Source organism: Mus caroli, unplaced genomic scaffold (assembly GCF_978045245.1).
Source record: "Mus caroli unplaced genomic scaffold, Mus_caroli_1 scaffold_19, whole genome shotgun sequence".
Taxonomy (NCBI): domain Eukaryota; kingdom Metazoa; phylum Chordata; class Mammalia; order Rodentia; family Muridae; genus Mus; species Mus caroli.
The window spans coordinates 78751801-78873696 of NW_028227274.1; the positions used below are offsets into that span (position 1 = coordinate 78751801).

Consider the following 121896-nt stretch of genomic DNA (forward strand, 5'->3'; position numbering starts at 1 on the left):
AGAATTGAGGGAAGGGTGGGTGGGTTGGTGGCTGATAGAAGAATGGATGGGGGGTTGGTGGGATGATAGAAGGATGGATGGGCAGGATGAGAGAAGGATAATGGATAGATGGATAGAAACATGGGTGAGTGGATGGAGGGATGGGTAGGTAGGTGGATGGCAGAGGAATGGCTGATGAATGGACAGATGGATGAAGGATGGAGAGGTGACTTGGTGGTGGGCAGCTGGAAGTAGGAATGGATAAACACATGATTGATAATAAGTGGAGGATATATGGATGTGTGGGCGAATGGCTAAAACGATGGGGTGGGGTTGGGTAGGTAAATGGATTGGTAAGTTGGTGGATGGAAATTAGATGGATTGATGAGTAATGATGGATGGATGGACATACAGATGGACGTGTGGACAAATGAATGATTGGTGGTGATGGGTAGATAACCGGATGTGAGGACCTGTTTCCTTTCTGTGTTAATATTAGCACAACTAGATAGACCTACAGTATGTACAGACAGATTCTAGTACCCTGTTCACCTGGTGTCACGAATGTCACCTGCTGATCAGAGACTGACTTGCTCAGACCCTCCGTGTTTTCCTCACAGGGAGATTTGACAGTGGGGTTGGGTAGAGTTCCTTTGACTAGGTCTTTGAAAACAGAATTTGAACTAGAAACAGAACATGAACAGAAAAGGAACTGTTATAATCCAGATTAAGTGGAGTCTTAATTAGTGAAAAGTCTGGATTAGGTAGCATTTAAAATTTTTGTTTATTCCTTTCAAGTGCCTGCCATTATGGGAACTAATTGCTAATAGCATATTTTCAAGTCGAGGTCCTGCTGGGTCTACTCCAGTGAGTTGGGGGGGAGGGTCTCATAATTAGTGGCCTTATTTGCATGCAGACAATGAGTGTTCCTGAAATCTTTAACCTTGTTCCCATAAGAGTAGCTCTGGCATTCTTGTTTTAAGTGATTAAATTGCTTGGCAAAGCCCTTTCTCAAGAGGAAGCCAAAAGGTAAGCTGCACCTAGCCAAACCATCATTACTGTCCAGGGATTCTGAGGGAAGGGAGATGCCATTAATAAGCCTTCCTGTTATGGTACGTGGAAACGTACAATAGAGAAATGTCCACGAAATTCAGTCATCTTCAATTGGGGTTATAAAACCAAGCAGAGAGATGACTTTCTGGGTGGTCTTAGACCTGCATTCCTGGCTGTACTGGGTCCCAGTCCTGCTGGGTCCCAAGCACGAGCCCCTGAATCAGCTGGACTATGGATAGGCGATGGCTGGAGTGTGCAGGTCTTCTGCAACCTGGGGACAGTTTGAACACTTGAGAAGAAGAGGCCAAAGAGCTCCGGGCGGGCACACTGTGTGCACGTGACCATGGTCACCTGAACTGCGTAGGAGGACTCCAACATCACCTGAACAGAGACGCTTTTGCTTCACCTCTGCTTTGTAAAAACTGTGAAAACCTCTTGGCTCTCACCCAGGATTCCTTTGTTTTTCCTCCAGGTAAAAAGCATATTTGGCAGCGAGAGCTGTTTTCAGCCTGTTTGATGCTCTCCCTTCCGATTAAAACTATACGAGGCCCCAAGGCATATCCAGTGATCACGAGCCGCTCTCTTGGCTAGACACACAGTTTTACTTGAATAGCATTATTGTTACATGACATAAAACGCAGGGGAAGGAAGACTGACTACTGCGCTGACTGAAATTTGGCCTACTAAAGAAGCTTTGGAATATCAAACATCAGAATTTCTGCTCTCAGCCAAGATGAACTAACAAGGAACAGATTTACTCTCCCACCAAAACAACTCGCAACTGGACAAAACATATGAAACATGTGGTAGACATTAGACATCAGGCAATGAAGGACAGGAGTCCCTGAGGGACGGCAAACAAGCAAGGTGAACCCTCAGTTTTTGGCTCAGAGAAGACCCCGAGCCCTGGTGACGGTGGAAAGCCCAAAGACTGCTAATCTACAGTGAGAAATAAGACTGGGTGTCTTAGGGCAGACACTGCAAGGGAAAGAGCTGAGCAGACTGTTCCCAGGAGAAGGCCTGGGACCATCCATAATACCTGGTGCATCATGTTCCATCAGTGCAATACCTCATTTTTCCCAGAATAGGAGAGTAGAGAGGTCACCTAGCAATGTCCTGAGAAAAGGTTTGAGTCAACCTAATAAAGTTTTAAAAGAAGGACGACCCCAGCAAATCAGTGACTTTCCAGTGACCTGTGTGTCCAACAAAGCTTAGGCCCATTTATGAGCACACAACATAGATCCTGCACCTAGTATCCACTTGCCTGGATATTCAGAAAGGCATTCAGAAGCGTAGGTGAGCTCAGACCACGATGACCACATTAGCCAGGCAAAGCAAAACAGGTGGAGACAGGAGGAAGGCTAGCTCAGTCCATAAGGGCAGCAGATTGTTTTAAGTTCAAGAGGTCAGCATTAAAAACCCAAATCTAACTTGTACCTTTGAAAAGTAGGGTGTCAGCACTGGAAAGAGTAGCAAGGAGGATTAAAGTAGATTTGGTGTACAAAGAAAAAAAATGAGTAAGGTTGAAGACAGAACACTGGAAAGTGTATCAACCTACAACTAGAAACACTGGAAAGTGTATCAACCTACAACTAGGAACACTGGAAAGTGTATCAACCTACAACTGGGAACACTGGAAACTGTATCAACTTAGAACTGGGAACACTGGAAACTGAGATTTCTATGGGCTTAGCATCCCCTGTCACATGCAGAAGGCACAATCTTGCTGCAGACTTCCTGGTTCTCTGGTTCTTCCAATCTTTCTGCCCCTTGTCCTTGGTGTTCTCAAAGTCCTCAGGGTCTGGGTCATGCTGTAGACAATCAATCGGAGCTGAACACTCCACAATCAGTTCTTCTCTGCATTTTAACTAGACGTGGCTTTCTGCAAATGGTAGTTCTTGCCAGTGTGCTGACTTGGAGACATAGGATCAATATCTTTAAGGAACCTCGAGGAAAGAAGTGAACAGGAAATCCAAACACTTCAGTCTTTGGAGGAAAGAAACAAGACATGGAAGACATAGAGATGAGATCAAAGTGCGCTTATTTTACACAACATGGTTATATAGAAAATGTTGAGGCTCCCACAGCAAATCGAGGACTAATAATAATAGTGAACACAGCAAGGTCAGCATGCAAAAGCCAACCACATTCCGAGGTTCTAATAATCCCTGCGTCTGTGTAAATTGAATATACGTTATCATTTACAACGAGGCAAATGAAATTAAAGGTAAAACCAGGAGTGCACACGTATGTCAAAGTTTAAGGTATAGGCTGGGTGTGGCAGCATATGCCTTTAACCCCTGCATGTGGGAAGCCAGCCGATCTGATCTCTGTGAGTTCAAGGCAAGTCTGCTCTACATCGTGAGATTCAGGACAGCCGGGGCTACAGTTTGAGAACTCGTTTCAAACAAACAAACAATCAAACGAACAAACATGTTTTTTTTTTTTAATGCAGGTGAAAGATTTAACAAAACCCAACCAAAAATGTGGTGCTGGCCTTGTGGCGGCGGTGACAACATGGTGGTCCCAGCCATAGAGTGCCACCGGCAACAGGGTTATGCTACTGATATAGCAGTGCTGACAGAGGGTGTCAGTGAGGAGACACCCAGATCAAGGAGACCGAACAGATAGTCCAGAAAGAGGTTTACACATCCACATTCCAGAGTACAAAGGGGTCTTTCTTACAAATGGTGCTAGACCAGTTAGAGGTGCAAGATAAAAAGACAAGTCTTGGTCTAAGCTTCCTGCCTTCCTTAAAACATTAACTCAAGTGGATCCTGAACTCAGATGTAAGATGTAAGATAATACACAAGAGAAGCTATGGTCTAGGACTGAGTGCAGACTTCTTAGGTTTGACACCAGACGCTGACGTAGAAGAAGACAAATCAGTCGATCAGATCGCACAGGAATGAAAAACTCTTTCTCAAGAGCTTACTGAGGACTGCAGAGAGAAGCTACAGACTTGTAGGAGATATGCACAAACTACAGCCCTAAAAAAGGGGCTTCATCTAGGAGACGCAAGGGACTTCTGGACCCACCAGGAGATAACCTACGAGGAAATGACTCCAGAGACATTTCATAGATATCCATATGTCTAGACATATGGAAATATGGTCAACACCACTAGATGTCAAGGAGACAAAAATTCTAACCACGATAAAATGTCTGTCACTATGCATGTATCAGAACAATTTTAATAAAAATAAGGACTCATGTGTCCCTGGTGGGAAGATAAAACAGAACAGCAGCTCTGGAAAGGACTTGGGTAGGTTTTCAGAGACTAAAGATCCACTAAAGATAACACTGGGTTCTTGGGCCTTCATCCTGGAGAGATGGAAATGCATGCTCACAGAAACCCTCTACACCACCACTCACAGCAGCTTTTTATTCATAATATCCAAAAACGGAAAAAGCAAACAGGCCTAAAGATACAGCTCAATGTTAAATCACTGCCCAGCATGCAAGAGCCGAGGGTTTGATCTATAGCACGGTAAAAAAAAAAAAAAAAAAATTAAATATGTTAAAGACACCCTCCCCGAATCCAAACACCCTCTGCAGGAGAGGAACTGAGCAACCTGACCCATCGACACCATGAGCACCACTGAAGGGACTAACGGAGCTTGTGATGTAGAGGGAACCCGGCTGGGTTGGAGGATTGCAGGGAGGAAAACCAGTTTTGGGGTGCAGGTTGCCAGATCCACTTACAGAGAACAGCAAACTCCAAGTGTAGAAAAAAAAATGCCAAGCATGAGGGCATAAGGACACTGAGAAACAGCCCTACATCTTGATCCTGGTCGTGGCTACATGAAAATCCAGATATAAGAAAGTTGCAGAGAACTCTACATAAGGCCAGGGGAGCCAGCGTGTACCCAGAAAGCTGCACTCATATCTATTTCCTGTGTTGAGGGGGATGTGGTAAAGCGTCAGTAGGACATGTTAAAATTCATTTAAAACATTTTTGGGTGTGTGATTTTCTGTGATGTGTGTGCTTGTGTGCACCCTGAGGGAGAAGAGGATGTCAGGTGCCAGGGTTTACCACTCTCCATCTTACTCCCTGGTGATGGGATCGTGTATCTAAAACCACCAGTGACCCTCCCACGGCTGCCCATCACAGCACTGCACTAGCACAGGAGGTTCTAGACTCCTCTGGAAAAGGACAACGGGGGTCAGACCTGTATGGAATGGGTCAGCTGCGGCAACGGTGCCACACAAGAAAATGCTAAGCACTTCTACTTTCTCATGGAACTCATGCAGCATGTACTTTCTCGTGTAGCATGCAATTTACTCTGAAAGCAAATGAGTCCTGCAACACGTAGCAGGACCTTCTGTGTGGAGAGCAATAAGGTGCCTAGTGACAAAACCCACAAGACCCAGGTGCAGAGACGTGGACGTGCAGAAATGAGGGTCCCTATATCTTCACACGTGGCTCAGGACAGTTTTCAGTGCCCAACACGCATAACAGCAGGAGTGTTAAATGATGAGCGAGCAAAGGAGAAACTACAGTCATGAAAACATTGTTGTTGTTTGAATGGGAAATGTCCCCGACAGGCTCCTGTGTTTGAACACTTGAACTCCAGCTATGGGTGCTATGGATGAACATTGTAGAACCCTAGGGAGGTGGAACTTTGCTGGAGGAAATAGGTTGCTGTGGGTGGGCTTTGGGGTTTTATAGTTTGGCCCCACTTTCTGCCTACTCTCTGCTTCCTGATCTACTGATCTGTGACACAGGAAAGCATTTCAACTGCTCACTCCAGCCACCACGCCTGCTGCCATGACACACATTGTAGATTGTACCTTCTTGAACTGTACCTTCTTATGTTGCCTCTTCTCAAGTGCTTGATCACAGAAAAGGAAGAACAACAAATAGAGAAACTCAAAAGGAGATGGAAAAGAGGGAAGGGTAGTGGACAAAGGAAAATCAAGACTATATAATTAAATCTAATCACACAAATAATTATATTAAGTACAGTAGTTTAACCACCCTCTTTCAGAGGAAGAGAAAATGAAATTACATTAAAAAGCACAAAGACCAAGCTACATGCCTATAAACATATTTTACTTAATAAGATGTGAAAGGGTTAAAAGTTCAATCTTGAATACATAAATGCACACCTTGCTACACTCATCAAACGTTAATGAAACCATAGCAGGATAATTCACAACAGAGTGTTTGCAGGGACAGGGATGGTGACCTCACAGAAACAAAAGTGTCAATTAATATGGAGCTCATATCAGCCCTAAACAACCTAAACAACAAACCAATGGGATTTCAAAACACACGCTATAAGTCCCAGGAGAAATAAGCAAGCCTATATTATGAAGGTAAGCACCTTTTAACACACAGATGGAACATGAGTTAGGAGAATGAAGACTTGGGCAGTGTTATCAAGAGACTTTATCTAACTGGGTTTCCTGAATGTTCCATCCAACTACACTCAACAGACTTTTATTTTTTTATCTTATCAAGTGTTGAGAAGCTTACCAAGATAACCCATGTTCTGCCCATGCTCAGTAAAATAAGCCTCAATGACTATCAAAACTAAACATTGCATAAATGATGTTTGGTAATCTGAATAAACTTCAAACACTTGAAAAATATGTATACTTTCAATAGATTAAAGGAGTCAAGATGAAAATAGGAATGAATTTGGATTTCGAGAGATGAAAGTACATTTAGTTAAGTAATGGGGAAGGAAGGCTTGAGGGAAAACCATGTCACCATAGACCTACATTGGCAAATCGGATCTTTGACTTCAGCTCCTATCTTTAGAAAGTACATGCTCTAATTTCTTCTCTGTTACTGGGATAAAACACTGACCAAAACCAGCTTAGGGGCAGAAAGGGCTCGTTCCAGTGTACAGGATACAGTTCATTGAGGGAACTGTGAGCCAGAACTCCAGGCAGAAACTATGACGAATGCAGCTTATTGGCTCACTTGCAGACTCATGCTTTTCTTTTATACCCTAGGACTAGCTGCCTAGGAATGGCGCTGCCTACAGTGGACTGGTCCCTGTATCAGTTAACAATCACGACAAACACCTACCTCTAACCAAGGAAGCCTTGGGATTTGATTGGAGGGGCCGATGCTTGCTCATGTGGGAGTGCCGCACGTTCAATTTAAGTTAATAGTTCAAGAAGAAGGAGGGTGGGAGCAGGCTAGGCTTCTTTTCCCTAAAGGACATTCTAAAGATACATTAATGATATATGGAATTTTCCCTAAGAGCAGCTGCTCACTTAGTTGCTGACAGCTTTCTTTACAACATCCACAAAATTTAATCTGTAGTTATGCTGGTCAGGGAAAAAAAAAACCAAAACAAATGGCCAAGGTCCATGGTGAAAGAGAGGTCACAGCTGTGGATTCTCATAGTGCACTTTCTGCCAATAAAGTCTACAACTTACATGACATGGATAGATGCCCCAAAGGTCAGAAACTACCGACGTTAAAAACTTTAGAAAACTAAGGGCTGTGGAGATATCACCCTGGGTCAAAGATCTTGCTAAACAAGCAAAAGGACATGAGCTCAAATCCACCGAAGCCTCGTAGAAAGTCACGCACGGTCAGGCACACCCGTAGCCCCGGCACTGTAAGGGTTAGGGGTGGGGTTGCTGGAGCTTCCTGGATGCTAGTATGGCTCCAGGTTCAGTGAGAAAGCTTTGTCTTGAGGGAACAAAGTATAGAGAGCTCGAGTAGGATCCCTAGTGCCCTCCACTGTTCTGTGTGTACATGGGTGTGTGCACGTCTGTACATACCAGGCACACACCACACACACATACCCCAACCAAACAACAACAAAACCCATAAATAGCCACATAACACTGTAAATATTAAGGTAATTGAGTTTGTATTGAAAATACTCCCACAAAGGAAACCTCAGGCATGGGTGGCTTTGCTGAGGGATTCCACTGAACTCCATGTAAACTTTTAGGGACTAAGGGTGTGGGTGTGTGCATGTGTGTGCATGTGTGTGTGTGTGTGTGTGTGTGTGTGTGTGTGTCTGTGTGATTAGTTTCAGTATGATGCTACAACCAGACAAAGGCACCAGAAGAGAAGCAAGCGGCTTCTGTCAGAAGCAAAAGGCCACACCACCATTTCTTGGGTTGTTGAGAGAAGTGAGGCAGGCTCGGATTGTGTCCGATGAATGAGGAGCTGAGGTGTAAGGATTCTCCACTCTGCAGCCCTACGTCTTTACCTGGGGTGTGTTTCCCTTTATCCTCTGCCAGTTTAGATCTTAAAGGGAGAGTGGAGGAGAGGCTGTGGAGGGTAAGGAGGAGCGAAGAAAGGAGATGGGTGTGGGAAGAAGGATGCAGCATGACTGGACATGCAGGGATACCAGGGGTGCACACAGTGCCCAAGAAGGACTGCCCTTGTTCTCAGGTGGAGCCTAACATAAAAGACACCACAGTAAAACTTTACGTAAAGGGAGACGACAAACAGCAACGTCCCAATAAGCACACAGTATTTTAGTTCAATTTTCTTTGGACTCAGACTTGACATTAAAAAAGAAGAAGAAGAAGGAGAAGGAGAAGGAGGAGGAGGAGGAGGAGGAGGAGGAGGAGGAGGAGGAGGAGAAGGAGAAGGAGAAGGAGAAGGAGAAGGAGAAGGAGAAGGAGAAGGAGAAGAAGAAGAAGAAGAAGAAGAAGAAGAAGAAGAAGAAGAAGAAGAAGAAGAAGAAGAAGAAGAAGGAGAAGAAGAAGAAGAAGAAAACTAACACAGCAGTCTTCGCTTGTTGGGGCATAACACTTGCTGAGTACCAGGGAGGACCCGGCCATCGGCTTTGGAGGAGATCCTGCACTTCAGAGACTGGGCAATGCAGGTTTAGGGTGTGCTGCTGGTGGAATTGTGGGAGCCGAACACCTGGGAAGAACACAGTACTGGGACTTGGCCGACACCAAGCTGGAGGTGACACCTCTACTGCTGGATATCAACCCAAATGGCCTGCCTGGACCTTGGTCGAGGTTTACAAGTGTTTCCTTTGTCACTTGAAAAAAAAATCACAAATCACAGAGACAGCTGAGGAGTTTTTTGCAGGGGAATTCTGTCCTTTCCCTATAGGTAGGGACACTAAAGTTTTGTCAAGAAGCCTTAGGAATTGAAGGAAGTGGATTTAGTCACTTGGAGAGTCAGGGCATGTGAGTTGGAGTGAGGGGAGGGGAGACCCAGAAACATGAGAGCCACAACAGGTCTCAGGCAGGTGATATCCTTAGCTGGGACTGAGAAGAGAGGGGTAAGCTCAGGCTTGGTGAGGATTGGAGGCCCCTGGTAGTCCCCTGCAGCTCCTTGGCGGGCATTCATGGTCACATTAGAGTCCTGGGAGCAGGTCACTTCTGTCCTGGACAGAGATGAGCATGACTGGCTGGTTCAGGCTGCATCTTGGGCCAGCACCACCTTGGGGTTGTAGCATGTCACATTCTACTCCCCCTATGGTGGCTGTGCTGGCGACCCTGGCTCAAGACACACCCTGGATCACTACGTTCACTGACACGCAGTATGTGATTGTTGCTCGTCATGGTTTCTATGGTGCTTGATCCGCTTCTCATCATGCCTCTCTGCTCCTTGACAGCCCGGTCTCAGAAACCCATCTGGCAAACAGCACTGCTGCTCCGCGGCAGGTCCCTGGTCCCAGAGGACAAGGTCTGCCCTTTGTTGCAGCCCACAAAGCTCTGCAAGTCCCCAGACTGTCACCTCTCTGCCTACATGCAGCACACACCTCAAAAGTTAATGACTTCACAGGACTATCCTTACTAGGTAGAGGGTGGGGCTTGGCAAGGCCAGGTGGTCCCTGATCTCCTGCGTCCACTAGGAAGGTCCAACTGTGGTCAGGGAACCGGAAGCTTGCTTGCTAACCCTTTCTTTGCCCACTGTCTTGGCTGGTGTCTGCTGAGCCTCGGCAGTGTTCACCTTCATATAATCTTTAGGATCCAACTTGTTCAGCGCATAGTGGCTGGTTCCTCCATGAGCGTCCTCCATAACCACGGGAGGAAGCTGTCCTGCCCTCCCTGAGTCTGGCATCTCTGGGTGTCTGGTTTACAGTATTTAGCTCTAAGCCGACCCATTCCCAGGGAGGGGTAAAGGCCTTCGGGAGGTAGGATTTGCTGCTGTGGGGTTTCTTTCAGCTCCCCCTTCCCCACTAAACGCTCTGCCCCTGTGGGCGTTTGTGCAGTCTCCTGACTCACCGCTACTCAGTTTCTCTGCATGAAGAAACAGAACGGGGAGGATCTCCTCAAAGATCCCAGTTAGATCTCCGCCTACAGCATTGTCAATGGCATCCAAGCATGGGCCACAGAAGGCCAGACCTGGAGCCCACAGAGGGGTTGTGCACACAGCTGTCCAAACCCAGGCTTCAGTGTGCATAGAGGGGCTGTGGGTACACCCGTCCACACTAAGGCTCCAGTGTCCACAGACAGTCTGTGGTTTCAGTTACCCATACTCTGGCCCCAGTGTCCAAACAGGGGTTGTGGGTGCAGCTACCCACACCCAATCCCCATTGTCTGCATAGGGACTGTGATTCACACTTTGTACTTGGACCAAGGACTGGAGCCACAGTCAGCCTTGGTTCCTGGGAGTTCAGAGCTCCACTGTTGAAGACAAATGTCTAGGAAGATAGGGAAAGCATTGGCAGCCGAGTGGACCCGAAGCCGATGGTCATAGGTAGGGCCACAAATCTCCTCTTCTCCAGCCAGTGAGTGGTGACAAAATTGGAACAAGTCTCTTTGAGCACAGTGTGGTGGCCTTTATCTGTGCTAGGCAGTGTGAGCGTAGGGTGTTTCTGAGAACTGGTGGCAGATGGAGAATCTAGATCATCTGCAAACCGACGTCCAGGTCTCAAGGGTTAAAACCAGATACTTGGTGTGGGCAATGCCCTTGTCCTGAAGAAGTCTGCGGCAGTGGCAGAGTCACCGCTGAAAAAGATGGCTGGAAAGAAGGATGGTAGGAGCAGGTGGGGCTCGGCTTCTCATTAGGCCAGGCTAGACCCGGTGACACCAACGGGGAATGGCATGATAGTACAGCAGACAACCACGGTCCTTTGACTCACATCAGCCTCAGAGAATCCTATTTGAGTTTCCTTGTCTGTAGAGAAAAGGACAGCTACTGGCTGTGGCAGAGCTGCAGCTAGCAGCTTACTGTTCTGTGCATTGTGAGCAAGACCCCTGTGTGCCGTCAGACAGAGGGTGCAAGCATCATGTCTGAAAGCCTGCTGGTTATAGGGCCAGAGGAGGTGAGGATGCTTTTTGATGACACCACCTAGAAACAGAGAGCACTGTGAACCTCACGAGGAGAGCGTAAGGCCTGGGTTTCCTCCTTTAGCCTTCGCCACAGTGACTGTCATTTGAGGACATTTTCACTCCGGGCTTGCTCCTCCCTGCTCTGCAAGTCTTTGCCGTGGCTCCTTTCTCCACTGCGTTAGTTTGTGTATGAAGTAGGCATGTCACCAGGGGCTCAGCTGGCACCATACGAATGACTCACATAGCTCTGTGGTTCCAGCTTCCCGGCAGAAACCCTAGAAGGGCCAGCTCCGCTGAGAGTCCTCACAGGCAGTCTAAAGGCCTGCTTTCTCGGCTTCTGTCTAAGCAAACATTCAGTCATCTTTGACCTAACTTAATTTTTTTGGCATAAAGAATTATAAGTATGATGTGCTTCACATGTGTAATTCCAAATTAGGTTAGTGAGCTGGGTCTGTCTCAGGGATGGATGATTTAAAGAGTCCTGTGAACTTGCATTCAGTTGCCATGTGACCAGGGGCTCTCCTCCTCAGCATCTCTCCCAGAGCTGAGAGCACACATGTGTGAGTATTCACAATAGCAGTGCTTACAGAAGCTGGAGGTGAAGAGCAGCCAAGACTGCCTGTGGGGAATGAGAAAGTGGCATGGTGTGTGTGTGGGGGGGGGGGGGGTTGTACTGTGCAGGTTGCGTGGCTCCGTGGGCGTGGGCACAGCACACTGACAGGGACTATCTTGTATCCACACTGCAGATATGAGCCAGGCTCACAGAACAATGTGGTGTAAGCCCATTTATATCAACTAAGCCAGAAAATCTTCTGAGGACCCAGTAGTCCCAGGTAAGCTGAGGTCTCTCCTAGCTCCCCCACCCCCACCCTGAGAATAGCAGTTTTGCTCTGGGAGATAAGAGGGACGCACACAACTGCCCTGGTAGTGTTCCTGCTGGCCTACCTGCTCAACCTGCTTGCTTCAAGTGAATCTAGGGATTCCACAACATTTCCTCAGCAACTAAAATCAACGTAAAAGGTTCAAAAACCCAATAATGTTATTTATAGAAACCCAGATTCCTGGGCAGAGCTCACCCATTATTTTGTAAATCTGTGTGCATTCGGAGAGATATAAAAGTTTACTGTTGGGATTGGGGAAGTGGGAATGTACACAGCATACGCTGATCAGGGCAGCACCCAGCGCCAGCTACCTTGCACAAAGCCACTATCCTCAAAGGCCAGCTGGGCCAGTCCCCAAAACAGCAGGGGACAGGCAGCTTCAGGGTTGTTCTGCACACACACAAGTCTGTTGCTCCTTAGACCCAGAATCCTGGACCCGAGCCTCACCACTCACCCACAGATCAAAGGCTCTGGATATAATAAGCTGCCCGTTTCCTCCCGCATCACCCTCCGCTGGGCAGGCCCTGTGAGCTTGTGGCAAAGCTGACTTCTATCTAATAACCCCGAGGTAGCATCCTGGGATTATCCAGATGAATACATACGGGTTTCGTTAGTTACCTTACAAGTGATTTCTCTAGTATGCAAGTCACCCTGTAAACCTCCTAGCTAAGGAGCCAAGGACTCTGGTATTGGAGTCCTGGAGGAAGAATATTGTTTTGGAGACACTTAAAGTTGTTAATACTAATGGCAGCCCCGTGTACCCGTGATCTGTGAGAATCTCAGTAGAGATTACCAGAGCTTAAAGAGGGGTCCGTGTGGGGAAGAGACGTGCAGCAGTGGAGCAAGTGGAGAGGGAAGGCCCTGACTATGTCATCTGAAGCCCACACACTCTCCTGCTAAAGCAACATGAGAGCATGTGGGTGGTCAGAGCCTCGCCCAGAATCTCTCTCTGAGTGAAAGTATTTTGGCTTTAAGCAGAAGTTCCCTCCCCACCTAGCTTGGGTGAGCGTTTTTTTGTTTGTTTGTTTGTTTGTTTGTTTTGGAGTGCTTTGTTTACAATGTCCCGAGAACACCACCAAACATCCACTCTCTCTCAGGAAGAGCAAGACACACTTCTTTCTTCCTGTGTTTAGATGACACAGAAACAGCCAGAGCCATGTTGCAAAGCACTTGTTACAGAGCCCTATGTTCGCTCACAATGTAGCAGAGTGACCCACAACCACTCTCACACAGACTGCCCAGCAAAAAAAAAAAAAAAAAAAAGGAAAAAAAGGGAAAAAAGAAAAAAAATACTGCTTTATTGGATCCATCTCCTAACTACAAAGATAGCTGACACAGATATCAAACGCTTGCTTTCAGATGACAGTCTACTAAGAATGTTTCATGCAACTCCATGATGCTAATAAACATGGGGTACAGATGAGAGGCAGGCGGGAGGCAGCCTGCAGGCGGCCAGGAGCTATGTCTGTACAAGGCAGCTCGCGCCAGCTCTTCACAGTCGTGCGAAATCGTTCAGTATGACTTTCAGACAGTCGTTTCTTTCTGTGAATTGGGAAAGGTAAGCCACCATCGTACAGACAGACATTTTAAAGATGCATCTTCCTGTGAGAGAGCTTTTCCTGTCATGAGTCCATCTGTCTGGGAGTAACTTCAAACTTCCAGCCACAGGTGCAATTCAGGCATGTTCCATAAGGGGGCATTAACTCCTAAGGCACGATCATTAAACATGTTTTAATTAAACCATGCTTTTTTTGGTTATAAGAAATAATAGGTCACTGCTAGTAACTGAAATAAGCAGCTAATTACACAGAGCGGATACCAGCTTATCTGTTACCAGTAACCAATCTGAAAACGCACGGTTCACAGACTGCAGTTAGAAACGTTGTTTTTTGGTAATTGTTTTCTTAGATGAAGCAGAGAGCTATAAGGCTTCTGTGAAATAATAATCTTATAATTGAACAAATATATTACACTCCTTCTGTAATGGTTATTTACAGCCACTTTCAGATTTTGCCATTTGGTAGCCGATGGGCATTTGAGCACAGCTCTAGAGTGCTCAGTCACTGATGGAAGGACAGACCATGATGGTGGGAAGCCGGGTCTGGACTCTGAGGTGCACTCTCAAGGTGGATACTGGTTATTGCTAACATAGAAGGAAGGCCCCTGGTGGGCATAGACTGCTCATTGCCACCTCTGTCCTTGGACATCTATACATAAATATATGCCTATATGTACATGCATGCAAACACAAGCTCTGTCCTGTAGCAGGCAGGTTTTGTTCTGTCCAGGACCCTGTCTTGTGCTGTTCGACTTCCTTCACTATGTTCAAAGCTGGATTAAGAACAAGAATCCTAGCATGCTATTAATAACAGACCTGTGGTTTCAGTCACACAGAGGAGGGGGCTGACTATGAGAGAGCTGAGAAGACAGGCTGGAAGACCTCTAAAATGCACTGGATAAGGCAGGCAAATTGTGTAGGGCAGCCAGAAAAGCTAGAGATAAGCAGGAGGCTCTTCAGAATCCTATCAATTAATACAAAAGATAAAGCCTCCTAAGGACGAGTTCTTTAATAGCTTTGGCTCCCACAAATACTCTCATGGTAGGAAATTCAGTGTTCACTTCCATATGCCCTGGTGTGGTCAGACTAAATAAGGCACTTCCAGTGTTTTGATCCAGTGGGCAGGAGGGTCAGGCTTGGGGCCAGTCTGCCACACGGTGGACCAGCGTCTGCCCCTGGCATCACTGGCCAGCCCTTCTCCTTTTGTGAGATGGTGTTTCTTTCAGGAGATGCAGCGGGCCCCTCTCCCGCTCCTCCGTCCTTGTTGGAGAGCTACTTCTTCAGACATAAGCTCCTCGCGTTCCGTTCGTTCGGTAAGTTGGGATTTCTGAGTGGTACCAGATGTGGGTCCAGTTTATCTCATCAAAGTCTCGCTTGCTGAAGCGCGGTTGTCTGCACTGAGCCAACTCCTCACAGCTTCTGCCAGCTCCGATGTGCTGAATTAGGAGTGGGGGATCGTGCTGGAGAGGTCGTTACGTATGATCTCATTTACTGCAAGAAAACGAGAGGAGAGAGTATTAGGGAAATGGTACCTTACTGCCAGCCTCCAAGTCAATAGCAGGGGTGCCAACAACTACATTTCTAATGGGTTATATTCCGTCTGTGACGCTTCGATGCCACAGAACACCATCTCCAGGACGGGAGTCAACTCCAGGATGTTCCATAAGTTTGTAAAACAAAACATTGACACACCATAACATCTCCTGGAACGTGCTCAGTGGGGGAGACAGAAGGTACTGAGACCTAACATGGCGGTGGGCCTCCCTTTGTGGTACTTCATTTGTTTTTCTGAAGAGGGTTAAGTCACACTGGTTCCCCACAGGCCAGTGATGGCCACTATCAGCGTGTGATTTTTGGCAGATGGACAGGAAATGAGAGAAGCTAGCTAGCAAACAGCACAACATCCCTCCCTCTCCACCCTGCCTCTCTCTGCCCAGCCACCTGATCCACACTGAGATAGGAAATGTCACTGGGCGGCTGTCACCACGTCCCATTTTTCTAACAGAGTTGGAAGGCAGGGCACCCATGCTGACGTCACGGAACCGCCTGGGCTTCCCTTCCCCATGGGCTGGAGCCCCCGCCTGCACCTAGATAAGCCCCTGGAGCTCACCCTTGGAGGCCCCAGCCTGTCTGAGGACGCTTCCTGGAGCCATCAGGGGGCGTGCGCTTCATCGCCACTCCCTTCCCTAAGCTGCCTTTCAACACCCCTTCCTCAGCAGTAGTTTTAAGAATAACAATAACAGAACAACGCAGTTGGGGGAACCAGGAATTGTGTCATGAGAACTGATAGCAGGAGGAAGCCTGGCGGCTCGCCCCAAAAAGGCTGCCTGGCAAGAGACTTATAACCTCGAGGCTCCCTGTACCAGAGCCACGCCGCTCCAGGACGCCCCGGTGGTTTTGCTGCTCCTGGGACTGTTCCCTCAAAAGTCACACTTACAGATAGGCACCATGGCTGCTTCCTGGTCAGCTTCTTGGGGGTGGGGTGGGGCAGCGGGCACTCCTGGGCGCCTCTGTGGAGCTCCAGGATTGATCCTTGACCACAGCACCAAGCGCACTGTGGAGAGGGCCCACCCTTTGGTGTGGAAAATACCAGAAGGCAGGCACGCTCCCTCTGGCCCTGTGACTTCTCAGCCACTAATGAGGAATAACAAGGCCCAGGTGCTCACAGGCTGGTCTGGGACCAGCAATCAGGACTCAACTTGTCCCTGGAGTGCGCCCTGGGAGCTCCTTAGCTACCAGCATTTTCCATGATACTGGAGTGTGGGTGCGGGGCGTCTGCACAGCCCTGAGAAGCAGCTAGGCAGCAGGGACCCCAGGAGGACCAAGGGTTGTCTGCTCTATGCAGTACACGCCACTGTCAAAGGGCTCTCCTGAGGCCCTCCTGAGTCCAAGCGGCGTTTCTCACTCTTCTCTTGCCAACCTCTTGAGCTTCATGTTTGGCTCCCCAGCAGAGGTCAGGGATACCCGGCATTAAGAGGCGGTTAGCTCTTCTTCCCCTTCCACTAGCACAGCCCTCCTTGTAAGAGGCGCCTGTCTAATTTATATTCAACTTCTTCAGAGTCAAATCAAAGAAGAGCTGACAAAGAAAGACCACATATTTCATTTCTTTAGGGGTTCTCTCTCTCTCTTTCATGGTGAAAAATGACTTGCTTGAAATTAGGATTTCTTGGGGCCAAGTCAGAAGGGCTTAGATACTTGATGAAGCACAGAGCTATGTGCAGAGGCTGTCTGTGTGGAGGTGGAGACAAGCCGCAGCAACCTCCACTGTGCCACACCCATCTTTGTTCCGGTGACAGCTTCGTCTGACTGCCAGGGAGCCCCATTTGTCTCACACTGTCCCCAAGCCTTGAGAGCACCAGGATTCTGAGTGGACAAGCACTCTCACCTGGGGGTCTGGACTGTCTCTGAGCAGCAGGTGGACATGTGGGGCTGGGAAAGATGTGTGTAGAGTATGAAATGCCAAGACTAGGAGCAGAGCTGCCGTTCAGAGGCAGAAGTGGTTTCATGTGCTCCAGATACATTTTAACTGGACGCTGTGCAAGAAGCCAGACATCATTCAAACATACTACACGGAGAGAACCCGCATTGTGTTGCCCATTTAAGTGGTAGGACTGATGGACCAACAGACCGATCCTCCCATTAGCGGTGCTTAATGGTGAAGGGGAGTCTGAAGAATAGTAACAAGAGAAGGAGGTGTGAAGAGAAAGGTTGAGACAAATGAGGCAAGCCTGCGGTGTAGTGACAAGAAGGGGGGGATGTGAGGAGCAACGGTGGTGAGGAGAGCCGGGAAAGCATGAGGAGCGACAAGGTAGGGTGGCAGGGGCTGAACACAAGGTTCAGGGAGTAAGAGGGCATACTGCTCAAGTGTGAAGACTGGAGTTCAAATCCTCAGCACAGCACACACATGTTAAAGAGCCAGGTGTGGCTGCGTACCTGTAATCCCAGCAGTGTGGGGCACAGGGTCAGGAAGATCACAGGGACTGGATAGCTGCCAGTCAAGGTCAGGTGATAGGACCCTATTTCACAGGAGTGAGGTGGAGATGAAGAGGGATGCCCTAATCTTCCTCTGGCCTCCACACATGCCATAGGCATGCACCCATACACACATTTTATCTCTCTGTTTCTCTCTCTCTCTCTCTCTCCACACACACACATACACACACACATATCCTTGTCTCTGTCTTTCTGTCTCTTTCTCTCACACATACATACATATGTACATCTTTGTCTCTCTCTGTTTCTGTCTCTTTGTCTCACACACACATATACATCTTTGTCTCTGTCTCCCTCTCTGTCACTGTCTCTGTCTCTCTCTGTCTCTCTGTCTCTCTCTCTCTCTCACACACACACACATGGAGGACGGAGGAGGAGTGTTGCTGATGAGAGAAGAGTGAGTCTGAGAAACACTAAGATATAAGACACAAGGAGCTCCGAGGAATCAGGACAATTTAAGAGAGAAGCCTGGGGGATCGAACAATGGGAAGAGAGAAGTCTGAGGAGTAACTGTGTGGCCTGAGGTAGGTGGTGGTGGTCCATGAGAGATGGTTGAGGATGTGGTAACAATGTGGCAAAAAGGTCCGAAGAGCAATCACGATGGATGGGAATTCTGAGGGATGAGGATGACGGGTGGTCAGGCATTGAGCAGAGCAGCTGAGATGCTTCTGGGCCTGACAAGACCACAAGAAATGGCTTTGAAGGTAAAAGAGGAAGAAACATGAGGTGTGGGCTTTCCCCTGCTGTCCACTGGGGCACCTGAACCTCAAAGGGAGAGCCCTACTGAGAGATGGGAAATTACTCAGTGGTCGTCAGCCACACGGGTCCCCAGCTGGAGGCAGCAGTAAGCCACCAAATGTCTACTGGGCTTTCTTGTTTGGGGCTGAACACTGAGTTCTCAGGAGAGCTCAAGGCCTGTCGTTGTGCACCTGTTGTCTGGGTTCAGGTCACTGACCAGCTTGCCTGCCCCGATGCTTGTGGCTAGAAGTCTATCCTACTGTTCCCATCCCACTGTCCCCCTGACTTGCAGTGTCTAGTTAGGATCGTGACGTTCCACAATCACGCTCACACAAACATGCTCACACAAACATACTCCACAGTAAGACATTCCCCAGAGCTGCCTACGGGACTGAGTGGGACGTTGAAGATGGACACCTGCTTTCTAATGGCATCCCACTCTGCAGGGAGAGAGAGTGCTGCAACCATGAAATAAACGCCACAGGACTATTTATAGAACATGTCCGTGAAGTCACCTGTACTTTCATTTTATAGGTGGGTAAGGGACACACTGAGGTGGTATGGTTAACAGATGGCTGACCAATGACTGACACCCCCCCCTATTCTTTTCCTGACCAACCACTGACCCCCCATTCTTTCCCTGCCACCACTTTCTTTTCCATGAGGTCACCACCCGGGTCCCTGCCAGCCCACGTATCCCTGGTTCTGCTGGTTCCCTTGGGGTGGCTTTCTCTCTGATACAGCTGTGGTGATGACACCCACGAGTTCCCACCGTGTCTTCTCTCCACTGATAATTTCCATCTTCTTATTCAGCTTTTCCACTAACACGAAGGCATCTCTTTATAGAGGTGTTTTGAACTGCAGGTGACATGTGACCCTTACGACTTGCCTGAAAGAGGAACCTCTGCTCACTTAGTCAGATGTCCCCTAACAGGATGTGGCAAACTGTTAGACCACAATTCAATTTAATAAGTAAGAAGGTTTTTTCCCTTATATTTGATTTTCTTTAAAATGCTCCTAAGGTGGAAACTATTGTTTTTTTTTTTCTCCCTCTATGCGTGTGGCACTCTGAGTTGGTACCATAACCTGGGATGTGCCCACAGGCTGTGTGTGTCCCTATTCATCACATCTACACACCCACACTCACACCCTCCCCTGCGTGCATGCCTGGAATCGAGAGAAATGGAAAGTCAGCATTTTTTTTTTCTTCAAGTATAAAAACTAAAGAGTTGAAAGTGCAGGCGTAGCTCTCTGCCTGTGCTGGTAGCCCCTGGAAATCTTAAAAGAAGTTCTGAGCCTCGCACAGGGGCTTCTTGGCTGTGCAAATCACCCGCTAGGCAGAAGAAAGGTCCTCCCCAAGTGAGGTAGAGTCCTCCCCAAGTGAGGTAGAGTCCTCCCCCCCCCACCCCACCCCCACGTGAGACTACTGTGCTTTCCCACACTTTCAGGTGCCCAAGAGAGCCAGATCTTTGGTCACTTGTGGGTTTGTATGTAACTGCAGAGAAGACTGTAAGCCAACCAGTATTCCAAGAGCAGACACATGGCTGCCTCTAGCTCAGCCTCTGAAGGAGAAAGCTTTTCGGGAAAGTCTCTGAATTCCTGGTTTCTAGAGTCCAGGGAGGGCCTTCCGTCGTCATCGTAGTCAAGCTTTAAGGAATGAACAATTATTTTGGCCGTCATGTTTCACCTTTTGGGGGCGTCTAGGCTCCTGTCTGTACTGGGGAGGGGAGGTGCTTGTAGCAATCATCCGAGAGAAAAAGGCAGATATAAAGTAACCAGTTTGAACCATTGTTCTTTTATGGAGAGACTCCAAAGAAGGTCAAGTGGTTATTGTTGCCAGTGATGACGCTGTGACCCCTGGAGCTGGAGCTGGGTCTGTGCTGCCTGTGTTCCCGCGCAAAGTCCACAGGGTTAGATGAGAATTTTAAAAAGTCCACCGCAGCAGGAAACTCAGGAAAAGCCTAGATTGGTGGCTCAGGGCCCGCTGAGAAAGTGACAGAGAGCAAAAGGGGGGGTACAGGCTTCTGAGATCCTGTGGCCTCTTCCACCCTCCCAATTCTCTCTCCCTATCTCCTATCTTCAAGGTTTTATTTAACTTGCAGAGCTCCCCGAGGCACAGAGTCCCGGTCCTCTTTCCCTGCCAACTGCATCTCTTAAACTGGAACAAACCACAGAGTGCCCGCCATGCCCCTTATTGCCAGCTCATGGTGACCTCTGATGGGATAAAAAGCTGGGGCATTGGTTTGATTTAGTCAGCTCTCCCGTGCTTAGGTCAAAGGTAGGCAGACTGAGGTAGGCAATCAAAGGCCCACATGAAGCCTGAGCTGTCAAACAGTTCTAGAGTCAGCATCTCTCTTCTACTGGGCAGACAGCCAGTGAACAAATACACCCCAGAGATGCAGGTAGTTAAATTGGTGCTGAAGAGAATATGTTGCTAGCATCCTCTTTCATGAACTTCATTCGCACTGCTGTAGTGTGGAGGGGTTAAGTCCGACGGGTACACTCCTTGGCGTGAACAGTCGGGAATGAATTTGAAGGAAGCTTGAAAGGAAGGCTCTCACTGTACAGGATCCCACCATTTCTCAGTGGGAACACCTCTGCTTCCTGCCTCATTTTAAAACTTGACCTCTTCCAGATCTGCCCTTTGAGGGCTCAATTCAGTCCACCTCACACACCTTAGCAACAGTCCTGCAAACTGGCAACATAGGTGTTTGCTGTGGGACTCCACAGAGAGCAGCAAGGATCCCACTGTGAGTTGCAGCAGAAAGTAATGGTCCCAGAGGAAAGCCTGAGCTCTGACATCTAGTGTATCACCGAGATGCAGGATGTCCTGTGACCAGAATAGCGGTACCAAAGAACCCCAGGAAGAAGGTGAAACCTTAAGCCCACCATATGCCTGTGCGAAAATACCCTGGCACTGTTTGTAGTAAGCACAGCTCTACCACAGATTTCCTGAGAGCGCCTACAGGCTAGGTGGGGCCTCATTCAAACTCCAGTAACCAGTGAGAAGACCTTTCCTCAGAAAACCTGCCCTGGGTCTGGGAAAACAGCCCTGGGAGGTGTGGCAGTGAAGGCTGCAGCTGGCACCAGGCTCCCCCTGACCCCTTTTGTTTTAAAATATCCTTCAGGCATCTAATGGAGAAAGAAATGGCGCCTGAGTGAACGTCTCCAATCAGGGGTGATGGCTGCCTGCTTCCACTGCCTCGCTTCCCTCCTAAGTCATCTAATGTCCTCGAGTGGCCACCATGTATGGGATGACCAACTCATGAGGCTCATCTTGTGTGGCTCTCAGGAGCCGTCCTATGTCACTACGAATCTAACTTTGAAGACAAACCCTAGTGGTCAGGCTGGCTGGTCCTCAAGTGGATAGGGAAGGCAAGACAGGTGGGAAGCAGCCCACGGGTGTTCAGCTCCCAGACTGTCATGGGACGAGTGGTTGTGACTCCTCAGTGACTATAAGTATTTTCCAGGACAAAATGGTGGCGCATGCCCACCGCACTCATCCAAGTCCTCGGCTGTGACAGTCACAAGGGTGCTAGTGTTCTTTGGTGAATTTTTCTAGTTGCTGACTGTCAGGGGGAAAACGGAAAGGCCCCGGCAGAAGATTGGAAGTCACAAGGTCTGAATCGAATGCAAAGCAGGACAAAACCGCACTCCACAGCCAAGTCTGTGCACAGGGCTCAAAATGGCCACCCAAAGGTTGTCAGCCTCCCCTTGGGCTTGCATATGTTATCCTCCAGACTCCGAGCTGTGTACGGACATGTGTGTCTTGGTTATCAGAGCAAATATCCGTGCTTGGTTTTCAGGTCAGTGCTAAGGTTAGCTTTGTAAGCCTCTTTCTTGTCAGACGCAGCCATGAGATCTGGGCGAACTGGGAAAACGGTGATTTGACAGAGCTGAGCCGCCTTTACCTGGCCACCCACATGCCCACGAATTCCATTTGTCCCTCTTTCTTGGTGGGACTGTCTGAGGCTGAGCAGTGACCCAAACTCATTAAGAGGCCAGTTGAATTCCACCGCGCTGGGGAGGGGGCCGCCCACAGCCTGGGGAATGAGGAACCGGGAGAGACAGGTAAAAACATTTTGGGTGATATTCAGATGCCTGATTCTCACTCTCAGACACTAGATTCAAACGTAAAGAATTAGAATTCTGGTTCATCAACTTCAGGCCATGTGATGCGGTTGCTTTCGCATTTAAAACGTTTAATTAACATAGATAAGGGCCAGGCTTTTTCAAACCAAACCAAACTCCACAGCTGTGGTATCCAAACACTTTTCTCTGCTAACACAGACATTGCTCACTTAGTGACACAAAGCCTACCACCTCTTCACCAGTGACACCAGTGACACTGGCTCCAACCTGGAAAGGAACAGTGAGTGACTGCAGCCTCAGGAACCCAGGACCCTCAGCAGGGGCTGCCTGCAGGCACGAGGGCATCTTCTCTGAGTAGAGGGCTTTCCTCAGAGCTCTGTCTGCATCCTTTCCACGGAACCCCACAGCAGACCATGTTGGGGGCCCCATAGACCTTCCCAATGGGTTGACCCACTGCATAAATAAACACACACCACAAAAAGCCATGGTCACTTGCTGACTCCATTTTCCTCCGAGGGACAGAAAAAAAAATGCATGTTTTTCCCAGAGTTCTTCAATTGAGAATATTTTTATTTTTAAGAGAAGCCAAAATAACTCTGTAAAGAGTAAACCCAGACAGGAAGGGCATTCTCTCCCATTCCTATGACTAAAAGATAATTACAAAAAGTATCTGTTAACCTTCCCAGAAAATGCACCTTTAGCTAAAACCTGAGGCTAAACTTAGAGCCTGGAGCCTAAGAGGAGAGTGATTTAAGTGAGCAGAACCAGAAATACCTAAAGCTGGGTTCAATTCCTAAATAACCAACCTCTAACAAGCGTCTCGTATTGGCCGCCTCGAACGCTTACAATGTAACAGTTCTTGGAATGAGCGAGGCCTGTAATGACGGTGGTTGAAACTCTCTGTGAGCACACATTTCCGCTGCCTTAACTTTCATTTCCAGGGGGGATGCGACATGCATTTGCCTCTCTGTGTTCTCAGTGAGCTGCTGCGTGAAGAGTTCTTGCTGTTTCTAGATACTGTGTATACCGACTCTGGCCTTACATGAAGTACTGCATGACACAGGAGCTAAGGAAGAAACGGCCGTGTGAATTAGAGGTCAGAGGGCAGGAAGCCGGAGGAGGAGATGTGTTTATCCCACTGACAGCATACTGGAGCCATCCAGGGGTGGCTCGGGTCCACACTCCTAGAATTTTTAGATTTCTCCAGAAGGCATGGCCTCCTTGAGCAGTGGTTCTCAACCTGTGGGTCAAGACCCCTTTGGGAATTGCATCTCAGCTTTCCTGCATATCAGATCTCTACATTATGAGTTATTCACATTAGCAAAATGGCAGCTAGGAAGTAGCAACAAAACAAATGTATGGTTTGGGGTCATCACAGCACGAAGACCTGTATTAAAGGGTCGCAGCATGGGGGAAATTGAACACCTCTGCTCTAGAGAGTCTACGGTGGAGATGCTTTCACAAGTGCACACTTGGATCGGTCGCCATCCTGTGTCCAGCAGACTGCATGCACATAACTGCCCAGTAGCCGGGTCTGTGAACCAGGCAGGGGACACGAGTTATCAATGTGTGCCATGACCCCCTCAGCATGGAAAATGCACACTTTCAGCATGTCCGAATGTGGCCCGGAGATTCTGTTTTTCTCAAAGTTGCTTTGGGAAGCAGGGGTAAGTAGCCCAGCTTCTAAACTTTCATGAAAAAGCAGGCGGCCATCTTCCCTCTGTGTCCTGCGCCTATCTCGGCCTCCGCTTATTTTTATCTTTTAATCATAATAAGCCACCGCCACGGGGCTTGCTATTTTCGGAAGGGGAGAGAGGGACAGCGGAAGGACAAGTGACAACAAGTCACGGTTTTAATAAAACATGACCCTCCACCTGGAGCCGGGCTCGTGCTGACGGGCGCTGCTGCTCCGCGGGACTGTCAGCCGTTAAGACGGAATGATTTTCCTACCGTAGGTAGCCTGCTTCCCTATTTAGCCTGAAAACTCCCGAGCACGCAGACAGACGTGTGGAAACTCCAGCGGGGCTGGCCACGTGGCGGGAGATTCCACAGGCCTGGCCATCCAGCTGATGCAGGCTGGAGAATGTTTCCATATCATCTGCGCTGCTCTTATATCTGTGCCAAGCTCCGTTCAGCAATTACTCAACAGCATCATTAAGCCACCAGCAATTCCTTTTTTTTTTTTTCCAGGGCTTTCCTGGTGTTGTTAGAAAACACAAAACACATATCTCCCCAAATTATGAAATTACCATTCAACAGAATTAACGGAATTGAAAAAGAAAACAAAACCAAACCCCACAAAAAAAAAATTTAAGTGAAACTAAAGTCTATGACCCCGAAGAGAGAGCGACCAGTATGAATTTCCACTTTAGCTTCTTCAAATTGCTCTGGCCTGTTCAGCACAGGCCAGGGTCTTGGCACAAGGGCAATGGCAGGCTCTCTTTCCTTCTTGGCACATCGGAAGACACAGTGGGATTCACAGGGTGCTGTTTTGAAATATGGAGTGAGAAGAAGTCAAGGTAGCTGCACCCCAGTAGCCTGAACCCCACCTGGAGCTTGGGGAGACCCCAGCTCAGTGTCCTCAGCAGCGGTAAGTGTGAGGCCTCAGGTGCTGGGTTTTAGAAAGTCTGCTGTCAGCAAAGCAGACAGCTCTAGACTGCCTGTTTCCTATGCTTACTGGAGGTAGGGCCTGCTTCACTTGACCTTGAACTAGAGCCTCAGATTATCTAAGAGGTTATCAGTAATTCTGTCAGGGGTGATCACTTTCTTTCTGGTAAGCAAATAAGTCACTTACAAAAAGATGCAGAGAAAGACTTTGGGATTTGATGTTGAACAACCCAGCAGCCCTGGCCTTTGGCAGGGCAGATGAAGTAGGCGCATGTCTGTCCTTGGTGTGGGAACCTGACTTACTGGTCATATGTTGGTTGGGACCACTCTCATTTGAAGGTTAGCGCCTCTCCAAGAAGACACCAGAGTGCTGAGGAGATGTCAGTAAAGTGCTTGTCATGCAAGTGTGAGGACATGAGTTCAAACCCCAGGACCCCACAAATAGGGTGTGCACCAGATGTTGAGGTGAAGAGTCAGAGACAGGAGGGTGCCTGGGGTTCACTAGTCAACCAGAAAGTCCAGGCCAGTGAGAGACTCTCTCTCTCAAAAAAGCAAAGCTGGTGGCTCCTGAGAAATGACACCTCAGATTGACTCCTGACATGTGCACGCACACACATGTGCGCACACACACACACACACACACACACACACACTGATTGGTAACACACATCTACTTCTTCATCTACCTCTTGATGTAACTGACCCACTCCCCATGAGGTGAAGGCGATGTCGGTGCCACACCTGCAACTTTTAGGACCTGGCACTGCCCTATGGCTTGACACCCTCCGCCTTTCTGAGCCACGGGCCCCCTGCTCCTCATAGTGACCTGGGCTGGGGGACTCTGCTCCATCCATGCCTTCTACGAGCATGAGGAAAGTCAGAGCACTCATGGGTCCTGACTGATCCATCCTCCTGTTGCTGTCCACAGAGGAGATCAGGAGAGCCTGAAACTGTGTCTGTTCTTATGTCTCAGCAAGATGTCCTAAACACATTTCTCCTCTGCTGCCCCACAGGAGGCCAAACGCATGCCCTCCAGGAAAACACATTTTCCATTTTCCTCACTTTCAAAATGTGCCAGACATTGCCCAAATCCCAGGAAGCGATGATGAGTTTGTTTCATTTTTCTTTACTTATAGTTTACATGTATGAGTGTTTTGCCTGCGTGTGTCTCTGTACCACATGCGTGCAGTACCTGCGGAAGCCAGAAGAAGGTATCAGATTCCCTGGGACTGGTGTTGCATATACTTGTGAGCAGCCATGTAGGTGTTGGGAATCTGGAAGAGCAGCCAGTGCTCGTAACCGCGGAGCCATGTCTCTGGCCTCATGAATTGGTTTCTTAAAAACTGAAATCTCGAGGCTGAAGGTGATGTTCTGGCTGAGGTTTGGGGATGTGTGATGACTCTCTCTCGGGATGTGGGAGCAGACGGTACTGGGGAAGGAGGATGGGTGAGCGCAAAGGCTGAAGAGGCTGCTGACTTCCCCAAGAGATCTCAATCCCGGTACAAAGACTAAGCTGAGCAGGACACTGCTACCCTCCAGCCCCACAGCTTTAGAGCCTGACACACATACTGACTGCAGAGATTCCAAGCCCTGGGACTGTCTGAAGCCACCACTCATCCACGTAGCATGAGTCACCTCAGAGCGGGAGTTGGGCCTGATTGCTGAGTCTGTGGGGGTTGACATAGCTTGCCTGGGCCTTCCTCGGACACCGAAACGGGCATTCAAATGATGCTCATGCAGATCTCACTTCCTAGTCCCATCTTGAGTGAGCAGCGTGGGTTTTATGGAGCTGTTTTTTGAACATATTACTACTTCAACTCCTGCCTCTTAGGCAAAGGCCCTGTGGACCCATGCAGCCAAGAGGCACAGGATGTATGTGTGGGTTCATCGGACGTCCACAGTAAGGGTATTCATAGCAAGTGGCCATTTTATTCCACTTTTCTGGGGTTGGAGAGTGTGGCCCTCTTTCTTGGGCTTCCTTAATGCTAGGACTACAGGCATGTGCCACCATAGCTGTCTGTTTTCATAAAGTAACTGGACATAGAGTCTCATTATTCTTATGCACTGAGTAGACTAGAACACACTATGTCGACCAGGCTGGCCTCAAACCCACAGAGACCTGTCTGCCTTTGCCTCGTGAGTGTTGGGACTGAAGGTATATATCACCATCTCCAGCTCGTGAGCCCATCTTTACCTCCTCCCAGGGGCTTGGGTTCAATCTCAGCTAAAGTCCAGATGGCTGTGGTTATACCTTGGGGTGCAGAACTTCCTGTCTAAGAGAACTCGCCCCCGCCCCCCCCCCCCAGGCCTGGCAGCCCCAGGCTCCCTGTCTTTCTCTCTCATCACTAGGGGTAGAGAAGGAGGGCTCCTCATCTCTGGCTGTGACTTTCCTTCACCCTGACTAGTGGGTTTCTGCTGATGTCCCTGCAGGCTCCAGCGGTATATCAAGCTCTTCTATCTGAGCTTGGATAGGTTACAATCCTTTGCCAAGGGATCCCTCCTATATTGACTCCTACCAAGGCTGCTCCTTCCTGGGCCACAGCCAGGCACCCCAGGATACAACTTGTGTATCCTGCTCAGCTCTGCAGGCTGCCCTCCAGCACCCAGATGTAGGGCACTTCTCTCCCTGTACAGCTTCTGCTTGTTTTATGGTACCTAGGACACCATGTTGTTATGGTACCTTTCTGGCCATCTTCAAAGGCTGCCCATCCCCCATGCCTGATCCTCATATTCTCATAAGCCCCTATGACAGGACACCTCAGGGATCCTGTGTGCCCCTCTATGCCCTACTGGAAGCCACTTGGAAGGCAAATTGGCCCAGCCACCAACTGCTGGGCAAACGTGACCTGTCACAGTCCCTGCTTCATTATTCTGAGACCTGTACAGAAAGCAGAGACTGCTAACTTGGAAATCGAGGAGAGGGAAGGAAGAGTCAGAAACAAGCAGGCAAGAGAGAGACCCTGTGATCTTGAGCACATATTGACCCTGGAGTGAGAAAAAAAAATTGCCAAGATTGAATTTTTTGTATTGATTATCCAATTATTAATCTTTACAGAGGTTATTCCAACACAGCACATAATGAGCAATTCATCAAAGTATATTAGGTGCCGTGGAGGTTGCATTCGGTAGAAAGGGCCATTAAGTTCTTTGTAATTGCACATTACTGGAGCCTTCCTCAGACCTAAATCAAATCAACAGAACCGGCCGGTGTGCACCTGCTCTAATTGACTCTGTGTGCTAATGCACGCCACTAGCAACTGTCCAACACCAGGCCTCAATGCAGGACCCTGGCTCCCAAAGATCATGGGTCTTAAGGATCATCTCCAGCCCTAGCTATAGGGCAAGCCTTGTCTGAGCACGGGTCTCAGGGACCAGTGAGACATCACATGGAGGGGCCCTAGGCTGGAACATACATTGCCCTGAAAGCTTCCTACACCTCATCCACTGCTCCTAGATTTATCAGCCTGCTTGGAGAGGGCCAGTCCCCAGAGCCACCTTCACCACAGCCCCCACCCCTGAGCCAACAGGGATCTGGGGCCAGCGGGCGATGGTGGTCTTCTGGGAAGCCCACCCACCCATCCAGCATGCCTGTTTTGTTGCGATCTCAGATCGTTCATATCCAAAGCTGGGAGCTTGACCCTAATCTTGACTCATGGGGACAGTGAGTATAGCCCTCCCTGTCACCTATTGTTCAGGTTTTGGGTGTGGAACTTCTAAACTAGTCTCATTATCTCCACCTAGCTTCCAGAGGGGTCAGAGATCCGACAGTCTCATAGACCTACAATGGTGATGTCAAAGGGGCTTGAGCAGTGTGTGTGTGCGTGTGTGCGTGTGTGTGTGTGTGGGGGGGGGTGCACATAAATACATGCAGAGGCCAGAGGATAATCTCAGCTATCATTCCTGAATGCCATCAACTTATTTTGAGACAGGGTCCCTTATTGGCTGGAAACTTGCCAAGCGAGCCAGGTTGGCTGGCTAGTGAACTCCAGGCATCCATCCGTCTGTCTGTCTGCCTCCCTAGTGCTGGAATGACAGGGATCTCCATGAGCCTCCGTGTTACGAGGGCACTGGGGACCGAACTCGGATCCTCTCCACAAGTGCTTAACTGACCGAGCTCTCTCTCAGGATTGGATTTTGGTTTTGTAACTGATATGTAATGACAGCACTTGTTTGTGGGCCACTTTGTCTGTGGGCACAATATAGGCAACAGTACAGGGGTGAAGTCAGGGCTGCAGCAGATCTTCCTTGAGGCTTGGAACCAGAAGCAGAGTAGGGCTTCACAATCCATCTATCTGCTTAAGCTGGTGCAGTCACCACCCCATCATCTATCATCTATGTAGTGCCTCCATTTGTGGAATTTCTCCTGAAGGCCTCCTGGCAGTGTTCTCTGATTTTAGCATTCCCCGCTCCCTTAAATTTGATCTCCGAGGAACCTTAAACACACCTTCAGAATAAAGACGAACATACAGAGAGCAAACGATTACTAGTTCACAGGCTACCTGGACTTGGCCTGAGGTCCAGAGATCCAGAGGCATTCTGAGAGGCTTTGTGAGTAGGCTGCCTTGGCCTAGGTAGCATAGGGGTTTCCACAGGCCACACACAGTGAGTGGCTAGCTGCCCTGACTGAGATCCAGTGAGAAGACAGGGATCTCTGAGGAGACAGGGGAGATAGGAGTACCCCAAGTGAGGAAACAAACTTTGAATGTAGGTACTCCTGGGTAAGGAGAGAAGGGAGACAGGGAAGTAAAGGCAAAGAAGACAGGGAAAAATGAGACCATCTACACCCGCCTGCACCCCCCCACACTATGTATGGAGACAGAGTCTAGGAGAGGAGTCAGGGCATGGGGAGTTCAGTCTCCTTTGCCCCTTCTTCACAAACTGGAGACACCAACTCAAGGTTTGTTCACATATAGAAGCATGGTTAGATGATCTGTCAGAGATCTCTGAGTGAATCAAGTCCTGGCCATCAGGCAGAATAAAGAGAAACCCATGTCTGCACAGATCCTGTGGGCAGCAAGGCATGAGGAAAGTCCCGGAGCCTTCTCCTAGCTTCCAGATGAGTACACAAGGCATTTGCTGAGCTGCAAGCCCACCTCTGACCCATGGCCAGATCCCTGTCTGACGGGTCAGCTCTCAGCTTGCCCAACTCGTAGGTATCAGAGAGGTGGCAACCTGGGCCCAGAACCAGCTGTGAGAGGAGCTGAGTCCATCCATGGCTGGTGCCTCAGGAACATTAGCACATTATGAACGGAAGGTCACGAACCCCATTTCCAGCTTGGCCTTTGAAAGCAGAGAAACAGGAAGCAGAAGGAGGAGACAGGAAGTGGCTTGCTGGGGAAGGGAGCACAAGGGTCTCGTGTGGAGGCCAGCACCTCTGGCTTGGAACTCAGGTAAGAAGCCCATTCCCACCACACCTCCCAAGAGATGTTCTTTACATGAATGAATCTGCCGACCTCTGTCCACATGTGCTGGGCACCATGACAGGAGACAGCATGAAAGCTGGAAAGCTGGTCCTCAGTTCTGGGAAAACACTGTTTCCATTCATCAAGAGAAAGATACTCTTCAATCAATCAAGTCAATCAATCAATCGATCGAATGTTACAGTTAATATGATGATGAAAGAAATGGTGTGGGAGAAGGAGAGAGAGGAGGGAGGAAGGGCAAGAGTCAGAGAGGTAGGAACAGAGAGACAGCAATAAAGAGACAGTAAGAGATACAAGGAAAGGGGAATAGAGTCAGAGACAAGATATAGGGGGAAGAAGCAAATGGAGAGAGACAAAGAGACAGAGACAGAGATGCAGAGAGGGACTGAGAGGGACAGAGAGACAGAGAGAGACTGAGAGAGACAGAGACACCAACAGAGACAGAGACAGACAGAGACACAGAGAGACATAGAGATACAGAGACAGACAGGGAGAGACAGAGACACAGAGAGAGACAGAGACACAGAGAGAGACAGAGAGGGAAAAAGGGAGGAAGCTACTCCATCTATTCACTGGGGTTTGGGCAAGAAAGGCAGGCAGACTGCCTTTAACTTTTTTTAGTTCCGCATGACCACTTAGGTAACATGCAGGATTTGACAAACCCTCCGATCCCCTTTCTTCAGTCAAAACACACCAAAGACTCACATTCTGCTGCTCCTTACTCCTTATTCCCCTCCCCCTCCAACTCTAGACAATATGGATCGGGCCAGAGCAAATATCCAGGTGACTGAGACTGGCTTCCTCCTCAGCCCTCGCCAGCGCCTGCCACCTCACCCCTGCCATTCCTTCACCTTTTTTTTTTCTCTCTCTCTCTCCAGCCATCTGCCAAAAGGAAATAACTTCTCCACGCTGGAGTCTAGGAAACCCAGGAAACTGTCCGAAATCCACAAAAATAATTGAAGTTCACTTTTACTGAGCCATTCAGCTGCGTTCTGAGTTTTATTACAATGTCAACAAGAGTTTAATTTGTTTTAAAGTTTAGGTTCTTAAACCGGAGTGATATACAGTAGTTTGCAGCTTGCTGGCAACAGCTACTGTGGAAAAAAAAAAAAGGAAAGTGGAGCATGTAGGAGAGTCTAAGCTTGATGCGGTGAAAGCAAGGAGCCTAGCCAAAGGCAGCAAACAGCATGCAGAACACACACACACACACACACACACACACACACACCACACCTCTTTCCCCAACCTCCATTCTGCTGAAAACACAGTTGACTACAGCACCAAGTCACCCTGTCTCTGGGTGAAGGGCTCCTCTCAGCTCAGACACTCTTGCCATGATCTGCTGCAGGAACTCTGCTCCTGAGCCTCTGCCATGGATTTTCCAGTCCTTGCTGGGTGAACTTACAGCCTGGTAAAGTCATTTGTGGAGACAACTGAGACTGAACCGTAGACCCGTCCACTTTACAGCAGAAACTAGAGAAGGGGTATTAACAAACCAGTGGCTTTAAAAGCAGGAGCCCTGGGCTGGGGAGAGGGGCATAGCAGAACTGCCTTTGAATGTGAAAGTAGCCTTGGCTCTTTGGAGCAATGACCTGCACTACCATCAAAGGACTCAACACCCATAGGCTGGGACCACTCCCACGTCCCTGAATCAGACACAGCTGTGAGTTTTCCCTCCTTACCCCCATCCTGTTCTGGGAGGATCCTGAGCCTGGCTCCTGTGTTTTCCAGACCCCAACCTCCTACCATATCTGAATCAACAGCTGGAAGACCTGATAGGGACAGGCTACATCTGAGAAGACTTCACAGTGTGGGAACAGGGCTGATAAGACTCCCCCTCCCCGGGAGTGACTGGGACTGCTCCCTGTACTGAATGTGGCATGGGAACAAAGCCATTTGGTGACAGATAACCTCTGGGGGGTATGAAAGCCTGGCCTATTGTCCTGTATATCAGACTTGCTAGACCCAGGGGCTGCTGAGGCAGACACCCTAAGTCTCAGTGGCCACTCCATAATCTGGAAGGAAGGAAGAGCCCTGTTTCAAAACTTAAATCCAACACAGTAAAGGGTTGTTTTTTGTTTTTTTGTTTTTTTTCAAAATTCCGTGCAGCCGATCAAAGAGACATTGCAGAGGCCCCAGAACTGGAGTCAGAAAGCTCACAATCAGCCCACACCGTGAGACCGAGGCTGAGGAGTTCACACCTCTGCCTAGCTTCCCAAACGAGCCTTAGGTCAGCCCAACACTCTATGATGCCTGATGACCCCCAGGCTCATGTCCTATGAGAACATCTGCCATCGCAGTGGGTTCACATGCAGAAACAGAGAAGGTCTGCCAAGCAGGACCACAGGAGGTGTTCTATGCCACACACATAAGCCCAAAGTGAGCCTCTCTACACATCACACACAGTGTTTATCTAACAAAGCTAGAAGACTCTGATCTGCAACCCTGGTCCCATTAGACTCTCGGAAGCATATTTCACATACGGTGTAATTCTCTCTTTTAGTAAATTGACAAGTTTAATCATTTGGTTTTCTTTCTTTCTTTTTTTAAGACAAGGTCTTCCCTGTAGGTGTAGGCAAGGCTGGCCTTGAACTCACAGCAATCCTTTGGCCTTAGCCTTCTAGATTACAGTCACGCGCCACCTCATCCAACTTAAAGTTATGTGGTCTTGGTACGTGATTCGGAAGACTCCTGGAAGAGGCTGCCTTGTTCTCACTTCGGTGGGTCTTTGTCCACCGTCCTTTCAAAGACGGTCGATACACATGGACCACGGAGCACTGACCCATTTGCCCATCATCCGTCACTCAACCCCAAGCTTCCGAGTCCATCTGAGCCCAACGTGACCCAGTGCCCATTTCCTGAATCTGTGGGAGGACCACCACGCTGCTGACAGTTCACCAGTTGCTGGATGTTGTAGCTGGTCTAAAGAACGCCAAGGAATACTTGCACCACTTAGGAGGAAACGGTTGGGTTATACAGTAAACTTACTTTAGCTTTTAAAAAGCTGTCGGTCTCTGTTCTACCCAACTCTTATCAGTAGTAAGTCAGGAGTCCATTTTCCCAATGTCTTCTACAAAATTTGCTACGTATTATCTTGCTGTGACTTTTAACTTGCATCCCATAATGACTAATGATATGTAACTGTGTGTTACTCAACGGCATGAGGAGATATTTTGACTGTGCCTTTAGGTAGTTTCATCAAGGTGAGGAAATTATAGAATGTGCCTATATGCACTATAGGAGCCATAGGATCACATCCCCGAGTGACATAACCTTGTGGGCCATTGTCTCATATTTGGCTCAATACCATCTTATGGCCCATGACTGCATATGGAAATGGCTTTCAGATCTCTGGAAGTTTGAGCCGAACTGTAAGCATTCTTTATAGACTGTGGAGAGTTTGACCAGCTTGCTGTGTGGTCCTGGGCAGCCATTGCTCATCTTCGTCTTTCCTCTTACAGTGATGTCTTGAAATACAACAGTGCTGATTTTGGATGAAGATCAACTTGTCAGGTTTTTAATGTCATCGTTAAGACTAATCCAATGAAAGTCTTAAGATTTTTCAAAAATTTCTAAAAAGTTTTGAGTATACAATCAACTTGAGTTTATGTGCACGCACTGTTGTGTTTGGTATTGTTTGATTATATATATATATATATATATATATATATATATATGAATATGCAACTGACTCAGTAACATTTGTTTAAAAGGTTAGTCTTCATTCTCATCAAATGGTTTGATATCCTTGTCAAAAACCCCTTTACTGTAAACCTAATGACATATTTTTGGATCCCATTCCGCTGGTGTATAAATCTTATGCCCTAGCCACACTGTATTAAGTGTTATAGATTTATAGTCACTTTTTGTGTATAAGGTTTATGCTTGTGTGAGAGTGTATGTGTGGTGTATGTGTGATTGTGTCTGTGCATATGTATGGAGGCCAGAGGAGGTGGTCTACTTTGTTACTCTGTGCCTTACTCAACTCCCTTGAGAGAGAATCTCCCACTGCACTTGGAGCTAGGCTGGTGGTCAACAATCCCCCCCCACACACACAATTTTTCTTTTCACCCTTTTCTCCTAGTGCCAGGGTTACAGACACCATATGACCCTGTCGGGGGCTGAGGGGGATTTGAACTCAGGTCCCCACACTTGTATAACAAGCACTGTTCCTCGCCGAGCTGCCTTCCCAACCTCTACAGCTTGCAGCAAGTTTTGAAGTCTCCAAGTGTGAGGTCTCTAACTTTGTTTTCCAGTTTCAAAATTCTTTGGGCTAATTCTGACTCTTGGAAATTCTAATCTTTAGACTTAGTCAATTTCTAGGGGCAATCCTTCCATGTTCTGGTAGAGGCTGTGTTGATTCTAAGACTGGCTTGAAGAAGACATGTTGGCACTGTCTCTTGATGGGCACGTAGCCCATCTGTGTTTGTAGAGCTGACGTTCCCCCTCAGCAGTGCTGGTGACCAGGTGGCCCTCGCTGCTTTAGTCAACTTATTCATAAGCATCCTCTTAACAATATCATAAGTTGGACCCTGTCCCTCACCATCTGCATTTTTGTCTGCATGCCCGTGATATCCCCAAGTCTCTATGTGAAACAATAGCTTTTAGGTTTATGCTTTTACTTTGTGCATGCAGAGGTCGTGGGGTGTGCCTGTGCCCCAGTAGGCAGGTGTGGAGGTCAGAGAAGAACTTTCAAGAGTCGGTTCCCTCCTTCTACCTTGTGGGCGCCAGGGTTGGGACCTGGGATCATCAGGCTTGGTGGCAGGTACTTTACTCCCTGAGCCACGGGCCAGCTCAGTCTTACTCCAGGCTTTTCTTTTGGAGTTGATAACAGTTTGATCTTTCCTCAAGTTTGTTGACTCTTCTTTCCCACCTGAAATCTCTTTGTTCAGCCCTTTGAGGAAATGTTCAAATGCTGACCTCTTAAAGTCCAAGAATCCACGACTTTCTATTTGGGTCTTTTTAAAGTTTAGTCTCTGTTACTGTTGATATTCTCAATTTGGTGAGACATGGTTATCGTACTTCAATGTAATTATCTAAATAGTGTTTCCTTTAGTTCTCTGAACACATTTAAATAGGCAGTTTACAGCCTCTGCTACTTAGTTGAAGACTGGAGACCTCACAGGGACAGTGTCTGTTGGTGTGTTTCTCTCCTATATATGAGACATAGCCTTCTGATAGTTTGCATAGCTTCTTTTTCTTTTTTAACTTTGACTTTTTTTTTCTTTTTAAACTTAGGCATGAGAGGCAACACATAACAGCAATTCTGGGATAAAGTTTCATTTTTCAGGTATTGTTTTCCGTTTGTTTGTTTGCTTGCTTGCTTACTTGCTTGCTTGCTTGCTGACTACCTGGACTAATCCTTTAGATTCTGTACTCCTTGCAGTGTGGTGACGCTACTTCCCTGTTCCCTTCCTAGAAATCATTTGCTCGGTAGGTCTCTTTCCTGGGGCTCAGGCATAGGACTGAAGAGCTGCGGATCTGTGGAGGGCCAGCCCCTCAGGAAGTTGTTTTAGGTGCTGAAATCGTGACACATCCCAGCTTTTATCAGGAAGTGCTGCATGCTCAGCCACACCCTCAACTGCGGGATGCGGGCCAGCGTGACCTCTCTTCTGCTTGTGTGGTCTCAAGGCAGCAGAAGTGAGTACCTGGCCTCCTTTCCTGAGCGCACACCGCACACCACATTTGCACAGTGCGGTTGGTTGGTTGGTTGGTTACCCAGGCAACCGAGGATGGTCAGGTTTTGTCTGATTCCTTTGGCTACTCCCTTGCTTGCTCACTGTCATCGTAATCTCCAGTAGCTTCAGCATCACCATCGCTGTGAGCCTAGCCAGTGGCAGCTCTTTTCCAACATACCTGAGACTGGAACTTGTCCTGTGGGGTTAGGGATGAACCTGAGCTCAGACTGCACAATGGGGAGCTTCTCCCGCTGAGCTCAGGTGTCAGTCCCTCCTGGTGTTGCTCCGTGGGACTAGGATGGGGGTAAGCGATCTCAAGCTAAAACAGGTTTTTCGAGCATATGTTTTTCAGGTTGCCACGTTCACCCTTCAACGTCTAGATTCTGGAAGGGCTGACTTGATAGACTTGCCAGCACTATTGATGCTTTGGGGACTATTGACATCCTGAGGTCCCCACCCCTCCCTTGTTTCAGAATTTCCACTTTCTTTCAGTGCTTGCCAGCTACCAGAGTACCTCAGGGAACCAGAAGGAATTCTCTGGGGAAGAAAGCAGTACATAGCTGGCCCCTCCATAGCTCCCCAGGCCAGCTCACGCCAGAGATCTGTCTGCTTGCATGTCTCAGGGTAGGGGGACATTCCATAGTGGAGCCAAGCCTTAGGGAGGCAGTATTCTGGAGTCCCCGGATCTGCCACACACGACTGTCAAATGACATCTCTTGAAGCTTCAGTTGCCTTTTGTGCCCAGGGAGGTGAAAAATGGCATCTTGTTCTGCTCACGGGAAGGGGCCAGTGTGAGGAGTTGTACCGCCTGCTCCACAGTGCTCACCCACTGCGGCCATTGGGTTTCTTGTGTGTCAGCATCGGGTGTTAAACTGGGCTGAAGGTAATATTTTCGGCATTGATGGGAGAGTCCTCACTATGATTCCAGACACCAGAGTTTTTCTCCACCTGGGTAAATGTTCATCTCTCCTGGATCCTCTGGATCCCAGAAGCAAGAACATGCTGTTGCATCTAGAAGGTTCCTCAGACAAGTGCCATTGCTCCAGGAGCAGGAATGCCTAGCGCCAGGTGGGTAAGGGGCCCTGCCAGTCTCCAGGAACAATTCCGACAGAGATTGAAGAGGGTGTCAGCCACACTCTTGATGGCCACCAGCCTCTGAACTCCTGGAATGTGATGGACATACTTCTAAATGCCACCCGGGCTTGATGGTTTTGTGCTCCAGAGCCAACACAGTGGCACATTGTTCACTGGCTTGCAGATCTGCAGAATCATCAGAATGTGTGGGAAAGATGCTGCGTGGATCGCAGCTCTTTGCTCTGTAAACTGGCAGATGGAGAAACACCCCTAGGAATTTTCTGGAAGGATTTTAACCTATCTGGAGGAGGACAGCGGCGTTTCTACACAGGAAGGACAACCATGCATGAACATGTCGCTGCTGTTGTGTTTGCCGTGAGAAAAAGAAGTGCCACAAACGCACGGCCCACACGGCCACCTGAAGGAGGGCTCCTAGCATCCTCCTGGCCTTGGATTTCTTCAAGGTCTTTGGCACTAACTAGCATAATCTTTAGGCTCACAGAATCTCTCTAGCTTTGGCCTTTGGCTTTTTCTTTTCTACCCTACTGACTTACTTCAAATGAATAATGTCACAACTTTTTCATTTAAAGGAGGAGAACAAGCTTGGCAGACAATTAGTAATGTCTGAAAGCGATGCATTCAAATCCCCCACTCTCCCGGTGAGTAGAATACACGGATGGTGGGATGGCACACGTACCCTACATATAACACATACTGCCCAAGCTATGTAACTAGAAAGAGTGCACAGCATTCAGAAGACCAGCCAACCTAATCCCTCAAGACGCAGTTGTCCAGTGGGACAGCTCTCCTCCCGCCTTCCTGCCATGTAGAAAGCTCAGAGACTCACAGCATGACCCTGCAGGTCACAGGTGGCAGCAGCACCAGTACAGGTCCATGGTGGCCAAACACACCCTAGTTAGGAGGTCTGACTCAGCAGATAGCGTAGAGCCCTCACCACCTGCCCGTGTCTGCCTGCATGGAAGGGGCAGAGAACCTCCAGATGGCAGAAGGCCTGTGCTTGAGCCCCACTTTACTCCCTCTCGGAACACATGCTAAGCCTTCTGGGACTTCCCAGCAAGTGCCTGGTGTTAAGTGCAACCCTGCAAGAGTGTATCTAGATCTAAAGTGGAATGTATAAGCCAACATCTGCATGCCTGATGCTCTGTACAATGCATAAGGGCTTGGAATCAACCTTCTGTGATTTACCTACCCCTGCGCTCAACAGTTGGAAGGCCCACTGAGCGGCAGCTACAGGCCTGGGCCTGGTGAACTCATGAATGTTGGAAGAACCCTCCCTTGGGGACTCTCGAGAGTTACTTGTGCAGCCTCCTGGTCTATACTGCCTACTTCGGTCTCAGACTCTGGTGGTGCGTAGGGTAATCTTTGTGCCTCCTAACTCACAGGCAGGCACCCTCGGGCATGAGGGACTGACCTGATGAGATATATGCATGGCTGAATTCTTTTTCCTATCTGTCATGGGGTGGCCTGTGTCCGCAGTATTCATGGCTTGGTGTGTTTGATCGCTCTTGCCATCATTGCTAGCAACGGGGAAGGCTTGGGTCTGGGCACCCTGCCAGTTTAGTCAAACTTTCCATGAGGAAAGCTTTTTGTTCTCTTCCAGAGCAGCTTAAGCTCAGGAAAGGAGGGGAGGGAGAGTGAAAGAGACCCAGGCGGCCGGCAGACACGGCTGGAAGGCCTTGTCTACCTGCTTGTTGTTTTAATGACATCTAGACTTCTGGACACCCAGCCGCCTCTGATGGAGCTGAAAGGCTTGATTGTGGCAAGGGCCGAAGGGCGGTCACCATACCTGTGTGTGTGTGTGTGTGGGGGGGGCACAGTAACAGACTGAGACCGTACTGCCTCTAGGCTGCTCCAGCTACAAAGCTGGAAGCCGGCCGGCTGGCTGGCTGTGTGGCACCAAAGCAGTTCTGTGGCAGGGTCCCATCTGCACAGATGCCCCGTGGTATTTTAGGAGTTTCCAGATGTGCTTGCTCGAAGTGGAAGCCTTTAGTGCAAGGGAGATGCTCACACCCATATGTGTGACCGAGAAGAACGTGGCACGCAGTTCAGTCCCGTGACAGGCAATTTAAGCAAACATTACAGGAACAGTTAATGTTCAGCTTTGGTGGAAACTTTAAAAAGAAAAAAAAAAAAAAAAGACTGCATTTAAAATGATGTGTGAGCCACGGCACTGGCACCTTCAGATTCTAACCATGAAAAGTTTAAATCGAAATCTTAAGCCTTATGCAGACGGTTGGAACGAAGAAATTATTACTGAGTGGGCCGCATACATTTTCAGTAGACTTAGGAGTAGAAACAGAAAAGACTCCTGGAAGAGGGTTTGTCTTCTATCCATAATTTAAATTGCTCCTTGAGATGAGGAGAGACTTGGAAAGTAAGCCACCCTCAAATTCTAACATGTGGCTCTCCAAACCCAATGTGGGGCACAGACACCGACTTCCTGATGTCTCACAATGCCGATACAGAGAATCTAGGTGCATGGAGGGCCACAGGCTCTCAAAGCCTGAGTGTCGTATTTTAGAACTGCCTTTTTCTTTCCGGGTTCCCAGAAAACAAAATCAAAATGCCAAAAGCCAAACCAACCAACTAAACAAACAGAAAACTACATGAAAATCAGTCTCTGCTAAAGCCCACTCCTCCTCTTCCCGCCTCTCAGGCAAGGCAGCTGTAGATGGCATTGGCATTATGTGAGCCCCTGAAGCCGGCAGATATCTTTAGAGGAAGTCCCGAAATGCTGAAAGGTTGGTTGGGCATCAGCCTCCTGGATTTGTTTACTCTGTGCCTTGCAGCTCGGGAACTTCTAGGTCACCAGGGTTCCTTGCAACAGGGACTCTGTACTGGGAGACACACAGTACTGTGGAGAGGGCTGTGAGTGCCCCTTCTATCTGACGAGGGAGATTCCAGAAGAAAGCAGGAGCCTGAGGTTTGTTCTACTCTGCCTCCAACCTAATGACCCTAACCTTCCCATGTTCAAATAAAGTGTATCTTCCTCAGTGTTTGTCGCCTCTGATTGGGTACGTTGAAGAAGACTGACTGCCCTTTAAGCAAGAATTTGGGGAAAACGAGTCTGGTTTTTTGAATTAAATTTTGAGGTGTTTTCTGTCCCCTCTCTCTGTCCCTTCCTGGGGAATTCTAAGACCCACTGGAAAAGGCACAGCCTCCAGGACAGGTCCCCATACCTAACGCTTGGCTCTTCTTCTTAACCTTCATTTCCTGTTTTCTAGGTCAGCATCCTATCCTTGCACCCCAACAGGGGAGACTCTGAATTGTTCTCTCAGGGCACACAGTAAATTCAACAAAATACATCCCGTGCCACGTGTGGGCAGCCCTAGTCCCGAGTTTTGCTGTGTTGCTTCCTGGACACAGTGTCCCCTCCTCCCAAAAGGCTCACCTGCTCCTATTCAATGCCCACAACAAAGCTGGTCTGACGTCGGCCACAGTGGCCTCTGGCTCAGTGGGAAACCTGGCTAAGACTGGCTTCCTGTCTCTGGGCCAGAGGGCACTGCCCAGATGTGGGAGTTCTGGGCTGGCCGGTCACGTGGCCTCTGACCACATGACAATGCTCCCACAGGCCCAGACCAGCACGCCCTGAGGCAAAGCAGAAGGCGGGACTCTAGACACAGACTCTAGTGTCCATCCTGGCTACAGTGTCCACTTGGGCAGGTACCAGGGAGAGACAGATAGACTCTTCATGCTAAGGAAGCGACCCTGGGAACCACCCCTGGGATCCCAGCCTTTCACTTATGTGTACGTGGGTCAAAGACAAGTGAAACTTGTCAGGGTTAGTCATGGCAGCGACTGTCCTCCAACACTGATCCAAACAGAAGAGACCAAGGGAGGCCTGGAGCCTCCCACAAATCTATGAGGGCTTATTCAGAGGCGGATGATCATGGCCAGCAAATGTACCCACAGAAGAGTACCTAGTTCTAGGTTCAAGAATTGAACCTAGTTTTGAGCAAAAATTTTGCACGAATGATTCTCTCAAAGCTCTGAGTTATGAGTACGGAGGGGGACATTCAGTTAGAAGTTTTACAGCCCTGGAGCAGAAGCTCCTTGTCAATCAAGTGCCTGAGGTGGGGGTGGGGCAACCCTGAGCCTGTCCACAGGGAGTGTGGAATATTCTCTCACCCCAGGTCAGCTTACTCCATTCCTGGGGCATCAAGGAGAAGGCATAGAAGCCAGGGCATACCACTCTCTTTCAAATGTTTCCTCAAAGGGTTCTTTGGAACAAAAGGGTCGTTGGGCTCACGGGCAGAATCGCTGGGAAGGGTGGCTTAGAGAGGCGGGGAACTGAGCAAGCCAGGGCATCATCCTGGGCCTCCCGAGTCCAGGTGCAGCGAGGAGCTGGACCTGTTCCAGGTGTGCTGCTCGGCACCTGGTCTGGGAAACAGCCCACATCTGGGGAGACCAGCTGGCCTCAGAGGGAGCCGTGACTCCCACAACCAACCAACCCGAGCAAGCTGGAAAACACCACTGGACCCACTCCCAGTGGGCAGTGCTTTTGGCCTTCGGGCACATGTCTGGCCACTGTGGCAGTCATGTGGTCAGGGGGACTCTTATTGCTCAGCAGGGGCAGCAAAGTGTCCAGGAGAAAGTAGCAAACCCAGGCGGGATAACAAAGGCACACTTGGTCACCGTGGAGAGATTTTAGGGTTCAGAGAGTCTGTGCCCACCACAAGTAGTGTAGGCACAGCTGGGCACCCTACATTCACGTCTGCCACAGCCCAGAGTGAGCAGCACTGTCCAGGAAGGACAGAAGTCATCGAGGAGAGCGGCCCCTTGGCATTGCTCCCATCTGCTAGGCTCCCGACACTGCCGTCCCATTTGAACATCTGGACATGCCCACCTACACTACCACTCCCCCGACCCAGGCGTTGACGTAGATGCTTCTCTCTAAGAAGCTTGTAGGTGCTTAAACCACAAAGGCCTCCAGGGGAGGCCTTTTCTGTTGTGACTGTCTGAGGTTGACGTGGGCAGTCCTTTGCTTGACTTTTGACACCAAGGGTCAGAGTTTGAGCCAATCTGGCTCGGGCGGCGGGGCTCGCCAAGATTACCAGGGCAGAACCACTGACACGCAGCCTGCTGTTTGGAGACGGTTCTACATGGCGCAGCTAGGGAACTGTCTTCCACCCGTGTCTCCCTTCCTTCCCCAACTCATGGCTGTGCGCACACTGGCTCAACTGTGGGCACTTACCATCATCCAAGTACAACTGGTCCAATTCCTCAGGCTCTTGCTTGATCACTACAGGAATAGGGGCCAAGTTATGGCCACTGTCCTCACACACCTCTGGCAGTACGGCTGGAGATTCATTTCTTTGAACCTTCTGCGGTTGTGGCTGCCGGTGGCCCATGTCAGGAGGGAGGGCTGAGGGCTGTAAGCAGGCTGGCTCTTGGGCAGCAGATGGAAGTGGAGAAGAGGGGCTGTTGGGACAGAGCACTTGTCGGCGACCAAGGGGACAGCTACTGTTCAGATGTGGACTCACCTGCGGCTGTAACCTGGCGGATGGGGGCTGCTCAGGCGAGTTGGGTTGGATGGCCATGGGTCTCGGCACTTCCTGCATGGTGGGGGCCTCCGAAGCGGGTGGCTGAAGTCCAAGGTGACCACTGTGGCCCGGGTTGGTGAGGCCCTTGGTGTAGGCAGGAGAGGAAAGGTCGTGGAGCTTCGGGCTTGCGTTGGGAGGCGTGGGCATCAGCGTGTTCCTCTGGGAGCAGGGGGCGAAGCCAGCCACAAGGCAGGACCCGGGGTCGGGAGGCATGGTGAGCTGTTGGCTGTAGTAAGGCCTCGGCAGAGGACTAAGCCCCTGGCTCATTGGTCCACAGGTCAGAGCTGGCTCAAAGTCGTCGGTGGGTTCTGTCTTTATAATTGGAACTGTGGAGAGGAAAGAAAAAGTTAAATAAACATAAGTTGCAGATGGGTAGGCTAGGCTGTGGCTAGGACACTCCATGCAAAACAAACAGCGCTCTGACTGAACCCCTCTGTCTCTCCGGGTTCTCCCACCCAATTAAAAACAGGGTGCGTCACTGGCTGAGAAAGTCACAGCTGGTTCTAATACGAAGAGGACTATTTTCCTTGGAATCTTCCCGTAGCACTAGCGTGCTATAAAAATCTATTTGCAAATGGCAGTAGGAGCTTTGGGCCTGAGGGCCTGTGGATTTGTAGCTATCAAAGTGAAAACTTCAGCTTGGAGGTATTGTTGTAACACAGCTACTGATGACTCTGGTAAGCTCTGCCAGTGTGGAAACTGAGCTTGTGCTGCGTTGGCTGCAGTGAGAATCCAGAGGTGAGTGACCATCTGAGAGAGTTGAGAAGGCAGGACATACGGAAATAGAAGGACTTTGCTGTGGGCAAGCACACCGTGTCTCCATGAATCCCTCCTAGCTTACACACCCGAGTAAGGACTCTGCAGCCTGCCCCAGGAGACTAGGCATCCCCAGGAGACCCCACAGCCCCAGGAGACCCCACAAACCCAGGAGACCCACAGCCCCAAACAGGGCCTCCCAGATCTCCCCCTCTACTTCTAACAAGAAGGCCCCCAGTGCAGGGAAGAGTTACAGAGAATATGTAACCGTTGTGGTCTGGAACTAGCCCCAGGCTGTGTGGCCAGAGCAGACTCCAAGTTCCTGCTTAGGGGCTCAGTTTCTACAAGAGAGTTAGGATGACGGAAGTGTCACAAGCAGAGGAAAAGGTGTCAGGTAGACCCTGGGACCCCACTCTCCCCATTGTCTTTCTGGCCACTGTTCCCTTGTTAGCCTGTCTCTCTCATCAGAGAGCCGTCTGGGTGGCTGAGGTCCTTTGCAGGTGACCCTCAGTAAGCACCCTACTGCATAAGCCATGTGCAGGATGCGCATACAGACTTCTCGAATACGTCTCTCCTCTTCACACGCAATGCATGGGTGGGTTTGGCAGCAGGTCAGCCACGAGAGGGACTGCCCAACCGCTAAGGACTCTTTAAGGAGGCACACACACTCCACATACAAGCACACATGTCGCAGAGGGAGGCCCGGCCTCTCCGTGAATAAATGAAAGCATATCTGAGTGTTGAGGAAAAATCTTTAGCTATGGTCTGAGCCAGCAGGAATGCGCATCTGTTCTTCATTAGGACCAGGCCCCCGCGCCACCAGCTGCTGGGAGCCACGAACGTGGAACACTTCTGAAGCCTGGCTCCACTGGGAGCTTCCTGGGAAGGGCAGCCTCCCTCACAGAACGGCCCCCACTGGAGGTCTGGAGGTTCTGCCCCAAACTTGGGCTGGGGATAAGTTGTGACTTGCCGCTCTCCGGGTCCTCTCATCATTGCTCAATGGTAGGTCACATGAAACACCCCCCCCACACACACACAAGCACCAGTGGCTCAGCCTCTACGGAAGTCAATAGAGCTGTTGACTACTACAGTTCCCCTCCGCTCTTTTCTTCTCTCATCCTAGTCTTTAGGACTTCTCCTGGCTTGAGTGGGTGAGGCAGGCGCTGGAGTGGCTGAGTCTCAGAAGAAACTGAGACATTCCATCAGGGGAGGACAGTGCCACTTAGACTCCTGTCAGCTCGAGACCCTTGTGTTCATCCCGGAAGCCACTCTTGGCTGAAGTAGCACTGTCCTCCAGGTCAGTACTCGACATGCAAGTCTGAGTGACCCAAGGTGTGACCCCAGGATGACCCTACAGTGGCTCATTTAAGTGACTTGAGAAGGTGAGCCAAGGGCAATGGCTAACGGAGAGCTGATCTTCGTCATGTGGTGTTTCAGGAGCCCCCGAGAGAGGCTGTGGATCCCCTGCTCAAAGGTGCCCGTCATGGCTCTGGAAACCAGGTTGCTTGGGCTGGATTCCAGCCAGAGACGCTGCACACGTCTGATCACGTGAGAGAATGGGAGGCCGTCCGTGGGCTTGCCAGCCAGCGTTTCCCGTGAGTCAGATGTCACCGAGGTGGGACACGGGTCCCTGACCATGTGCCTTACAGGCTGCCTCCCAACAAGGTCCACCTGCCTGGAATCTGGGGCTGACCTCCAAGCCACCCTTGGGTGTCAAAGAAGGGAGGCATCTGTGGACAGGGGAGTGGACTTCGTCACACGAGAAGGCCAGGCACATATTGAGATTGAAGTGCCTCAGGGTCCAAGTGGTCTATCCACAAGCACTTGGTGTCTTGATCAGTGCAGGATCTGCAACAGCTCCTCCTAGGTCCTCCCTACTGAGCATCGATAGCAGCTGAGTCTGTAGCCCCGACATCCATGAGCTGCCTCTGGAGCTGTGGTGGCAAAGGAAACAAGGAGGAATAGGGGCCCCAAGGCAAGTACACCATGCACACAGCGCTTCTGAGAAAAGCCTCCCAGTGAAGACCTAGTTCAGTTCACCAACCACCCTATCTGTCCTCTTGCCTAAGCCATGGGAATCATAAGTGCAGGCAGAGGTATCAGGCTCCTCTCTGGGCAGGTCCCCAGACTGCTTTGTGGGACGGGATGCTCTGCTAATAATGAGAAGGACTGTGGACATCCTGGCATTTAACAAAAACGGAAGGAAGGGAAACCCATCCCTCTGACATTAGAAAGTTGAATACATGAGATCAGCTCTGGGTCCCGCCCTTCCTGAGGGCTGTATCTCTCAGGAGCTTCTAGGAGCAGGAAGCCCCTGGCCATCTGGGTTCTACAGCTTACAATGAAATGTGTTATACAGGTACTAACTCAGCTCCAGGCACGAGCCCGTCTAGACGGCTCTGTGGGGGTAAGCCATGCTTCAGAAACGACCCCCATCCAGTATCAGTCCAGCTGGCTCAACCACACTGTAAATCCAGAATTGGCAAGGACCCGGTAGAAGTCAGACCCTGAGAGGCACCCGGAGCAGAACCGTGTCCAGCCAGTTTCTGGGATCACAGGCCTGACCAGAAATAGGCAGCAATGTTGCTAAGAACAAAACTACACTAAGAAGAATCCTGGGTATGAGTCGCTCCGCTCAAAGCCAGTATCTGTGTGTGAAGGTTCAGTTCTAAATGAGAGTGGTCATTTTCAGAGCTTGTGATTAAAAAAAAAAAGGTACATGACTGGAAGGTGAATTATTTCCTGGCTGAGCTGCTCTGAGTCCCTAGCCAGGTCCCAAGGCCAACGCAACCCTCCCACAATGCAGCCTATAAGATCTGTAAAACCCAGCCCTAACTACCCAGCATGACATGAAAGGCACAGTCCCAAACACAGCTGCCCAGTAAATGACAGAGAATGTAATTTTCCTGCCACACAGGGACAGGGACTTGGAGCGTTGGTTGGACCTGGGCCAGCAACCCAGAGGCCAGACAGGGAGTGGATGTGGTGGCTGCTCTGGGGAACCCTGTAGATTCTGTTGTTAGGACCTGTTTAAAGTACCCCGGCCCATCTTGCTGACCACCTCAAACTATTCCTGGCATTTAAATGGTCACCTGGGAAAGCTGAGTGCATTGAAGTTCTGTACGTTCATGAGGGCATGAGTCCTGACGGTCTAAGTTGGACTTCCAAGTTTCTTTCTCAGGAGGTACAAAATGAACCAGGATTGGGGTTTGGGGCAGACCCTGCGCAGTCTCTGTTGTGTCCTGGCTATCCCCTTCTACTCCATCCTCTGGCTCCTTCTGTCTGGTTATCTGAGACTGAGGCAGCAGCTCCACTCAAGAATACACACTGCCACTCTTAGGGAGAAAGCCTGTTTGATTGGATAGATGGGGACGGAGACTTAAACATTGCCATTGTCACTATCTTATGCTCAGGTCCCTCACCTTCAGAGCTCAGTGTTTGGGGGGGGGCAGTGTCACACAGGTCAGCGCAAAGGGAAAGAAGACACAGGGTATGTCTCCTGCCACCTGGTGACTCCAAGGTGGCAAGCCTCTGCTTCCTGTGCAGGGGACCCTGTCACAGTCCCACACTTGATGTGGATTCCACCTCTGACGGAGGCAGCTCCACTCAAAGACAGAGGCCCCTGATCACTGGATGGTCACTCAGCACAGCTGAGGAATGCTTGGAGACAGAGCAGCTTGTCCATCTGGCAGAGGAGGAATGATCCAAGAATCGGATTCTGATGGCCCTTCTCTGAGGTTCCCTGTAAGTGTCTCCTCAGCTGAAGCTATATGCCACCCCTCACAGTGTCTGCAGAAACCTTAGGGCTATACAACTCAAGACTGCCTGTGTCTGCATTTCTCATGTGGAGCTGAGAGCCTTGTAGGATGGGGCCTCTTGTTTCCTATTAGTCAGGAAATGGGACCTGGGCTCCACAGAAGCCCCAGGCGCTGGTCTGTCTCCTGCGCCAGAGGGAGGCAGGGGTGTGATGCAATGTCTCCGTGCTAGACTGGGGGGCAGGGGGTGGGGTGGGGAGGGGAATCCAGTGCAGCAGAGCTCACCGCAATGCTAGCACATTGAAAACAGCACATGAGCCCAGTCGTGAGTTTATAATACAGAGTTTATTATGGAAAGCGAGCACATGAAGGATTAACGGCAATCTTTGGGGCCAGCTGTCAGAGACAAAGCATGCCCTCATGGAGAAGGTGGGCTGCTGGCTCCTGCTGTGACTGATCCTCACACCCAGCACAGCACAATGCTGGGTCTGTGCGGCCATGGGAGATGTGTGTCATCGTGCATGCCCGACACTGTGTGCACCTGACAGCCACAGCAGTCACTGTAGTCCAGCAACCTTGTACACTGCAGCGCCTTGCAGGGATCACATACAAGTGCTGGTGTGGTGAGCCCACTCTTCGAAGAGTCTAAGGACGGCTGAGGGGTTTGACCTGGAGTCGCCTCAAAGTTTGTGTCCCAGGTTGGGACTCACTGTCCTCCAGGATTTCTCCAGCCAAGTGTGGCTGACACCATCAATGGCACATGCTTGGTCATGTGATGGGGGAAGGCTCCTTCTCCGACCCATCTCCTGCAGGTCCTGCAATGACAGTCTATGGACCAAGGAGCCTTAAAGAGCACTCGAGACTTAAGCCTAGCAAATAGTCTTCTGTTCCTACATGCCAACACCAGGTTGAGGATGCCTCCCAATGAGGCCATTCATCTGTGAGCCACTGGGCAGGTTGTGCTTGGCTGACGCTCCCTCACAGAGTTCCATCTCTGGGCTTGTCCTTCCAGGTTAGGTGGGAAGCTCTTTCTGGGAACTATGCTTCTAAAATGGCTTATAGGCACTCTCCAAAGGCTGCCTGCTGTGCACAAGGTCCAGGTGAGAGCCAGGGTCTCTGCGGTTCCGATTTGAGGTCCTCTCCAGTGTGTGGCTAAGGATTAAGTCTGTGCTGAGTACCTACTGGGGCCGGGCTATAAGTTTATGCACACAGAAGGATCCTGGGTGGATTCCACTGTTCTCTGTCTGCCGCAGGCCCTTCTGAAGCCATCAGCAGTATGAGTCTAGAAGTAGTTAGTTCTGTATAGCTACCCCAGCTGCCTCTGCTGCCCTGCATCCAAGCTTGCTGGTAGATGGCTGACTCACGCCATCTTCATCCTATCCAGGAATTTGGGTGTATGTTTCACCAACGCTCATTGGGTGGATTAGAGAAGAGCAGCCAGAGGGTCCTCACCAGAACCCAGGAAAAGATGGAAGCTCTTGATTCATAGCTTGGTTTTGAACCTTAGGTCTGATCTCCTAGATAAGAAAGATAGGCAAGGCCAGATCCTATTCAGACTAACAGTGCCCATCTTCCGGCGAGGAGTCTAGTAAGGCTCAGCCACAGAGACTCCCTCTGGCTTCTACAACCTCTAGCTAGGCTGGAATATGGCTTAGGGGTCAAGAGTGCTTGCCTAGGGTGCAGGACAGCCTAGGTTTGACTGCCAGGACATGGAATAGGTGGAAAATGACCTTCCTCTAAGTGAGGCAAGTGGAAGAAGGTGACTCTCTCCTGGAGTAATGTGGATATGTCTTTTAGCCCATCTTCTGAGGCCCACAAAATGAGCCTGATGAAACACAGGCCATGTGCCTGTGCTTGAGGGAGCCTGAATGTGTCTACTGTGGACCAGAGCCATGCAGACAGGCCCTGGCCTTCTTTGACTGGGATCAGTCAAACATCCCATAGGCCTTTGTGTAGATGGACCGAATGGTTCCCATTGTAAATGCAGCATTCCGGGGCATCAGCTCAAGGTCCCACCAGCTATCAGCACCTTGGACATCGAACCATCTTATGGGGGGAGGGGGAGTTATGACAACTTGCTAAAAATATACAAACAGTGAGCAACCTTGCCAGCCAAGTTTCACCGACATCTGACACCTGTGCCTCCAATCCCCTTGCTCCGAGTACAACCCAGCATCTGACACACGAAGTGTGTCTGCATGAAGAGAGACCACACGGTTCTGTAGACAGTACTTATGTTGGGTTTCTGTCTAAGTGTTCTTGCCCAGCTCAGTCCTAAGTGTGAAGAGTGCTCCTGCATGCTGAGTGGGCAGCCCTCACTCAGATGCATGCCAACAGACACCGCATCGTCACACATGATACATGGCAGAGCCTGTATGACTAACGTGTGACCACTGGGTTTAATTCATTCCTACAGCCTAGGCTTCACCAGCTATGAGTCAGTAGGATCTGTGTGAAGATTCTCAGGCAGAGCTGTGAGGATACAGCCTGCTTTATCAGACCTCTGCGAGTCCATCCATGACAGCCTGTACCATACCCCCTACGCTGTGCATATGGAGAATGTGGGAGAGAACCTGAATGCCGCAGAACTCATGTTGAAGTACCAATCCCCAACAAGACAATTGGAGATGGGGCTTTTAGGCCACCATTAGGGTTCCTGGTGACTGATGTTTAGCCAGCTGATGGCATCTATCTTGTCCTTCTAGTGGAGCAGGTGGGAAGCACCCTCATCAGCCCCCTTTCTTGTGCACAGTGAGAGCTGTCAGGCAGAGGCGGGCACTTGTCCCCTTCCCGCAGCCTTCACAGGAAGCATGCTCAGTACAAGTGAAGATGTCTTCTGTCCATGTCCTGTTACTTCACACTTGAATTTTCAAGTAAACTCAAGTGTCGTGGCTTGAATTATTTTACCAGCTGTTTCCAGTGCCAGACAGAAGAGGTTTTTGTTCAAAGTCTAAAACTCCTATAAAACAAAAGTCAGATTGTCTTCATGGCAGTGACATTGAAGCCTAAGTCTCCCGATCAACATAGACAGCCAGCAGTAAGTCAGGGGCAAGAGAGGATGCCATGGGTAAAGAATGCAGAGAGCCACTCAAGCCCAGGCCAGAAAGGCTTCACACATCTTCCTGCCAAGCGACCTCAGATCCTACAGGACCTGTGAGCCTGTGAATGGAAGGGCACATCTGCCATTCAGCATTCACAATGGTGGTGCAGATGTGTGGTTCCCAGCTCCCTGGGGATGTGAGAGCGTAAGGATTGTCTCCTGGACAGCTTAGACCTGGAGCATCTACAAAGGGATGTATTCAGTGCAGCGGGAGGATCCGTGGAGGTACATATCAGGCAGAATACAAAATCCTGAAGGGTGAGGCAGAAGCTCAGCCCGCCAGAGACTGGAAACAGCACACACCAAGGACGTGTTGGCTCCGGCCTTTCATACAGGACCTCGCTAGGCCTTTTCATCTGTGGGTGAGCAGGTGAGAGTTGGGAATATCCCCTTTCCAGAGGTATCAAAGTGAGCACAGAGGTCAGTCGTGCTACAAGGTCCTAACTCCCAGCTACAGAGCAGGCCCCGACTCAGAGAAGGAAGAGAATGGCTTTGCTGCCTGTGCACGCTAGCCCACAGCCCAAACAAACCGGCTGGGATCCCATCCAGGTGGAGAATGATAAACACATTTACTCTTGATGGCGGTGGATGGCACAGAAGGCCATAACACACAGAAAACATATACATCAGTGATGTTCTATCCACTAGCTGCTGAAGCCAATCTCTGTGCTTTGACGGTAACTTCACCTCCAGCAGCTGGGGCTCTGGAGCTGCCATACTGCCTAGGACAGAGCTGGGTGGGGCAGCCAGGGACCTGAGAGTACCTCACAGGTGGCAACATATGGCATGAATTCTATGGGCAGATCACAGGCGGAGCTCTCTGCTCTCCCTCCCGCCCATGCATGTCTCCTCCGTGCTCAGCCTCCTTGGGTGTTCAGCTCACTCTGACTCACGCTTTTGTTTGTTTTTGGTGGCACATGGCCCTTAGATTTCTAAACAAAACTACCTTCCCGCCCTTCATCCTGATGGCCTATTGTGTTCTGTGATCGCTCCACAAGACATTGGCCTCCCTCTCGGGCCCTTGTAAATTGCAGGTTTTCTATTTCGTGGTTCCTCAAATGTCCCAGCCACAGCCGTCCTCTGCGGGCACTCCAGGTGCCTCATGGTTTGCTCTATCTGTCTCAATTATCTCCAGGCAACCTTCTACCCTTCATCTCCTTCCCTGTGTGAAAATGGAAAGTCCACAGAAGCACAAGGTGTGTGCACGCACATGGACACAGCATAGGCTTGAGAGGCCTGCATCTCTTGGAGCTGTCACATTAGCACCCAGACAAGTGTGCCTCCGGCCCTCACTTCAGTTTGTGGCCTTCTAATACTTGGGAAGACCTGAGAGATCACGTAGTGCAGAAATGGCTTCTTCTGATGCCTAACCTTCCTCGTGGTGCAGCAGGGCCGGCGTGGGTGCAAGTGTTAGCTCCCTCTCTTCGGCACACCAGTGTCAGTATGAGAAACAGACTCCCTCCTCCCTGGAGATAGATTTGAGAGTTTAAGTAGCCAGGACTCCTTGATCCAGAGGTCTAGACAGCCCTTGGCCATTCTTCCAAATGTCTACTGACCGGTGTCATTTGAACATGAAGGCACGCAGCTACAATGGCCAGTTGGTTGCTGAGGTCATTGGAAGTTGAAGAGACAGCTCTCCTTGGCCCACCCTGACCTCTCCTCATTCCACAAGGTCTTCATTAGCGTTTAGGAAGAAAACCGAGAAGCAGGGTCCCTAGAGTTAACATCACTTTGCCCCGTTACACACCGCATTGTGTTCTCTGCCATTTGAAGCCTTCATGGGCTCTTTAAGGAAGGAAAGGCTCAAGCTGAATGATGGCAAGTGGAAGAAACTGTCCTGGCTTTAGTCCCAACAAGCCACTATGTTCTATGGTTTCTCAATAAGAAACCCTTGGAGTAGAGCAGGCTTTAGCCTCTCTCTCCAGGGCCAGGCTTTTCATAGGACAGGAAGTGGGTGCCCAGGCAGACAGCCATGGGCTGTGCACAGTACTGCCATGCCATCATGGTCTCTGTACCCAGGCAGTGACAAGTTGAGGCTTGATATCTTCAGTAGAGTTGTAGTCAGGGCAGTGACTAAGCTACAGAGCCCATGATGCCCAGGGATCCATTATAAGGTGGGGGCTCTGCTTCTATGCAGGGCCCAGGTCTTCTGCTGAAGTCTACACAAGTCTCTATGATTCCAGACTCTGGTGACACAACCAGGAATCTGGCAGAAGTGGTGCGATCCTCTTACTCCTCTGAGATGGAACTATATCTTAGACGTAGTTACTAATAATAATCAGGAAGGGCTCGAGAAAGTTCCTTATGGTGTTTTATTCTCCAGATCACTCATGGCTCCACCCCAGAGTCCATGCAAAGAAGTGTGCCTGTGTGTGGGAGGGGGAGGGGTGTTAGAGGTTCATAGACTTCTGGCCCTTGGGGCAACCTATCCTTATAGGTCTTGTGTGCTCAGGGGGCTGCTTGACTGACATTGGTTCCACTGAAATGCTTTTCCTGTCCTATAGTCATGTACTGGTCTCTGTCACCAGGTTAAGTCTCTGTGCTCACACAAGTGCCCAGTGTTAGGGGTTGGGTCAGGGATGGGAGTAGGTGTTCCTGGACTCAGGACAAGAGTCACTCCCACTTTCACAGTCCTGTCCTGGCTGGGAAGTCCAGGGGACTCCTAACTAGTTAAAACAGTTTCAGACGAAGTGACAGGCTCTCAGAATCCTATAGTTTATGGTGACTTGTTTCCTCATTGTACAGAAACACTGACTCTAGGGTGTGCTGTTACAATAAGTTGACTCTCTTCTTTTTATAGGTACCCCTGTACCTGTGAGCAGGTACCAGTTCCTGCCACGAGTGACTGGAAGAAAGAGCTAGTCTGAGGTCTCAGACTGGCAGAGATGCTCATCTTAGAACCCAAACAGGAGACATCCTATATCCATTCATCGTTCTGGAATTATAATTGACATGTTGGAATAAGGGCTCAGACCCAGACATTCCTGGCATAGCCCTCATCTTATGACGATGTCCACCCCAGCCCCCACAGCTCAGTGAAGAAGATATTACAGTCTCTTTTTAGGGAGTAAAGCAAAGTTAGTGTCAAATGAGAGTCTCGGGAAGCCCGGGAGGCCCTCCCTGGCTGGGTCTGGGCAGTCTGAAGTCTCTTCTCAGTCGGCAGGTGCTTTTAGCATCTGTGTCTGATGACTATCCCAGAGACCTGCAGAGCCCGCTGCAGGCTTTCCAATACGTTGTGCAAGATCTGCTCAGGAGTCTCAGGACAAGAGTCACTCCCACCTTCACAGTCCTGTCCTGGCTGGGATGGCCGGTGTGTGTGTGTGTGTGTGTGTGTGGGACTCCTAACTAGCTAAACAGTTTCAGACAAAGTGACAGGCTCTCAGAATCCTATAGTTTACGGTGACTTGTCCCCTCACTGTACAGAAGCACTGACTTTAAGGTGTGCTGCCCAGCCCCCACAGCTCAGTGAAGAAGACAGTACAGTCTCTTTTCAGGGAGTAAAGCTAAGTTACTGGCAGACAAGAGTCTTGGGAAGCCCAGGAGTTTCCTTCAAGTGGAGACTTTCCCTGTTAGGCACACACGAGTAGGAGGGAAGGAGGCCAAGCTACCTTTCCAGGGTCACCACAGACCATGCACCAAAGACATCAGTACCCCCCCCCACCCCGCCCAGAACCCAAGGGTCCCAGTCACTTGCTCTATTTCCTTGCTACCTGATTGCTGTCACAGTTAACTGAGAATAAGGAAGAAGGATGGCTCAAGGTGGGTGTCAACCAGGTGAGTAATCTGCTGTAGAGGTATCGGGAGACAGCGAAGGTGACAAAGGAACGCACAAAGCCGGCATCCCCCTGCCTTATATGCAGCAGAATACCTTGGACACTTTGACTTCCAACCCCCTGAAACTCAAAGGGCCTGGGACAAGGGGCAGTTTTGTGCAAGAGCGGGGACCCTTTCACAAGGGTAAGGGAGAGGAGGAATCTGATGCAGCCCCCTTGAGACATCCTCACACCTAAGTCTGAAGGAAAACTAAATAAGTCTTGATTTTATGTATCTACAGATAAAAATGAATTTCACAGGGAGGGTTTAAAAGGATTTATTCCTACTTTCTCAAACACAGCATATTTGATGACCATAAGAACCAGTGTCCATGTTGGTCACAGATACGTGAAATACTAGTATACATGAAACTCAATAATACAGAAAGGCTCAGGGGGAGACTTGGAACTTCACAGCCAGTGTCCAAGGAGAAAAACTGAAGGATCATGGAGTCAGGTTAATTAAGAGCTACTCATGTGCCCTGGAGAGTTTCTAGGATTCAAATGCAGCAATATGAGACCAGGAGAGCTATGAACACAGGCATCCATTCATCAGCATCGATGTTCTCAGAGATACACCCCAGAGCAACAGATGCCATGGAGCACAGAGGGGGAGCACCAGACAGAACACGGAACACAGGAGCTGGGGTTCTCCATCTGTGTGTTTATTTATTTAAACAACAACAACAACAGCACATGTCGGTAGCCAGCCAGGAAACAGGCAATGAGTAATGCTAGCATTCAACCCTACTGTGGCCAAGGTCTCTCTGAAGGAGCTCACAGTCTAATGGTGTGGAAATACGGTTGGTCCCGGAGACCACAATGGTGGTGGGCAGCCATCTTGGAGTTATGGGGGGGGGGGGCGAGAATCGGGGTAGCAGGATGAAAGGGCTGAAGAGGGGTCTGGAGCAAATGGGTGAAGCCAGAAGGGCCAAGGAAGGAAGACCTGAGCCACACATAAGGATGGTTTGCAGCTGGGAGTTTCCAGCAGGAGGCTATGCGGACTGTGGGAGGCAGACTGGTGCAGAGCAAATGACTGTGGAGCCGCTGGCATGCTTGGATGCTGCATCACCGAGGAAGGGCAGTGTGGGAGGCAGAGGTACACTCAGCCACCAGAGCCTGGGGCTCACGGGACGCCTGCTCCGCAGACCCCTCTGACACGGGGCTCTTTAAGAATACTGAGCACCGGACGAAACCTTCATCACAGACTCAAATGTGCATCGAACAAGGGGAAGTTACTCTTACGATGCTTCCACCTTGTTTTAGAAAATGTTTTTTTTTTTCTTTATAACGTTTAGACCTTTCAAAAATCTTAGATCAACCATGCTTAAAGTATAGGTAGGACACAATCATTGCACTTTCAAAAAATAAAATAAAATAAAAGACCAAATATTTGGTGTTTTGTAAGAGAGAGTGTACATTATTTCACGAAAGGAAGAGGCCTGTGAAATAATCTGAAGAGCAGAGGCGGGATGGGGGATGGGCCGCTGTTCTGGGGTCAGCCACAGCACTGACAGTTGCTGCCCTTACACTGATGTCCTTGTTTGAGAATGCAACCAAGCTATTGTCCTCATTTTTAAAGGGCATTTCTAGGGGTTTCCTGATAAGACAATTGGTTTCAGAATTTTAATACCAATTAAATTTAGAAAATGTTTGTTTTTGTACTGTCTAAACTGTTCCAAATGCCTTTACACTTCAAAAAAAAAAAAAAAAAAAACAATAACAACAACCCAAAAACAAAAACAAAAAACCTTGAAACCTTAAAAAACAAAAAACAAACAAAACAACAACAACAAAACCACCTTGATTTTACTAAGATAGCAATATGGCTGCTTTCATGGCTAGTATTTATTGTATAACTTCCCTCTTAAATTACATGACTATCTTAAGTTTTTAGAGGAAAAAAAAGTAGCAATTTAAAAACGTGGTCCACATAGCCTAGCTTACTCAAAATACAATAGGACTCATGATAACAACTGACTCTGCTCTCTGTTTATACATCCTGCTGCAGGAGAATGGCCTGCACCACACAGGAAACCCTGGACGCCTGGGACACACACCTTTCTAGAAGCTGTGGGGGGGGGGAGCAGTTAAAAATGGTATTTTCGTAAATAAAACACCCTAGAAAGTTGAAAAGGAGAGCCGATCACTTCTGAATGGAAGAAGCCATTCCCTAAATGAGTAAATTCGAGCAGAAGAGCTTCTATCTGAAAGTCTCACGTCACCAGGGGACAGCATTATTCAGTGGAGACACACCGCACGCTGTGTAGAAGCGTCACCATGAGGACAACATCATGTATGTTCCCCAGTGACCACGGCAGGCTTATTTTCGAAGCTACTTACAAAACTGCGTGAACAAATACTTTCTTCTAACCCAAAGACTCACAGAGGTTAGATATACCCCCCAGACCGCATCAGCCCCTGAGCGCAGCAGAGCTGCTTGGCCCGCTGCTGTGTTTGCAAAAGGCGAGCAAATGATGACCCCAGCATGCACCAGTCACAGGAAAACACACCCAGGCTTCGCTTTTCTTTGAGGGGGTGGGCGACTTGGTCTTGTGAATAGGCTATCACGAGGTGTGAAGAGGCTACAGGTTATTGTTTTGTTTTTACAACAACATCCTCTTATAGCCTCGGCTGCTCAGTAAAAGCCTCCTCTCCGCTCACTCTCAGAGCTTAAGGTTAGAAAGACAGAGTTACCATTGGCAGGAAGGTACGTGAAATGCTGGTACTGGCTTCTCTTCCGTTTCCCGTTGCAGACATAGAAACTGACTTGGACCGGGCTGGTTATTCTCTGGTTGCGGAAAGGTGGTATCTCAACCACCAGGGAATTCTGGTGGTAAAACAGCAAAGAGGGAACAGTCAGGACTCTTACAGACCAGGAACGCTTTGTCCAGACATCACTGTCAACTCAGACGGCTGTCTATGGCCACTGAGAGGGCCTCTGATGGTGACTTTTGTGTGTGACCTACTCACGTGTTTGACTGTGACTTGGCCGGAGGTAGTGTGCAGTGGCTCCTCAGGGAAGCGGCACCCTCATTTCTCACATAGCTAGAGGCTGGGAGACCCTTGTGGTCGAACTAATGCAAGAAGAGAGACCCTTATGGGCATCTCTCAGAGAGCAGAGCTGCCTCGATGCTATTGGTTCAGCTGACTTCAAGGCCTACTCCTGCCCCAGTATCTAAAGCCCAGTGACCTTTAGACAAAAGGCTGCATTCTGCCTACTTATAGCAGGCACTTCGTGGTTACACATGGTGGAATTCCTTGTGGACACTGTCCAGAGTGGCACTGTGACAATGATCACGGAGTTCCATCAGAATCCTTAATTTCCTCATAGTGAAGGCAGAGCAGAGCTCAGCCCAGGGCCGTGGAACAGTTGAGAACACCTAGGTGGCTGCTGTTTTCTTTCCTGTTTTTAAACAGAAATATGCAAGTTTCTTTTTCTTTTTTGTTTTGTTTGTTACATGTTCTTTCAAGGGCAAACAAGAATGCAAGCCATGAATACTTGGAACTGAGTGGGAACACCCAAGTTGGGGGGATTAGTCCTGGGGGTGCCGGGCCCCATGGTGCAGCCGCCTGGAGCGAGGGAGGTCAGTACTTCTGAGTGCTACACCTGATTTCTGCTGGGGATTTCAGATCCATAAGTTTCTTCATTCTGTTTCTTTCCTCGTGTGATTTTAGTCTAACAGGCCAGGGGAAATGTGTCAGAAAAATCCATGGTATCATTTCTTTTGTTAAAGTAATTAACCATACATAGCTTGTTATAATGGTAGTAAATCGATGGCAGCAAACTTTATTGAGTTATGTTAATAATAAAACCTCAGCGTTAGAAACAGAAACCAGAAGAACTTCAGCTCCAGCCTCTTTTTATCAGAGAGAGAACCTGGCACTGACAGCCCTTGGATGCCAGCCCCAGGGCAGGACCGGCTAGGATACCCTCTGGGCTCCATCTCCTTGGGCTCCATCAATCTGAGGAAGCTGTTGCACCTACCTTCACTTCCTTTGGAAGAGATGGGTGGAGGAGGGGCAGGTAAAGGGTGGGTAATGGAGCCTATAGCATGCTTGCCTATGCTACGTGCCCACCTTTGCAGGAAGCAGCCCCAAACTGTGGCCACTCAGGCCTGGGTTGTGCCCAGCTTTTAGTGGTCTGGCTGTGAAGTCGGAGTTCAGTCAGGTGAAGGGAAAGAGGCTACCCCATGGTGGTCTCTAGGACACTGAAGGGGACTGCAAATATCACTGCTACCTGCGCATAGCCGGCACCCAATGGTAGCAGCTACTACCGAGTCTAAAAGAGATGGCTCTTCAGAAGGAAGAGGGGAGAAGACACAGGAACATCTTGTTGATGCTTAGGTTGAAGGGAAAAAATCTCTAGGTCCGTGGAAGGAACGCAGAAAGGACCAAAGGGATAGGCCATCCCTGGCTTGTTTGCTTATCCCAAATGACCAAAGAGGGTCACATCTTGATACGGACACAAGTCAACGCACTTCAACACTATGCACAGACAGATCCTATTACAAGCTTGCCTCCTCCTTCCCCAGGAGCTCTCAAAACCAGGAAGGAAGCTGGAGGAAGTGGGCCCTGAGATCGAGTGTTGGGAGCTTCTCAATGTTGTCAGAGACTGTAAAGGCTGCAGCCAGCACAAGCCTGAGGAAACCCACCGTCTTAAGTGGGGGCCATGCATAAGCACATACACAACAGAAATCCATCTTTAAAATATCTATAAATGCAATGTGTGTGCAGGTATGTTTCTGTGTGTGTGTGTGTGCGCGTGCGCGCGCATGTGTGTATGTGCCACTGCCTTCAATATTTCCTTAAGGACAACTTGGATGAAGTCAAGAGACAAGACTGAGGTAGAGAAGGATCTCTTCAGTGGGAGGGAGGGAGCCAGGTCCTGTGGGTGAATGTTTAACATTTCATCTTCATGAACAGGTATCACTGGCCAGAGAGGACCTTTCCCCTGAGAAGTACTTGGAAAGGTTTCTTGAGAGTGGCTCAATGCCTGAGAGGAACCGAAGCAGGGTAGGATTTTTTTTTCTCCCATCATCATTGACTCAGCTAGAAGACAAGGAGGCAGCCTGTGCCTGCTGCAACTGAAGCAGACACCCTGGTGACTGCTCTGCTGATGGGAGCCATGACTGCCTGTCCACTCTGTGGACCCCATTACCAGCATGCCTCATTTATGTGATTCTTGCTGCCTGCCCAGTGTTCACAGAAAAAGTCCTTTTCTCATATGCCCAAGGCAGAGGCAGGCAGATTTCTGAGTTCGAGGCCAGCCTGGTCTACAGAGTGAGTTCCAGGACAGCCATGGCTATACAGAGAAACCCTATCTCGAAAAACCAAAAAACAAACAAACAAACAAAACAAAACAAAAACAAAAACAAAACCCCCAAAAAAGCTCTCTCATTCATTTAAATCCCACTTCCATACACTGGGAGCACACAAATGGCTCCTCATGCCCTGTGGTCACAAGCATGCTGCCCAGACTATTGGGAAGAAGTCTGTGCAATGAGCTACAGAGTTAGGGAGGGTTTTGGGTGTCTTCAAAAACCTACTCACTGCATTTTGTTATGCTCTTCTGAGACTCGACTGAATTCACACAGGACTCAGCGATAGTTTTCTGATTTGTTTAGCCATCCACGGCTTAGTGTCCAATTAAAAGACACTGTTGGGGTAGGGACTATAGCTCAGTGGTAGAGCATTTGCCCGGCATGCGTGGTCCTTAGTTCAACTTCCAGTACTGCAAAAGCCGAGCAAGCAAGGGAGGAAACCGGAGGGATGGTGAAGACAGACTGCAGTCAGCCAAGGGGACCCTGACTCCATGCGGTCTCCAATAGCAGCCACTTTAGATGATGAGACCACACCAACAGTCAGAAACATGTCACAGCCGCAGACATGGCCAGCACAAGTATATGAGACAAGATCAGCCAATCACAACCAATAATGACCTCCCATGATGGTGAAGAGGGAACACGGGCAGGTGCGTATGTACGCGGGGGAGGGAGACAGACTAATTATGTCACCCACAGACGATGCCACACATTCACCACCGCTCCTCAGCAAACCCAACCAGCTGAGCTAAGCTATCCAGTTTGGTCAGCCCTTTCGTCCACGCCAAGTTCAAAACAAGAGTGCGAGGTAGCTGAGGCGTTCTCTGGAGAGGGTGGTGGCAAGTCGCACAGGCAGGGTGGCATGTCCAGGCAGGTGCTGGGTGCCCATGAATGAGGCTTAGAACACCAAGATCTCCCGGGGGTGGGGTAGCCACTCTATTGGGGCTACACCATTAGCGAGAGGAGACAGAACCTGGAACCTTTAAAAGGCAAAACACACCCAGAATAAAGAGGCCTCAAGCTCCCTCCAGCCTCTCTCCTCCTGCCCCTCCTTACTGCCTCCATCCTATGCTAGTGGCTCTCATTTGACCAAGGGATTTGAGCAATGCCTCTGTCTTCTTCTTTTTTTTTTTAAGCACTGTTTTATTTTAACAAACAGGAGCCCCCGTCTGGCTCCCTCGTCCCGGCTGCAGGATTCTAAGTACTTACTGGCTTGCACAGGTCTCGGTCAGTCTTTGCCTCCATCTCCCAGACGTGGTGGCCATCTGGAACAAAGGGCAGGAAGAAATCTGTCACTCGGTTTGGGGGATAGTATATCTTTAAAACGTTCCAGGTGACCCAGAAATCAAGGGTCATGGAGGGGAGAGTGGGAAGAAATGGTGAGGTCATAGGGCAGTGCTCTGCGTCCCCTAGATATCCCGCCCACACTGGATGGCATGTGCTGACCTGCTCTAGAGTACTGGCCCTGTGTACTTGGTGAAACCAAAGACGATGCCCAGTGTACCTTCTTAGGAGGGGCCCCCATAATCAAGAGTGTTTCTAATGGTCCACCCCGTGTCCAGGTTTATATTCATCTCGTCGGCCACAACACACATCAGCGAAGGTTTCGTGCACTTTAGTCTCTTCCAAGGGACAGAAAAGCAGAGAGAGGCAGGGAGACCGCACCCCCTAAAAACAACAGTACACAACATGCACCCCCCCCCAAAAAAAAAAATAACCCAGCAATGCACAACATGTACTGTGCTTTGAGCGCAGCCTGGCTCTGCCACTTGGTAAGTCCCACCAGCCTCCTATGTGTTTTGGGGGAAGTCAGAGCAAAGCCCCAGCCTCTGCCCAGAGGAAGCACTGAGGAGATAAGAGAAGCCTTTCTTTGGCTATTTCATGCCACATCAGGACCTAGAAATGCAAAACACGTGGTATTTTTAACCTTAGCCCAGTGGCTGTTTGCATGTTAAAAAAAAAAATATTAAAAGGCTCTCATAGGCACAGTGAAAGAACGTATTGTTCTCAGCTGGCGATGAGGTGTGGACCTAGTGATTAGAGGAAGGGTGTCTGCCACTCACAGGCTCTGAGTCCCCAGTCCTGGTGACAGGCTCATGACCTGGGGACAACTGGGTGGCCACTGAGTTGACGGCTATCCATCCTGGCTTTTATCTCCTCCAAAATGAAGTCAGTTCCTGAGATGAGCCGCTTTAGGCACGCGTTCAGTTTCTGCTTACACCCCATTTGTCTGTCACTAACCCTACATTACTGATAAATCAAACACCAGCTCCTTCCCTCAGCACTGGACAGGGTGGTGGGCGGAGGGTGGAGGCACGGGGTGGAAATGTGAGTCACCAGAGGCTCCAAGAGCCACCCAGCCTCACCAGGCCACACCAGCTCCCAAGACACCCCAGGCCTTGAGCAAATGCCATCAGGTGAGCCCATGAAGTGGGTCTAACTGCATCCCTATCCTTACCCCTCAGGGAAAACAACAAAATACCCCTAGAGCATTGGAACGTCAGAAACAGTGAACCCCTAGGCTCTGGTAGCTCAGGGATGACAGCCGAGAAGCGCCCTCAACCTCAGCCACATGGGCCACCTATAGCCACAAGGGTCAAACTGGAAGTACCCACATGCGGTTCTTTAACCGTGCTCTGGGTGTGTAGTCCGGCTGCACACTGTGTTAGACTTGCCCTCCACATGGGAGAGGCAGCATATTTGCACTGCTTTTAACGCAGCTTTAAAGTCTCCCAGGGCAAGGCTGCTCTCTGCCTCTCGTCCCTGAGAATCTAGTTTCTTTACCTGTACATAGCCGTGCCAACTGTAGCGCGGCCCCCGTCATCCCAAAAGTTCCTGCCAAGGCTCAGAACCATGTGGAGAAGGGAGCTGCCTGTGAGGGATGTTCCCCTGCCCCAGCAGAGTGGCTGAGAAGGGGTCACTGTGCCTTACCAAGCCACGACTGGCCAGCTCCAATCCAGCATTCCCATGCCACCACAACCAGACAAGACAGATCTCCACTCCTGTCTTCTAAATTGCACCAAGACAGATCACCCATCGGCTTCTGTTTCCCATTGAAAATATGGTCCCTTGGGGTCTCCAAGGTCTGTGCTGCCTGCAGAGAACCATCTTATCCCAGGCCAGGCATTCAAAGCACTGGTCCCATCCAGACCCAGGCCCTCCAGCTGCAGTTGTCAAATAGACGAAACAGTGACTCTGTTGCACTCTTCTCGCTCTGACAGTGGCTGAGTGGACTTCTGACTGTACACCTAGCAGGTTGCTTCTGGCAGGAGACGGGGTGGGGGTGGGTGGCAAATTACGTGGAGATAGTCCTTCATACTCCTGAGGGAATCATCAGGTATCCGCCATGAGGGGGGCCCTAGACCATTGGATGCGTCCACAGACTCCTCAGTTCAGACCCCTCTCCTGCCTGCTCAGAGGCCAGTTAACCAAGTGCTGTTCAGAACTCAGCCTCTCCCAGGCAGGGAGCCAGCGGCCATCCTAAAAGGGCCTTTGTGTCCCATCTTATCAGGAACTCCCTACGCTCCCAGTAGGAAACTGTGCTCCAGTTCAGAAGTAAAAATATTCCAAATCATTAGGGAATTCCCTGCAGTGTGAGTCATCAGAAAGGCTTCCCCACCACACCCGCCCAAGGCTTCCACACAGCCAGCCTGCAGGTCTGAAGCCGCTCCACTGGCTGCAGGACTCCGCTGCCACCACAGGCCCACAGGCCAGTCACACGCCAGGGTAGGGGCTGAGCCACTGTTTCCACACGTGGAAGCAGCTGGAGTTTATTCAGGAGTGGAGAAGGCTCCTGAGATGTGCTTCGCCTCCTCCTAGGGGTGGGGCAGGAGGCTTCCTCCTTCTAGCCCTGAGTCTGCATCCCATCAGCCTCAAGGGAGGGGCAGGTCCAGACACCCCATCAGTGTGAGGCACTGGGATGGCTGTGTTACAGGGCTACATGAACACAACAAAGGCTCTGCAGAGCTGGACTGCAGAGGGGCTCTGAGGGTCGCCAGCCTGGTGTGCATGTGGTGCCCTGGAGGCCTGCTTCTCCCAGGCAACTTTGCACCTCTCAGAAGAACCCCAAGGTAAAACAAGACTCCCCCCCCATCCATGCCCCCAGCATTTTGGGAAACAGCCTGGTGGCACTGCATAGCTGAGGACAGATTCACAGCCAGGTACATGCCAGGAGGAAGACACGGGCATGCATAGAACCTTGCCTATGAACATCCACAACACCTTCATTCATGATAGTCACAGAGAACAGAACAACCCATGCCCATCTGGCCTGGCCACACGGGGGTACTGGTCAGTCACACAGAAATGAACAGCACTGGCATCAACTAACAGGGATAAAAATGCCATTTTGTGAAAGGCACCAGAGAGCAAAGCGCCAGACACTGTCTGCCTCTACCGACAAATAGTATCCCAAGGAGGGAAATCCACAAGGTTCAGAGAGGGGACAGCGGGCATCTGGGTGCGGAAGGGAAGAGCTGGTGGCTTGCTTCTCTTGCTCTTTGTGGCTAAAATAGAATGCCCGAAGCAGGGCATGATTCAGCAACCACTCTGTCCCTGGGGAGGAGGGGGGCTGGTAGCAATGGCACCGTGTGGTAGGAGTGTGTGGAAAAGCCTCCACCGTGAGGCAGGATGCCAGAGGGTGGAGGGCCAGGCTTGCCCTTCACAACAGGTTGCTCAGCTAAGGAGCACTCTGGTCTCTTGCAGAGTGACCTGCCCCCCTTTCCTTCCCTCCTCACCCCCCCTTCTCTCTCTCTCTCTCTCTCTCTCTCTCACACACACACACACACACACACACACACCCCTACCTCATCCTTCTCCCTAGACTCCACCCAGAAAGCCCTAGCATCTCCCACATGGCCACTCTGATGAGTACTTCCAGTACTGGAACCTCAGGGCCACACCCAGCCACACCTTCACTGTGCCAGTGCTTATGGAAGAGGGACTTCTTTCATGGAGATCAAAGTATCCTGGGCACAGACCAAACAGTTGCAAAGCCACTAGAACTGCACCCTGTGAGGAATCTGTGAATACACTTCAGGAAATAGGCAGAAAGGTGCCATCCAAGGGACGGGGACTGCGACTGTCAAATGTCATCCTGAGACACTCTAGGAAGAAGAGGAACCAGACTGGCAAGGACCAGCTGCTCCTTTGTAGGGACCCTGTGTGGCTTCCATCTTGAGATGGTGAGTTTAGCTGCCCGTGAAGCCCACAGCAAGACTCGGCCTGCCAGCACCCGGATCCGAGGCAGACCTCTCCTACCTTGCAGGCCTTCAGGCCAAGCCTACTTTCTGAATGCCCAGGGTAGGTCTCTCACTGCCTTTCCAAATTTGTTTCCTTCTAAGACTTGAAGAAATGCCTTCTGTAAAAGGGATTATGGGCCCGGTCCCCAGCTTATGTCTCTCACTGGGTCAGTGATTTCTGAACCATGCAGAGCTGGGTATGTCTGTAAGTGGAACTTCAAGGGTGCGCTCTCCCCAAATCTTGCTGAGTGAGGGTGCATGGTAGCCACATGGAACCTCGCCTGACCAGGTCAGCATGGTGGTATTTTTATGCCCGTGATGAAAACTAGCATGTGTGCGCAGGGCTGATGGCGTACAGAGCCTGGGAGCAGACGCTGTCTGTTCTGGCCCACCCCAGACCATGGCCAGGGAATTGAAAGAAAGCATTTTCCTACAGCTGGTTGTGACTTCAGGGCATGTGTGCTCCTACAGCTGACCCCGAGATACCTTGGGTCATAGAGCCCGAGGCAGCTGCATCTGGGGACTTCAGAAGTTCTTGAGGACGTAGATTAGAAGATGATTCTGTGCGTACGTGGCCCAAGGCACTTAGATTATCCAAGGCAGGAGACTGACCACCAATTGGACACTGTGGGGATCTCACTCCCGTCCCCACGGGAGGTAAAGCTGGTTGTCTCTAACTGTAGAGGCCACATGGTGGAATTTCAGGAAACTTGAGGTGCCCCTGCTCAGCACTGCAAGGGGCAGGGACATTCTACAAGGGGCCACTGGATTACTTGGTCACATCACATAAGCACATATTCCTATGCAAACAGGCACATGCGCCCACACATTGATAGATGCATAGCTCATGACACATTGACATACATACACATTCACCTCTGCTCAGTTATACATAAACACACTGAGACACATACACACACACACACACCATATACACACTAATACACATGCCCCATGCAGGCAGCGATACAACTCTGTACAATACCTCCACCTGCGCCCCCACCCAAGCTGCTGAAGCGATTGATCTCTCTGTAGACTGCTTCCTAGTCATGGGACAGTATGCCCTGAAGCCTGTGGTCATGAATAGGCTCACACTTAAAAAACAAAATAAAACAAACAAACAAACAAACAAACAAACAACAAAAGCAGAAATGAGCAAAGACCGGTTAGCTATACTGCACTTGGCTGGAGACCCAGGGTTCCCGGCTATGCTATGCTATGCTATGCTATGCTATGCTATGCTATGCTATGCTCTTGTCAGGGGCAAGCGCTACCACGCAGGGGTCCCTTGAAACTTCTAACAATTAACAAACAGGCTGAAAGCCTAGGGAGACTCTGAGTACATGCCGCACATAGAGTCTAGGTCCCCAACCTTCTCAACCCTGCTGTCTTCCGCTGTCCAGAGGTTCCTCCTTCACAGCTTAGCACCATATCCTCTGGCAAGCTCTGGGACCAGCTGTGTCCCCAGAGACACACCAACAATGAAGTGTCTGTGCTCCACCCTCCATATCAGACAGGTGTCTCCGGGACCCCTTAGCTAGGTTGAGAGAGCACTTCCTGCTATACACGGTCATAATCAGGAGGCTCCTCGGCTGCACTTCTGCCCTGAGACCTGAGGCTGCCCTTTGACCCTGAGACCTCTCTCGCTGCCATCGCAGCCCATTTCCGAGAGTGTTCAATCTGCCCCACTCTGCAAGTACAAGAAGAGCCAGAGAGTGAAGAAGCAGGATCTCCATCTAAGCACCTGCCTGATGTCAGAGGGATGGATACGCGCATCCCACGGGCCACTCTTGCCTTCCTATGCCCAGTGATGCCTTTGCTTCACAAACTCTGCCACCTTCTGCTTGTCTGCCCCAATACCCACCCATCCACTCCTGTGTCCCTTCCCAAGGAGAGGGAAGGGAGGAAGGGAGGGAGGAAGGGTCAGCTAGGAAAGCAGATCTGTGGGCAACAAAGCACACCAGGTCTGTGTTTTGAGGGCAGACTTGACGCAGGACACCAGAGAACATTGTGACTGCAGAGCAAGTGTAGAAGATGAAGGAAGGAGGGTCGGGTGTCACCTGTCCATACTGGGGTTTGGGACACCTCCATTTTGGCTTCCCTGCAGTAACAGACACCTAAATAGGCTTCAGTACTCTTTCAAACAGAGCTACCTGCAATGCCAACACGTTTCCCTTAGAAACCAGCACCCTCTATTCTTCATTCACCTTGAGTCAGTCTCCAAAGAAGACCGAGCTGAGCTCGGGAGGATAAGTGATCCCACTGCTCAGACACCGACGTGCTCTCACTCACACACAAACACGCCATCCAGCCTGCAGAGCTGAAGATGAAGCCACACTTGGGGTGGGGGTGGGGGGTTGGGGAGAGCTGGCCTGTCATCTCCCATGCCAGACGCCTGCGGCACTTGGAGTGGATAGGCCAAAACGCCGCCAGAGCATCTGACGGGATGTGTGGCCCTGTGTGGCGAGTGCCCTCAGACCTCACTGACTACCTCTGCTTCCTCCAAAAAAATATTCTCCAAGGATTTCCGTTATCAGTCAGTGTTCCCTGATGCTCAGGGCTGCACTTCTTTTTGACCTTCATCCCCTGAAACACAGTCTCATTCCAGCCAGTCCTCAGTGAATACTCCTGACAGGAGGAGGAAGAGGCCAGAGAAAAGTCCTAACCTCACCATTATGCATAAGCCAGGGCCATGCTGCTTGACGCCCTGTGGCACCACCCTCACCCCCACCTGGAGATCATTAGTGGGTGACCCAGGGAGGAGCTATCTCTGGAAGCCATTGCAGTGACTTTCCTCGGTGAAATGGCAGGGTGCAGTGTGTAGAGTGTGGGAGCTAACATCTGGCTCTGCTACCTGTGCCTACCCAAGTCACTCCAGCAGAGCGGCATCCACTCCCACAGCCCTCCTGGCAGGGGACCTCTTTGACAACAGATGCAGAGGACCCTTTGAGTCATTGCACATTGTGACCCGGAGCACTAGATGATGGTCCACAGTGTACCTGTGACTCAGATTCCTGCATCACACAGGGAAGACACACAAGAGCCAAACCCCTGGCTCTAGTCCTGATTGCCTGACTCAAATATGTCCACAACAGTCAGAGCCATAAGGATGGCCCCTTCCAGAAAGGCCAGCCCCACCTGCCCAGACCACAGCTTCCACACATCTGTTTCTCCTCTCCTCCAAATGTTTGGCTTCTGTAACCAACAGCTTAAAAATGGAACTTGGACCAGGCACGCTATCAGAAGCTGAAGGTCCGGTTGTGCTTGCAAATCAGATTGAGCCTTCTGGTTTGTCAGAAAGAAACAACTAGAAAAAGCTCATCCCGACGTGCCTCACACAGTGTGGTAGGTCAGGGACGATATTTGCTTAGAAAACCAAAGGCAAAGGAAGAGACTCGTGCAGATATTGGTTTCCTTCCTTCAGAAAAATATCATTTGCATGCACACACCTGAGCACATATGCAAATAATCTAATTATATATATATATATATATATAAAAACACCCTGAAACATTGTTGTCTAGACACAGAACCGTGGTGTTCTCACATTTCAAAGCGCTCAGTGCTGTCTGTCTGTTACTCATTTATTACAGGCCTACAAGTGATATAGGCATCACTTGTAACCTGTGAAGATAGGTCAGGGACCCATTCTGCAGCCTCAGGAGCTCAGCTTTATGATAGGAATAATCCATTGAAGGCAAGATGGGGCTTCCAGCACTGTAAGGCAGGGGCTGTGGTCAGCAGTGGGCTGCTCACTCCGTAGTCCGGAAGATGCATTTTGCCGCTGTTCCCAGGCTCAGACCCAGCTGCCGCAGGTGCAAGCTACCAAGTTTACAGCTGTGGCCAATTCCCTTGTGGGGCAGGCACTTCTGTAGGTCTCCCCATCTTGAACAAACCATAAACAGATAGGGAAGCTATCTGGATCCTGCCTGGGGCTCCCTCAATTTGAGTACAGGGATCTTACAGTGCCGAGTGCCGAGCGTTAGTTATGTCTAGTGCTCCTTGGCTGACAGGGAGGCAGGCCTGAGGCTCAGAAGGTCAAGTGACTTCAGAATTTACCTCCCCAGAGAAGGGTGTGGGCACTGCTAACTCTCTTTATCACTGCACTTAGTTGGGCTTTCTTTATAATTTACAACATATTTTCCAATTACATGCATGATTACAGAGGCAGGCCGAGTTAAATGTCAAAGCCTGTGTTGATTGGAGTGCTTATGTTTCCTGTGAATGGTACAAAATCAAGACCCCACTATGGAGGCCACTGAATGCCTCGGCACTCTGCAATGATTAGGGTTAAGTGTGGACTGACCACCTCCAAGAAAAGGCCAGCCGGTAAGAAGGAAAAGCAGGCAAAGCCTCCAGATCACTAGCTTGGAGTAGATGCTACCCCGATACCCTTGTGGATAGGGTATCGCACCCCCCTCAAAAAAATCCCCATCTGACAGAAGGCCTGAGTCCAAAATTCCAAACTCCGTACACCCTTTGTAGAGGAGTTACTGCAGCTGAGGGCAGACATCTTCCGGGTCAGTGCACACCTGCCCACAGCCACCCAAGAGGCTATTGCTCAGCCTTCCCTGTGTTCTGGAGCCCAAAAGCCTCTCTGGTCAATACAGCTCTACCAAGTTGGAGCCAGAAAGGATGAGCAGCCGGGACCAATGTCTAACTGAAGTGACCTGGGGCCACACTCCTGGCCCCCAGTGGCATGCAGACACAATGGCCCTAGGTGTAACAAAAATGCACAGCTCTTCAGGACACTGGCCCTTCTAAACTCACCCCTGGCATTTGCGAACCATGAGACAGTTTCATTGTGGGCTACTGTGAGCAGCAAGCTACAGTTGAGCATGGCAGTGCTATGCTCTGTCTTCTCATGGAGATCTTTGTGGGGTGTGTGGGGGGGTGTCTGTGGAGATGGAGATCACACACACACATACACAGTCATTCATACACACACACACACATTCATACATTCATGCATATTCACACACAGACACACACTCACATACATGCATACACACACACATTCTCATATACTTACACACACTCATATACATTAATACAAACACACAGTCACACACTCAGATACACGCACTCTTTCACACACACACACACACACACACACACACACACACACACACGGCTGTGACACTGAAGGTCCCAGTGACAAGCATGAGGTGAACACAAAAGGTCAACAGGCCCAGACTTAGATCCACTGTGGTACAAGCTGGCACTTGTTTAGGAACTGACTTCTTGGAGAAGCCAAGAGAGTGCTCTCCCTCATGGAGGGGGAAGAGGAAAAGCCAGAATGAAGGGCTGGGCAGAGCTCAAAACAGGTGCCAGGCCTGGTGACCACTCCAGGTGAGCAGACGACCCTAGCAAGTAGGAGTTTTCCAATACCAGCCTATAGGCTTTCCTAACACATACTTTCAAAAGTCTGGCTCTGTGCACCCGAAAGCTGAACTTTGACCTGACTTTCAGCAATACAAAAACTCAAAGGGGATGAGATCATGAGCTCTTCTGAGCCCCTGTGGACTGACGGCTACCTCTAGCAGACAATTGCCCATGCTATGACCAAACTCACTCACGCAGGGGGAGGGTCCATATCTTGCCAACCAGGAGCCAGCTCCCACCAGCACTGAGCACAGGACCTCATCCAGGCCAGCCTGAAGAACATACCTGGAGCCTTCTCCACGAAAATGACTTTGGAGTCTTGCAGAAAGTTATGGCCAGACAGCACCATCTTCTTCCCGCCGATGACTGGGTAGCTGTCTGTGCTCTGCTTCTCCACGAGGGGCAGCTCCTGGGCTGACCGCTGGGCTGTGTCAGAGGAGGCAAGAGTGAGTGAAACCTTGTCTTTGCGGCCTGGAGGATGCCTTGCAGCTCGGGTGCTGGGCCCCGGGTGCTGCCATTTGACATAACTCTCCGGATTCTCCGGGGACTGGCCAAACCCTGAACTTTGTAGAGGGTCTCAAACCATATTGACCGTAGGTGTCAGGATTGAGGCAAACCCATCAGGACATGATCCACGTTAAGAATGGGACACTCTTTTCAGAAGCCGCCAGCAGTAGGCAACTCTGACTTCTAACGCTGGCTCCTGGCCTGCAAGGGCAGGAAGGGCCTTGGAAGAGCTGGGTAGGAAGAGTCCCAGTGCCAGATTGAGCCTGGGTGCAGAGGCAAAGCGGAAAGCTTGACAGGCAGCTGGGAGAGACCCAGTGGGGTATCAGCAACTTCGTGAGTGTGGTCCTGCAAGGGGGACTACAGAGGCTAGGGGCAGGGGTGACATTCTGGGCACCTGTGCCAGATGAGTTTCCTCAGACTCCTTCCAGTCAGACAAACCAGGGCAGGGGAGAGGATTCAGCCTCAGAAAGTCAGGTCTCCAGTGGACTGAGACAGTGTGGACAGAGGGCAGAGTCACAAGCTTGTGTGTGTGTGTGTGTGTGTGTGTGTGTGTGTATGTGTGTGACTAAGACTCAGCTTGTTCCAGAGGAAGCAAGGATCAGTTAGTGGATGCAAGGGGACCTGTTGCACATCCCAGGGGACATTGACAGTGGCCCGCAGAACTCAAGAGTTCAGCATGGAACTGAAAGCCCCATGGTGAGAGTCTCTTAGGAGATGAAGCCACAATAGCTGGAGAAGGGACATAGTTTGACAGTGCTGGGATATGAGGAGCAAGGGCTAGCCAAGACTGTCCCCTCAGTGGTCTGGCTGACCCCACATGAGTGCAGTCCCCAGATTGGGGAGGGTGTCAGGGTACAGGGGGCTGAGAGGATGGACCCTGACACGTTTCTAGTGACAAGGACCAGCTAAGCAGGACAGAGGAAGGTGGTAGACATGCAGGACAGAGGAAGGTGGTAGCTTCATCCATACCAGCTTCTTTCTAGGACCAGGAACCCTTAGCCATGTCCTGTTGCCATCTCACACATTAAAGGCATAACTTGGCACCACCAGGGAAGATGAACAGTCGTGGCGAGTTACAAAATTCAGATACAGGGCATATGGATCTCTGGCAGAGCATTTGTTTAACATGCATAGGGCTGAGTTCCATCTGTAGCTGTGTACACACATAAACACACACATGCATGCACACATGTGTGCGCACATAGGTGCATACACATGCACACATACACACCTGCATGCATGCACACACATACATGCACACCACATGTGCACATATATGCACACACACTCACACAAACTGGGGAGGAGGAATAGATAATAAAAGAGAAGGAGAATATGGGAGATGAAAGCTGCGGAGAAGAGCAGAGGGGAAAGGAGAGGAGGAACTGGGTAGGAACGAGAGAAGAGGAGGGGAAAAGAGAATCGGAAGAGGAGAAGGATAAAGAGGAGGAATTGTTTTGGTTTGTCCAGTCTGGTGGCTGCAAAGCCAAACTTCCTCTTCTCAATTTCCCTCAAAATAAGCAGGGAATAAATAAAGATACAGTCAGAATAACTCTGCTTCATGACAGACTTTGCGTTTTACTAATATAGTTGCCAAGGCCAGGAGTGCTGTGTACGTCGGTCAGATTCTAACCAGCACCCAGCTGTGTGTGGGAATACGTATCGCAGCCAGACCTGGAAGTCAGGTCTCCTAAGAGGGATCCTATTTTCCAGGAAGCCTACTGAAACAGACCTTCGAGGGGACAGTTCGTGCAACAGTTACAGCATGGTCTGCTACTTACAACACTCGATAGGGTTCGAGGCCACCTGGAGAGACAGCGTCCGGCCATTGGGCTGTGGGATGTGAACTCGGAAGACCAGCCTCACCCTGGTGTTCTTCCTCCCGATGTCTGTCTCCCCTTTCCTCAGCTCAATATCAGAGTTTCTGAGCTTCAGGATCCCAGCACAGTCGATGCTGCAGGAAACAAAGGCCATGGCTTGACTCTATGCCCAGCACTGCGTAAGAGGAGCGCTGGTCTGCTGGGCCAGAACTAAAGACTCAGCCTTCCTGCTGGGCATCCCAGCCCCAGCTCCCCGCAGAGATGCCTATGGGAAAGATTACAGCACCCACACATCTGAGTACATCCACACATCTGAGTAGCCCTGTAGGCTGTAGTCTCCTCCTGGGACCAGACATCTCAGACCCTGCAGAGATGTGTCAGAGCAGCTCGGAGAGGAACAGCCTTCAAGGCTGTGCCTCCTGTGTGTCCTGCAGTGCTCCAGCCAATGTGGTTCAGGGCTCCGAAATTATTCACTTATTTACATTAATACCTTTTATGATTTGTAAAACTTTTCTTCCAGGGTTTCACAATCATTTTACTTCATAATTTCATTCAAATCTATAGTCTGGTAAAAGGTTCAATACATTACAAAAAAAATCTTGATATAATAAAAGAGTTTTTCTCTAGTTCTATCCTGTCCTTAGGAAAGCTGGGTTATATAGCTGAGAAAGAAAACCCAAGGGCTGGCAATGGAGCCCTGGAGGGCGAGTCCCTCAGACTGGTGAGAAGCGGAGACACACAGAATGCGTTCCCTTTGGTCATTGACTTAAAAGGTTTAAAGCTATGAAGAACTTACCAAAGGACACACAAGGTGCTGCGTGGCACAGCCCCCTGCACCAACCTCATCTCCTGCACCAACCTCAACTCCTGCACCAACCTCATCTCCTGCACTTCACCTGTACCCCAAACTCAATCATGTACTGCAGTCTTTACATGCATAGCCCCGGCTCTCTTACAGCCCCTTCTGCAAACAGTTCTCAGCTTCGAGTCACCTCAGGGACACAGTACCCCAGAGTGACATCAGGCCCTCCAGTTTAATCTGGGTCTCGTTTGTCTGTGTGCTTTCATCATGGCTGCCTCATCCTCTGCCTGGAGACCTGCTTATGCGTGCTACTGTCTGTGCTCGCCATGGGTCCAGTACAATGTGTCTCCCATGGGAAGTATCGAAATCCGTGTTTTCTCAGCTCCACTCCCAGCACGGGGTACTCAAATCACGGGATGAACGGCATAAAGCCCCACTCGATATTCTGTGAGGTGCAGGCGGCATCTAATAAATCCCTTTCTAAGTTAATCGTGTGCCACAGGGGCTTTGCGCACCAGAACTGGCCATGTCAGCCGCGCGCATCGGCATCTCTGAGTGAAAACAATCCAGAGGTGTTGCCCACCCTATCTTTTCAGTTTATTCCAACTATTCCTTGAATGAAAGGGGCTGCACTCAGAAGTAAACAGGCATTGTGTTTAGGAACTTAATTCGGGCCCTGGAGGCAGTGTTTACAGCTGTGTGGCTGAGACACCTTTGGTGCCATGCCATAACACACAGCACCTGAGAACCCAGAAAGAGGCAAATCTGGCATCGTAAATATCTGTAAAGTTTCTTCAGGCTCGAGAGAGCCACAGGGCCTGGGGCCTAGGAGCTGGGGCTAAGCACTGGGTGCTGTGCAGAGCAGCAGGAGCCCACCCCTCGGGCACAGCCCCCACTTGGCTTACATGGCTCGCATGTTATTTTCTGGAAGCAATGGGATCTCCAGGACTTTGGTGTTGGACAGGATGATCTCGTGGCTGGTGGTGGAGACGGTCTTCCCCGTGATCCGGTGGACCTGGTAGAAGGCGTGCGGCCTCAGCAGGCGGTCGTCAGCCGTCCCGATGAACAGCTGTAGCGTGAGCGGTTCGTTCTCCAAGTAACCGTGTAGCTGGCAAGAAAAGAGAAGACTCGCAGTAAGTAGGCACCGTGAACATAAACTTCTGGGAACCAACTGTTTGTCAACAGATTGGTTCAAAAGGAGAGCTGTGCCCAGTGCCCCGTGCCCAGACCCTCACCTTCATGTGCTATAATATTAGTACTTCTTGAAACTATACGTATAAAATGCAGCTAGGCATAGTAGCGCACACCTTTAATACCAGCTCTTGGGAGGGAGAAGCAGGCAGATCTCTTAGCCCAAGGCCAGCCTGGTCTACAGAGTGTCAGGACAGCGAGGACTACTCAATGAGACACTATCAGAATAAATAAATAAATAAATAAAGCCTCATTATCCTAAAGGCCCCCAAAATATAGATTAAGATCTGAACACTCTTAGTTCTATTTTCAAACAGACACATGTTTGCATATATGCACCAATGTACAAATAGACACCTCACACATGCCTCTGCACACGTGTAACCAGACAGGTAGTGTGCACATGGGTTCACAGGCACACCTAGAGGCAATGTGCAAGTGTGTACACTTGCACCCCATTGCACACACTCCCCTATGTTGTACATACATCACATACAAAAATTATACAGTCACACACATACCATGTTACACATGTGCACACACACAAAGGCAGCTTACACACCATTTGCATGCTACAAGTGCCAGTGACAAAGCAGAACTCGTACACTCACTTCTCTCCAGGAGAAGCTGCTGAGGAAGGACCACAAGACTCTAGCATCTCCATGGCATCTCAGCCTACACCATCCTGTGGGGCTTTCTGACTGGCCTCTGAGAAAGGAATGTCCTTCCAAGCCAGGTGAGCAAAGGAGAGATGGAGGTGGCTGGACTGTTCATGGCGCCCTCACCTCCAGAATTGGAGAGGTAAGGCTGGCTTTTCCGGCTTCCCCAAATCAGTCCTGCACCTCCCCCGAAGACAGGCTTATTTTTCTTACATTCAGTTATGGCACAAGTTAGCAGAGTACTCACTCATGATTGGTAACATACATGCATTTACCATAAACACAGCAACACACACACAAACACACAACTGTGTCTAGGCCATCCTTTCATGACTGCCCTGTGTACCTCTCCTTCAGGAAGAGAAAGAGGTGTGAACAGACGTCCTATCAATGCCAGTTGCACCGCTTACCCCACCACAGAGTATCTTGTGGACAGAGTATATAGCCCACAGGATAAGATGCAGTGAAACTGCCCCGTGCTGGTAGCTACCGCCCTTCTCACCTCCTCTGCCTCACTCCTAGAAGCCCTACCTCCACCCCATCATTCTATTTAGAATCCAAAGATCTGCCCACCTCATGCACCATGCTTGCAATGCCCCATAGCTCCCTGATGCCTTGAGGGAAGCTGGGGTTGGATGAGATACACTGTAGGACGCCAGGATACACAGGTGGCTGCCAGGACCCAGTCGATGACAATTATAGCCTTCTCCGATTGCTGTCATCTACTTTGCCAATAGATAAGGCCCCAGCCCCTCGTGCTGGCCACAAAGGAATGGCCTGGCCAGAAGGTGGGCAGAAAGGAGGAGAGCTGGAACATGGAACTCAGAGCCCTGTGATGAGTTGTGGGATTGCTAGGTAATTGGTTTTAGCAATGCCAAACAGGAGGGTGGTGAACAGCACCATGAGAAAGCACCAAGCAGTCTTCAAGAATCCTGCAGCAAAGAAGGTGGTCTGTGGTGGGAATGGGGAGGGAGCCTCAGCAGCAAGAAATAGACCCACAGATCCTAAGGGAGTGGGGGTGGGGGAAGGGAGGTATCCGTAAAGAGAGGAGTGCAGAGGACTCCAGGCTCCAGCCATTACTACTAGTCTCTCCGATGGAATTCCAGCCTTTTGGGATGGTAGGGAATTGTGCCTTTCATTTTAAAGCATTGGAAAAAGGCAATGAAACCTAGAAGTGGGGACCAGAAAATCAGACAGTGCAATTAGCTGCTGCTGGATTTTGATGTGGGCCGTGGGTATCGGGGTTTTACAAGGCAGCAGGGCCTCTCACGTGTCCCTCGTGCAAAGGTCTCAGCCACCACCTCTGGCCTGATCCATGCCAGTTGCTCATTAGGAGAGGCATGGGCACTTCACGGCTTTCATTACATCCTGTGATCCACCAGCATGTGGCACACACACACAGTCAGTGCCAGCCCTACCTCAAGATGAAAGGGCTGGGGACCAGGACTGTACTTCAAACAGGTACAGCCCGAATGCTCAAGTTCATTGAGTGGCGGCAAGAAAAATGTGTTCCCCACTCGTCAGAGGTTAATGGGGCAGAGGCCCCGGGCTTTGTTGCCTTAATAAGCTAAGGGGCCAGGTGGGGCAGTGCTCATCTCTGACGGCCGGGATGAAAGCAGACTGCTTCCACAGGGAGGTTGGCAGACCTCCACACAGGCTTGGCACAAGGTGCCAGACACTGACAGCTTTGAGAAGGCAAAAGTAAGAGCTTGTCTGAGGCAGACCCTGGAGCCCACCATTTTTCTTCAGCGAAAAACCTTCTCCTTTCCCAATTCAAAGCCCAGGAGGCAAGCTGGGCTCAGAGGTTTCTGTGAGCCCTCAAACTCCCTCCCAGACCAAGAGAGTCCTCAGTACAGACACAAAGTTTAGACTTGAGAGTAAGAATGGCCCGGTAACTCCTGGGCCCGCCTATCCAGAACCCACAGCACAGCTCAATCCACAGGAAACATCTCTCTCTCCACACCCTGTTACTGAAAGAAGCAGACTCTCACCTGACTCCCTTAAAGGGACTGTATCTCTGAATTTGCATTCCCAGGAAATAATCCTGTTGGATGGCCCATTACTGACGGGTAGGAAGTTAAGGGCTGGAGATGGGCCTTACCCCAGTTCACTTCTGGAGATAGAAGGAAAGCTGACAGACACCAGAGAACCTCTGAGAACACCAGACAGGGCAGTGCGGAATAAAGAGCTCACAGCAGACTGTATGATGAAGAGGCTGATCAAAACAGCCCAGTGGTCCCTGCGCTGATGCCACGCAGATGTCACAACTGTACGCGCGAGAATCTGTGTTGCAAAGATGGGGTGGTGGCCCTTACAGTGTCCTGAATATGCAGCCCACCCACTCCCTGACACCAGTAGGTGGTTCCAAGGGGTCTTTGCCTCTCCAGGCCTCTGGGCAGAATTACAGGTACTGCTGATTAATGTTTAAAATTAATGTTTGTGTCCTGTGAGGAGCCCTGGATGTGTGGGGCACAGCCAGCAGAGACTCTGAGCATCATGGGTTGGGAGCGCTTACGGGTATCAAGGAGGATCCCTGTGTGAGAGAGAGACAGTCTTCGGGGCAGGTGCAGGTGGCAGTGTTGTTGTACCTGACTACACACACGCACTCACAGACACGCACCCCGTGTGTTTTGTATACTAAGTCAGCGTAGAAGGACTTCTCTCTGGGCTTGGGCCAGGCACCTGCTCCCCGTTTGTACCATAGTCACAGCATCTATGAGCTAGATCGCTTCAGATTCACCCGTGCAGATTTTATGTGTGCTCTGTGCCAAGGTCACACGTGTGAGTGTAAAGGGTGCCTGCTGACTACAGGTCCCCGGGCATCCTGAGACAACAGCAGCCTGATTAAGGTTGGTGGGTGGAGCCAGAAAGCACAGGGCATTTCCCCTCAAACTCCCCCATTTGCTGTGGGCCTGGCTGACTGAAAGAATATTGCAATCCCCCACCCCATCAGCGCAGAAAGCCACCTCTGCCACTCTCTGGCCAGTGATCACATCTAGCATTGTCTTAATCTGCAGGGACTACAAAGCTATGTGAACACACAAGTTACTGCAAACAGGGTTTAACAACTAAGGTTGGTTGGTCTAGGCCCCTCAACACCTGGGATCCTCTTGCAGTATGATGAATCTACTTAGAAACCACTAGTCTATATAAGATTAGAATAGTTTTACAATATGAAATGTAACAAAAAAAATAAAGATAGAAATTCAGAGACAAATTATGCCAGTTAGTCTCCTATCTTATGACACTTAACACAAGAATATATAAATAAATCTATGACCAAACCTTCTCCGTGGGCAAGGCTGAGTGGCCCAAGGCTCTAGCCCAGCCTGGCTTGGGTCAGATGACTTTAAAATGACATCTCAAAATTCCCCCAGGACCCCTGCTATGGCAGGCTTCTTAAGGCATGGAAGGCGGTGTATACGGTATAATTTTATCCATTAGAAACATGCCATTTCAGTGAAAATAGGAATATTTAAAGCTTACCCTGGGAGGTAAATATCTATTATTTAAGGCACGAAGTTCACTTTAAGAAAAGAAATCTAAGCTACTTCACACATCCCCCTGCACAGACCTTCTGCCTCTGGCTTCTCACAGTGTCTGTCAGAACAACATTTATAAAGTTACCTGTCAGACCCAAGTCTTCTCTGCTTCCTCTAAACGAGACAAAACACATTATTCCACTTGCAAGGTGTAAGCGTCCCCCAGTTTCCTGCACATTAAAAATGTTTGTTTTTAGCTCCTGTGCCACCTCAGCACTTACACAGGGAGATGACAGGCCAGCAGACTGATGGAGGACAAATTTATTCAGTGCTGGAGTTGGGCCAACACGCACACCTTCATACGCAGTGGCAGGAAGGTCTGAATTAACAGAGCCAATTAACTGATGAAAACCATCTGCCTTTCAGCTAGTCATTCTGACTTGGTTACGAAGCAAAGGACATTGTCACGTGACATTCTTCCACCAAGACATAATGCACACTTGAAACAATCAACTGAAAGGGAAATTTGCTTTTAAGACCCCGAGTAACATTAGCATCCCGGGATAGATCCCAGAAGACAAGAGAAATCGCTCACAGATCGGTCTCACTCCCCTCCTCCTGGCTGGGGATGGCGCCCAGGGTGGGTCTCACTATTTTTTAAACCTAAATTCCCTCTACTCGGTTAATTAAGAGTTTCTGTTGGACTCTCATTACCTCAGATTGTTTTCAGCCCCAATTCTTCATTACAAACGCCGCTGCCTGGAGACATCTCTTCCCAGACACGGGAAGTCTTCTGTTATTGGACGTTCTGTTTCCCTCTCCTGGAGACTGCAGAGTGCCGGTCTCCTGGCAGGGTACAGGGGCATCTTGGGAACTCACCACTATGCCCTGGAGACCTCGCTGTACCCACAGGAGCTAATTCTGACCCATCTTCCTGCCCCACAACCTGAGAGCGTAGGAGCCAACTGTCATTCTGGTGAACTGGGGCTCTCACACCAGCCTTAGCCAGAGGCACAGACCCTGGGGAGCGGCTGCTGTTAGTAAGGGTGACCCCCTCAGAACAACCAGCATGAAGACCTTACCAGCTGTGGAACTGCCTGTCACTCCAAATGGCACTGTGTGCCTGTCTGGTAGGAAAGAAATGACCATCGAGGGCAGGACCCCTCATGGATGCTCAGTAGGAGAGTTTAAGCACAACCTGAGAACTAGGCTGTGTGGTGCAGGCCTATAATCGTAGCCCGCAGTAGGCTGAGGCAGAAGAGCCACACATTCAAAGGCTCAGTGGGTTCCAGAGTGAGCTCAAGGCCAGCTTGGACAACTCAAAGAAAAGACTGACATTTCAAAATGAAGAGGTAAGATTGACCATAGGAGTGTGGGTCAGTGGTACAGAACTTGCCTAACATATGCTGCAAAACCAAACCAAACCAATTTCCCATACTCAGGAGCACGTGGAAGGATGGCAAACAGACAGGGCTTGTCCAGTTCTGCATAATCAGGAGGGGCACAGTGAACTAGTAGGCTCTCACTGTGTGAGCGACTGTGTTGCAGCAAATGCAAAACTCAGGGAAAGCCAGGTCCTCTGAGTATGAGCTGCAGGACATAAGGCACCCAGGGCTTCCCCACGAGACAAGCAGAGGCTGAGCTTCTGGGCATAGCTCCCTAGGACAGAAGGAAGGAGTTGCTATCACTGCCCTTCAGTGAAATCTGCTACCTACAGAATTTGTGCTAGTGATTAGCTCTGTCTGAAAATAAAAAAACACCCCTGGCTTTCAGGGTGCCACAGCATGTGTGTGCATGTGTGTGCATGTCCTGACATACTTGACATGTGTACAACCATTTATGTATGCCTACGCATGTGTTTATGCATGTATGCACTTATGAATTGGTATAAATATGACCGATGTGGGAACAGTGTACACGTTTATCTCATGAACATCCATGGGTGTGCGTGTGTGTATGGTGTGTGTGAGTGTGTGTGTGTGTGTGTGTGCTGCATTTGTGCTTGTACTGTATGAGCACTCATGTATTTTAGAGTCTGTGCATTTGCTCAAGAATGTGTGCCTGGATGGGCGAGCACGTGTTTATGAGCATGAGCACTTTGTGTGTGCACATATGTGTCATGAGCCCACAACAGTACTTAATCGTGTAATTCTGAAGACTCTTCCTATGAAGACAACTATTGTACCCATGATCAAACTCAGGTTTATAGGCACAGGCAAAACTAGGTCTAGTGACGTCCCTCAGACCCCAAGAGCTAGTAGCCAGTACACACGAGGCCTTCCAGAAGTCTGAAGCCGAGGGCAACACAGAGGAGCTGTGAGAGACTGCATGTAGGAACTTCGGGTCTTTCACATACAAACCTCCTCTACCTTTGTAAGAAAGCAGATAAATAAAAAAAATAGAATAAAAACAAAATAGGTTGTATCCATGTAAATATTACCAGGGCATAAATGCCAGAGACTACATACACTGGCGATGCCTGCCAGACATTCACTGAGAGCACCTTCATGGGGACTTGATTTCCACTGGCAAAGTCACTCCACCTTGCTGGGGGCTGGAAGCTGTTCCAGGCCTCTAGTAATCAGCTGTTCAATTTACCTCAAAATTATCTCTTGGGGGCTCAAGTGGTAGCGTGCCTGCCTGTATTCCCAAAGACCCAAGCTTCATCCCCAACACAGTGAACAGTCTCCTGTGGAGAAAGTCTGATGTTCTGAAGCATGGAGGGAAAGGCTTGGCACTGGGCTCAAACATGCGCTTCCTTCCTTACAAAGGCCTTGCAAGCCACCCCCGCCTCCCAGAGCCTGTCCCTCCACAGCAGCTGGCACAGTTTCTCATATAAAAGGTCCTAGTGCAGGTTTTACAGGAGGAAGGCACGCTCTGTGACTTTCTGAAAAGGACTGAAAAGGACTTTCTGAAAAGGACTGGCTCTCCTGCCAATTGAACGGACCTATCAGAGTTGAGAACCCTAGAGCCGTCTTCATCTGGGAAGCTCTGAGTACCCTTGGGGCTCTGCGCATGTGCAGATGCACCGAGGGCCATCTTGTGCCATTCCGGAGGTCAGAGTCCAGACTCACTTTCTCATAGGGTCCCGGAAAGGGAGCTTCGGTCCCATTCCAGAAAACAGCTCACTCACAAAGTCTGTGCTTCCCCTCCTAGGCTGAGGAAGGCTGAGGCAGATTGGAGGTAGGGAAGGGGGAGAAGGCAGGCTAAGGAGAAACCAGTTTCCTGGCAGTTTTTCCCTGAGCCTCTGACCTCCATCAAATGTGAGTTCTATGACCTGTGGTGCCACAAGGTCAGAGTGGACATCTAAGGATTGCTGTTCATAGCCACGGCACCTGGGTGTGGATCACAGGCCTGCTCTGTGCTCCTCAGGGAGGCTCTATATGTCTCCAGCCCAGCATCACCTCTGCTCTTCTCCCAGAGGGCCATTTTCCTGCCTTGCATGCTGACTCGAGAGGGCTGGAACCTCCCCCACCCCTTACTTGAAGAAATGAACGGGATCCTTCCTTCAATACCTGGGCATGGTATTGTGGGAATTTTAAACCAGGGGCACGTGGCTGAATCAGGGTCCATCTGTTCTGCACAAAATCAATGGTCCTGTTGCAAGGGACCGATTCCCACCAAGCCTGAGAGGTTGAAAGGGGCCAGGGGAAAAAGAGAGGCACAAACTCGAGCAACACGCAGGTTGGACAGACCTTAGCACCCACCCATTGGCATTGGCAAAGTGGGCTTTTAAGGGCCCCAGGGGTCTCAGTGTTCTCAGGAACTGTTGACACAGCCAGGAATCAGCCTAGTTACCCCCATGTATGTCAACCCGGATCATCTCTGACATTTAGCATCCCTGAGGCTGGCCCTGCAGATGGCAGCGGTCATCTATTCTCTGCCCACCCAAATCCAAGGAAAAAGACACCAACACCAGCAGACTCCTGTAAAACTGCCATGCAGGTACAGACACTCGCAACACAGACACCTCCCTCAGTACCTCATAGACTAGGCCACTCAGGAAGCCGCCATCTGTACACTCTCCTGGGAATCATCCCGACTCGGCGGTGACTGTGGTGACTCTCTAGGCTAGTGTTACAGGGCAGAGGCCACTCAGGAGCAGTCGTGCCATGTAGTGTGTCACAACGTGCTACCATGGTGACGCCAAGCCCAGAAATGTAGGGGAAAGCCCAGGGAATATTGCTGCTGTCCTGAACTCCAGCCCTTCCTTCTACTTTGCAGGGTCCGGCCTGCGGCTGTCAGCGTTCTGGTGGGTTTTTACTGTTAACAGCATGGATCACAGGGCTCAGTGGCCATGCATCAAGCATCCATGGAGTGTATGAAAGAGAATCTGACCCTTACTGTCAGACTAGAGCCCAAAACGATGAGGATACAGGGCTGGGAATCTAAGATGAAGGACCGAAAACACTTGAAGCTCACAAAGGTTACTGATGCCACGATGGCACCCCAGACCCTGTGTGTTATACCAGAGGGGCATCGGCCCTTCATCTGCTCCTTCTCTCAGCCCTGAGGTCCTTGCTAAGGGCATCTACCAACATGACCAGTGAGGTCATGGCTCTGGGCCTCACTAGGCAAGGCCTGCAGCCATCCATGCTGCTACAGGGCAAACTGCAGCCATCCACACAGGCAAGGAGCCCAGTGCTACCCCAGGAGATGAAAAGAAGCCCCTTAGGCCAGGCAAGGTATACAACAGTAGTCTCTGCACCCCACCTCCCATGATGAGGCAGGGCCAGTTGCACAACTGACCCAGAGAGCAAACAACAGTCCCCCAGAGCCTCCCAAGAGAACACTCTACAGTTTGTGTCTTTTCTACATTTGAACAGCTGCCCATGGGTAGCCAGGGACACTTGTGATACTTACGGGTCCTCGGGGCCAAGGAAAGCCACAGGGTTACCAGGAAGAAGGTCCATGCATGGTCACAGGCCAGCGGGAGACATGTGGCTCACTTCTTGCCGTGGCTATTGGTACGAATGCTGGTTCTTGCTCTGTCTTCAATACTCAGTCCTCATCTACCTGTCCCCAAGGAGGCTAGGGTAGAGGAGGGGCCGGACTGACCTAGCTCATCTGAACCCTAAGACAGAGCTCTGTGGGCCTATGACTAGAAAACCACCAGTAGGTTCTGTACCTCAGACAAGCATCACTTAAATTCTTCCCAGCCTGGAACAAAGAAGCCATAGCTTCTGAGTCAGGTCTGGGGAGGGGGTTTTGGTGTGGGACTTGCAGGCTCTTCATTTGGGGAGGCTTCTGCTTGTAGCCCTGCCTTGTCTTTGTTCCCACGGTCCAAACAACACCCTCTCTGCTTCCCACTCTGCTGAATGGGAAGGCTCTGAAATGAGGTCACAGAGAGCCCAGCCACATAAAACCCCAGCCTTGAGTGCATGAGTAGGGCTTAGCAGAGGCCATCAGTGACGCTGCTGCAGACCGTGTAAGCAAACGGCCATCTCTGCTTCACTCTCCCACTGCTAAGAGAGCTGACCCCAGATGTCTTCCTGGAACGACGGCTCGTCTCTTACTACCGATTGTCTGTCGACCCTTAGCTCTGCCATGGACAGTTAGCAAAGCTGCGGTGTGTTTGGGAGACTGCAGCTTCCCTCATGGAATTCCCTTGAGACCCTTATGTTTTCTGGACACTGGACCTTGGTGCTGAGTGGGGGTGCAGAAGGCAGGGGCAGCATCCAAGTGGACAGGAGAGTCACCCTGTACGTGATAGGCGGGGAAAGGAGAAGGTTTGCCTCAAAGAGTCCTGAAAGGAGAGAGGGCTCCATGCAGTGTCCAGGCTGATCCATAAAAAATTAATCCAGACCTCATGCAGGTTGGCTGACTCTGGGCAGCATGCTCCTGCTTTGGGGTCAGGCCTGCAGGTTAGCCCCTGCTGTATGCATGCCTTACCAGCTTGCAGACCCAGCCAGAGTGAAATGCTGCCTTTCAAAGCTTGCCCTTGGGCTCTGGTGCTCTGACCAGAACACCTTGAAGGACCCTGGCTCTGTGCTAGCCTCCAGAGATGAGACCTGGAATCCAGGATGATGTAGGCTCACACGGGACAGAGCATTCCAGGCCACTAAACCAAATGACGAGGGACCTTCTGGCCACAGGTCAGAAACCCCTCAGGAACTGACTTCTCACAGTATTTTTGATATGCTAAATCTTCCCATAGGACTTGGGGGAAAAGACACTACCAAGAAAGAAAAGTAATTATAACAAGGGCTTAGCTCAAAGACAATTTGAACAACCTGAGAAATTCATGTCATCTTCCAGTGGATGTCCTCAGCTGTCAAATGACTGTATGATAGAAAAAGTCCCTGCCGTGAATCTATATGGGGTGGGGGCAAGCTATGTAACCTCAGAAGGGTCCCTAATGTCATGAGTCCCTACTGGCCACTGCCTGGCCCCGGTGCAGGAGCACAAGCCAGGGCCTGTCATGGGTTCCTCTATGACTCTGCCCTGGTTCCAACAGATCCTCAGGTACCTGCTGTCTGTGCCCTGAGAGCATGTCGCTTATTTCTACCCAGAGTCCAGGGTCACCTGTCTGGGACACTATCTGTGTCTCTTTGATCTGAGTCCCTCACGGCCAGTCAGTAGCTATGCTGGTCACTGTCCTAAATGGCAAGCCCTATGCTGCAAACCTAAATGCTAGGCTCTGACCAGCTTCTGAGTGTTCATATTTCAGTGGCCTATTAATTATTCAAGCAGAGCAGGCCTGTGTGTGATGCGCAGATGCTATCAGGCAGGTCATTTTGGTGATTGGTAAACAGAGCTGGAGTCCATGACCCCCCGGATGGGAGATAATTGCATGTGCTACAGTAGGGGCCTCTATAGGCAGGAGCCTGTAAGGCCACCATAGCCCAGGACAAGGTAGACATCACATCCCCTGCCAAGCGTCTGGAGAATTTGGATCCTCAGTCAGTGGTGGCTAAGATCCAACAGACACAGAGACCTGATAGCCAGAGGCCAGATCAAGGTCAGGAGGGACCTTGCTGGACAGAGATGACACTCAATAAAGACTTTGCTGGAGAGAGCTGGAGACGCGCTGACCAAATGCCCCCGCTATAGTCAGAGTATTTGTGACATCTGCTCTACCAAGGCAAGTGACGTAGTCAAGGAAGATCTAGGCCATTTCTCACATTACATTGTGACATCAGAAGCAAGACCACAGCATGCTCTAGACAGATGTAGGAGCCCCTGTCTCAGTAACTGACAGAATACAGTGGTTAACTGAATGGAGCCACCGTGTCCCCAAGGATATCTCCATAAGGACTTTGTGCAGACCATGTCCACCTAGGGGCTGCAAGGTAGCTCATTCCTGGGAGCTGCCAGGAAAACTATAGATAAGCCCTGCCCAGCCCTTCCTTGGTTCCAGGATAACCCATGGCTATGCCTTCTGATAGGGCTTTTCAAATGACAGCAGACTGTAAGGCCAGACTTCTTGAAGCCTAGGTAGCTTGGTGACCACAGAATGGCTAGTGGGAGCCTGTGGCCATTTTGAATGGTGAGTCCAGACCTCTCGGGTGAGATAGAAGCCCTCAACGGTGAGGAATGCTACAGAGACTACTGGGCACAAACTGGCTTGTGGAGTGTCTGCACACCGGGCATGTGAACTGGTCCATGGCCTCACCCATCCAAGAGCAAGACGGTTGGACATCAGAGCTGAAGGCACTAGCGGGTCTATCAAAATAACCCAGAAGCCTGAGGTTATAGAACTTTGTGGTTACAGTACTTTCATGGCAACCAAGAGAGTTTTCTATTTTTGTGTGTTTCATAATTACGTGCAAATCCTATTTTTATCTAATTTGTGGTCCACCAGCCAAAAGAGAAAACAAATCCCCTAAAATTCCCTCTTTTTAGCTGTTTTCCTCACGCGGGCATAGGTGTGAGCTTACTTTGGGAGAATATCCCAGGAAACCCCTTGAGTTGCTAACGACCCAAAATGAGAAGCGCCACAGAGCTGGGTGTTTTCCTTTGCCTTGCAACAGTGTTGCAGAAGTAGTGGCTGTTCTGTGGCAGTGGCGGCTGCCTGGCCTGGTTTTGCCACCTTCCTCTAACGCCACCTTAAATAATTTAGAGGGTGCTTCTTAAACACTGTTTTAGATTTTGCCATCCCTCAGAAATGCCTCAATTTCCTGGATATCAGCTGAACTGAGAGATAGAGTGTTGCCCTGAGCTCAAGACACCTGGACCTGGTTCTCTAGGGGCAGCATGTCGGTTCAGCATCTGACACACAAGGCAATGGGGATCAGTGGCTGACAGACACAGATTCCCCCAAACACAGGGCTCCCCACACTCCTTCTGTCTTTATCGCCCCAAAGCAGCTGGGATTCTTACAATCAACAACCACCAAGCCCAAGATGGCACAGACCTGCACCTGAAGCTCCATCTTTCTAATAAGGGCACAGTATTTGCACACACACACACACACACACACACACACACACACCACCCCCCTGCTCTCACCCAGCGCCACTTGGCTGTAAGATCCAAGTAAGTGGAGGCGCCCAGGCATTATCTCTCCACTTACTCCCCTGCCTTTCTTTAACAGGCTTATTTCCTGTCCTATTAAAATCTGTTCCATTCAGCAATAATGCACTTTCATTCAGTGAAAACCACAGCGGGAAAAGGAGAGGTAAATACCTGTAGTTACCCAACACAGCTGAAGGCAGGCTACCTGACCTCGTCCACCTGCGAAGGGGAGAAACTTAAAATGTCAAGCCAGCTGCTGTGTACTGATGTCCCCCAGCATTTTATCACATCAAGCGGCTAACAGAGTAGGTATTAATTGGCATCGAGCACACAGGCCACAAATATCACCTAAACATCACCCACAAGCGCTGCTAAAGTGCTTCGTTTCTGCACCTCGCCTGGCTCATTCCATGTGGCTGATTGCTGCGTTGGCAAACAGCCATTTGTCTCCATGGCCTCCTGCCCTTGCCAGCTCTTTATTTACCTAAATGGAATAAAATAAAAGTACAGGGTACCCTGCTGAGTACCCCTTCCAGTTTGCATCAGTCCTGAAATAACAGGGTTGGGCACCCGGGTTTATGATGTTGGGATACTGGGGTAAAGAGCTCTCCATAACACCATGTGACCAGAGTCAGCCAGAGAGTAAGCACTTCTCCGCGGTGCTTAAAACAGTAATGTCTGGGATCTAAAGCTCACAAGGGGATGGGTGTGACAAAGGGAAGCCAAGACAAACTCACCCTGCCCATTGGGATGTCACACTGATGTCCAGATGGAGAAAGACCAAGCTGGACCTGTGATGTTGCTGGGCCTCCGACTTTCCAGTGTGCCTCCTGGCCACCATTGGTGAACAGCGTACCAGATATAAACTATATCACAGCCCAGAATGTAAACTTAGTGTCATGGCTATTCCTGGTTGTCAACTTGACTACATCTAGAATGAACTACAATCAAGAAATGGAGGGCACGCAGGATTCTAACCTGGATCTAGATCTTGAGGCATAGTAGCCATGAAAAGCTTAGGCCCCGGCAAGGTAAAACTTGCCTTTAATCCCAGGAGACTGAGACAAGGAGATCTCTGAGTTCAAGGCCAGCCTGGCACAAAGCAAGTCCCAGATCCAGACATGGTAGGCCACACCCTCTGCTGGAGGCCTACATAAGGACATTGGAAGAAGGAAGATTCACACATCTTTGCCTGCTTGCACTTACATACCAGCACATCTGTTAGAACCTACAGAAGACCAGCTGAAACAACTAGCCTCGTGGAACCGAGCAACTCCTAGATTCTTGGACTTGGGTTAGTTGGATTGCTATTTTTTCTTCCCCAAAGTGCCAGAGGTGTGACTGTGCCCCTCACAGCCACCTTTCCCACAGAACTCCATCTCATAACCTGCTCCCTCACACCCTACTTCCTAACACCTGCAGGCAGACTGAGAAGCAGAGGCTGCTGCCCTGTAGACCTGAGACCTGGTGCTTCCACCAATCCCACGTGTGTGGTGTGGTGTGGTGTGGGTGGAGAGCACGCATCAGCTCCAGGGGCAGAGATGTTTTGAAAGAGAATAGAGTTGCAGAACAGTTGGTGCAATGGTGCCTGCTACAAGTAAGTCTGCTCTGGGCAAACCTTTTAAACCATTATAGATGTAATGAAAAGCACTATATGGTAACCACAGACAGCCCTTGATTCACAGTGGTCCTACATACTGTCTCTCTTTTACCTTGATGGTAGTATGAAAGTGATACCCATTCACAGAAAATCTCCTTTGACTTGGGCATTTTGCTCAGCCATTCCCTCTGTGAGGAGAAGAGTGGCTGATGCCCTGCCTCTGCAGTGCCTGCGAGAAGATGCATCCTCAGTGAGGTACGGCGAACACACTTTGACTTTGGACATTTCCAGTTCATCAAGGACTCACTGGGACATTACTGAAGACGAGGAACATAGCAGGCTCTGAGGTCGCTGTGTTTCACGTCTGAGGAAAGTCCTTAGCTGTGAATCCAAAACTGTTTTAGGCATGAGCTATTGGCTGGTCAGAGCAGATGCCATACCTGCACAATGGGGTGTCCTCCAGCTGAAGCCTTCACAGCCCCCCGGCTGCCTTCCGTCTCATAGTGAGCCCTGTGGTGAGACTTGGGCTGCACCTCGATCCGAAGCTCGTATGGACCAGAGTGTGACGGGAGTTGCCAGTCAAGGGCAGGCAAGGACGGGCTGCAAAGGAACAGAGGAGCTTTAAGTGTGGGTACACCAAGACAGAGTTGCCCATGCTGTGCCTGGGGCACCATCCGGGGATCAGCCCTCACAGCTGTCAGAGGATACCATCCAGCAGCATCTTGATAGGGGAGTAAGGTCTTCATAAGGCCATGGCTTCTGTGTAATCATGTGTGCTCATAGCTTGCCGGTGCTTCATGAAGTAAAGAAGTCAGCCAGTCTTTAAAAGCTAACCTAATCTACTTCCCAGAGCCATGGAAGCGGTGCAGACATAGCCTGCTTACAGACAGGAGAATCAGCAATGGGGCTCTGGATACTCTTCACTAGGAACAGGAAGGGTCATCCTTCTCTAAAGAAAGCCCTGAAAGGCACCCTTGGCCAAATGGGGCTCTGGGAATAACTTCCCTCTGTAATGCCGAGTTACAGCAGACTCAAGAGAACTCCTCCCTCCAGTCTGCCACGTCCCTTGTTTCCAGCCCAGTTCTAACAAGATGCACCTGTGTTTGTTACCATTCCGGTACAAGCTGGGTCATCCCTCTAGGAATCTGACTCACAAACACACAATAGTAAGTGTCTGCATCTGCCCAGCACAGAGGCAGGCTGACGGCACAGGCTTGGCCCATCCGCAGCGCTCACAGAGACTCCAGAGGAACATCACAGAAGGAAGGGGTAAGGCTTTCTGGAAGGGCTGCTGTGCATTTACAAACTCACGCTAGGCCTGTCAGGGCCGTTTCCTGTGTGTGTCATACACCCTGATTCCAGCAGCTTGCTGAGCGGAAGGAGGGGCATCAGAGAGGAGGAGTTCGCCAGAAGGGAGGCTGGCATCCCCAGGGAAGGCACGCCATGGGAGCTGAGCAGACTCCTACTTCAAGGAGAGGGTGTGTTTCCAGGGCTGTGGGGGCAGACTCCTCAGAGCCAGGGGCAGAATGGGTACCCAGGTGTTGTGGGAGGAGGCACTGCAAAACATCCCACACCTTCACAGTGTTTCTTATATATGCATACAAGGTTCTTATATCTGCACAGAAAGTCTGCTTGGCTGTGGACAAAAAAACAAAAAACAAAACAAAACAAAAAAAGCAAAATCGGACAGCTCTCCAAACCCATAGGACTTCACTTTAGATCAGAGATGGGGACTAGATTGGAGGGGAAAACTTGGCTGAACACCCTGGGGTCTGGACTGCAGGGCGTCAGCGTGATTCTGCTGCCACAGGGTCTCTGACATCCGGCCCAGGGGCTGTGGTTGCCTGCTAGAGTTGTGCACTCAGGAGTGACCCAGGGTTTTGACTTCAAATGCATCTTCAATTCAGTTCCATCTTGTCAAGAGTTACACTCAATGCAACCTGGAAAACAGCTGGCTAGGCAGGCCTCGGAGACACTTTAAAATCTTATATCACATGTGACCAGTTTAGAGACCTTGTCGATGTGCACACATTTTATACAAAAAGGGAGTGTCTTGGCAAAACATATAATTTGGTATCCTGACTATTTAAAAGAAAGGTTAAAATTTGAGCATCTTTCATTGGTAAGAACTTTGGTTAATAACAGCACTACAAATATTAGGCGAATCTTACTTTATGGCTGGCCTTAGATTATTAGCCAGCCCATTGCTATTATAGACGCCATTGATTTAATGTTCACATAATTAAATCAGGGACTGTATCTTTACCCTGTCCTGACAACAGGGTCAGCATTTTGGGGTTCCTGAGGCATTAGCCTCATGCTTCCCAAAAGTATCAGGAAGTCTCCCACCCCGGCACCAACGTGATGAACGCCAGCCTTGTATACTCCCCCGACCTCCCCTCAGAACATTCTCATCCTTGCTGTTTGCCCCTCCACCCTAAACCTGATTCCAACAGAGAGGGGTGATGCTCTGTAAAGAACAGATCTGAGTGTGAACAGATCTGAGTGTGAGCAAATCTGAGTGTGAACAGATCTGAGTGTGAACAATCCTGCCGACCCAGAATAAAGCTTCTGAAAGCATCTGGCCCCTAATCAGCTGATTGATTTCGGTCCCGTGTCTTACTGAAGACCTTGTGAGGCCTCAGGACACTTTTCCTGGCTTAGCCTCCACCCCAGCAGAGGCTGGCCACTCCAAAGCACAGTCACTGCCACCAGCACTGTCAGATACCATGTGTCTAGCACCTTCTCCCAACCCGTTTTGAAACTGCCACCTATAAAGAGCAATCTCATGTCAGAGCAGAGTGTCAGGACTTGTTAACTACACACGACCAACATCCTAAGACACGTTACAGGGGCTTGAGAGATGGATCGGTGAGTCAGAGCACTGGCTGCTCTTCCAGAGAAGCTGGATTTGAGTCCCAGCATCCTGTCAGAATGCTAACATCACATCAGTGACTCCAGATCTAGGAGGAGCCAGCATCACCAGGCTTTATAGGGATTAGCTAGCACTCATATGCACATGGCCATACACACACACTTAAAAATAATAAGTCTTTAAAAAAAAATAAAACCTTGCCAAGCACCAGAGAGATGGAACCGGAGGTATGTACACACTTGCTGCCCTGTCTGAAGACCTGACTTGATCCCCAGGACCCCCCCCCACACACACACACACACACACACGCTAGAAGAGATTTCATTCTTTCAAGTTGCCCTCTGACTTTCACGTCTGTACTATGATGACACAACCACTAAATAAATAATTAAAAGAAACACATCACAGAATAAAAACACATGTGCAGACTGGAGGTGAGCCTCCTGTGGTTGGGCCGTGTGTGCTGACGAAAGCCTGTTAAAGGTTGAGATCTGGAGCCAGCCCTCTCTTTGTCTCATTAGGCTTCGTATCAAGTACCCAGGGCCCTTCTCAGCCCGTTCGAAGCATGCATTCAGCGGTTCTGAACACATTTAGAATTTTTTCCTGAATTCACTCAAGAAAATGGTGTGTGCATGAGAGAGAGCATGAGTGTGTATGAGCGTGAGTGTGTCTCTGTGTGTGTGAGTGTGTGTGCATGCGTATGTCTGCGTGTGTGTGCATGTCCATGGGTGTGGGTCTGTGTATATATGTGTGCACATGTGTGTGTGTATGTCTGTGTGTGCGCACATGTACATGTGTGTGTGAGAGCAAGTGTGTGTGCACTCACATATGCATGTGTCTGTCTATGTATGTGTGTGTGCCCATGTGGTGTGTGTGTGTCTTTTCCTTGATTCTGAGGTCCTGAGGGCCCTTGGGTCACAAAGCAGGGTGGCCTCCTGCTGTAGGGTCTGAAGGGACCAGGCTGATGTAACCTCCATGCTGGGGGAGGAGGGATGGGAGGACAGGCTGCATGGGAATGACGGACAGCTTCTCCTGATAATGGGCGAGTCAGACCTTCCACAGTGCTTGGTATGTGGGCGCAGCACAGGGAGAACCCACCAGCTCTCCTGTTTTGAATCACTGTTCCCATGAGAAAGGGCTCTGCCTCCGACTGACAGGAAACACGAAAATGCTGTGGTGAACAGGTCACAGCACAGTGACCAACTCCAAACCAGATCCCAAACCTGAGGCCACAGTGGGCTCACGTTCCCTGGTTCCTGTCGCTGGCAGTTGCCAGTTTCCTCTCTCCTCCAAGCAGAGATTCTGCACAGCCTCATTAGCACCTCAGCCAGCTCAGCCAGCCGGCTCAGGGGCCACAAGTCTCTCCAGGCCCAGCTCCGAATCCCTTCATACAGGTACCAAGCACCTGGATCTTGGTACTGGAACCAAGCACCTATCTCAGCTGTGTACTCAGAGAACACCCACCCGTGGGTAACAGAGTCTTTTGAGACAAAGCTTTGCTTCCTGTTTGTTCTGAGTTCTGCCTCTCGCCTTTTCACGACCACAGGGTCCCAGGCACCTCAGAAGTGTGCTCACCACAGGCAGCATAGGTGTTACCTGCCCCAGAGCTCAGAGCCACGGCTGGGCAGATGACAGCTAAGGACTGAGAGTATCAAAGCCACATAGTTTCCCCTGCCTTCCAGACTCTAATCTACCTCTGGGGGGGGGGTAGGAGGGGGGCAGGGAATGGCAATTTATAGCCCAGGAGCCTCATTGCCACCTTGTGCCAGAGGTGTTGGAAAGGGCAAGCTTGCTCTGCGTACTGACCTCTAGGGTTAAAGCCCTCGCTGAATCCCACGGAGAGGCATAGGCATCTGCAGCCACAGACACACAAAGACCACTGGGCTACCACAGTCTGAACCCAGCGTGCCTTAGGGCTCACACCAATCTGACAAACGGAAGAGTCAAACAACCTCACCAAGATCCATACGGGGGTGTGAGTGCCCCACAGCTTCTGCCAGGATGAGAGAGGAGATGGAAGTAAAGAAGCAGAGACACGAGGGAGGGAATGCTGACTGACAAAGGATCCACCCAAAAGCCCTTGCCCAACGTCTGCTAAGAAAATTCCAAATTAGGGAGCCGCAAACACCGGCCTGAGATCAGGGCTCGCTTTGTGTGAGTTCCTAGGTGAGGCGGCAGTGTCAGAATCCATTTAGAAGGTTGAATTCCTGTCTTGTACACATCAGAACATGTGCAGATGAGCTTCAGAAAGCCAACAGGCGCTCGGAATGAGCACACAGGGGCAGAGGGTAAGCCAGGAATCTCCCTTCTGGGGCTCTGGCTTTAAACTGTCTTGCAATGGGAAGGAAAGCTGTGATTTGTCAGGGGCAGATTTGGAGAGTGGGAACGGAAATGATCACCATGGCAGCATATTAAGTTACATGGTAAGTGGTTCTTTTAATTGTGTGTATGTGTGTGTGTGTGTGTGTGTGTGTATGTGTATGTATGTATGTATGTATGTATGTGTGTGTGTATATATGTGTATGTGTGTGTGTGTGTGTGTATATATATATATATATATATATATATATATATATATATATATCACATATATCATAGTAATGGCAGATGGCAGTCTGGCAGTGGTGAGGTATTCCTTTAATCCCAGCGCTCAGGAAGCAGAGGCAGGTGGATCTCTGAATTTGAGGCCAGCCTGGTCTACAGAGTGAGTTCCAAGACAGCCAGGGCTACACAGAGAAACCTGGTCTCGGGATGGGGATTTGGGGGTCGGGGAGAAAAAGGTTTCACAGTAATGAACCCTGTTTCTATTAACAAAGAATACTGTGTTTGTCCTTTGTAACTCGGCATGTGCATGTGTGTATGTGTTCATGTGTGAAGACAATCTCAGGTGTTGGCCAGCCATTCCCACCCTACTTAAGACAGGGTCTCTCTGGTGGTTCCTGCTGCCCATCCGGGATTGAGCTAGCCCATAAATTTCTAAAGAGAAGCCTGTCTCTCCTTTTCTTCTTCCTTCAGGGGTTATGGGTACACACGGCATCTAGCTTTATGTGTGTTCTGGGGAGCTAAGCACCGGTCCTCAGGCTACACCAACTTTCATGGAAAGTCATCCCAGCTACAGGTACAAGATTAATTCCCGTGCACCGGAACTCAGAGGGGACAGATTTGCTTACATAGTTTGGGTAGAATCCTTTCGATTCTGAACCATCCATAGTTAAAAGCCCTCTGCGCAGATCTTACAAGGAAAACCGTGAAGGCCATCTATGTTTTAGTCACCCTGAGGTCCATGGAACTACAAACCTAACCCAAGCCTAAAGCCTGCTTATGTGGAAAAAAGTGGAAGCCAGTTAAAGGGAAACAAGACCTTCGACTACATCAACACGGGGGCACCAGCCAAAGGTCTTCCTCTAACTAAGAAAGACCAAGGGTTTCAAGAGTCAAATAGGAAGGAACAGGGGAAGGAGAGAGAGAGAGAGAGAGAGAGAGAGAGAGAGAGAGAGAGAGAGAGAGAGAAGAAGGAGGAGGAGGAGGAGGAGGAGGAGGAGGAGGAGGAGGAGGGAGGGACGGAGGGAGGCAGGGAGATGAGGAAGGAGAAAGGGTTGCAGAAGGCCATCAATGCACTTCTTGGCTGGTTCTGCAAACTTTGGGCCTCAAGGGCTTCATCTGTCCATCCATCCAGGGCCAAGCCCAGGACCACCCAGCAACACTGTCAAGAGTGCACATCTGGGCTGTGGCCCCCTGACCACAGGACTCTTAGCCTGGGAATGCTTGCCTCGCCCAAGAGGGGCTGGCCTTTCTAGAGGTCCATCCAGTGCCTGGACAGAAGAGGACTGGTAGCCACCTCAGCCAAGATGGACAGACAGCCCAGGGGCTGGCCTGGTGGGGGCAGGGCATGCAGGCTAGTTTCCTTGCTCAGCACATGAGTGCCATCTCTGCACAGGATTCCTGGCTGCCTAGTCCAGGTCTCTGAGCTCCCACCTTTCCCAAAGCAACCTGGGAAGACCTTAGGGACCACAGGCGCCAATAAGCTGACCCTTAACAAAATGTTTCCTCTTCAGATGGAAAGGGTGGGGGTAGGAGCAAGGCCTCAGCAACCAGGACACCTTGGAATATTTTAAGGGCTCTGGCACACCACCATCCTGCCCGAGAGACTGTGACCAGCCATCCTTGTCTGTTAGACTAGTATCTTGGGCATGTTACTAAAAGTGGCACCTTCCTATATCTAAGAGGGAGACAGGTGCTCAGTGTGGGCCCCACCCACAGGCATAAGCAGGAATAGGGAAGGAAAATGGCCCAGTCCCCAACTTTCCCACCTAAAGCTAGGCTCGGGACAAAGGAGCTGTCCTCTACTGGCCTCTTCCTTTTGTGGTCCAGCCTCTACCACAACAGCTGTGCAGTACAGCTGTGCTATCCTGGTCCTGACACAGTCTAAGAGCAACAATCATAATGAGTGTTCCATTTATCCTGAGCTCTACCCACCCTAGTCCCTGTGCTGGTCCTATGGCTGGGGCATAGGACAGGGGACACTGGGGACTCTTGCCAAGGAGGATGGCAAAGCCTCGAAGGCAGGTAGTCCCTGTAACAGAAAGCAGAATGCATGACTGGCTTGGGAGACCAAGTCAAAGTCACAAATCTGGAACTTGCAGGATCCAGACAGCAGGCATGTGAGTTTGTGCATGCTACATGTGTGTGTTAAAACAGCAGATTCACAGACCTCATACATTGGCTGTTTCTCAAGATCTAACCAGTGAGAGTGCAGGACATCTCCAAGGAAATGCTTCTTCCAGGTTTGGGGCACTCAGCCCTTCACCTAAGACCTCCCTGACCCATGGATATCCCATGAGCCTCTTGTGCATCTGAAGCCCCAGCACTGCGTTCAAAGGCTGGGTATCTCATTGTTGTGAGGGTTACTCTTACCACCTGCATCCTGGGTGGGTGGAGGGCAGAGCTCGGGAGCTAGGCTGAATCTCCAGGCTCCAGGAGATCTGGGCTCCTGGGTCTCTAGCCAGATTCTAGAAGGGTCTCTGCCCTGTTTACCTGTTTCAGACTGTAAAACAAAGAAGAAAGAAAGAAGGAAGGACAAATGGAGAATATTTCTCAGGTGGATTTGTTGTGGGAAAGGAGCTGTCTAGCCTCTCTGGCTCCCTCTGCCCCGGGGCAGGCCTGACATCTGCACACCCTGCATTTCCCCTGTGCACCCAGCTTCCTCTTCCACACTGTGCCTTTCTCTAGCCACCGAGCGACGCCCAGCAGCTGCAGCTGATCAGGATTCGTATCACTGATGTTTTAATGATGAGGATGCTGTAGGCCACACCTGCCATGCGTTACTTATGAAAAATGAAAACCGAAACAAACTGACATGGTAACCCGAACCTCGCACAAGTGATCGCAGGACAGAGCACATACAAGTCACGGGACACTTCTGCCATGACACACTTTTGACGTGACCTACAGCCTGATGTCCAAACAGTTTCTGGTCAAGTTCTGAAAGTTGGTTCAGTCTGTTGAACATGGTAGCGACATATAGGGAAGCCACTGCCATTTATGGCTGTCTGAAGCAAGCTCCCTCCCATCAGCCATGATTCCCTGGGCTGTCACAAGGCAGATATTCCTTAATGATCATGAGACACGGAACAGTCTGGACACCTTGGCCCAGGGTTGGAGATCCTAGACATGCAGCCGAGACCCTGCCTCCTGTAGAATTGACAACTGCAGTCTGACACTTACACAAGGCACCTCAGCTCTGTTCCTAGCTTAGGGATTTCAGGCCATCAGTGTCACTGGCTGCCCAGGGCCCCTTGGCTTTAGAGGTCTGGTTCCAGCAAAAACAAGGTCATCATAGAAAACTACGACCTGGAGATGGCCTGGAGTTTTGGACACACAGCCACAGTCACCTAGCATGGGTTAAGCTAGGCATTTGCACAGGTCTCTGTCTGCACCATGCGCATCTTGGTGACCTGAGTGGATCCTGTTCTGGAAGCAGCAGCTTATAAAGCAGGGGCAGAGCTGGGTGGCCAATCTATGCAGGACTGCCATGGGCCGGAGCTGCGGTGCATGGCCATTCCTATATCAAACCTCCTGGCAATGTTTGCATCTGAAGAATATGTGCATATGGTCACCATGTCCCAAAGGAAACCTTCCAATGGCCAGGTGCGGTCAGTGGTGACACATGTCTTGCCTAAGCAATCACGGCAGGCAAGTCCTCTCTGCCTTACAGGTGATTCACCTGGCAGAGGTCTGTAATAGTCCCGTGTGCATGGCCTTCAGGAGATGGAGATGGCACCATTAGCAAAGTACTCTGGAAGCACAGGAGCTGAGTTTAGTCCCCAGAACCCACATTCTAGGGGGCAAAAAATAAAGGCAGACCCATGAAGGCAGAAAACAGGTCAATCCCTGGGGATCCCTGGCAAGCAAGACCAGTAAGAGAACCCCACCCCTCTCTCTCTCTCTCTCTCTCTCTCTCTCTCTCTCTCTCTCACACACACACACACACACACACACACACAAAGTAGACAAAGCCTGGGTAGTAATAGTTGATGATGTCCTCAAGTGTATGCATCCATGTACACGCACATACAAACACATGTGCATGTGTGCACACACACCCATCCACACCACCAGCACCACCACACCACACCACTGTCTCCCAGCTGGGCTTCATCCGTGGGCAGAGACAGCACTCCACAGGCAACCCCAACTGTAACTACCAACCACTCTCCACAACCTTCTTCAGATGAAAGCATGTGAGCAGAACTATGACTGCTTCATCTGTGGTCACTGGGGCATGTGGCCCTGGACACTTCCTCCCAGCCAGGGCTCTTAGCAAGATGGGAAGTCTTAAACTTCAGACTGGTGAAGGCTGCAGAGGCAGAACACTCCCAGAATTGACTGAGAACCACCGAGAGCAGACACTGTCTACTCGCCCTCCTGGGGACACAAAGTTACATTTTGATTATTCCGAGACTGGCAACAATTAAAGTCTAGATGGTTACACTTAAAAATCCTGAGCTCAAAGCCTCAAAGACTGATGTCATCTTGCTCTCCCCGAGAAGGAGGAAGTACACTAGTTCCGCTTTCTTTACAGAGTGCTCAAAGGAAATCCAAAGGCCAGCATCCCCCATACTGACAGAGCTCAGCTCTCACGGCCTCCTTGAAAGTCCTAACTGATACACCAGGCTAACTCTCCAGGCAGAAGTAAATGAGGCAAGGCCCATCCTCCAAGTATCAAACTGTAAATGGACATGAGCCAGCATCTCAGTCACCCTGTACCACGGCAGAGGCACGAGCAGAGTGGATAGAGAATTCCATACACAAACCTCCCAGGTCTTACATGCAGCACCCACAACCCCAAAGGCCTTAGAAGACGGTCCTGTCCTCTAGAGCCAGCGAGTTCTCAGGCTCCAGCTCCAAAGCTCCCCACTGTGTCCTTCTTTCCACGGAGTTGGGTTTAATCCTGCTCTGAAGCCCCTGCTGCCCCCATATTGCACAGAGCACATTCCAGGGCTGACTCCACAGAACAACTAAGAGTCAGGAGCATCACAGAGGTTCAGGCATTAGAGTCAACTCATCTTGAGTGTCTGTCCTGGCTTTATCAGTTAGCATCTGAGCAGGTTCACAAGGGACTTCCTTGACTGTCAGTGATGAATTGGCAGTGTGGAGCCCTGACACGGCCCAATGCTTCTCTATCTGCAAAGCCTCCTTAAGATGTGGTTAAGGACAGACACTTCTTCCCAGTCCCAAACTACCCCTCCCCCCTCCTCCAAATCTCCAGGGCTATCTGGGGTCTATAGCACAGCAGAAAGATGGGTATGGCACCCCACCTGGTGAGGCTAGCGGTGTATTCCCCAAACTGGGGCAGGGACATCAGAGGCCAATTACAAAGCCAAGAGAAAACAGCAGATAGCTCTTGAGAACACAGACTGCATGACCATGGAGTCACCTGTGGCAACCTCCCTCTTTCCTACCAGGGCCTCTGCCTGGACACCTTGTCTGTGCCTGTCACCTGCTGGCTGGGGCTAGCAGTCTATGTGGGTTCTCGGCACAGGATACTAACTTTTCCCAGTCAGTAAGCTGCACTTGATACCTATCTCTGAACAAGATACACTGTGGCCACCGATTCACTTGCCCGTCTGTGCTGTAGAGAAGGTCAGAGCCTTCCTAGACTCGAGTTTGCAACCAATCTACGACCATCATGGACCCAATGAGCCCACCAAAAACCAGAGACATGGATGTTTTTGGCAGATGTTTGAAGTATGGGCAGGCCTATTTGGCCAACAGAGTCCTGAGGTGGGCCATCACTCCTGAGGAACCAGGGACCAAAACTATCTTTCACTGACACCGTGCCTTCCCCAGGCTACAAGGTCACTGGATTCACTGGACAGCTGTCCAATGCAAAAATCCCCTGATGAGCGTGGTAAGTAAGTGTGGAGAAGATGAGAGCTGGATTTATTGTGACCCATCTACAGGCATATTGTATCTTATTCCCACTCACGATAAACTCTGAGCTATTCCGATAACCTCAAATGCAAGAGGACTTCTTAGACCTTTTGAAGCTAACACTTGTGCGTATATATCATCAAAGCCACTGGTATCATCAAGGCATCCAACATCACAGCCAAAACCTGAAAGAAACAAGTTCTGACCTAAACTGATTTCAACGCAGTGCCCATTTCTTATCTTCTGAACCAAGCCGCCTCTCTGAGCAAAGGCTGTTTGCTGAGTCGGCCCCACCCCTTGGGAATTCTATTCTTTAGAAAGCAATGGCCAAGCCATCACAACCTAACTCAACAAATGTGTCTCGGTGTCATGAACACTCTCCATTAAAACGCTTCTGCTAGCCCCAGACCAGTTCCTCTTTATCCGAATTCCTCACGTAACTTTGCCTTTCTATAGGCAAGTCCAGAGGTCAGGCTGGCTGAGGACATTAATACACTTCCCATGAGCCTGTCTTAGAAGGAAAGAAAATGCTACTGTGCAGAGCTGACCCAAGCTCTGACGCACAACACAGGTGCTCTGTGAAGTTTTGGCTCAGAATGGAATGGATAGAGGAACAGTCACTTAAACTTCAGTTCCTTTGGGTTAATACTAAAGTCCTCTAAAGAGGCCGTGGATGTAGCATGATGGAGAAATGCCTGCTGTGTATGTTCCCGTGAGGACCTGAGCTTGGATCCCCAGACGCCACATGAAAGCTGGGTGCTGTGGAACACATCTGTAGCCACGGTAATGTGGGTGGGAAAGCAAGCGAATCCTTGAAGCTCATCTGCCCACCTGCTTCGCTGGGCTGATGGGCTTCATATTTAATAAGGGATGCTGTCTCAAAAAAGAAGGTAGAAGAGGGATAGAGAAGACACCCAAAGTTGACTTATAACCTGCGTGTGTGTGTGTGTGTGTGTGTGTGTAAGTGCACACGTGAATGTGTATACACACACAACTCCCTAAAAGCTACCATCTGAAAACTACATCCAGGAACAATCTACTGTAAACTGTCATCTCCAGAGGCCTGTGTTCTGATGTGCACCCTCCACACACACTGACAGATGCCAGTGTGCTGTTCCACACTGTCACTCCTGGCCGTTTCCTTACCCGTGCTCAGCAGGGACATATAAGATGGCTCTACCTGCACCAAAGGTATCTGCCATTGTCATCACTATTGGTGATGTTCAAGCAAGTTCTCTCAACCTCTGTGCCAGTTTCCAGCAACAGCATGCAGTTAAAGCCCACGCCAAAAACAGTGAAAGCCCTTCCACTGTTCTTATCAGCTTCACAAATACAATTTCTTCGGTTGTAGCAGGAGTTCGGTGCCATTCTTTGTCCTGTCCCATAGAGCCGACTGGAGTGCTCTGAACAGGAGAGGGAGTGGGTACCCCAGAAAACAACAAACAAGATCCCTAAAGTGAAATGGCTACAGAACAATAGGAGTCCCTCAGGAAGGCGACTGCAGTGTGTTCTTTTGAACCGGGATGGACCGACAAGCCTGGAGGAGGCATGGTGCCCAGGTGGGGCAGTGGAGGTAGATTCACACTGTGGGAATTCTCCAGCCCAGATCTGGAGGACATGTGGGAACACAGACTTTCAGGGATACCTCCAAGTTCCTGCTACCTGGTACTTGTCCACTAAGAGCATCTGTGAGGAAGGAGTCTGGCTTCTCCACAGTAATGGTCACAGCCATACACGTCACCTCCCCACGAGAGCTCTCAGCTGCCTAGAGCAGTTTACAGAATTAGCGAGTTTACAGAAACCCATTCAAAAGGACCAGGAAACAGATTTCGAGGTGAACCAAAACAGTGGGAAAAGGTGAACTTCAACCCCCAGGATGGGGTGGTGTTTGTTTGTGTAAGCTCATAGGAATGTCATAGCATCACAGAAACCCCAGGGGCTCTGAGCCCATGAGATAAAGACCATGGGATCACAGGCCAATGGGCCACGGTCACTGCTCCTAAGTAGAGGAAAAAACAACAACTGCTTTCCAGGACCTGTGCCACTGGCAGGTTGGGCTGGGCAGATAGCCAACTGTGGGCCACCAGGAATGCCCAACGTAGTGAGGACACCTCTGTCTCTGTGAAGACCAAAACAACAACAACAAAAAAAATAATAAAAAATTAAAACCCAAGACCAAGAAAGAAAATGAAAAACAAAAACAAACAAACAAAAAATCCAAGATAAAGAAAAAAAGGAAAAAGGGTGAATTTTATGTTTGAAGACATTTTGTCATTTCCCCGGAAAAAAAAAAAATAATATAGGCAGTCAGGTATTAACCTGTGTCCCCAAAGTTCTAATTTGGACTCTTAGCCCCAGGACCTCAGAGAATGACTGATCTGGAGAAAGGACCTTGAAAGGTGACCAAGTTGGTGTCACTAGCAGGAGCCCAGATCCAGATCTGAAGTACTTAAAGGAAGGAATGGCTGTGGCCCATGGTGGGGTGATGGTTAGTGCAAGCCAAGGTAGCGTGGAGGAGGAACCAGCTGCTGCACAACCTTCAGCTTGGGCTTCTAACCCCTGACCTGGAAGACCGCGTGTGCCTGGCATAAAGGCCACCAGTCTGCGGTTCCCATCACTCCAGCCCCACACCATGCATGTGTGTATCTCACCACGCATGTGCGTATCTGCTCTTAACTTATAAGAAGCTTTTGCTTCTATGGCTCCAGATATAGTTTAGTACATGGCTCTTCCCTAGGTCTCAGGCATTCCACCAAGTCTTTGTGAGCAACAGTGACCTTCACTGTCCATGCACCGCAAATCAAAAACGTGATGCTGATGACCGAGCTGAGGGGGCCACCGTTGAAATAAGTAGACGTCGGTTTTCGTTAACTAGAAGTCTTACTGACAGTATGGCAGGCACAACAGTTCTTTATGGATTTGGGGTTCCCGTCTTTGAGATAAACTTTGATCCTGACATGCTCTAATGACTTGGCTAGCCCTTTGGGCCTCCTAGGACAGATGGAGGGATACAGGATAGAACGACAGAGGCCTGTGCGGCAAGACAGGAAACAGCTCTGTTCCGCACCCCTGCCCTTGGTCTCTCTGCCCAAGACAGGCTCCTAGCGCTTAGCAACTTGCTTGGGCCTTCCCCTTGCCGCCACTCACAGACAGGTTCAGCAGTGCTGCTCCCAGCTGGCCACCCCACATCCCAGAGTGGCCCCTCAAGACACGGCCACGTGGCTGCACTGCATGGAGCCAAAAGCTTCATAGTCACTGTCTACATCTAGAGGTCAGGGTGCCAAATACCAGGTGGTGATGCCCCAAATGGGGGAGGGGGTGAGTCTGCCTGAGGAGAAGGGGGGTAGGAATGAGGCAAAAGCGAAGCAGCAGGCCTTAGACTGTCCCTGCCAAATGACAGTCCCTGGGTATCACAGGTGCCTCAGCTCATGGAAACATCCTTACTGATTTCACATGCACACTCAACAGCCTGAGTGGATGTTGTCATGCCTCAAGTGAAAACCCTGGAGCAGAAAGCAGCCTTCCAGGCGTCACAAGCGGTACAGCTGACAGGAAAGCTGTTTAGTTAAAAATAAAAGCACTGAGCTGGTTCGATGGACCTGGCGAATCGCAAGCAGCCCCTGCATCCCGTTAAAAAGAAAAACCAACAGCTTAAGACCAGAGGTTTGTAACACACTCCCTGATAGCAGACGGCCAGCAAGACGGGAGGCGGTAGTTGTGCTGCTGGTAGCACGCTAGTGAGCTGGCTGCTCTGAGGGACTGTGGAGCTGAGGGGCCCATCTGCCCCAGCATGGTGATAGATAGCGATTAAGGCATAGAGAGAGGAAGTGGGCGAGCAGCAGGCAGAACATCCACAGGAGGATAGCTGCCTCCCTCGGCTTATTACCAACACAGCTGTGCATGTGTGAGGAGCCTCCCTGTAAGCAGAGCTATAGAGCAGCACGGAACTCATGTGCTGCAACCCTGACACCTGTGAACACGCCTCCAAAAAAGTAAGGGTCCCCTAATCTAGTTCAAGGTGTCCTTAGAAGAGGAACAAGCAGGCGGAGACAGCTATCACCAGAAGAGGGGACAGAGGGGACTGTCATAATGCTATGAGTGATAGCATACCATTATCTCCAGAGAGAAGCCAGGGTAGGCTCTTCTCAACCCCAGCCACACCCCTACCGTATGCCCAACTCCAGTTGGAGGCTGCTTACCTCATATATGATGTCGGGGAAAGAGACTTGGGCTTTGCCCACTGATACGAGGCCTGTGGCACCGACAGATACTGCTCGCAAAAGGCACCCTTCCGAAGGTGCTGGAAGGTGTACTCCTCAGGTGGGAAGTCAGAAGTAGGTGGAGTGGTGCCCAGGTCTTCCCCAGCTGGCTCTACCTTGAGGGCCACAGAAGGCACATGCTCCAGTGCTGTCTTTCGAGACTTGATAGGGACCCCATCACCCAGGTCCAGAGTGCTATCGGTGGTCAGGGCGTTGATGGCTGCCACAATGGCAGAGCTGGTATACTGGGTGGTATTACCGAGCCAGGTGTCTTCGGTCACACTGACCCGGGGGGACCCATGGGGGGATAGTGTGGGTGAGTGGTGGGGTGAGCAGGAGGGCTGCCGGCCATTGAGACTGTACTTGCGCTTGTTGCAGGGGGACGTGGGCCGGGAGCCGCGGGCACCGAGCCAGCTCTCCTCCGTGACGCTTGCCCGAGGAGAGGTGGATGGGGAGTGCCTTGGCGATCCCAGCAGGTGGCAGGCACCCAGGCTTCGGGGAAAACCCTCCTCCGGGTCCGTGGTCTTGGGAGACACGCAGGGTGACTGCCACGGAGAGGTCTGGGGGGACGCGTATGGGTAGGAGTAGTTGGACTCGTAGGAGGAGGCCTCAGAGTTACAGCTTCTGGAGGAGAGGCTGCTGGCTGGGCTCAGGCAGGAGGGGTCTCTGTAGGCTTCCAGGCTGGGCAGGTGCAGGGTTGCTGTAGACGGTGAGCGCTTGCAGCTAGGAAGTACGTCTTCTACCTCGTCGTGGAAAAACTGGCCGCTGCCATGGTGTAGGCCCAGGTAGGAGGTGATCTCGATTCTCGGACTCTCCAGAGTAGGGGCCCCGTTGGGTCTGGTGTTGCCAGAGGACAGGAAGTATCCCGAAGGCCCACTGTCCACAGCCCCTCCGTAACTGGAGGGATGATTGGCTGAAGGAACAGCTGAGATACCCGGGGTGGATGTCTGGAGGTCGTGGCACGCTGCTGGCAAAGCAGAGTGTGCTGTGGGAAGGGGCAGGGTCGAGGTGACACTAGGGGACACATAACTGTAGTGTTCTGGAAGAAAAGAGAAAAGACAGAGTGAGGCCAGTGAGCAGGACATACATAAATCATAAAGGCAGTGAGTCCAAGACCTGGGGCCAGCCCTGAGGACTCCAGGCCCAGAGTGTAGCCTCTGGGAATGGCCTGAGGTCAGACTGCTGCAAGGCCTCCTGCTAGACTATAGACCTTACTCTATGCCAGCACAAGGGCATTCCTCAGGCAAGATGTCCTCCACCTCACATCACATGGCTGGCTCTTACTGTCTTCTCTATATTCAAAATGCACATTCCCTAGCCAGTTGTGATTTCAAATCCGTACCCAATAGCTGAGTTACCTCCTTCCCCCACCCCCTCCCTCTGGGGCATATATCACAAGTTAACAGGAATTTTTATCTATCCATCTTTCTGACCGACAGAAGCCAGCTTCCACAGCCTGCCCTGTGGTTCACGGCTGTCTGCAGAGCCTCAGACGGTGCCAGGCACAACACAGCTCAGTACCTCTGCAATTCTAGTATATCGAAGGCTGAGAGAGGCAGGGCTATTTCAGATTCTACGTCACACGTTCACCTTGTTTCATGACTAGGCAGACCAACACCTGAATGGCAGGTGATGGATGGGCAGTGGCAGAAGGAAAGATGGACAGTGGCTAGACAGACTGTGAAGGGGGGGAGGAAGAATGGCGGTGTTATCGGTGGAAGGAGGTGCTTCAGACACAGGGAGCCAGGTGTTTAAATAGGTGTTAACAAGCAAATGACTCTATCAAGCAGGCCAAATGTTTGGCTTCAGAGAACACACCCAAAGAAAGGATGACAATGTGGATTCCAGTGTGGCTCTTACGGCTACCTGAGGCTGGCTGGTGCCTGGGAATCTATCTTCTAGAGCGTCTAAAACAAAACACACACTTCTAAGACACACCTAGACCTCCAGATCATTGTGTGCTAATTATACTCTGGTAAGCACTTTTTAAAAAATCATTGTTATAATTAGTACTCGACAGGAAAGTCATGCTTCTGGATCTCTGATCAGAAAGGCTCTCCACATTGCAGAGCCCATTTACATGAGTCTGGAGACAAGCATTTCCAGGTCTCTGAATAATGGAAATAAGCCCAAGGAAGTCCTAGATCCAGGTTCAGTGCCTGGCTGGGTGATACTGTGGTCAAGGACAGCACTGGCTCAGAAACCAACAAGGGAAAACTCCAGAAATGTTAGGGTCTCGAGGCACCAGCCAAACCCTAAGATGGTTTGTAAGGAGCATGCCAGTCCTTAGGTAGGTTAGGAAGTTTCCACTATTGCTCTCTCCCAGGCTTCTACCATTAATGGGCTCACAAAGCCTCTGGCTACACAGCCACCTCTTTATGAGATGGACCAGAGTCCCACTCCAGTGTCCAGTAAGAGGCCATCGGTAGTCCTCAATCCCTGGGTCACAGAGACCCTCTGGAAAGGCCAGAGCTGAGACAAAGAGGAGAATGGGGTACAGCTCGAGGCATCGGAAGCAACCCGTAGCAGGAACCTGCATCTGCCAAGTGGAGCCTACAGCCGTGGCTCTGGTTAGAGGGTCCTTGTCATAGGAAAGCACCACTCCCCAGTCCAAAATCCAGATCTCAAGAGGCTGGAGCCTAAGACTGAAATGACACTGTCCTAAATAACTCTAAAGCCACTTTCTAGAGAAAGTAATACTTCTGAAGAGACAGGACTTGTGGCTGGCAGCATCTGGGACTTATTAGACACTTCTGCCGAGTCCCTAGGCTCAGGCTGTTTGTTTCTATAAGCACTGGACAAGGGGCAGAGCCGTCCACTGCCAGTGACCTCCCCTTCAGGTCCAGCAGACACAGGCCACCCCTGGTATCCCAAAATGAAGCCCCAGGGAGGACTGATGGGCGGTGCAAGACTGTCCATAGTACATAATGAGAAAGAACACCAGTCCCAAAGAACCCAGTTGGTAAAGATATGAAACAGGTTCAGGTGGGAAAGCCTGATGACCAAAGGCTGGTTGGTGAGACCAGCAGATGGTCTGGCTCCTCTGTGAAGTTACCAACAGAAACGTCCGGAACAGGTTACCGGGGACCCTATTCAGGAGTGGCACGACAGATGTCTATGTCCAGAGCTGTCTGCTCTGCTGTTCTCACTAAAGGCCGTCCACACATTCATTTTGGCAAAAGGAGGTGGGGCAGGAAGGAAGGAGGGAAGGAAGGAAGAAAGAAAGGAAGGAAGGAAGAGGAAGAAGAGGGGGGAGGAGGAGGAGGAGGAGGAGGAAGAGACAGAGGAGAAAAGAAAAGGAGAGAAGAGGGTTTTCTAGGCATCCTATGTTTTTCTATCCCATACAGGTGACAGACACAAAGAAAGATGCTGATGGAGAGAGTTCTCCCTTAGCTGTCCTAGCACTTCCCAATCTAACACTTTCTATGGAAAGGCACATTCAATGATCCATGGCCCAGAAGATATGGCCGGGATCTGCTCATCTTCGGGTAAGAAGTCAGGTCTTAACTAGTCAATCAAAGGCAGTGAGTAGTGGAAAGTGAGCACCCCAAAAATGTCACTGCATTATTGCTAATGATAAAAAGGAGGAAGAAATTACAGGCTAATAGAGTAGGAGTTTTAGGAATTGATTTCATTGATGTTGGAATCTCACAGTCCTCGAAGAATGCCTGTGTCATGGCTCAGCCTCACCTCTGCACTTGGATTTCTGGCTTGGTGCTGCCTGAGGTACTACGCCCTCTGCAGCATGCCTCTGTTAGGAAGTAGCTCTCACTGCACTCACATCCAACCAGGCCCCTTCAGCGCATCTCCCAAGGTCTTCAGAAATTCACACACTCACTGCCACCCACAGATGGGCGTGTCCTTCATGACCCCCCCACCTTCTCATCACCTAAAAGGCCCCCTCAGGATGGCATCATCTATGCTCTCTCCAGCCTTCTGGGCCTCAGAACCACTGTGGTCCTAGAAGGGTTCCATACGAGAGCCCAGGGCACAGTCCCCAACAGATATGGGACATTGCACAGCAATTCAAACTTCTACCAGAGGCACCACTTCTAAACAAAGGTGCTTCAGGAACCCATCCGGAGAGTGGTGGTAACCAGGCCATGTGAGACAGCACCCAGGCCTCAGAGGCCCCGGCCCTGAGCAGGCAGCTAAGCCACCTGGGAAGTCAGGTCTTGCCAATATTATATGCTGTCCTATGTCTCTAGAGCTCCGTGCACTGTATGAAGACTGCCAACAACACTGGGAAAGAACGGGCTTTCAAGTTTGGAGAGATGGCTTAGTGGTTAGGATCACTCCTCGCTCTTGCAAGGAGACCTGGGTTTAGTTCTCAGCACTCACACGATGATGGTTTACAGCCATTTGTAACTCTAGTTTCAGAGTGATCAGATGTCCTTCTCTGACTTTTGTAGGCACCAAAGTACACATGTGGTGTATATCTACACAAGTAGGCAAAATGCTCACACATACAATAAATACATCTTTTTTTAAATGTTTTCATCTTAAGGGAACCCAACCCCAGAAGAAAAGGAAGTTCTAGGCTAAGGCTAATGGGAAACATGGGTATCCCAGCAGCTGTGCACACACTGGGAAAGTTGAGCCCAGCACCTGCCCAGGTCTCCAGACGCTGAAGACCCAAACCAGTCCTGCATGGCCTTGAGCTGCCAAATCCCAAAGGAGGCACACCTGCAGTTAGGCAGGGCCTGGCTCCTGTATTCTCTGTCTCCTAAGTGCAAGGCTCCTCCTTAATCCAGACCAGTGCTGGCCCCACAGCAGACCACCTTCTTTCGGAAGGAAGAGAAAATTGGAAGAGTTTTGGAGTTTTCTAGAAAGTCCTAGCAGCAAGCCAAGCTGAGTCCTGCCTTGACACCCCTGCAGTGTTTAGGCCAAGGAGTCAGCTGCCTGGGGTACTGGAAGATTCCAGAAAAAAAAATGGCTGAGTGGCAGGCAGACAACATGGCAAATCTCTGCTTGTCTCCTTGGGGCTGTCTTAGCAACAGGGTGTCTGAAGCCCAGAGAAAGAGGAAGAAGGAGGTTTCTCACTCTGGGTTCGGCCAGATGCAGAGGAAGAGGAAGTTGTGGAAAAGACCACGTGGGCCCCAGGACATTACAAGAGTGGCCTTTACTTTAACCAAAAATGTTTGAATAAAATATGATTCAACGGGGCAAAGGAAAATCCATAAACCATTTATTAAGAAAACAGAACTGGGGCTTGGGGTAGAGCTCAGTTAGTAAGCACTCGTCTGGCTTTCAAGGAGCCTTGGGTTCAATGCCTACACTGAATATGTACACATAAGCACACCTACACCCATAAGCCCAGTGCTCAGAAAGTGGAGGCAGGAGGATCAGGAATTAGAATATCCTGCTACATGGTGAAGTCAGAGACTAGCCTGGGGCTAGGTGAGACCCTTTCTCAAAAGTAACCTATTAAAAACAAATGCAATTAGCTTACACATGGATTTCCTTGGTCAAACTCCAAAACAAAAGCTTACATGCCTAGAGCTGCTCACTCTGTGACAGCCATCAGAGCTGGCTGCCCTCTCCTCAGAGTCCTCAGAGCATGAGTGCCCACTGATCCCATGGCAGGCTGCTGAGTCCGGTTGAGTTCCCTGGTGCTACAAAGCCTGGACCTGTGGGGGCAAGACTAGCCCTCCACCTGTACCAACTTCCACTTCCGCAAAGGGATCACTCTATGGGGGTCTATCAGGAATGCCAGGCTTCCCAGTAAGTCCCTTACTAATCCTGAGACACTGAGGCTGATTATAGAACATCATATGCAGATGTTGCGGGGCAACATCCGTGCCCCGCAGCCTGGCTTTTGCTGACTGGGCCAGTAAACTGAGGTACGGGAGACCAGGGAAGAAAAGCACAACTGAGAGCAAAGACCTCTCACGCACACATTCTCTTAGGCCATGTAATTCAAAAGGAAGGCGCGGTCACCTTGTGCAGGTGTCACCGTCCATCCATCTGTCCTCTTGTTCCTCTGAGCTCATTTCTCTCAATCACCCTGCGGTGCATTCAGTATTTCACATGGATGAGATGCCTGCAGGCAATGCTGAGCAAATCCAGAACTCTCTGCGCTGGCCAGCTCCCACCAGCCTCAGCAAACTCAACAAGCTGGTACTACTGCAGCTGTACCAGGGCATCACACACCATGACAGCCCCTGGTCTATGTCTTCCTAAGACTTGTGGAGCACACCTGCTGCCCACTGGGTGATCTGTGGCACCTGCTGGGAAATCCCCCTGTAGGTGCTCCAGTTTAGGGCACTTGGTATTTTACCTGCAGTGAAGACAATGCTGTGTCTATGCCACACCACGTGTATGTGATGCTTACATATATGCGACCCTCTGCCATCGGCATGGCCTTCGGAGCCACCACCCAAACTCACTGTTCACAAGCACAGAGCACAACCCGTCACGGCCAACTTTCACCTTTCATTTTAAGAAACAACCCCTTTAGCCTTTCCTGGGGCTGCGCTGTGGGACTTGAAGCTAGAAATAGAACCAGGAAGATCCTGCCAGCCAGGTCCTGGCCTCCAATGCCTGCCCACCCTGCTCTTTCTACATGCAATAGAGCCTGCAGGGTGTGGGGGAGGCTGCAGGTCTCCACACTTAGGGATGAAACAAAAGAATGCAAAACAGTTCTGGGGCAGCATCATTCTTGTGTTTACTTAGCACATTGGATAGTGCTCCCTAATGAGGACTGTATGGAGACTGGGTCAGTCCCGAGAAGTGACAGACAGCAACAGGTTCTCAATACTGTCATGCAACGATGTGCTAAAGGGAGATTTACAGGGCAGAGAGCTGGACTTGCTGGAGCGATAGCAAATGTCACCCAATGGTCCGCAAATAAGCTCTCTACAGCGTGCTTAAGGGTCCTGGGCCCACATCTTTCCTCGAAGACCTCCGACACTCCCCCAGGTGAATAGTAAAGCATTCCTTTCCCTTGTTGTGTTTCCAAGGCGCTCCCGCTTAGCCCAGGGTTTCTTTTGAAAACCTGATACGGGGCTAGCATATCCTGCTCACACAGACAGGTTTGTCCTTGATTAAAACATCTATAGAACCTGAGCCCAGTGAAGCTGCTCGCAGCAAAGACCGAAGCCCTTTTCCAAAAAAACACCAAACTGTAGCATACTTGGGGGGCAAGGGAGCTCCTGGGGCAAGACCCACTCCTCCCATGGATTCCTGTGGTGGGACTGACCAACCAACATGGGCTCCCCTACATCCTGCTAGAAAGAGAGAAGTCACAGCCCTTGGCAGAAAACTCTTGAGAATAAAAGCTCTTCTGAAGCCCATGCAGCAAAGCCCCTTTCCACTGGTACACTGTTTAAGCCTGGAGCTGGTGGGCAGAGCTGTCCGGGCCCAAGGCCTTGGCCAGTTTCCTCTTGAGTTACCACGGAGACAGAACTAAGCGGTCAGGCCAAAATAACTTACAAAACAGGAGCCCTGGGGCGGGAAGCGGCACACCCGCCTCCCAGCTGACGAGCAAAGCAGCTATTTCCTGAGCCCCAGAAGGGAGCCTATGTCCCTGCCTTATCCCCAAAAGCTGACCCTGGCCCACTGGTTGGCAGGGTGGAGACAGAAGGATGCCTGATCTTGGAAGAGAGTATTACTTCAGTCTTGTTCTGTCCCAGACTGCATACTTTAAAATATTCTCTTTCTGATCCCCTCACAAACGGCTATTGTATTTCCACCACTGGCACCTGTTGTGCACTTTGGAAATGAAGCAGAAGCCACAATCCCTCCCTCCAAAGAGCCTGGTAAGGAACAGGAAGATGGGTAGGTGATAGGGTGATCAGAGCAACAGAGGTCCTGCCAGGAGCCCACTGCAGTCCAGCCTGTCCTCTTTGAGTGAATGGGACGGGGGTGGGGTGAGGGGGGAGAGGGGGATACTGGGTTCCCTTCATGAAGCATTGAGGAGGTAAGCTGTGCTTTGAGGTAGCCATGTCCGCTTTCATGATGTGGGTTTTGTGTGCTCAGGACAAGCTGCAAAACCCAAATATTCCTTTGCAACTGATCTCAGAATCGGTCAGTCCTACATGAGTTTATGTTTAGACTCGGTACAGATAATGTGAAGCTCCTTCTACTGCTCAGTGGGGAGCAGAGAGCTTAGTAACTTCAGATGACTGTGTAATATAAAGAATGCAATTGAACAAGGAATAAAAATGTAATAGTGGGATTGGTAATAAGAGAGAAAGAAGTCAGAGTCAGTCAGTCAGTCAGTCAATCTGTCTGTCTGTCTGTCTCTAAACTGAGAAGTGTAACATATATTGTACATGTCCAGTGTTCTCTAGCACCTTCTGTCGACACAAGAGAAGGGAGAAAAAGTTCTTCCCAAGGCTGGCCCCCTTGCCAAGGGCTCTCTCCAGTGGCCTACACCCTGCAAGCTAAAGGTGTTGGACTTAGATGTAGCATCTTAGGTTTGCTGAGGCAGTGACCCACAGTTCACAGGGACATCCATCCAGAGGCATGTCCCTACAGCTCTGTGCAGTTCTAGAGAACATTCACCTATGTGCAGCAATAGGGAGTTCAGGGAGCACTCGGAGCTCTAGGGAGCACTCACCTATGTGCAGCAATAGGGAGCTCCAGGGAGCACTCTGGTATGATCACACATGGCCTGGGCTGCAGTGAGACACAAGACACCTTTCTACCTCATTGACTTCAGAGCATAACCATCACAAGTATGTCTGAGGAGCACGGCTCCTCACATGTGTAAGGGGAGGTTGCCACCTAAACCCATTTGCCATCCAAAGCTCAAGGAGCCACCTGCTTCCCAGGCCAGAAGACAGCCTGAGGCTCACCAGAGCCCCTACCAGTGTCTCTTTTGACACCCAAACTGACTTCCTTTGTGCCCTCCATGAATGGACCCAGATGAACCTCAACTTGGGCATTATGTGTCCCAATACAGCTCAGAAAGACACGGTGAGAGCGGCTGTGTCTAGCTATGAGTTGAAGACTCCAGTGGAACTCTGGATTCTGAGATCCATGAATGGTGTATACCTGAACAAGTGCAGCACCCTTCCCTCGAAGGTTCTGAGTCTGTGGAAATGACTACCAAGTCTGCAGCATCCCAGACACTCTCTCCTCTCCCCAAGCAGTCCTCAGGCCACCAGGAGGTACCAAAGTACCCGTTTTGGATCTCTGTGTCTGTTCCTAGCATTGTAGTCAGTTGTCCATTCAGTGTAAGTAAGGAGACACAGGAAGCCCGTGGGGCCCTATCCCAACAGCAGGTAGCTTGGACAGTCCAGGAAGGCTCCATGGCTGTACCCCCTCCCCCTTAGAGAGACAGGAGCTAAGGGATCCTAAGGGAACCACAAGCACAGTGGCACACACTCATCCAAATCCAACATGGACACCCTAAGGGGAAGTCAAGAGTCAGCTCTTCTGCCTGGAGTGTGAGAGTTCTGGAGAGAACTCAAAAAATGCCCCCATGCACGGAGAGCAGCTAAATCCAAATTCCCCAAAGTGGCAGGACCAAGAGCCGCAGATCTCTTCCCGATGGTTGTCTCTCTTCCAGTCTTGCCTGCTGCCCTCATGTCACTGACCCCAGAGCCCTGAAACCTGTGCCCTGAAGAAGGAAAACCTATCCGAAAGGGGTCTTATGGGAGGATATATGACAGTTGCTGAGTGGTGACTGCCAGGTTGGAGCATTCACCTTCAAAAGCGAACAGGATGTTTAACTTAAAAAAAAAAATAGTAGTGCGCGTCAGTGGAATACATGACATGATCAGATCATCGGAGATGCTCTACAAGTGTCATGTCTGTTCTGTCCCAGTGCGGCTGGGAGGCAGACCCCAAGGAAAGCACTGAACACTGTCCGGGACTGTGTGCAACTTGGAACAGAAAGTCAGGTGGAGACAAGAGCCAGACTGTCCGGGAGGGAAACTGGTTGCAAGGAATGGGCTGTCAACCGTTTAGGAGATTCAAGTTTGGGGAAACAGCACATTGATTGTTAACCTAACTGGAAGCTTTACTTTTGACAGAGAAGAGAAAATGAAAGACAGCAAGACAGCGAAAGCTCTCAGGTTCTGGTAGCTGAGGTGTGGACTGGAAACCCAAGTGGTGGAGCCTTCCTGCTGAGGGAGCTGCGGTGGCGGTCAGCACCGGGCCTCCTGGCTCCAGGTCCCCCGGGCCAGGCGGTAGCAGCCGGGCTCTCAAAAAGGGCGGCTTCCGACCGCCCTCTGGCAGCACCGCTGACCATCTGTCCCCGGACTACGAGGTCCAAGTCCTGCGCCGGACACAACCTCCCCTTGGGTAAGGGCCTCCTGGAAGGAGGGGGAGCCCTCTCCCGCGGCCCGGTGCTCCGGATGCCAGGAAGTGCCCGGCGGGTGAGCGTGGCAGGCTCGCCCCACAGGTGGCCTCCCGCCTCCTCGCGGCCGGCGACAACTTGGTCCGCGTCGCTCCTGGCCGCGCAGGGCGGCGGCCCGGGGTCCCGGCTGGTGCCAGGTTGGGGCGGGCACCGGCGACCTCAGCAAACTCCGGCCCTTGGCGGGGTGCAGTCGCCCGCCGCCCCCCCGCCGGACCCACCTGCGGCTGCGGCGCCCCCGCCGCTCTGATCGAACTCGAAGAGGAAATCGAAGTCGAACTCCGGGTCCTGCTCCAGCCCCGTCATGTCGGGGTCGCGCGGCACTGGTGCGCCCGGCGCTCGGGCGCGTCCCCGGCGTGACGCGGCCCCCGCCTCCTGTCCCCTCCCCTGTCCCCTCCCCGGCCTCCCGCCCCGGTCCCGCCCCTGTCCCCCCGGGTGTTTCCGGGTTTACATAAACAAGCGGCTCGCGGCCGCCGGCTTCCTAGTTTTAAATAAACTCCGCGCGCGAGCCCGAGCGCAGCCCGGGCTCCACTCGTGCCCGCAGGACCGCGCGGTCCGGGGTCCACCCCCGGCCCTCTGTCGCATGCCCGCTCCCCCGCACGACCCCGCGCAGCTCCCTCGGGCCCCCGCCTCCCGTGGGACTTCGCTCTCCCTTAGGATAACCCCCGCTCCGCAGGAACCCAGCCCCCTGCCAGCAGCCCTGACGTCCGCGCCCCAACCTCGGCGCAGCTGACCGCCTCCAGGGGAGCGCAGCAGCCTGTGCCGGGCCGAGCCGTCGCTCCCGGACCCAGTACAGGGCTGACCGGGGCTGGAGCTGCGTCCTGGACCCGCCGCCCGGCCCCGCAGCCGGTCCCCTGGTTCCTGTTCAGCGTGGTGCGCAGTCCACAGCCGAAGGAGGTGCCCTGGGTCTTGCCGTTTCCCTGCACCAGGAAAAAGACCAAAACTACTGAATTAGTTCAAAAGTTCGAAAAGAAAAGGGAAAAAAATATATATATGTATATCCCCAACATGGCTTCTCTTAGGCTTCCTCCAGGTTGCTGCCCGAGGAAACCCACTTTCAGGGAAACATCTCAGAGCCCTCCTCAGAGCGCTGCAACTTGAAGCAATCAACGCGGAGGGGGGGGGGGTAGGGTCATTTTCTAGCCCTGCTTTTACTAAAGACATTACCTGAAAGGGTCAGGAGAATGAGGGTGGGGTTTCCTGAGGGTCGCCTTCTCCTCTATGCAGGTCAAACCCCAGAGCACAGTTGCTTCCGAAGCATTCAAGTCTACCCATGGTGGCCAACCTCTCTCTGTGGGCACCTACCTCAAAGCAAATCTTGTTTTCGTGCACTAACGACCTCATTAATCTTTCAGCTCCGAAAAATACACCACACACTCCTGCTTCAGTAGGGGTCATTTCAAAGCTCCCAAAGGCTGAGTAGGTGCTGGGTGTTCCCCATTCAGACAGGGCACCATGCACACAGCAATCAGAAGGAAAAGACTGGGCCTGCAGAGCCCCGTCCATCTTTTCCTGTTTCTCCCAGCTTTTTGTTCTAACTTTCCTGGTGTCTTGGCACCACATAAACCAACATCTGGACTATCAGGAAAATGGTGGCCAGGGCAGGAGAGACCAGTATCAGAACCCAACCCTGAAAGGAGGCAGGAAGGAAAGGAGGAGGGAGATCAGGGTCAGTATCTACCACCAGATGCAAGTTTCCCCAGTGTCCTCCTGCCCTGCAGCTCTGGGCTCTGGGGGATGGCTTTTTCCGGAGGCTAACTTGAGCATCACATGGGCTACCACTTCTCCCAGGACCCTGTTTCAATGGCTGCTTTTCTCCAGTGATAAACTATAGTTCAGTCTGGCCTGATTTCGTTTCTAATAATAGTTCTCACTTTGAGATGCGAGTTGGAGCGTTGTTTTGTTTTACTTTTCTTTTTTGCTGACCTTCGGGGAAATGGAAGTTCTGTTTTCTGCGGTGAGACCTCGATCTCTCTTCATCCACCTTTCCCACAGTGCCACACACACAAGCCCTTCTTGTCTACTTTTTGAAGAAAGCTTTATGCTAAAGTTACAAAGCACCTGGCTTCCCCTGGCCATATGCCCCCAGATGTTGGGACAATAGGAAAGAAGTCACAAGGCCTTTCTCTCAGAGGCTGGCCTGCCTCCCTCCTTGTCTACTCTCTAACACAGGAGTCCGTCAACACAACTACTTATGAAATGCTACCCTGTGCCTCTGCCAGCCCCCTTGCCAGTCCTCTATATAGTATGAGGCTTGGCCTGCCAGTTCGGCAGACACTCCAGTTTTGATAGAAGTGTTTAGCTTGGACCATTTCCTCCTAACTGTGCAAGATGTTAATGGGCCAGCCCCAGTGGGTGCTGGGTGTGATGAAGCAGGGGGCATGGCTGCAGCATTTTCTAATCTGGATTAAGAAACAGTGCCATGAAGCTATACAGCTGGAGAACAGGGAAAGCTTTGTTCAGCTCCGGAGAGCCTGTGGCGCACTGTAAGAGGTAACTCTGATGCTGTGGCTACCTACAGGCCTGTGTTCCTCTGAGTTCTTCAGAGATGAGCCGCACAAGGCCTTCAAAAATGGCCAGGCCGCATGAACTTCCATCCAAATGCCCATCAAGCTGGAGGAAGGCCTCAGAGAAGGCTAGTGTCCCGATCAAGGCCTCCTCAAGGTGCTTTCCCATGGCCCACAGCAATGGCAGATACTGACCTGCGGCATACAGTTCTTTTCCCCTGCCTGGGTCTGGCTGTCTCAAGACTGGGCCACAGTTTCTAGTTAGCTCAGTGACATCCACACACACTCTATAAAATATGACCAGTATCATTCGGTCATAGGGCATTATTGCCTCCAGCCCACTGCTTCATTGGGGACACTGTCAAACTTTCTTTTCTAGGTAGGTTACACCAGAAATGATTACTACCCTCTGTCCAATAGTTTTCCCTTTTGTACAAAAAAAAGAAAGAAAGAAAGAAAGAAAGAAAGAAAGAAAGAAAGAAGGAAGGAAGGAAGGAAGGAAGGAAGGAAGGAAGGAAGGAAGGAAGGAAGGAAAGAAAGAAAGAAAGAAAGAAAGAAAGAAAGAAAGAAAGAAAGAAAGAAAGAAAGAGAAAGAAAAGAAAAAGGAAAGACAAAAAAGTTTTGTTTTGTGGACTTGGGGTCTTACATTGTAGCCCAAGGCAGGCCTGGTTCTTGCTTTGTTGCCCAGGCTGGCTTCAAATTCATGGTAATCCTCCTGCCTTAGTTTCTCAGGTGCTGAGATTACACCTAGGATTGGGAGGGTGAGCAGCCATCAACCTCAGCTTAGAAGGCTTCTTGAGTAATGGAACAGTAACTCTCCAAGTAAGGAATGTAAGCTTTAAGGCCTCCAAGTAGAAGAAGACGGAGAAGAAAAGTGACTGACAGATGTGTGTGGAAATAAATGTCAAGAAATTCACGACCCAGACCACAACAAAAACACTGTAGCTTTCCTTGCTGCAAGAGCTCATCCCGGAGTCCACTTAGCAACATTTAGACCTCTTTAGAATTGAGGTCAGTGACATGAAAGGAACGATCTCTGCTGCTCTGCTTCAAAGTTCACACAAGACTTTCTACCCAGGACACCTGGGCTCTGAAAAGCTGGATCCGTTTGTGCTGAGCCGATGGCTCAAGTCTAAAGAGAAGCCAGGTGTCCAGGGCTGACTCTGGGAACTGCTGCCTCTGCCTGCTGACCCACTCATCAGACTCTCACAGGAAGCTAAGGTTTCCTTCCAAGTGCTTGTCTACAGGATGGCGGCCCTTGTAAATAGGAGTGCCCCAGCCCAGCAGGGGTCCAGCTGGCCTTCAGTAATTTTAAGTAACTTCTTTGGTGCCAAAAAGGAATTAGGAGCCCTGTGGCTCCTGGGGTCCATTCTACATAGGTCAAGTTATCCCTGCTGAAAAGCTAGTCACTCTTTAAAGGGTGTTTCAAAGACACCTGCAGGAGCCTAAACGTTTTAGAAGTTATTTTGCTTAACTCTTTTGAGGGGACCTGAAGGTCTCTGACAGAAGGTCTGGGTCATGTCATTGTTGTGACCCTGCCAGGTTAGGGCAGATTGCAGCGCATATTCTTTTGGAAGAAGCAACTTCAAACCTGGCAGTCCGTCTTCGATCTTTCTCAAGGCAGACCTCTTGTCTGAATACAACATTTGGCCACCAGTTTGAGAGGCATTTAGAAGTCTGGACCACTTGGGGCCACTTTGCCAAGCTCTTACTTTTAGTGAGAGGCATCTAAGGCTCAACTCACTTGGGAGGATGCAGGACTCTTATACTTCTGGTCATGGACTTGCTTGCCTTCCTGAGGTAAAGGCAGGGCCACCTCGGCTCTCCAAAGACACCTCACTTCATCCCAGGGTGTTTTTGTTTGTTTGTTTTCGCTTCTAACGCCCCCGCCCCCACTGCGCCCCATCCTCACATCTCAACGCCCCCGTGAATCAAGTTTCCCCATCTGGGATCTCCAAGACCCCAGCCAAAGCCAAGTTTGAGTACTCGGCGCTAGAGAAGAGGAGACACCTATTGGCAAGAAAGCGCGCTAGAAATCTGGGCTGCGCCGGGGAAACACCAGGGGGACACCCTTCACAGTGTGTGCCACGCTGTCCGGCCGGACGCCCGCGCCCCTCCCTGGACGCGCAGACGGGCCCTGGCAGCTTAGCCAGGGAGGAGGACTGGAGATGGGTGCGGGGCGCGGGGAGCGGGCACGAAGGGCCAGGGCTCGCGGGGGCGAAGGGAAGGGCGCGGGGCTTACCTTCCTCGGCCGCCTTCATGGTGCCGCCGGCGGGCGGCGCGGGCCGCAAAGTTTCTCCGCTCCCGCAGACTGCGGCCGGAGGGCCGAGTGGAAACTTGGAAGGGACTGGAAAGCTGGTACTTGGCATCCACGCGGCGGTGGCGGCAGCGGCGAGCAGCAGGAGGAGGAGCGGGAGCTGGCGCCGGGAGCAGCTCCGGGCCGGCTCCCGAGTCCGACCTCTCCTTCGCCGACACGCGCCGGGCCGGGCTCAGCGCTGTGCGCCGCGGGGAGGTGACATGCGGGGTGTGTGCGCGCGTGGCTGGCCTGCCTGCGGCCGGGGACTCTCGCCGCAGGGGCGGAGGTGTGTGCGGCGCCGGGGAGCTCGTGCCCCGCCGCTCCGATCCGCGCGGCGACTGTGCCGCCCAGTTCGGAGCCTCTCGGTCTCACTCTGACGCAGGGCCGGGCTCTGCCTTCTGCCTTTTTAAAGCTGGAAAACACCTCCCCCGGCTCCCGCCCGCCGGCCGCTCCCGCGCCCCCTCCCTTCAGTGACATCACGCCCCTGCCCGCCCGAGCCGGCGCGGGGCCCGGGGGACAAGTCGCGGAGCGCCGCCCTCTGTGCGCAGCGGCTGCCGTTCGCTGGGCAAGCGGGGCGCCCTGACTTGGACAGGGGTACCCTGGGGTGGACCAGCCGGACGCATTGAGAGGGAAGGGACGCAGCGGGGGGTAACGAGGACACAAGGGACTGGAGGGAGCTCCCAGAGGTGCGCAGTGGCACCTGGAGTTGGGCAAAGGTGTACAAGAAGGAAGACGGGGAGCAAAGAGAGACTAGGAGGAAAAGGACTCCTGGGGAAGAGTTGGGGGACTTAGAAACAGGCAGGGATGAAACGGGAAGGAAAGGGCTTACTAGGGGGCGATGGGCGAGCGCACCAAGCCGGGATGGCGGCGGCTTCAGGCTGGTGCCCTGAGAAAGCTACTCTCCCTTTTAATGAGGGGCTCGGGGTACGAGCGGCGGGGGAAGGGTGCCGAGACGCCTTGCATGCTGAAGTCATTATGTAAAATCGCAGGCTTCCCCCGCTGTGGAAATTTGGAAAAGCGCTTCCACTGGCAGGCGGGAGTAAGGAAATTCCCATCCCGCTAAATTACTAACAGATTGCATGGGCGTCCCGGGACAGCCAGATATTGTCATTTTTACTCTGTAAATATCTGAGCAAACTGGATTGCTTGCTGTACGAGAAGGGGGGGGGGTGGTGAGCGCGCCTAGGAGAGCGCGCCCACCTGCGCAGCTCCTCCTCTGGGTCTTTGCCCCGGGTGCGGGCCGACCAGTGCAGGGACCACAGGGTGCTTTGTAGGCGCGTCCGTGAGGTTTCTAGCATAGGAGGAGGCTGGTGCTGGGGAACTTCTGAGGATCCTGTCCCGCCTCGCTTCACACTTTTTCTCTTTCAAATCTCCCCGCATCTCCTAGGGGTTCAACTCTGCTGCCAAAACCCGACCATATTTTCTTGTTGGCTTTGGACGGAACGGATTGGAGGGTTGGGCAGTTAGAACGTCTGGTGTATAGAAATCATAAATCTATTGGCCTACACCTCATATGCTTTAAAATAAACTCAAAAGCAAAAAAAAAAAGCGTGTCTGCTGTGGGGCGGCGAGACTGTGGGGCGCGCGGGGCGTGTACTGTGCCAGTAGGTGCTCCAAAGTACTTCACACCCCAAGACTAAGGGAATCTGATCCAACCAGCAAGTGGAGCTGGCCAACTGGGCTGGATGTTAAACAATATGAAAACTTGGCTAAAACCCATCCACTCTTCCAGCAGCATCTAGCGGCTCTTTCCAGTTGCCTCAACGCCACAGAACTAAAAGCCATCCTTTTTTCTACCACGGCAGAGAAGCGCAGTGGTGGGTGCTGCATAGCCACAGGCAGTGCCCAACATGTCTCAGGTGCACTACCTGCTGGCCTGCTACTCACGTGGAGAGCTGGGCATGGCGCGCTTCTCTCTACCTCTGGCGTTGAGAGGATGGAGCCACTCACGTAGGTGGTCTAGAGTATAGCTAGGCTGGAGGTGCCTACACCGGCGTGTGGAGCATGATCTATTAAGTAGCTGAAGGCTCAGTGAAGATGCTGGGATGTGGGGCAAGGCTGCCAAAGTGGAACCTTCAAAACCTGCAGGGATGCGCGGAAGTCTCCCTGCTCTCCTTGAAAGAGGTTGCCGCTAGGGGGTGCCAAGACCCCATTACCCAAGAACCACCCCTCCCGTAACCCCCCCTCCCCCAAATCCGTTCTTCAGTGAGTCCTGGTGTCGCCAGACCAGCACGCCAAGATTTTGCCTGAAGAGTTTCCGTCCCCGCCCTTCCCTGTCAGGGACCAGGCGGGGCGGGGCGGGGCTGGGCGGGGCGGGGCGGAGGCATCAACGGCGAGGCGTGGCGCGAAGACTAAGGCCCACCCGAGACCTTGGGGACTCTGGAGGGCAGAGGAGTTCCCACACGACGCGTCAGAGACGCTGGCCTGTTCGAACTCTTGGACTTGCCCAGCTGTGCAGAGCTTGGA

General features: G+C 50.6%; 1 protein-coding gene across 6 annotated transcripts; it reads right to left on the bottom strand.

Annotated features, from left to right (window-relative positions):
- Positions 1–13413: 13413 nt before the first annotated feature.
- Positions 13414–119868, bottom strand: Nfatc1 (nuclear factor of activated T cells 1). 6 transcript variants are annotated; one of them, XM_029471871.2, is made up of 10 exons: positions 119377–119868; positions 104262–105360; positions 89195–89354; positions 74271–74473; positions 72525–72697; positions 70522–70662; positions 60821–60876; positions 56985–57117; positions 42805–43190; positions 13414–15186 (listed from the first exon to the last, which is right to left on the bottom strand). In XM_029471871.2, exons 1-10 carry the CDS (start codon positions 119501–119503, stop codon positions 15184–15186), a joined length of 2481 nt encoding a protein of 826 aa, XP_029327731.1. In that variant the 5' UTR covers positions 119504–119868; the 3' UTR covers positions 13414–15183. The 6 variants fall into 6 exon arrangements, 5 of the variants coding, with proteins under 5 accessions (XP_029327731.1, XP_029327730.1, XP_021006292.1 ...); XM_029471870.2 differs by having other exon boundaries at positions 42516–43190; XM_021150633.3 differs by lacking the exon at positions 119377–119868 and adding an exon at positions 114849–114977 and having other exon boundaries at positions 42516–43190.
- Positions 119869–121896: the final 2028 nt, after the last annotated feature.

Coding starts and splice junctions, on each gene's coding strand:
- Nfatc1 (XM_029471870.2), bottom strand. CDS start 119,503: ATGCCAAGTACCAGCTTTCCAGTCCCTTCCAAGTTTCCACTCGGCCCT. Junction 74,474..89,194: donor GAGGACACCCCATTGTGCAG/GTATGGCATCTG, acceptor TTTTCTTGCCAG/CTACACGGTTACTTGGAGAA. Junction 70,663..72,524: donor CTCGAACCCTATCGAGTGTT/GTAAGTAGCAGA, acceptor CCTCTGACACAG/CCCAGCGGTCAGCCCAGGAG.